At 41.4% G+C, this 144179-nt stretch overlaps 5 protein-coding genes and 2 long non-coding RNA genes across 101 annotated transcripts in view; 4 read left to right on the forward strand and 3 right to left on the reverse strand.

Moving 5' to 3' along the window:
* Positions 1-3939: 3939 nt before the first annotated feature.
* On the reverse strand, positions 3940-9896 carry LOC127535208 (uncharacterized). Its single transcript, XM_051952516.1, has 2 exons — positions 7349-9896; positions 3940-5536 (listed from the first exon to the last, which is right to left on the reverse strand). The coding sequence occupies exons 1-2, from the start codon at positions 8333-8335 to the stop codon at positions 4400-4402; spliced, it is 2124 nt and encodes a 707-aa protein (XP_051808476.1). The 5' UTR covers positions 8336-9896; the 3' UTR covers positions 3940-4399.
* A 123-nt stretch (positions 9897-10019) lies between these two features.
* LOC110964819 (NACHT, LRR and PYD domains-containing protein 12-like) lies at positions 10020-46526 on the reverse strand. Of its 27 annotated transcripts, XM_051952442.1 has the most exons (21): positions 44216-46526; positions 43540-43736; positions 41575-41712; positions 40640-40848; positions 38624-40520; positions 36579-36752; positions 35512-35688; positions 33851-34024; positions 33050-33223; positions 32266-32439; positions 29354-29527; positions 28577-28750; positions 26918-27091; positions 25261-25301; positions 23427-23506; positions 20718-20773; positions 17067-17281; positions 15614-15873; positions 15154-15270; positions 14893-15034; positions 10020-11146 (listed from the first exon to the last, which is right to left on the reverse strand). In XM_051952442.1, the coding sequence occupies exons 3-21, from the start codon at positions 41691-41693 to the stop codon at positions 10716-10718; spliced, it is 4962 nt and encodes a 1653-aa protein (XP_051808402.1). In that variant the 5' UTR covers positions 41694-41712; positions 43540-43736; positions 44216-46526; the 3' UTR covers positions 10020-10715. The 27 variants fall into 27 exon arrangements, with proteins under 27 accessions (XP_051808402.1, XP_051808401.1, XP_051808400.1 ...); XM_051952441.1 differs by lacking the exon at positions 43540-43736; XM_051952440.1 differs by having other exon boundaries at positions 43540-46526.
* A 3028-nt stretch (positions 46527-49554) lies between these two features.
* On the forward strand, positions 49555-91763 carry znrf1 (zinc and ring finger 1). The gene is made up of 5 exons (XM_051952517.1): positions 49555-50450; positions 73882-73977; positions 89587-89692; positions 89911-89995; positions 90754-91763. Exons 1-4 carry the CDS (start codon positions 50057-50059, stop codon positions 89966-89968), a joined length of 654 nt encoding a protein of 217 aa, XP_051808477.1. The 5' UTR covers positions 49555-50056; the 3' UTR covers positions 89969-89995; positions 90754-91763.
* On the forward strand, positions 86328-89580 carry LOC127535210 (uncharacterized). Its single transcript, XR_007943931.1, has 5 exons — positions 86328-86369; positions 87573-87704; positions 87947-88188; positions 88387-88452; positions 89333-89580. It is a non-coding gene; the product is annotated as an uncharacterized LOC127535210 (long non-coding RNA).
* A 3159-nt stretch (positions 91764-94922) lies between the features above and the next one.
* Positions 94923-106920, forward strand: gins3 (GINS complex subunit 3). Of its 2 annotated transcripts, XM_022219192.2 has the most exons (3): positions 94931-95239; positions 96265-96498; positions 103668-106920. In XM_022219192.2, the coding sequence occupies exons 1-3, from the start codon at positions 95069-95071 to the stop codon at positions 103896-103898; spliced, it is 636 nt and encodes a 211-aa protein (XP_022074884.1). In that variant the 5' UTR covers positions 94931-95068; the 3' UTR covers positions 103899-106920. The 2 variants fall into 2 exon arrangements, with proteins under 2 accessions (XP_051808478.1, XP_022074884.1); XM_051952518.1 differs by lacking the exon at positions 96265-96498 and having other exon boundaries at positions 94923-95239.
* A 7326-nt stretch (positions 106921-114246) lies between these two features.
* Positions 114247-144179, forward strand: part of ndrg4 (NDRG family member 4) — a 49346-nt gene continuing 19413 nt past the window's right edge. For 4 of the 19 annotated variants that reach the window (XM_051952501.1, XM_051952499.1, XM_051952504.1 and 1 more), the window contains exon 1: positions 143908-144179. This exon is cut by the window's right edge and continues 1765 nt beyond it. Coding sequence is in view for 3 of the 19 variants with exons in the window: in XM_051952515.1 (XP_051808475.1) it covers positions 129476-129553; positions 131150-131308; positions 135442-135480; positions 142248-142353 (382 nt within the window). In the remaining 16 variants the exon portion in view is untranslated. Of the gene's footprint in view, positions 114477-129462; positions 129554-131149; positions 131309-135441; positions 135481-141072; positions 141226-142247; positions 142354-143892 lie in introns of those variants that run through there. The other 15 variants (XM_051952497.1, XM_051952495.1, XM_051952498.1 and 12 more) reach the window with 10 other exon arrangements.
* LOC127535209 (uncharacterized) lies at positions 131251-132447 on the reverse strand. Of its 50 annotated transcripts, none has more exons than XR_007943920.1 (8): positions 132333-132447; positions 132249-132290; positions 132088-132164; positions 131920-132003; positions 131710-131835; positions 131535-131667; positions 131367-131492; positions 131251-131324 (listed from the first exon to the last, which is right to left on the reverse strand). It is a non-coding gene; the product is annotated as an uncharacterized LOC127535209 (long non-coding RNA). The 50 variants fall into 50 exon arrangements; XR_007943910.1 differs by having other exon boundaries at positions 132207-132290; XR_007943927.1 differs by having other exon boundaries at positions 132088-132129; positions 132172-132290.

A 144179-nucleotide genomic window follows, 5' to 3' on the forward strand; every position in this document is an offset into this window, starting at 1 on the left:
ACCACAAAGAGACACAACATGACCACAAAGAGACACAACATGACCACAAACAGACACAACATGACCACAAAGAGACACAAAATAACCACAGAGACACAACATGACCACAAAGAGACACAACATGACGACAGAGAGACACAACATGACCACAACGAGACACAACATGACCACAAAGAGACACAACATGACCACAAAGAGACACAACATGACCACAGAGAGACACAACATGACCACAAAGAGACACAAAATAACCACAGAGACACAACATGACCACAAAGAGACACAACATGACCACAAAGAGACACAACATGACCACAAAGAGACACAAAATAACCACAGAGACACAACATGACCACAAAGAGACACAACATGACCACAAAGAGACACAAAATAACCACAGAGACACAACATGACCACAAAGAGACACAACATGACCACAAAGAGACACAAAATAACCACAGAGACACAACATCACCACAAAGAGACACAACATGACCACAAAGAGACACAACATGACCACAAACAGACACAACATGACCACAAAGAGACACAACATGACCACAGAGAGACACAACATGACCACAAAGTGACACAACATGACCACAAAGAGACACAAAATAACCACAGAGACACAACATGACCACAAAGAGACACAACATGACCACAAAGAGACACAAAATAACCACAGAGACACAACATGACCACAAAGAGACACAACATGACCACAAAGAGACACAACATGACCACAAAGAGACACAACATGACCACAGAGAGACACAACATGACCACAGAGAGACACAACATGACCACAAAGAGACACAACATGACCACAACGAGACACAAAATGACCACAAAGAGACACAACATGACCACAAAGAGACACAAAATGACCACAAAGAGACACAACATGACCACAAAGAGACACAACATGACCACAGAGAGACACAACATGACCACAGAGAGACACAACATGTCCCCAGAGAGACACAACATGACCACAAAGAGACACAAAATAACCACAGAGACACAACATGACCACAAAGAGACACAACATGACTACAAAGAGACACAACATGACCACAGAGAGACACAACATGACCACAACGAGACACAACATGACCACAAAGAGACACAACATGACCACAAAGAGACACAACATGACCACAAAGAGACACAACATGACCACAAAGAGACACAAAATAACCACAGAGACACAACATGACCACAAAGAGACACAACATGACCACAAAGAGACACAAAATAACCACAGAGACACAACATGACCACAAAGAGACACAACATGACCACAAAGAGACACAACATGACCACAAAGAGACACAACATGACCACAAAGAGACAGAAAATAACCACAAAGAGACACAACATGACCACAAAGAGACAGAAAATAACCACAAAGTGACACAATATGACCACAAAGAGACACAAAATAACCACAGAGACACAACATGACCACAAAGAGACACAACATGACCACAAAGAGACACAAAATAACCACAGAGACACAACATGACCACAAAGTGACACAATATGACCACAAAGAGACACAACATGACCACAAAGAGACACAACATGACCACAAAGAGACACAACATGACCACAAAGAGACACAACATGACCACAAAGAGACAGAAAATAACCACAAAGAGACACAACATGACCACAAAGAGACACAACATGACCACAAAGAGACACAACATGACCACAAAGAGACACAACATGACCACAAACTGACACAACATGACCACAAAGAGACACAACATGACCACAAAGTGACACAACATGACCACAAAGAGACACAACATGACCACAAAGAGACACAACATGACCACAAAGTGACACAACATGACCACAAAGAGACACAACATGACCACAAAGAGACACAACATGACCACAAAGAGACAGAAAATAACCACAAAGAGACACAACATGACCACAAAGAGACACAACATGACCACAAAGTGACACAATATGACCACAAAGAGACACAACATGACCACAAAGAGACACAACATGACCACAAAGAGACAGAAAATAACCACAAAGAGACACAACATGACCACAAAGAGACACAACATGACCACAAAGAGACAGAAAATAACCACAAAGAGACAGAAAATAACCACAAAGAGACACAACATGACCACAAAGAGACACAACATGACCACAAAGAGACACAACATGACAACAAAGTGACACAACATGACCACAAAGAGACACAACATGACCACAAAGAGACACAAAACTAGTTTAAAAAAGTAACCACAAAAAGATGCAAACAATTAGACGGAGACAAAAAAAGGCTCCAAAGAAACACAAAACAACCCAAACTACTTGGTTCTGAAACATTTCTGTTTAAATCAGGCCTTAAAGTTTTAATTCTTAACATACACGGTAAAAGAGAAAAACACTGACCTGTTCAGAATATTTTCTAGAATCCACACTGATTCTTCTTGATCAGACCACCTGCTTTCTTCCTCTTTCATGATTCACAAACTTGTGGAAAATCTTTGAAACCAGTTCAATCTGCAGCAGAAACCAGTTTGTGGACCAAGTTCTTCTACATTCATCACGTCTGTTAGTCATGAAAAAAGTTTCCTTCCCTGAAAGAAAAGTTTGACCTGGAAGAATTCAGATATTGAAGTTAAAACCCACAACAGGACGTCTGTGTAGATTCTCAGTCAAACAGGTCATGGGAACCCAAAAAGCTTCAGTTTCTTCTTGGTTCTTGTCGATGTTTCACCTTCATCTCAGAGGACTCTTCAGTTCTCACATTACCTGGATTTGTTGGGACCAGCCGACCAATCAGAGCAGACTGGGCTTTCTAGGTGGGAGGGAACTAAAACAGAACGTTTCAGACATTTAATGTGTTTAAATATTACAGCATGTAAAGTTACTGTAGTAGAGACAAAAACAGCAGTGTGAAGCTGAACATGAGCAGAATATAGACTCTTTAGTCAGTCAGAAGAACAGAATGCAGTCTCTGTTACAAGGAACTACTGGGGAACATTTTATTAACATTTCATTTCCTAAAGACCATTCAAAGTAAAGATGAAGTGTGTTTTACCATCAGCTTTTTATCAGCAGTGTTTGCTAAAATGTCAGCTTTAAGGTCCTTACACACCGGGTGCGTTTTTTACGTGCGTTTTTTTCGGACGTCAATATTTTTTTTCGAACCTGTATCCTGTCAATACACGCGTTCACATCGGCAACGTTTTCTCGCTCAGCGATTTTGCTGCATTTATTTTTTCGGATCATGGTCGATTTTTCTAAAGTTTAGCATTCTTTGTGACCACTTCTGACCAATCAGATTGCGTGTTGTTGCGACGTCCCATTCACCGGCATACAACATACTTTTCACTGTCAATTGCGTTGATATCACGGTCATCAGTTAGGTCTCGGTTGTTACCTTACGTTTATGGATTATAGTTTAATGTTGTGCTTACCCGGTACTGGCCCCGACTCACATCACAGTACATGATATCAAGACAGAAAGACATCGCAACGCATCTAATCAGAACTGAAAATAATCCGTCCGGTGTTGTGTTTTCTGCTTTTAGTATCTGTGGCATATGGTAGATATTATTATTGTTCATACTTTATAGTTGAAGAAGTGAAGAAGATGTGGAGGAATTTGAGGGACACGTACGTGAGAAAGAAGAGAGAGGAGGGAGAAATGACGAGGAGCGGCCAGGCAGGTGGAAAACAGAAGAAGAGGTGGAAATACATTACGGCAACGTCTTCCTCCCCTTCGGAAAGTCGCAAAAACGCATCGTGCTTGATATGTATGGACAGGTGCGTCAAAACTCGCATCCGAATATTTCGCAATTTCGCATTGTTTATTCACATCGCTCCCGGTGTGTAATGTTTCAGCTTGTTCTGTCTCACATTGACTATACAAACTGGACGGTTGAGCATTACCCTTGCTCACAGGGAACTTTTATTTAACTGCAGCTACACAACTCAGCAGGCACATTTCTCATCAGGTGCGTCACTCAATTGCGTCCGGGTAGGAACAAACAATACATAAGCAATTCCTATTGCTACATCCCTTTTCTTTTCAAAAGAAAACATGCTCTGTAAATATCTTCCAAAAATTGTCAAATTTAAACTTACTTTCAAAACCTCAAAAATCTGATACTTACTTATTACTTACTTATTTAGCTCAACGTGCAAACCAAATATTTTACCATAAAGTTTCAGAGTGCATCAACGTTTTTTTTCTATTACTTCAGCTTTAAACAAAATATTGCATATTTTTCTCAACATTGTAAACACAATATAGCTTTAGCTTATTTGCCTGAACATTAACAGCATGAACATTCACTAATTTTATTCAAAAGTTTACTGCTTAAACTTCAGTCTCCTTCTCCCCTTTTTATCACTGAAGCGAAGTACACACATAGTCATTCAAATGTCTTGGACGCTGTATCACACGTCCCGACCTCGTAGTAGTTTGTGGGTTAGCAGTGTTTTGGGACACTGGGTCAAGCCTGGTCTTAGTTTGGGGTTGTTCTGACATTTCTGGTTGTATTGTCACAGCTTTCCTCAGATGGCGGCGATTCCGTCTGAGAACACCGCCTGTGTCCAGCTCGACTGCATAGGATCTGTTACCAAGCGAGGTGTTCACCGTAGCCTTTCTCCACAAGGTGTTCGGTTCAAAAGGCTGCACTCGCACAACATCACCTGGTTTTAATGAGTCCATGTCCTTGGCTGTTTGGTTGTAGTACTTTGATTGTCTCTGTTGATTCCTTCTGAGTGCTGAACTGTTGTTGATCACCTTCGGCTCCAGTAGGCTCTCTCTGATCGGCAGAAGTGTCCTTGTTCTCCTGCTCAAGAGTCTTTGTGCAGGGCTCGTGTCCAAACCTTGGGTAGGAGTGTTGCGATGATCCAAAATGGCGAGATACGGGTCCTGTCCAGCCATTTTTGCTTTCCTCATCAGCCGTTTGGCAGTTTTGACAGCGGATTCTGCCTTGCCATTACTTTGCGGATATCCAGGAGAGGAAGTTTTGTGTTTGAAGTCCCATCTGTGACTGAAATTTGAGAATTCTGCTGAACTGTACTGGGGTCCATTGTCTGAAAAGACAACATCTGGAATCCCTTGACGCGCAAAGTGAGCTTTCAGCTTTCGGATTACTGTGATTGACTTTGTATCTGGCAAGTAGTCCACCTCCCAGAAATTGGAGTAGTAGTCCACAGTCAGTAAGTAGTCTTTGTTGTCAAACGTGAACAAGTCCGTTCCGACTTTAGCCCATGGTCTGGTGATAATCTCATGTGGCTGTAGTGTCTCTTTTTGTTGTTTTATGTCCACAGATCGACACGTGTCACATTTAGCAACATGCTTTTTGATATGGTCATTCATACCATGCCAATAAACGCAGTCTCTTGCCCTCCTGAGGCATCCTTCTGTCCCCAGGTGAGATGAGTGAATCCGTTGAGTGATGTCCTTTTGGAGTGAGTCTGGGATCACAACTCTCTCGCCTCTGAAAACCAGTCCATTTTGGGTGCTCAGTTCATCCTGTAAAGAATAGAAGTTTGTTATTTCAACAGGTACATCTTTTTTATCCTTAGGCCACCCTTGTTGGATAGTTTTAATCAAAGTCTGTAGTTTGGGGTCTGACTCTGTCGCTGTGCAAATGTTGTCCATTCTTTCAGCTGAGATTGGCACATAATCAACCATGTTGACACATTCGGTCTCCAACTCAGTCTGACTTTTGTCGGCGTTTTGCAGATAAGCCCTACTTAAAGTATCTGCGAGTAGCATGTCACGTCCAGGAACATATGTGATGTTCAGATCATACTTTTGTAATCTCAGTAGCATGCGTTGCAATCTCTTAGGAGCATTTATCAGTGGTTTTTTGACAATGTTCTCTAGAGGCTTGTGGTCTGACTGGACTCTGACAAGTCGGCCATAGGTGTATTGGTGAAACTTTTCCATGCCGAAGACTATAGCCAGACATTCTTTTTCAATTTGTGCATAGCCTCTTTCTGTCATTGTCAGCGCACGACTTGCATATGCCACTGGTCTTCCTTCTTGTGTTAGAGCTGCTCCTAGCCCTGTTTCACTTGCATCGCATTGTAATGTCAACTCTTGTTCTGGGCAGTAGTATTTCAGCACTGGGACTTGTGTTATCTTGTCTTTGATTCTTCTGAACGCTTGTTCCTGCACATCTGTCCATTCCCACAGATTCTCTCTGTGTGTGAGCTGTCTCAGTAACTCACAATCATCTGACAGGTGCTCGTAAAACTTGGACAAATAGTTTACTAGTCCTACTAGTCTTTGGACCCCTTTCACATTTGTTGGTGCAGGCATTTCAGTAACTGCACGTACTTTTTCTGGGTCAATTTTGAGTCCCTCTGCTGTGAGCAAATGACCAATGTACGGGACTTCCTGTTTCCTAAGCCTGAGTTTGTAGGCATTCAGCTTTATGTTTCTCTCTCTGCACCGCTCTAGAAAAAGTCTTAGGTTTTTGTCATGATCTCTGATGGCATCCTGTTTTGTGTCACCCTCTCCTGTGATCAAAATGTCATCTGCAATGATGTAGGTGCCTGGCAGATTCTCTAGCGCCTGAGTTAGCTTACGCTGAAAAACCTCTGGGGCTGGACTGATGCCCATTGGCATTCTCAGCCACCGAAAACGACCAAACGGAGTTGCAAATGTTGTTAGATAGGTCGAATCTTCATCCAGCTTCACGTGCCAGAAGCCATGCTTCACATCACAAACTGTGAAAACTTTTGCTTTTGCCAGGTCTGGTAGGATGTCATCTATTGTTGGAAGTGGAAAGTGGCTTCTCTTTAAGGCTTTGTTAAGTGGTCTTGGGTCAATACAGATCCTCGGTCTGCCATTGGGCTTCTGTACTGATACCATACCACTGATCCATTCTGTGCTGCTTTCCACAGGTGCTATTATCCGTCTGTCCACAAGACTTGTGAGTTCTTCCTTGAGTGGTTTCATCATTGATACTGGAACTCTGCGCTTAGGTAGTTTGACAGGCTGCACAGTTGTGTCAATTTCCAGTTTATAAGCACCCTGTAGACAGCCGTCGCCTGTAAACACATCTTGGAACTCTGTCTTTATGTCTTCCACCTGCCAAGTGTCTGTATTCACTGGCTCCTTTGTCACAATACTGTCTACTGCATAAATGTTGTCGTATTGGACCTCAATGAGTTTCATTGCTTCACTAGCTCTGCGGCCTAGTAATGGTGTTTTACAGTCATCTCCAACAACTTGAAACTCAACTCTGTACTTTTTCTGATTTCTTGGGTTTGTCATTTTAACCTTGCACTTGCCTAGAGAACACAGCTTTGACTTATTGTACATCACAAGTACCTTGTCCGTGTGCTCCAACTTCACATCTGGATTCAGCAGGTTGATGGGAATGACGTTACAGGTTGCACCACAGTCAATCTGGAAGCTCACAAGGTTTCTGTTAATCATCATCCCAGCAAATAGTTGCTCAGTGTTGCTGTTTTGTTTCTCTTTGATTTGGTTCACTTCTGCTGCCGTTGATGTTACTGCTGTGACTGTCATTATGTCCTCACATGACTCTGAATCGGTCTCTGCTACTGTGTGAACTGTTTTCTTGTGCTCTTTCCCACCAGCTTTGCTTCTGCATGTCACTGCAAAATGATTGTCTTTGCCGCATTTCCTGCATTTTTTTCCAAAAGCTGGGCACTTTTGCTTGAGCCTTTCATGGGTTTTTCCACAGTACCTGCAAGATACTCCACTGATCTCAGCCTTCCTTGTTGAATGTTTAAAAGCATGTATGTCTTCTGCGCCATGTCCTTCTATTGTTCTGCTGTATTCACCTGAGATCTCCATCGATCTACAAATCTTTAGACATTTATCCAGATCCAGATTGTCCTCTCTGAGTAGTCTCTCTCTCCAACTCGAACTGTATGTTCCACAAACAATCCTGTCTCTTATCAGTGACTCTTTTAAATCTCCAAAATTGCAGCTGCTGGCAAGCGTTCTCAAGTCCATCACATATTTGTCAATAGCTTCTCCTGGAGCTTGGTTGTGTGCAAAAAATCTGTACCTTTCCACAGTTTCATTTACTTTGGGATTACAATGTTCATCCAGTTTAGCCATTAAACTGCTAACAGTCACTCTCGCATCGGAGCCTATTAACGTACCACAGAGCTCTCTGCCTCGTTCTCCGATGAGGTAGTAGAACAGTTTTACTCGCGCCTTTTCCTCTGCATCTGGCATTGCTAACTCGATATACAGCATAAATTCTTCCTTCCAAGACTTCCATGACTTCGCAAGATTAGCTGAGTCCATACACCACTGTTGAGGAGGTTTTAATCCATCCATTTTTGTACTTGTAGTGCTCGTATTTTCTCCAGTATTAGCTATGCCGGTGGCGCACAGCTATGCTAGCGTCCGTTAGCTTCTTTTAGCTTCATTCAAAACGGTACCTTACTGTCCATTTACAGCTCCAAACGCACCGCTGCCACCATGTTTCAGCTTTTTCTGTCTCACATTGACTATACAAACTGGACGGTTGAGCATTACCCTTGCTCACAGGGAACTTTTATTTAACTGCAGCTACACAACTCAGCAGGCACATTTCTCATCAGGTGCGTCACTCAATTGCGTCCGGGTAGGAACAAACAATACATAAGCAATTCCTATTGCTACATGTAAGGACCTTTAGAATTCTACAATCTACAACATATTCAGTGTGGAAACAGTAAACGGCTGTAAACTGTCTGCAGTGACTATACAGCTGCTGCTTCTGTTCTTTTGGAACAAGTAGCTGCAGATTTCTGGATATTTATTTCACCCTAAAGAGGTAAAACCATATAGAAGACAACAGTAGGATTAAAAGTCCTCCAGTCTGAAGAAGTCCTAACACAGCATATTTCTGTTCTAAAACAGTCACTGCACCACCAGTGTCCATGTAAAAACAGATTTTAGAGAAGAAAACAAAGATTTGAGCAGAATCTCTGTCAGGATGAGGTGTAGAATCTGCACTCATGTCTTTGTGTTGTTTCTCTGGCTTTCATTCCTGCCTCATGCACAGGGGTTAAAGTAAAAAAAAATCATTTGACTGAAAACTTTCAAAATATTTTTTTAAGTGAAACTTTGTGCGTTCTTCTCAATTTAAATTTGAACAATGTCCTTTATAACAAACAGCATTGATATTAAAATCGACATAAGTTGGTATAAAGCATCAAAAGCATAACAAAAATTACAAGTTTATTCAAAGCGCCGAGGTCCCAGGTAGGCATGAGGTGTGCTCAAGAGAAGGAACTGCAGCCTTGTGTGTGGGTTCTGACTGGTGGCGGGCCAGGACTTTTTTTACCATTACTTCCATACTGAATTTTTTTATGGCATATTACACACATGCACGCACCTGGCTGTTTAATTTTTTACACCACGATCAATAAAGCAAGCCATTTTCCCCTTTTTCGTTGAGCCATGCCCATCTCCATCTATTTTTAACTCCTGTGTCGATGTTTCCCAATGCTGTACCTTCCTCCACAAAAAGCACGTCCGTAATTGCTGAGTCGTTTAAGCTGAGCCGTTAGCTAAATTAGCTAAAAAAGAACGTGTTTTCTTGTCAAATCTCTCCTCCCATCTGCCAATCATGTGCTGAGGCCACAGTAACATTCTCCGACCTGAGCATCACCTAGGCAAGCCCTCTGAGTCCCTTGACATGATGTAACCTTTAGCTAGGAGTCCGAGTTTTAACTTGAGCGGGCCTGAAAACGGACGGCCTCCATGCATTGGGTCACAGACCCCGAGGAGACGCTCTGACTCCCGCGTTGTCCTCCCCCCGGCTGGAGCTAGCCTGAATAAGTAGCTCCTGCTGTCCCGTGTGCTTTTAACGCTGCATTGTTCTTATAGATTGTGTAAATCAGGTCATGTCTTCAAAACCGCAATGATAAATGTATTCCTTACAGCGGAGAAACTCTTCTTCTGCTGTAAATTCAAGCCTATGTGAATATGTACATGTACTTCCCACATCACCTACAAAATAAAAGTCTCTATGTACTCTTGCTATCAGGATAGATTTATTGTGACGAGGTGCAACAACAACAAAGCCTGTAACCTTGCGCATATGACATTTTAGACCAAATGAATGAAACAACTTCATTGACAAAGCACGCAAGCCAGAAAAAGAGGCACCCAGTCAATATGCGCTTATGATACGTATTTTTTTTCTTAATTTTTCCAACTGACGGAATTCCGTCGTGGCAACGGAACTCTTTAAGCCCTGCTCATGCAGCAGTGATCCGTCTCCATCTAGTGGCAGAAACAAAAACTCTGAGTCTCATCTTTGATTGAACCACCTCATCTTCATCTTTGCTGAATCCAGAGACCGACTTCCTGCAGACACACCTGCTCAGTGGAACCTGCTCAACATGTCAGAAGCCGTCCAGGTTTAGTTGGATTACAGAGACTAAATCAGTTTCAGAGTCAAAGTCTTTAAACAGCAGAGCCTGTCATTTAAAGGTGATGTGAGTGTCCACAGGCCAGTTCTGACAGGAGGTAACCATCTATTCAGTTCAATACAATTTTTTTTATGTAGCGCCAATTACAGGTCAAGTTGTCTCAAGACGCTTTACAGAACCCAAATGCCTGACCCCCAGAGCAGCCCTAAGGACACAGTGGCAAGAAAAACACCCTTTAACAGGAAGAAACCTTTAGCTGAACCCGGCTCTTTCATCTCAGTTCTTTTACTGTTTTACGTCAGGTTCAGGTTGTTAAAAAGGAATGGATCGACCTCACTAAGAGCAGTTCTCAGAAGTGAAACCGCATCAGGTCCCTTTCTATGAACCCGGTCGATGAGCTCCCGAGCTTTATCTGCTCCGATCTGTGCTCTGATGACATCCTTCTCTTCACTGCTGAGAACATTCTGGTCATAGAGTCTGTCCAGGAGTTGGTTGACAGGAACATCTGACAATCCCTGAATCAACCGTGTCCGAACTGATAACAGCCAGTCCTGTGGTTGGTCTCTCTGTGGTTGGACACTCTGTGGTTGGTCTCTCTGTGGTTGGTCTCTCTGTGGTTGGACACTCTGTGGCTGGACACTCTGTGGCTGGACACTCTGTGGTTGGTCTCTCTGTGGTTGGTCTCTCTGCGGTTGGACACTCTGCTCTGTGTCCCTTCTGTGATCTGGAAGAAAACGGGTAAAAACATGTTTAATGACAAACTAGCATTTCTAAATCATCATTGTTGTGCTTTGGTTTGCTGCAGCATCCAGATGTGTTCTGTCCTGTTCTCTGTTCTTCTTTTACCACAGAATCAAACACAAGTTATGTTCTTTGGCTTCATGATCTTAGTTCTACACTCGTTTGTGTCCTTCTACATACACTGCTCATCTAAAAAAAGTCACACTCTAATATTTCATTGGACCTTCAGCTTTCAGAATGACACTCATTCACTGTGGCATCGTTTCAATAAGCTTCTGCAACGTCCCAGAATTTATTTCTGTCCAGAGATGGATTCATTTTCTACCAAGATCTTCTATTGATTTGAGACTAAAGTCTTCTCCAGAACATCCCAAAGGTTCTCAGTGGGGTTGAGGTCTGGTCTCTGTGGAGGACAATCCCTCTCATGCTCCCTGATCCACTCATTCTCAGTGTGACCCCATGAATCCTGACATCATCATCTTGGAACATGAAGAAATCGTCCACTGACGTAAAGACCTGGTCATTCAGCATCTTCAGGTATCAGCTGACCTCATTCTTTGGGAACATAACATTGGTGAACCTGACCAACCCCAGATCATAACCTTAACCCCCACAGGCTGGTAGACACTAGCCATGATGAGGGCATCACTTCATCTGCCTCTCTTCTTACCCTGGTGCCCCCAATCCTCTAACCTTGCCAGCAAGTTGATTTCTCGCGATATTTGAGAGTTCACAAATCTCTCAAGAAACCATCTTGCTCCGCTCCCGCCTTCACTGTTCGTACAGCACCAAATTGGTTCGGGCCAATCACGCAGCAGTATTCGTGTGTGGGGCGGGATATCCGGGTGTGAAGACGACACCAAGCGCCAGTAGATCAAAACAAACACGGCAACGGAGGACAACGATCGTGTAGATGCTGCTATTAAGTCAGTTTTAGCTGAATCTCCTATCGCTTCTTTAAAGGAAGAACAACGAGAGGCGCTTTGCGCATTTCTGGATGGTAAAGATGTTTGTGCTTTTTTACCTACGGGTTTTGTTAAGAGTTTAATCTACCAATTGGCTCCGCTCGTTGTGAAGATCCCGCGATTGGCTAAAAACAAACCTGTCAGAGGCGGGACATACTGTTGCATTGTCCAATCCGTGCCTCTTTCCTCCAAACGGATTTACATGGAGCGGTCCCAAATTGATATTGTGGAGTACTATCAAGTACTACACAATTATTAATCTGGCTATTGCCAGGTTACCATTCCTCTGGAACAGGGTAAATCTGGACTCATCAGACCACATGACCTTCTTCCATTGATCTAGAGTCTAATCTTTATGCTCCACAGCAAACTGAAGCCTTTTTTTCTGATCATCCTCACTGATCAGTGGTTTTCTTAGCGCTACAGCTGTTTAGTCCCAATTCTTTGAGTTCCCTTCATGAGGAAATATTTTACTTTCACTATTAAACATAGCTGTGAGTTCTACTGATGATTTCACCAAATGTTTGAGTGATCTTTGATGACAATCATCCAAAAGTTTGTTCCATCCATCTATCCATTTTCCTCCGCTTATCCGGGGCCGGGTCGCGGGGGCAACAGGCGAAGCAGGTCGTTCCAGACGTCCCTCCCCCAGCGACGCTTTCCAGCTCTTCCTGGGGGATCCCGAGGCGTTCCCAGGCCAGACGAGATATATAATCTCTCCAGCGAGTTCTGGGTCTGCCCCGGGGTCTCCTCCCAGACGGACGTGCTCGGAAAACCTTCAGAGGAAGTCTCCCTGGAGGCATCCGAATCAGGTGTCCAAACCACCTCAACTGGCTCCTTTCGATGCGAAGGAGCAGCGGCTCTACTCCGAGCTCCCTCCGGATGTCTGAGCTCCTCACCCTATCTCTAAGGCTGAGTCCAGCCACCCTACGGAGGAAGCTCATTTCGGCCGCTTGTATCCGCGATCTTGTTCTTTCGGTCACTACCCAAACCTCATGACCATAGGTGAGGGTTGGAACGTAGATGGACTGGTAAATCGAGAGCTTCACTTTACGGCTCAGCTCCCTCTTCACCACGACGGTTCGGTACAACGCCCACATTACTGCTGACGCCACATCAATCCGCCTGTCCATCTCTCGCTCCATTTTCCCATCACTCGTGAACAAGATCCCGAGATACTTAAACTCCTTCGCTTGGGGAAGCAACTCCCCCCCAACCCGGAGGAAGCACTCCACCGGTTTCCGGCAGAGAACCATGGCCTCGGACTTGGAGGTGCTGATCCGCATCCCTGCCGCTTCACACTCGGCTGCAAACCGCTCCAGTGCGTGCCGGAGGTCACGGTCTGAGGACGCCAACAAAACCACATCATCCACAAAAAGCAGAGAAGCGATCCTGAGGCTCCCAAACCGAAAACCCTCCCCACCACGACTGCGCCTTGAAATCCTGTCCATGAAAACCACAAACAGGATTGGAGACAAGGGGCAGCCCTGGCGGAGTCCAACACCCACCGGAAACGTGTCTGACTTAATGCCGAGTATGCGGACACAGCTCTCACTTTGGTTGTACAGGGACCGAACGGCCCGTAACAACGAGCCTCGGACCCCATACCCCCGCAGTGCCCCCCACAAAGCCCCTCGGGGGACACGGTCGTAGGCCTTCTTCAGATCTACAAAACACATGTAGACTGGCAGGTCATACTCCCATGACCCCCTCAGCAGCTCCGCAAGGGTAAAGAACTGGTCCGCTGTTCCACGACCGGGACGGAATCCGCATTGCTCCAACCACATTTCCTCCTCTAAGCTAATGGTTCTCCACTATCCTTCAGATTTTAATGATGCATTGGACGGATCTTAACCTGATTTTAATAGTTTCAGAAATCTCCTGAGATGTTTTCTTTGCTAGATGCAGGCCAATAATTTGATCATTCTGAGACCGATTAACATCCTTTCCATGACCACAGGATATGTCTTCCAACATGGTTGTTTAAGAAATGAGAGGCTCCTCTTTCATCAGCTGAAATGTATTCATTACTGCAGTAATTATCCAATGGAAGGATCTGATCCATTTTCTCATTTAAATCCATATGGAGACTTTTTTTTGGACAGGCAGTGTAGCTGAGGACCACATTTGGATCCCACTGCTTTAAACAGTGAAGTCAATGTTGTAAAAGTAGAGTGGGCGGAGCCACAGACTGAACAACACATAAAGGTCAGTTTATGACAGGGACACGCCCCTCCTACTGCTGTCAATCAAACTAACAGGGACACGCCCCTCCTACTGCTGTCAATCATTTAACAGGGACACGCCCCTCCTACTGCTGTCAATCAAACTAACAGGAACACGCCCCTCCAGTCGACTGAGATAAAAAGTTTTGTCTGTTTTTCTGATGCTTCCACATGGACAGTTTTCTTCCTCATTACACCAGCATTAGACGTGTTTATGACTTTGAGTTTATGACGACGCTGCAATAGTGCACATGCTCAGAACAGGCAGATAACCAACTGTACACGTCTACAACAGAGTCCCACAATGACTCCATCAGACTATGAAGTAGTACAATAGCACCAACCACACATGTAATGTCTGCAGCTGACTGTGTACACATCTGCAAAAGAGTGCTGTCAAAGCTTTTAAACACCAAATTATTAACAACACACTGAAACACCCTGGCAGCAGTTTTGTACAAAAAGGAAGGGAATAAAGATCCCATATCTCTGTAGCAGAAGAAGTCATTTCTGCCGCTGAAGGAGGGTGAAGCCTTTACCTTTCAGATGAACATCACGTTTCCAGACTTCTGTCTCCTCTTGGTCTTGGACCATCAAAGTCACTAAATCTGGATTTGTCATCAAGAAAACCTCAAATGTTGGGTGGAAATCGGGTCCAAAATCTGAACAAAAGTGTGCACGCTGAAAACCAACACAAACACATCACTATGACAGCAGAAATAAACGTTTATCCACCCCTCCCTTTCTGTGAATTAGTTTCCAATATCATTTTCTTCATAACCATGTGAGATTTCACGTACCGTCGGCTGTATTTTCAAGCCCTCCTGTTCACAGTGGACACTGTAACTCCGACCAAAGCTGAGAAAACAGTCAGCTGAGATCTTGATGTTTTTTGCATCTCCTTGTTGGGCAGCAACCTTCAACAGAAGAACACATTTATCATAGTGTGAATGATCAAGTAGTCTGCTCTATTTATTTATAAATAGAGTATAGAGGTATTTAGAACCTTGGATGTTGTCCAAAGTTCTATAGATGGGAATTACAGAATATGTCTGATCAGCCCGGGATCCTACCAGGAAAGCAGGAAGAGAGTGGAAGTAGTAGTAGGTCATTGGTTACCAGTTAGAAGAGACCAGGACACCAGAACAGAGGCAAGATAGCAACTGGTAGCCAGTAAAGATAGAGAAGGTTGACGGGGTTGACAGTTCAATTGGGTTCTGATTACAACCACAGCATGAGACACACATCTGATCACTTTACCTCTTTTACAGGGACGTTCTTTTGCAGCAGAAACACATCAAGTGTCTGAGGACCTCTGATTGGAGGCCGGAGGAACAGCACTATTTGGCCCTTTACTGTGGGTGAGAGCCACCTTTTAACAGCATCACAGACGACACCAAAGAGAGAGAGGTGAGCGACCTTCACGACCACATGAGTGTCAGTGATCTGCAGCGGCTTCAAGATGCTCATTCCATCATCAGTGAAGTGGGCAACAGACAGCAGTCCATCGATATGCAGGGCTGTAGGAGCACAGAAATGTTCAACTTCAGACTGCTTTATCTCTGCCTGATTATTTTCACTACAGATTGTTACGATCCAACCGCTAGGGGTTGGCTGGATGCAACAAAAATATCAGGTGTTATTGGTTTAGGTAAGGGATTTATTGCTTAGTAGCAAAGGAACGTAAAAGTGACAATAAAACATAAGACTGGTGGGTGTTGCTAAAACAAAGAACGGAATAAAACATAACAAAGGCTAACAGAGTTTGTAACTAAGCTAAACACAAAGAAAACAACTAAACTCCCTAGCCAAACCGAACTACAGGAGCAACACCCACCACCAGCAACAAAAACTAACACAAAGGGTGTACAAACGAACCAAACAAAACTGGTGCCTCACACTCATTGATTTCACAGTTCACAAAGACTCTGAGGACAGAGCGGCTTCTTCACTAAGTGGCAGGCTCCTAGTGGGAGCCTCAGTCCCCACTCAACAGTAGGCTCCACACCAAGGTGACAGCCACCAACAGAAACCCAAAGTGTTGGCAGAACCCACCAGGAGTATCTACCGACCGAAGTGTCTGCGGTACCCACCAACCTACCACCGTACCTGCAGACCGAAACACAATGAAGTACAAACAAAGTTCACACACAGAGAGGCACCAGGGTGGACTGGTCAAAGTACCAGCCACCAAACTAATGGCATGGTGGCAGCTATATAGGTTGCAGGTGTGGTGCCTGGCTGCCTCTGATTGGTCCGAGGAGGAGGAGCTGGAGAGTAGCCCAATCCAGAAGGTCGAAGGGCGGGGAGAACCAGATTGCAGTGCAGGTCATCATCAGCTCTGTGTCATCAGCTGAAACGGCTGGCAGCTGGGGTTCCAAAGACTCTGCAATAACCACAGCTGAACCCACACTTAGTTTTCTCCCACACAAAGGCCCAACAGGACACCACCTCGGAACAAAACGGTACACCAGTACTGGTGGTCGTAACAAGATGAATCTGCTGATATTAATTTCAGAACATGCCAAGGATCTCTAGTCCACCCCATCCTATCATTCATCTGTCTGATGGGTGCATTTGGTACTATAGATAAACTCCATGACAGTCTTGTTTTGCTTTCTACTAAATACAACAAACTTAACAAAGTACCAGAAATAATACAGATGTTAAGTTAGTGATTCACTGCATAACAGCTAGAGAGCACACTGCTTACCATCCTTTGTTTCACAGTGTGGGAAGTGGAGCCGACGGACTGCATCCTCAGAACACTGGATGTTGAACAGCGGTCCTGCAGCTTCTCTGCCAGTCGGTTCGAGGCGACTCTCATCCCATTGAACGATCCCGTACATCAGCTCCGCCTCCTGAGTCATATCAAACACCACTCCAGTCTCAGCACACTGGAACACACCTGGACCAGTACACCTGAACCTGCAGGACAAAGAATTCTGAAAAACTGCAGCAAACCTGTGGAACCCTGAAATGAAAACACTTTATTACCACGGTTCTGGATCTTAATCAGACTCCATTTAATGTTGACAGATGAGAGAAAAAATGACAAAAACTTTAGGAAAACAACAGAACAGAAACCATTGGAGATAATGTAGCTTTGAAAGTAAGTTTGCTGCAAACTGCAGTACACAATGTGTCAGTGGATGCTACAGTTGTACTGTAGTTAAGATTATTTGTCCTGGATTTTGGTTAAGATGTGTCATTTTGTTGTGACAAGTGGTCCTGATTTGATACTGTGTGACACTTCTCCTCCCACCTTAACCTACATCAAAGAACTGTCTGACACAGAAGGGTCTTCTGCTGATTCATGTCACTGTGTGTTAAAGTCTATAAAAGCCAGTCCGTATGCTCATTCTCTCTCTTCCATCCACCCTGCAACATTTTTTTGTTTTCATCTTCAGCAACTTCACAGTTCACAATACACATCCATTCATCCATCTTCTTCCTCTTATCTGGGTCGGGTCGTGGAAGCAGCAGACAAAGCAGGTCATTCCAGATTTTCCTCCTTCTGGTGACGCTTTCCAGCTCTTCCTGGTGTTTCCAGGCCAAACGAGATATATAATCCCTCCAGGTAGTTCTGGGTCTACCCCGGGGTCTCCTCCCAGGTGGACATGCTCAGAAAACCTCCAAAGGAAGTCTCCCTGGAGGAACTGAATCAGATGTCCAACCCACCTCCACTGGTTCCTTCAGAGGTGAAGGATCAGCAGCTCTACTCTGAGCTCCCTCCAGATGTCTGATCTTCTTCTCCTATCTCTAAGGCTGAGCCCAGACACCCTACAGAGGAAGCTCATTTCAGCCGCTTGTATCCACGATCTCATTCTTTGGGTCACTAACCAGAGCTCATGACCATAGGTGAGGGTTGGAACGTAGATGGATGTAAACTGAGATCTTCTCCTTGAGGCTCAGCTCCCTCTTCACAACGACGGTTCGGTACAATGCCCACATTACTGCTGCGACCATACCGATCCGCCTTTCCAGCTTTTGCTCCATTGTCCCATCACTCGTGAGAAAGATCTCGAGACACTTGAACTCTTCTGTTTGGGGGAGAAAATCTGTCCCAACCCAGAGGGAGCAATTCACCAGTTTCCATCAGACAACCATGGCCTCAGACTTGGAGGTTCTGATCCACATCCCCACCGTTTCACACTCGGCTGTAAACCGCTCCAGTGCTGCTGAAGGTCTGAGGAATCAACAGAACCACATCATCTGCAACAAGCAGAGATCCCGAGGTCCTCAAAAGAGACACCCTCCTCAACCCGGCTGATCCTTGAGATCCATGAAGACCACAAACAGGATCAGAGACAAGGGACAGACCTGGAGGAGTCCAACACCCACTGGAAACCAGTCTGACTTTGTGCTATGAGGACACAGCTCTCACTTTGGTTGTTCAGGAACCGAATGTCTCGTATCAGAGAGCCCGGTACCCTATACTCCCTCAGAACCCCCACAGAGTCCCTAAGGGGACATGGTTGTAGACCTTCTCCAGATCCACAAAACACATGTAGACTGGCAGGTCTAACTCCCATGACCCCCTCAGCAGCTCCACAAGAGTAAAGATCTGACCACCGTTCCACGACCAGGATGGAATCCACATTGTTGCTCCTGAATCTGTGGTTCAACAATCAGTCAGAGCCTCCCTTACAGCACCCTAGAGTAAACATTCCTGGAGAGGCTGAGAAGTGTGATACCCCAGTAGTTGGAACTCACTCTCTGGTCGTCCTTTATGAAGATGGGAACCACCACCCCGGTCTTCCACTCCACAGGTACCGTACCCGATGTCCACATTGTAGAGACGTGTCAGCCACGATGGTCCAACAATGTCCAGAACCTTCAGCATCTCAGGACAAATCTTGTCCACACCTGGGGCCACTGAGGAGCTTCTTAACTACCTCAGCAACCTCTACCATGGATTTGGCTGAAGATTCCCCCGAGTCTTCAGGCTCTACCTCCTCCATAGAGGACATGTTTACTAGATTCAGGAGTTCCTCAAAGTCTTCTTTTCACTACCCGGCAATATCCCCAGTATGGGTCAACAGTTCTTCCCCCTAGACTGTCCACAGCCTGGTCAAAGCCGTATCTCCCCTTCCTGAGGTGTCAAATGGTTTGTCAGAACTGCCTTGAGCCTGACCAAAAGTCCTTCTTCACAGCCTCCCCAAAATCCTCCCACACCAGAGTTTTAGCTTCTACAGCTGCAGCCCTTTAGGCCGACCGATACCTGTCAGCTGCTTCAGGAGACCCCCGAGCCAGCCAGGCCCGAAAAGCCTCCTTCTTCAGGCTGATGGCTTCCCTCACCAAAAACCAGTGGGTTTTGAGTTTCCACCATGACAGACACCAGTGACCTTCTGACCACAGCTCCTAACAGCTGCTTCTACAATGGAGGCTTTGAACATGGACCACTCACACTCCATGTCCCCAACCTCCCCCGGGATGCAGGAGAAACTCTTCCAGAGGTGGGAGTCGAAAACCCCACAGACAGGGTCCTCCTCCAGATGTTCCCAGTTCACCCTCACTACATGTTTGGGTTTTTCCAGGTCTGTCCAGCAGTCTTCCATCAGATCCAACTCACCACCAGTTGTGATTTGTGATCAGTTGAACGCTCTGCTCCTCTCTTTACCCGAATATCCGAGACATACGGCTGCAGGTCTGATGATTCGACTACAAGATCCATCATGGACCTTTGGCCTAAGGTGCTCTGGTACCAAGTACACTTATGAGCAACCTTAAACTCCAACATGGTGTTTGTTGTGGCCAATCTATGGCTAGCACAGAAGTCCAATACTCAGGTTCAGATCAGGCCGTTCCTCCCAATCACCGCCTCCAGGTTTCTCCATCATTGCCCATGTGAGCATTGAAGTCTCCCAGGAGAATTATGGAGTCTCCAGGCGGTACCGCTTCCAGGAACCACTCAGAGACTCCAAGAAGGCCCAGTACTCTGAACTGCTGTTCGGTGCATAAGAACAGACAATAGTCAGAGTTTTCCCCTCTGCAATGAAGTCTGAGAAAGGCGACCCTCTCGTTCTCTGGGGAAAACTCCAACAAAGCGGGGCTTAGCTGGGGGTTCCTGAGTTTCCCCACACCCACTTGGTGCCTCTCAACCTGGGCAACTCCAGAAAAGAAGAGAGTCCAATCCCTCTCCAGGATTTTGGTTCCAGAACCCTTGCTGTGCGTGGAGGTGAGCCCAACTATATCAAGTTCATACCGCTCTACCTCCTGCACCAGTTCAGGTTCCTTCACCAGTGAGGTAACGTTCCACATCTTACTGAGGAACCAGTAATGTGGTTAAAAGAAAACTTTGCTAAGAGTGACAGACTGAAAGCAGCTCAAACAGTATAAAGTATTTCAATATGTTTATTACCTGTATGAGATTTGTTCAGACTCTGTTTGCATTTCAGGTGTGAAGACTGATGGAATCTGGAATTCAGAAACAAACATGAGGTGTTTTATGACAAATAACCAAGGTGTGTAAAGCCAACACATATTCTGTCTGTCCACACTTTACTGAGGTGATGAATTTAATATACAGTATATGACTACAAGAAAAAGACGTGAAACAATGTTCAAACATTTTGCAGTTTAAATGTAAGTTTAAAGAAAAAATATTGAACATTTATGCAAAGGAGCAATAACAATGATGTGATTGATCTGTAGATTGATTGTGGCCATCTGATGTTTGTCTTTTTGTTTTTCTGTTTGAGTTTGGAAAAAAGACTGGGGTAGGAGTTAAAAAGACTTATTCTTCATCCTACTCCTGTTCTTGTACATGGGATGTGTGTATTCTGTGCTTTATAAATTGTATCCATTCGTTGATTTTTCATGCATTACCATGGAAAAGAATAAATAAATGACTAAAAAAAAAGAAATGAAATGACTTGCAATAATGTCTTTCATTATTATTCTATTTTTTCTATTAAATAAATTGGTAAATATGTCTCATACGTTATTAATTATCACCATGAAGACAGCATGGAAACAAGCTGTGACTTTGAACATACAATACCAATATACAGACCCCTAAACACACCAGATCTGGTCGTCCTACAAATAACACTCATTAACCATTTTGGAATTTTGAAAAATCAAAAACCTTGTTCTGCCATACACACATCAGCTATCAATTCAACAGACCTCAACACTGATCTTGTTTGAAAATTCTTTTTTTTCCTTTTTCAAGTGCCGGTAATTAAAGATTTAGCCTCTGATGGAGCCAGGAGGTCAATCATTTGGAACTCCTGGAATTCATTTTATGTGTTTCTTAACCAAATTTCATGGCTGTGGGGATTATATTGCTGTATAAAGAGGGTCCTTGACTTACGCTGGAGTTCCGTTCTTATGGATCAACGGAAGTCAGTTTTCACCATAAGTTAGAACTCCAACGTGCATCAAAATATCCATCAGTTCTTCATAAAGTCATGAAAACCAATGACTTTTATGCATGTATGAGTCCTTCTACAAGACTGATTTTGTTGTTGATGTTGAGGTTTCAGTAGCCTGTGTTAAGGTTCAATAAACCAGCAGAGAACCAGATAAAGTCTCACTCATTCATCACAGAGGGTCACTACAGCATGTTGACCTGTTTTAACAACTTGACTGATGTTCGTTGGTGTTTCTGTTCCCAGCGTTTTATTCTGTCTAATTTCAGTTCCATGGAGGCGGCTGTCCTTGGCTTTGAAGCATCAGAAGAGTCTGAAAATCCAAGGTGGAGTACAACCGGTGAATGTAAAGTCATCTTACAGCGCCACATGACGACGTATTCATCCGCTCCACTCGTCAGTTAGTTCCATGTAACCAGTTCTGATGTAACGATAAAACGCTGCAGGTCGAGGACGTTATAAACTGAGGACCCCCTGTATACTGACTCTTTAAAATGAATTCACAGGGAAACATTAATTTTTTGGGGGGTAAAAATAGAAAAAAGTCCAGGTTTGAAAATATGCAAAATTCTAAAAATTCTCAAAAAAATATTTTTGTTCAGTTTTCCGTTCCAAATAGTAAATACATAAACACTAAAACCCCTAAAATCTGAGACAGCAGAGCAACATCACCTCTGAAATGACACGAAGTGAACCATCAAGATACAACAGATATTTCCATAGAAGTTTCCATAGAAATTTACAGTTTTGGTGCAGAAAATCAAGACATGATAAAAGAAGCTTTGAAAAAAATTAATTGATTTTTGCCACAATCTGGGAAACAACATCTTGTACAGCTTCTCATTGACTCTGGTCATTCAGATGTTCTTTGACAGATTATTTCCACAAACTGACAGAGCCTCCTGTGTGACTTATCATGCAGCTGCTTCTTAGACTGAGCTGAGCAGCACAAACTCAGTGAACTGTATAGTTTGGGAACAAAACAGAAGCACTGATCTGTACTATCAGCTTTTCTGAAGCAAACAGAAATGGTTAAGAAAGAAAAACTAATCAGATCAATGGAGAAGAGAACTTAAGACTTTCTCTCCTGTATTATTTATCCCACCCATCAACAGTTTTTGTTCTAACTGTTCCCTGCTGTGGAGAAAACTCTGTCTGATGTTGTTGAGGAGGCCTGAACACAACTTCATCATTTACTTAGCAGACCTACAGACAGCTGTCTGACAGACCTAAACTCTTTAGACTCCACTGTAGTGAAAGGGTTCTAAGTCTTCCACCATAAATTTCTCATCAGAACAACAATGCAGTGTCATTCCTCCTCACCTAATCCCGGTAGCTTCATCATTATTAGGGTACGGTTGGGGTCTACATTAGCATGAAGTAACGTTGGACAATACATGCCACAAAGACCAATAACTGCATCATTTGTCAAGGAGCCTAACGGTACTGAATTACTGACCCAATCCCATAGCGGTACCAATTAATATCAGAACTCAGAACCAGTCCGTAATGGACACACATTGGTGGACAGAGACCATCAATGTGTTTCTGTAATCTGGAAGCTCTCAAACTGGAAATGGCTGATCAGACCAGAGCCACTGCTACACGACTATCTGAGCTGTTTTCTGTTACCTGCTGTACGCTGAGCCCTGAAAACTGTCTGAAATATCAGTGTATAGTCATTTTTCTCTCACCTTCATCAGCTCTGGGTCGTCCTCAGAAAGGTCCGGCTCTGTGTCGGCTGTGTTTGGCTCCAGTTTAACGTCAGAGACACCTGATGGAAGAACACCAACAGCATCAGAAACCTGACTGGACACATGGAATTATCTGCTGAGGAGTTGTCTTAAACCATCATATTTACTGGTTGTGCATCAGGACGCATTAGGTTCAAAGGTAAACAGTGTGGTTGCAGGTCTCCCTCTGTTATTTCAGACCAAACTCTGTCCTTAGTGAAGCCACACAGTGTGTCTGTAGGCCTGCTACCTGATTGGATAGGTAGGGGTCTGTGGTAAGTTTGTGTCTGGGGTCCATGCTCATGATAATCCATGCTTCAGGTCTGTTCTTTTCCCATCATCCTCCACCTGTCCACCAGATGACCTCACACCCTCCCACCTGACCCCCACATCCATCCACTCTTCTTCACGTTCCCATTACATCTTCAGCTGCCGACACAATGAGCCGCTAATGATCTCATCAGAGCTACAGATGTTCATGCTCTTATTCCAGTCACTTATAGTTGGAAACAAAAGTTTTCAGACACTTGGAAAAACCTGTCAGTCTTCAGTTTCCAATTATTCCTATATTTTTTTTATGATGAATCATTGAATCATATGAATCTTTGTTACAAAAAACAACATATTTTTTGGTTCATTCATAGATTTATGAAAGTTTTTCTTCAAATATGACTAAATCTGCTGAATGAAAGATACACATACCGCATACTGAATTATCAGTGCTGAAGTAGAAAATTGTGTTAATCAAATTTTCATGCTAATTTCTCTGGAGTGACTACAGCTGATGTCCTCTGAGCAAATTTAAATATGGATAGGGAACATTAGATGCAGCCACAAACATCATAATGGTAGAGTCTGCTCTGTTCACGACTGAAAAAGTAAATCATTGATGTGAACAAGTCAGAAATTCACTTGGAGCCATTATGAAGCAGCTTCAGATCCAGAATCATCTGTTTGTCAGGATAAAGTTCATGGTCCAGTTGTGTTACTGCCACCATCAGGAAGAAAACACAAACTACCACCTGCTGCTGAGAGACCATTGGTCAGGATGGTCAAGAGTCAACCAAGAACCATCAGAAAGCAGGTCTGAATGGATGAGAAGCTGCTGGAACACAGCTGTCAGTGTCCACAGGGTTCTAGAGGATCCATGAAGAAGGAAGTTCTTCCTCTAGAAGCAGAACCTTAAAGCTCCACTCATCACATGGACAAAGAAAAGGTTCTGGAGGAAAGTTCTGAGGTCAGATGGAACAAAAACTGAAGGTGAGGCCTTTAACCCCAACAACACCAAACCTACCATCAACAATGGAGGTGGCAGTATCATGCTCTGTGGAACTGGAGCTTTCCACAAAGTAAATGGAATAATGAAGAAGGAGGATCACCTCCACGTTCTTCAGGAAAACCTAAAACCATCAGCAGAAGGTTGATCTTGGACACAGTTGGATGTTTCAACCAGACAATGAGTCCAAACACACATCAGACGTGGTAAAGAATTGGTTCCATCAGGCTGTTGTGATCATATTTGTATGAACTTTCCTTATCTTTGAACAGTAAAACTTCTAATAATCTCTTGCTGAAGTTGTTCAGTGTCATGTTAAATGATGTCTTGGTGTGAGCCTCTGCATCATTTATTAATTAATCAGGAATAATTCAATCCCCTTCAGAAAGTCCTTTAAGATGTTAAAACTTTTTCAGCACGTGCAGATTCCCCAGAAACAGTGTATCATTTATTGTATAAGTATTATTGTGATGAAATGAACACACGATCATTTAGTTTTATTGAGGACTTTGTACTCACAGGTTTTGTTTCTGGACGTTTTAAACACTCTGCCATTGATTCTGCAGCAAAAAGCACAAAAACAGGAAAGGAAAGTGAGAAATAGTCTGACTTTGCTTGAGTTATTGAACCGAACAGTGATGATGACCTAACCTTGCCAGCAAGTTGATTTCTCGCGATATTTGTGAGTTCACAAATCTCTCAAGAAACCATCTTGCTCCGCTCCCGCATTCACTGTTCATACAGAACCAAGTTGGTTCGGGCCAATCACGCAGCAGTATTCGTGTGTGGGGCGGGATATCCGGGTGTGAAGACGACACCAAGCGCCAGTAGATCAAAACAAACACGGCAACGGAGGACAACGATCGTGTAGATGCTGCTATTAAGTCAGTTTTAGCTGAATCTCCTATCGCTTCTTTGAAGGAAGAACAATGAGAGGCGCTTTGTGCATTTCTGGATGGTAAAGATGTTTGTGCTTTTTTACCTACGGGTTTTGGTAAGAGTTTAATCTACCAATTGGCTCCGCTCGTTGTGAAGATCCCGCGATTGGCTAAAAACAAACCTGTCAGAGGCGGGACATACTGTTGCATTGTCCAATCCGTGCCTCTTTCCTCCGAACGGATTTACATGGAGCGGTCCCAGATTGATATTGTGGCGTACTATCAAGTACTACACAATTATTAATCTGCCTATTGCCAGGTTAATGATGACCGACAGATAGATAGATAGACAGACGGACGGACGGAGGGACGGACAGAGGGATGGATAGATGGAGAGATGGATAGATGATAGGAATCTTTGCATGATATTTTCACTGAAGTCAGTCACTTCAGATATGATGTTTGTAAATACAGAAATTGAAAACATAGAATGTGTTTTCCTGGAGGTCGTCTATAATCATTCCTAAACTTTGTGCAAAAAATAAACTCCTTACTTGTGGAACATCCACTTATTGACAGAAGCTACAATTTTACAATTTTTCACGTCAGTCAGGAAGAGAGGGACTGAATCAGAGAAGGAGAACGTTCTACTTTCACAGCCACAATGACTACAGCAGAATCTGCCCTGCTGGCCGGAGGAGCATCAGTTCAGCCCAGTTATCATCAAGAACTCACATAAATGCCTCCACAGAACATTTCATTGGAACACTCTCAGGAAATGGTTCTCTGTGCATCTGGAGCTCTGCCATGTCTGTGCTGGTGTGGTGCTCCGTCTATCTGCTGCAGCTCATCTGCTCACCTCACACTCATCCAGCAGGGCAGATTCAGCAGTGGATCTACTCACAGCACTTCCCTACACTCATTTCACCAACAGGCTCCAGTCTGTCAGCCTCCACCAGCCTTATGCTACCAATAACCCACCTAGCTCCATCACCTGTGCCGTTTTAAGCCATCCTACGTCATCCACTAACGAACCGTCTGGATACACTCATCACTTCTACCCCATGTCCTGTCCTCTCTCACCACAATCTGACCCTCTCCAGCCAACCTTTGTCCTCTTTGAAATCTCTTCCAAGCAACCTTCCTGAACCTGCTGAACATCGATGAACTTTGACAAAAATGGTTAAAAAGATGCACCAACACACTTCATCTGAATGGAGGTGAGACTTTAACCATCAGTTTTATTACTTGCAGCTGAAATTAGGCTCATGTAGAAGAATTTAAACATGATGTCTGACCTCAGAGTCTTCAGGCTGCAATCTGGACTCTTCAGAAAACCACTCAGATGTTTCACTCCTGAATCCTTCAGGTTGTTCCTGCTCAGGTCCAGATGTTCCAGATGTGAGGGGTTGGACTTCAGAGCTGAGACCAGAGAATCACAGCTGATCTCTGTCAAACCGCAGCGCTCCAATCTGAATAAAGAATAACAGATGTGAGTTGAGGAGACAAAGTTCCTGCTTGAAATCATTCAGAGTTTCATCATGAGTTCAGAGCTGAAGAAGCTTCAGAAGGTCAAAGTTTAGAAAATGGAAACTCCAACAGCTGAAGCCAACAGGATGCAGCTTCAAACAGTCCAACAGAAGCAGTGAAGAAGAGCTCTGATTAATATTAATGACAACATGCTGCTGCTTCAATAAAGACGGAGTGACTTCAGCTCTGAAACTCTGCAGCTCCACCAGTGGCTCCATCCACACAAACTCATGCTGAGCAACAAACACAAGGAAAAACACTCGCACATTTATTTCACTTTCTGCTCACAGTCACACAAACACACAAGAAGGAAACGTGGACAAAATGAGGCTCCAGACTCTAAAAGATCTTCATGTTCTGGAACCATGGAGACCTTTCAATCAGGACTCTACATTCACATCATTTCATTCTTCATCCATCTGTCATTGATGGTGGAAAGTGTTCATCACAGTTTTCAGAGGACCAGGTGACGTCTTCAAACTCTTTTCTCAAACACAAACATCTTCACTTTCTAATGACTCCAACCAGAGAAAAGAAGAAAATCAGCAGAAACTCCAGCAGAAAATCTTTCCGTTGCTCCTGATAAATGACTTCAACTCTTCATCAACTCTCACAACTTCTGCTGCTGGATTTTCTGCTCATTCAACAACTGATGGATCAGCTTCACCTTTCATCAGCAGATAAATCAAACGGCTGCATCTTGGATTTCAACATTTCACTTTCTGAACATCACATGGCTTCATCCAAGTGTTGAACCAGCAGATGATGAATATTAGTTTCTGTCTCTCAGGATGAAAAACTGCTTCAATTACAGCTCAAACTATCAGTCCACTATTTGATGAGTCCATGGACAAAACATCAGAAACATTTCCATCATGGTTGGAGTCATTGATCCAGTAAAACACCAAACTGGTTCCAGTCTGTCCACTGTCAACACTTTCTGCTTTCTGTCACATTAAACTGAATATTTGTGCTTTTGGACTGTTGCTGGAACAAAACCAGACATTTGAAGACGTCACCTTCAACTCTGACAAAGTGGATCAACAGTTTTCACTCTTTTTACCTTTTAGACTTTATTTAATCACTGACAGGAAAATAAAGCAGAAAATAATCCTGAGTTGCTGCCTGGTTTCAGTCTGAAGTGTAGAAAAACATGAGGTCAGATCTGAGCTGAAGATCACGTGTGTCAGAGTTTCACAGTCAATTATTCACTGGAGGATTTTTCTGCTTTTATTCAGCTTTGAAATGTGCAGCTCAACATTTCTCTGCCACAGTCAAAGGACTACAGCAGAGAAGAAGAAAACAGACGTTCCCATGAAGATCCTCAGTGTGGATCAGTAGAACATCAGCCTGATGGCTGCAGTTTAGAGTCACCACAACTTTCCATCACATTCATCTCAGAGCACAAAGAAAACATGATGTCTGACCTCAGAGTCTTCAGGATGCAGTCTGGACTCTCCACAAAACCACTCAGATGTTTCACTCCTGAATCCTTCAGCTTGTTCCTGCTCAGGTCCAGATGTTCCAGATGTGAGGGGTTGGACTTCAGAGCTGAGACCAGAGAATCACAGCTGATCTCTGACAAACTGCAGTCCACCAATCTGAATAAAGAATCAAAGATGTGTATAAAATCATTGATGATCATCAGATGTGTTCAGGTTCTGAATGTGCAGATCAACATTACTTTGTCCTCATCAATCAGCTTTTCTCTAAAAGCAGCACAGTGACTTTGTCCTTCTCTTATTGTGGATCATCATCATGTCAGCCTTCTACACACATCATCCACATGTCAGCACAACATTCATCCACCTATTCATGTCCACACATCAGTAACATGCTGCATCATCAACAGGATCAGTCAAATAAAACTCAACACAAACCAAAGAAATATTTAGACTTCACTCACTAAACTTTGTCTCTTCAAACTGATCTGAGTTCAGAGGATCTTCTGGATCCAGATGTGACTCTTCAGCTCAAATTACAAACATTCATTTACTTTAACAACTAACACTCAACATTTCAGAAGCTTTCTGCTACAAACACTCCACTTTTGTCACAACAAACTGAATTTAGGGGAAAAAAAACAGAAAATGTGAACCAGAGCAGATTTACAGCTTCATGGATGGAAGTTCTGTTGAACAGAAATGAGCTTCAGTTGTCATTAAACACATCAGATCTACAACAGTAACAGACAGTGAACTGACCTCAGAGTCTTCAGGATGCAGTCCGGACTCTCCACAAAACCACTCAGATGTTTCACTCCTGAATCCTGCAGGTTGTTCCTGCTCAGGTCCAGATGTTCCAGATGTGAGGGGTTGGACTTCAGAGCTGAGCCCAGAGAATCACAGCTGATCTCTGACAACCTGCAGCCCCTCAATCTGAATAAAGAATAAAAGATGTGAGTTGAGGAGACAAAGTTCCTGCTTGAAATCATTCAGAGTTTCATCATGAGTTCAGAGCTGAAGAAGCTTCAGAAGGTCAAAGTTTAGAAAATGGAAACTCCAAGCAGCTGAAGCCAACAGGATGCAGCTTCAAACAGTCCAACAGAAGCAGTGAAGAAGAGCTCTCATTCATATTAATGACAACATGCTGCTGCTTCAATAAAGACGGAGTGACTTCAGCTCTGAAACTCTGCAGCTCCACCAGTGGCTCCATCCACACAAACTCATGCTGAGCAACAAACACAAGGAAAAACACTCACACATTTATTTCACTTTCTGCTCACAGTCACACAAACACACAAGAAGGAAACGTGGACAAAATGAGGCTCCAGACTCTAAAAGATCTTCATGTTCTGGAACCATGGAGACCTTTCAATCAGGACTCTACATTCACATCATTTCATTCTTCATCCATCTGTCATTGATGGTGGAAAGTGTCCATCACAGTTTTCAGAGGACCAGGTGACGTCTTCAAACTCTTTTCTCAAACACAAACATCTTCACTTTCTAATGACTCCAACCAGAGAAAAGAAGAAAATCAGCTGAAACTCCAGCAGAAAATCTTCCCGTTGCTCCTGATAAATGACTTCAACTCTTCATCAACTCTCACAACTTCTGCTGCTGGATTTTCTGCTCATTCAACAACTGATGGATCAGCTTCACCTTTCATCAGCAGGAAAATCAAACGGCTGCATCTTGGATTTCAACATTTCACTTTCTGAACATCACATGGCTTCATCCAAGTGTTGAACCAGCAGATGCTGAATATTAGTTTCTGTCTCTCAGGATGAAAAACTGCTTCAATTACAGCTCAAACTATCAGTCCACTATTTGATGAGTCCATGGACAAAACATCAGAAACATTTCCATCATGGTTGGAGTCATTGATCCAGTAAAACACCAAACTGGTTCCAGTCTGTCCACTGTCAACACTTTCTGCTTTCTGTCACATTAAACTGAATATTTGTGCTTTTGGACTGTTGCTGGAACAAAACCAGACATTTGAAGACGTCACCTTCAACTCTGACAAAGTGGATCAACAGTTTTCACTCTTTTTACCTTTTCGACTTTATGTTAAGATTCTGCCCCAGTTTCTGCCCTTTTGTCCTTTTTCCATTTTTCCTCCCTTGTTGTTTTGTTCCTCTGTCTCCCCCTGTCTGTCATCCTTTTCCTCCTCTCTCTCTCCTGGTCTCTCGCCCCCTGGCTCTGCCACCTGATTGCAGCATGAGCTTCAGCTGCCGTTAATCAGCCAACTCCACTCACCTGCTCCCCTCCTCTGATATTTAAGCTCTGCTCTTCCCCTCAGTCTGCTGGCTCATTGTGGACACATGCAGTTTCAGACTCTGCTTCCCCTTCTCTGGATTTATCTGTTTTTGGACTTCTTCGCTTCGCTTCCCTTGTGGATTTACTAGTGTTGGTGAAATCGAAGCTTCATGAAGCAATGAACCGCTTTGACACATCTGCTTCAGGAATGACACGTTGCTTCAAAGCATTTGACACAACCAGAAGAGTGACATCTGCTGGTCCTGTGTCAGAACTGCATCCAAGTGGAAACAAATGAAAAAGCCTCAGGACTGCTTGTCTCACACTGCTTTGTACTTGTAATAAATGTTTTAAAACGTTATATATGTATGTTTGTGTGCATATATGTGTAGTGTGTTTCTATGAATGAATGTGTGTTGTGTATGAGTGAATCTATGCGTATGTATCTGTGTGTTATTTAATGTATGAAATGCAACTAGATATATCTAAACCAAATTCTAACTAAATACTCTCCCTAACTTCTCTCAAAATGACAAATGGCAAATGCACTAGCGTGATCTCCTCCTCTCATAAACCCACAGTTTGAGGATTGAATCAGACCCCTTTGCCTTTTAAGACCTGGACAGATTGAAATGTCCAACCCCTTCAAAGTTCACGCAAAGCACCGCGACACGCGATGTGACGTAACGAGGCCTCGTTCTCGATAGTCACGTGATTGTGGGCGTGATGAAGCAGGGATCCAAACACCGTCTCAGAAAACTTTCGCTTCAAAAGCTCGGCACCGTGTCGAGCAAACTGGCTCGAGCGTAACATCACTAAGATTTACCCCCTTTTGAATTCAGTTGTTGGTATGGACTTCAGTTTGTTTTCAGTCTAGTTTCCCCTTGTTTGAGTATCTGTTTGTAGCCGTTTATCCCTGTTTAGTTTCTGTTTGCCACTTCAGTCTCGCTTTCAGTTTGTAGCTTTTTGATTAATAAACCTTTCATTTTTATCATTATAGCTGGCTGCCTGTCTGTTTGTGCCTGTGCTTGGGTTCTCCACCCCACATTTGTGACACTTTATTTAATCACTGACAGGAAAATAAAGCAGAAAATAATCCTGAGTTGCTGTCTGGTTTCAGTCTGAAGTGTAGAAAAACATGAGGTCAGATCTGAGCTGAAGATCACGTGTGTCAGAGTTTCACAGTCAATTATTCACTGGAGGATTTTTCTGCTTCTATTCAGCTTTGAAATGTGCAGCTCAACATTTCTCTGCCACAGTCAAAGGACTACAGCAGAGAAGAAGAAAACAGACGTTCCCATGAAGATCCTCAGTGTGGATCAGTAGAACATCAGCCTGATGGCTGCAGTTTAGAGTCACCACAACTTTACATCACATTCATCTCAGAACACAAAGAAAACATGATGTCTGACCTCAGAGTCTTCAGGATGCAGTCTGGACTCTCCACAAAACCACTCAGATGTTTCACTCCTGAATCCTTCAGGTCGTTCCTGCTCAGGTCCAGATGTTCCAGATGTGAGGGGTTGGACTTCAGAGCTGAGACCAGAGAATCACAGCTGATCTCTGACAACCTGCAGCTCTCCAATCTGAATAAAGAATCAAAGATGTGCATAAAATCATTGATGATCCATCAGATGTGTTCAGGTTCTGAATGTGCAGATCAACATTACTTTGTCCTCATCAATCAGCTTTTCTCTAAAAGCAGCACAGTGACTTTGTCCTTCTCTTATTGTGGATCATCATCATGTCAGCCTTCTACACACATCATCCACATGTCAGCACAACATTCATCCACCTATTCATGTCCACACATCAGTAACATGCTGCATCATCAACAGGATCAGTCAAATAAAACTCAACACAAACCAAAGAAATATTTAGACTTCAGTCACTAAACTTTGTCTCTTCAAACTGATCTGAGTTCAGAGGATCTTCTGGATCCAGATGTGACTCTTCAGCTCAAATTTCAAACATTCATTTACTTTAACAACTAACACTCAACATTTTAGACACTTTCTGCTACAAACACTCCACTTTTGTCACAACAAACTGAATTTAGGGGAAAAAAAACAGAAAATGTGAACCAGAGCAGATTTACAGCTTCATGGATGGAAGTTCTGTTGAACAGAAATGAGCTTCAGTTGTCAGTAAAAACACATCAGATCTACAGCAGTAACAGACAGTCAGTGAACTGACCTCAGAGTCTTCAGGATGCAGTCTGGACTCTCCACAAAACCACTCAGATGTTTCACTCCTGAATCCTTCAGGTCGTTGAAGCTCAGGTCCAGATGTTCCAGATGGGAGGGGTTGGACTTCAGAGCTGAGACCAGAGAATCACAGCTGATCTCTGACAAACTGCAGTCCACCAATCTGAATAAAGAATCAAAGATGTGAGTTGAAGAGACAAAGTTCCTGCTTCAAATCATTCAGAGTTTCATCATGAGTTCAGAGCTGAAGAAATCTGGATTTCTCTGCATCAAGTCAACCTTAAATCTCCTTCAAATCTTCTTTTCATACGTGCAGCTTCATCAATGAGATCTGTTCATTTATTCTACCAGAGGAGAAGCTGCTGGACCACAGAGGACAAATACATTTGCTTCCAGGACAGAAAGGTGAAAAGCATCTAAAGGTTGAGCAGCAGATAAAGCCACTGTCTTTACTTCAGTCATCTCACAGCTCCAAATGCTGGAAAGGATGAAGGAGAGAGTTTGTGCCACTGGTGAGCTTCCAGTTAAAGTGTTGCAGTGATGTGACACACAACAGGTGCTGACAGGTGAGGAGAGTTCTTCTACTCACTGACTTCTATCAGCTCAGCACAGAGAACTTTAAGGACACTTTAGCTTTGACTCTGGACTGAGTCTAGACTTTATGACTCCCTACTACATTTAAAAAGAAAAACTCTGTGGATGATTCACAGCAGTCATTAAAAGTGATGAGAAAAAAGAAACATTCAGCCAAAGATGAGAACTTTGAATCACTGAAAACATGATGTCTGACCTCAGAGTCTTCAGGATGCAGTCTGGACTCTCCAGAAAACCACTCAGATGTTTCACTCCTGAATCCTTCAGGTTGTTCCTGCTCAGGTCCAGATGTTCCAGATGTGAGGGGTTGGACTTCAGAGCTGAGACCAGAGAATCACAGCTGATCCCTGACAAACTGCAGCCCCTCAATCTGAATAAAGAATAAAAGATGTGAGTTGAGGAGACAAAGTTCCAGCTTGAAATCATTCAGAGTTTCATCATCAGTTCAGAGCTGAAGAAGCTTCAGAAGGTCAAAGTTTAGAAAATGGAAACTCCAAGCAGCTGAAGCCAACAGGATGCAGCTTCAAACAGTCCAACAGAAGCAGTGAAGAAGAGCTCTCATTAATATTAATGACAACATGCTGCTGCTTCAATAAAGACGGAGTGACTTCAGCTCTGAAACTCTGCAGCTCCACCAGTGGCTCCATCCACAAAAACTCATGCTGAGCAACAAACACAAGGAAAAAACACTCGCACATTTATTTCACTTTCTGCTCACAGTCACACAAACACACAAGAAGGAAACGTGGACAAAATGAGGCTCCAGACTCTAAAAGATCTTCATGTTCTGGAACCATGGAGACCTTTCAATCAGGACTCTACATTCACATCATTTCATTCTTCATCCATCTGTCATTGATGGTGGAAAGTGTTCATCACAGTTTTCAGAGGACCAGGTGACGTCTTCAAACTCTTTTCTCAAACACAAACATCTTCACTTTCTAATGACTCCAACCAGAGAAAAGAAGAAAATCAGCAGAAACTCCAGCAGAAAATCTTCCCGTTGCTCCTGATAAATGACTTCAACTCTTCATCAACTCTCACAACTTCTGCTGCTGGATTTTCTGCTCATTCAACAACTGATGGATCAGCTTCACCTTTCATCAGCAGATAAATCAAACGGCTGCATCTTGGATTTCAACATCTCACTTTCTGAACATCACATGGCTTCATCCAAGTGTTGAACCAGCAGATGATGAATATTAGTTTCTGTCTCTCAGGATGAAAAACTGCTTCAATTACAGCTCAGACAATCAGTCCACTATTTGATGAGTCCATGGACAAAACATCAGAAACATTTCCATCATGGTTGGAGTCACTGATCCAGTAAAACACCAAACTGGTTCCAGTCTGTCCACTGTCAACACTTTCTGCTTTCTGTCACATTAAACTCAATATTTGTGCTTTTGGACTGTTGCTGGAACAAAACCAGACATTTGAAGACGTCACCTTCAACTCTGACAAAGTGGATCAACAGTTTCCCTGTTTCTACCTTTTAGACTTTATTTACATCACTGACAGGAAAATAAAGCAGAAAATAATCCTGAGTTGCTGCCTGGTTTCAGTCTGAAGTGTAGAAAAACATGAGGTCAGATCTGAGCTGAAGATCACGTGTGTCAGAGTTTCACAGTCATTTATTCACTGGAGGATTTTTCTGCTTCTATTCAGCTTTGAAATGTGCAGCTCAACATTTCTCTGCCACAGTCAAAGGACTACAGCAGAGAAGAAGAAAACAGACATTCCCATGAAGATCCTCAGTGTGGATCAGTAGAACATCAGCCTGATGGCTGCAGTTCAGAGTCACCACAACTTCACATCACATTCATCTCAGAGCACAAAGAAAACATGAAGTCTGACCTCAGAGTCTTCAGGATGCAGTCTGGACTCTCCACAAAACCACTCAGATGTTTCACTCCTGAATCCTCCAGGGTCCAGTTGTAGCTCAGGTCCAGATTTTCCAGATGTGAGGGGTTGGACTTCAGAGCTGAGCCCAGAGAATCACAGCTGATCTCTGACAACCTGCAGTACTCCAATCTGAGTAAAGAATCAAAGATGTGTATAAAATCATTGATGATCCATCAGATGTGTTCAGGTTCTGAATGTGCAGATCAACATTACTTTGTCCTCATCAATCAGCTTTTCTCTAAAAGCAGCACAGTGACTTTGTCCTTCTCTTATTGTGGATCATCATCATGTCAGCCTTCTACACACATCATCCACATGTCAGCACAACATTCATCCACCTATTCATGTCCACACATCAGTAACATCTGCTGACCTCAGTCCACTCTCTCATCAAAGGATCAACATCAAATCTCTTCATTCTTTCATTTATTCCATCACTTTCTTCTTCTTCTTCTGTGGAAATCAGCTTGCTAGCTTTGTCTCCTTCACATCTTCCAGTGTGTCTTCAACAACAGTCACATGTCATCTGTACATTACAGAGGGATTCTGATTCCTGCTGTCCACACTGACTGTCCACTGCTCTCTTCCTAACACAACTCCACTGGAAGGAATCACTTCATCAGCTCAGCTCACACTAACATCAAGCTTCAGCTTCTGACTCACACTAATCAACTTCCACACTGTTGACAACTAAACTCCTCTTTGACTTCCTGAGGCTCCACTGCAGCTCAGCACAAACACTGTGGAAACACAAACATACTGACTGGATGTGTGGAAGTCACACTGCTGAAGCCTCACATCACTTTCACATCAGCTTTACATTCAGACACACAGCAGGACTGTGGATTCTGTCCTCCATCTGGAACTCTGCAGTCAGCTGATCAGGGCATTTATTCACACTTCAACAATCTCAAACATCTTCACACTGTTTTCAGGAAAATACTCTAAATTTAGCAACAAAAACTTCAAAAACAAGATTTAAACTGAATATACTGATAAACCATCAACAGTGAACTGACCTGAGAGTCTCCAGTTTACAGTTTGGACTCTGCAGTCCATCACAAAGATGCTTCACTTCAGAATCCTCCAGGTTGTTTCCACTCAGGTCCAGTTCTATCAGATGGGAGGGGTTGGACTTCAGAGCTGAGGCCACGACTTCACAGTGACTCTCTGAGAGTCCGCATTTAGAAAGTCTGTAATGAAACATAAATGATAAAACATGTTGTTATGAGAGAGGACACTTTATGTTTCCTTCATGCATTTGACAGCAGAACATCTGGACTGGTCCTGTCGGACATTTACTTCTTCACATCAGTGCTTCAGCTCATCTTCTCTGACTGTTTGACATCAAACTGAATTCTCATCAGCCTCTCTCACACCTGCACACTTTGAATCTTTCTTTGCTTTCATCTGCAGATGGAGGACAGAAGATGGACTTCCATTCAGGCTTCCATACTGTCCACAGTCTGTCAGTGGGATCTGATCCCACGTCTGACTCCACAAAGTTCTCAGGAGAACATCTGGATCAGGAGAACAGTTTCTGTCCTGTTTTTACTGGACTCAGGATATTGTGACTGAGTTGAGTTCAGTCAACAGTTCCAGTAGAAAGATGATGATGTCTCTGCTGTGGACCTGCTGCTGTCAGCTTCACCTCCATCACTCAACATTTACAGTCTGCTGTCAAACGCTACACAAACCAAACTGATCACACCTGAACACCATGAATATGAACATCAGGAAATATTCTCCTGTGATGACAGACCACTGAGTCAACTTTAGTCCTCAACGTTCTTTAGAGAGATTCTGAAAAACTTGTTGAGCACAAACACAAAGAACAAAGCAGTAAAGTTGAATTATTTCCACCATAATGTCTCACAAACATGTTATCAGGGTTTGTAGTGTTAAACACACAACTCTGAGCTTTGTGTCCATCACATCTCTGGAAACAGTCTGACTTCTAGCATTCTGCTCTGAAATATTCACACCTCTGAGCATTTCCTGATTCCACTCTTCTCTGCAGCAACAACACACAAAACACCAGAGTTTCTCTGTGAGGAACTGAACATCAGGAAAGATGTCACATCTGGACTCTGGAACCACTTCCTTCTTTAGAACCAACAGCTGAGTTCAGATCAATAAAATGCTCCATGACTCAGTCCAACACACTTTGCAGCGTCAGTCTTTGTCTGATCAGTAGTTTATGGAGCCTCATGTCCAAGTTAACAAGCTTTAGATACAAACTGTTGGACAAGAGACTCAATCATTGCACTGATCTCAGGATTATTCTCTACCTGAGAAACCAAATCACTGTTACAGCATCAATATCATCTCATCACTGTCACAGAAAGTTATGTTGGAATCTGTTCAATATTTAATCAATCCAGAACATTTCAAAAACTACTTCTGAGCCTTTTAAAGGGACAAAAACTGAATATTACACGTAACTGATGACAAAGAACAGTAGAGTTTAATGAAGGAAAACCTAAAACAATGTGAAATAAAAACTAAGAACTCAAACTAATTCAGATTCAGTTCACATCAGTGACAGCAAGAATTCCTTCAATCATTTCTGTCAGACTTCAGAAATGTTTGTTAATGACACAGATCTGATGTTAAACTCTGAAGAGGAGAGAAATAATCTGATTAAATCTGTTGATTAGAAAAGATTTCAGAACCTCCTCATGTGATAATAACTTTACTGCTTCACTGAAAACTGTAAAATGTTTCCACATAAAGAACCTCTACAGCTCTTCATGAGTTTCAGCAGATCTGCATGTTTCCAATGGAAGAACCTCAGAAGAACAAACTGTCTGATGGAACAATTATTAGAATGAAATAGAAAAACTGTCTTCATTCATTTATCAGCTTCTAACACAAGAACATGAAAAATCCACATTTTCACAGCATTTGAAGCAGCAGAAGAACATCTGAGACTAAACACAGCTGACATGATGTTTGAAATAAACAAGTGGAACATTAAGAATAAGATGTTCTAGTGAGAACATGTGAAGAACTGAACTACTGATCAACACTGACTGATCATGTTCATCACATCTGGACTCACCGAGCCTTTCTGCAGTTCCTCACAGCTGGAATCAGTCTCCGTTTTCCCTCATCTGATGTTCTGTACTTGTCCAGGTCCAACTCATCCAGAACCTCTTCTGACATCTGCAGCATGTAGGCCAGAGCTGAGCAGTGGATCTCAGAGAGTTTCTTCTCTGATCTGTTCTCTGACTGCAGGAACTCTTGGATCTCCTGATGTACTGAGAGATCCTTCATCTCCATCAGACAGTGGAAGATGTTGATGCTTCTGTCTGGAGATATTCCATAACTGTTCATCTTCTTCAGGTTGTTGATGACTCTCTGGATCATTTCTGGACGGTTCTCTGTCTGACCCAGCAGACCTCCTAAGAACCTCTGGTTGGACTCCAGACAGAGGCCATGAAGGAAGCGAACAAACAGGTCCAGGTGACCATTTCTACTTCTGAGGGATTTCTTCATGACTCTGTCCAGGAAAACATCCAGGGATGAGATGTCTGTGTTATCCTCCTCTTCCTCCTCCCACTCGTCCTCCTCCTCCTCCTCCTCCTCCTCCACTTCTTCCTCCTCCCACTCCTCTTCCTCCTCCTCATCACCATAAAGATCTTTCTGTTCTTCTCCCAGGAACTTCTCCAGAACCTCAGTCTTCCTGTTGGTGTAACAGTGGAACATGTAGACTGCAGCCAGAAACTCCTGAATGCTCAGATGAACAAAGCAGTAGACTGGTTTCTGGAACATCTCACACTCTCTCCTGAAGATCTGGGTACAAACTCCTGAGAACACAGAGGCCTCTGTCACATCCAGACCACACTGCTGCAGGTCTTCTTGGTAGAACATGATGTTTCCTTTCTCCAGATGTTCAAAGGCCAGCCTCCCCAGCTTCAGAAGAACTTCCCTGTCAGCCTCCGTCAGCTCCTGTGGACTCGTCTCAGGTCCCTCATGGTACTTCTTCTTCTTCCTCTGTGTCTGAACCAGCAGGAAGTGTGAGAACATCTCAGTCATGGTCTGGGGCAGCTGTCCTCTCTGCTCTGTGGTCAGCATGTGCTCCAGAACTGCAGCAGTGATCCAGCAGAACACTGGGAGTCGACACATGATGTGGAGGTTCCTGGATGTCTTCATGTGGGAGATGATTGTTCTGGAGCGCTCTTCATCACTGATCCTCCTCCTGAAGTACTCCTCCTTCTGGACGTCGGTGAAGCCTCGTACTTCTGTTAACCTGTCCACATGTTTAGGAGGGATCTGATTGGCTGCTGCAGGGCGGGAAGTGATCCAGACCAGAGCCGAGGGAAGCAGATTCCCCTCCATGAGGTTGACCAGCAGAACGTCCAGCGATGACTTCTGGCTGACGTCAGACACAACCTTCCTGTTGGTGAAATCCAGTGAAAGTCTGCTTTCATCCAGACCGTCAAAGATGAACAAAAGTTTACAGACAGCCAGCTGCTCTGCCGTCACCTTCTGTAATGTTGGATGGAAAACATGGAGCAGCGTGAGAAGACTGTGCTGCTCATCTCTGATCAAGTTCAGCTCCCTGAACGGAAGCACCACCACCACACTGACGTCTTGGTTTTCTCCGCCCTCTGCCCAGTCCAGAGTGAACTTCAGCACTGAGAAGGTTTTTCCCACGCCGGCCACGCCGTTGGTCAGGACCACTCTGATGGCTCTCTGCTGCTCAGGTAAGGCTTTAAAGATGTCCTGGCACCTGATGGGAGTGTCATGGAGGCTCTTCTTGGAAGCTGTCTCCAGCTGCTCCACCTCATGTTGGACATCAGCCTCTCCACTGTGTCCCTCTGTGATGTAGAGCTCAGTGTAGATCCTGTTGAGGAGGGTTCCACCTCCTGCTTCATCACTTCCTTCAGTCACATGTTCACATCTCCTCCTCAGACTCATCTTATGTTCCTGCAGAACCTCCTGCAGACCAACACCTGCTCACAGACCAGACAAACAATCAGACTCAGCAAACACAAACATCTTTCATGTCTGGACAACACAACAACAAGCTCAGTTTCCACACATCAGTCCACCAGCAGATGTTCAGTCTTACTTTGTCCACAGCTGCTGCTTCTGGCTCTTTCTCCACACTGGGGACAGGAGGAGTGTCCTGATGGAGCAGACTGGTCCCAGTATGAGCTGATGCACTGTCTGCAGAACCAGTGTCCACAGCTGCTAGAGACTGGATCCTTCAGGACGTCCTGACACCGAGCACAGCAGGACGGCTGCTCCTCCACACAAACTCCCCTCCTCTCCATCACTCTGTCAACACATTTATTCATCACATCATCTGGAGAAAAACATCCACATGTGACTCCACAGAGCAGAAGAGAACAGTAAAAGTGAGGCTACTGTTCTGTCTGAGTTCAGTCGCTAATAAAAAGCTGCTTCCTTTTGTTATGAACTCCACTCACTTCTTTTCCCATCAGCTGTCTGATTAAACTCTCACTCATCTGCCTGCAGTTTGCTGTTCATACAAACTCAACACTTTGTGCAGCAGCTTCACAGTAACAGCCTTCCATCACAGACAGCTGCTTCTGTTCTTCACTTCTTTACTCACTTTGGCAGCTCAGCTCGGCTCACTTCACTTTAACTCAGAGAACAAATCATGGAGAAACTGTGACAGAGCAGCAGCCTCAGACACACAGCGTTCAGCTTTCATTTAAACATCTGGATCATCTGGAGAAGGAACCAATGAAGACCAACCACAACATCAGCTACACATCTGGAGAACATTCTTTCACTCTCAGAGTCTTTACAGAGGCTTCAACATTGGGCTGAAGATGTTTGAATGTTGGCTGGAAATGGTCAAATCCAGGTTTTCAGCTGTTTTACCACAGAAACACCATCAGAAGTTCTGCTTCTAAAACCCAGACCAGGATCCATCTCAGTCTGGAAGAGTTCTGCATTCTGACCATTGTGAGTGTTTCAGCAGAGCATCTTCCTTCATCCTAAAACCTTCATCTTCCATCAGAAACACTTTCTTACTTTGTATCTGAGGGTTCAGGTTCTTCACTGAAGTCTGGAGGTTCTTCTTTGGACCGGTCACTCTTCATGGACAGATAGCTGGAGGATGGAAACTCCTCCTCCTCCTTAGAATCACTCATCTTGTGGACTTCAGTCAATCTGAGAGGAAAACCAGAAACACTGACTGAGAGCTCAGGAAATAATAAAAGTCAAAGTATGTATGCCTATGTATGTCATCAGGGCCAAAATCTGATCACACATGTAAAGTCTGAGACAGACTGGAGCATGTACAGACCAGTTAGACAGCACTTCCTGTTTCATGTTGAACTGTCAAAATTCCAGGAGCCTCCATTTCCACGTCCTCAGACTGTTGAGGAGCATTTTGATAACTTTTGATCAAAACACATTTCAGCTCTCTCTGGGTTAACCTGTTTGAGTTCATAGCTTTAAAAATGTCTCAAAATTGGTCCAGAATTGTACAAAATGTGACAGATAATTCAAAAAGGCTTCCTGTCGTGTTTTGGGCATGGTTGTCAGAGATGTTTTTGAACATCTTGATGAGTTACAGATGTGGACCAGATTTCACAGCTGTATGTGACATGTACTGGCCCGAGCTCCTGTTTGAAGTTTTCCAGGTGGTGCTATGGAGCCATTTTGACTCAAACTTATGCAGTTCCCCTAAAATATCAAACTGTTCACCGGTCCTGATGTGAGTTCAGAGTTTCACGTGTTTTAGACGTTCAAAAGTCCAAATGAAAACAGAAATAATTCCTTTCATTCCCAGAAGGTTCTGGCAGCGCTCTGTGCTGCTCAGACCATAAATAGTTTTCTGACAGCAGAAGAAGAATAACGTTAAACTAACTCACCTGGGCTGCACAGTGAGTAGTGGTTAGCACTGTCACCTTGCAGCAAGAAGATCCCCGGTTCAAATCCCGGCCTGGGTCTGGGATCTTTCTGCATGGAGTTTGCATGTTCTCCCTGTGCATGCGTGGGTTTTCTCCGGGTACTCCGGCTTCCTCCCACAGTCCAAAAACATGCTGAGGTTAATTGGTTACTCTAAATTGTCCGTAGGTGTGAATGTGAGTGTGATTGTGTGTCTGTATATGTAGCCCTGTGACAGACTGGTGACCTGTCCAGGGTGTCCCCTGCCTTCACCAGAGTCAGCTGGGATAGACTCCAGCACCCCCCATGACCCGAGTGAGGATGAAGCGGTGGATAGAGAATGGATGGATGGATGGATGAACCAGGATATCCTCCCTGTATTGACCAGATGCTCCACATGCTGCACCAACTATCACTGCCCATCAGTGACGTGCGGTGAGGTTCATGGCTGGTGAGGCACTGACTGCTCAAGAGTCAGATTTATGATTGTAAGAACTGAAAAAAGCATCTTATTTCACTATTCATCCAACAGCATGCAACTACTGATAATGCTTCATATCCCATCAGCATTCCTCTTTCAATTACACTCACAAACCAACACAAACATTTACACAGGAACATATTTGTCCTACAGAACTTTCTTTTATAGCTATTGATAGAGCACCCATCTTGTGTTTTAAGCAGTTCATCCATCCAGCCTCTGCACACCGCTTCATCCTCACTAGGGTCATGGGGGGTGCTGGAGTCTATCCCAGCTGACTCTGGTGAAGGCAGGGGACACCCTGGACAGGTCACCAGTCTGTCACAGGGCTACATATACAGACACACAATCACACTCACATTCACACCTACGGACAATTTAGAGTAACCAATTAACCTCAGCATGTTTTTGGACTGTGGGAGGAAGCCGGAGTACCCGGAGAAAACCCACGCATGCACAGGGAGAACATGCAAACTCCATGCAGAAAGATCCCAGGCCGGGATTTGAACCGGTGATCTTCTTGCTGCAAGGTGACAGGGCTAACCACTAGATCGCTGTGCAGCCCTTAAGCAATTCATATATACTGTAAACAAATTAAAGTACAGAGATGTGTGCAGACCTACTGGCTTTAGCTTGACGCCGACTTTGGATTTCCTCTGTTGAAGCCAGCACCGCAGCGAGAAAGCCCCTGCCAGTTTGCGTACGCCCCCTTGAGTTGAGGCAGAGTACTGCCTGCCTCACCTGCTGACTTTTCTCTGCACTTTATTGTGCGATCAGCAGGAATAGTTCTCTCACACATACATAAAAGACATTACACAGACTGCAGAAAGTCATGGTGTGTAACGAATATTTCTGTCAAGTTCATATTGGCGATATGCTGAGGAACAGAAACGGGCCCGCGTCATGCAGCCCACTTTGTACTGGATCATACAGTCAGACGTGAGCCACAGATCGGCCCTGCCTCACCCGGGGTTTCTGCCCTAGATTTGATCGGGAAAACTCAAATTCGGCAATTTTACTCAATAAAACGTCAGAAATGTGTAGTCATACTGCAAATGCATTTTTAACACAGAACAGTGGAAAATATTAATATTTATTTATGTACACTTTCTTTTTTCTTTTTTTTTGTCATGATGACAGGTGAGGCCGTGTCTCACCTGACCGCACGTCACTGCTGCCCATTCTGCTGCTCAGCTATGTTCTCTGCATTCCTAGAAGGTTCTGGCAGCGCTCTGTGCTGCTCAGACCATAAATAGTTTTCTGACAGCAGAAGAAGAATAACGTTAAACTAACACTCACCTTGTTGTCCTCCTCTGTTGGCTGTAAAATGGAGTCTGAACTGTTCATTTCCTCATTCTGTTCTGCTCCTTCTCTGTTTCCTTGAAGTCACATGACTACAGCTAACTCCAGCTGTCTGAGGGGTTTCCTGCAGCTGAACATGAAGGATGAAGCTTTACTCCTCACAGCCTCAGAGGTGCAATAAAATCTGATCAAAGAACTTTATTGCAGTTTGTAGACGGTTTATTTCCTTGTTATTGATTTATAAGAGCTTCTAGAAATAATGATCACAGAGACTGAATGATTGTAAAATGAGCAGAAAGTGATGAAAATGACCAAAAAAAGACAAAACAAACCACATTTCTGTCACCAGGATTCAGTCTTGTCATCATCATCCATTATCAGTGATTACAGATTGTTCACACATTTATTAAATGTCTGTTTTTCTTCTATTTTATATTGTCTGTCTTCATTCTGTCTGCAGTGTTAGAACTTTGTCATGTTCTTATTTATAGATCTGTGAGAACTGAGGCTCTGAAATCAATCATCTTCAACATTTGAGGCTTTAAAAGCCAACAATACATAAAATAAAAACATTTCCTGTCTATTTTTTTCATTTGGAGTTTAGTTTCTCACATATTTCCCTTATTAAAAGTCGTCTTTATCAGAGATTTACTGGCTGTAACTAGGACTGCTTTAATCCTGGTTTTATTCATGTTGATCATTTATTTATGGATGCTTTATTGACCAGTTAGAGGTTAAAAGCTTTGGGGTTTGTGGTATTTAAATAGTAAATAATGGATGGAAACCTGTAGTTTATTCATTAATAAACAGATTTGGTTTCAAACTGCTCCATAAAGTCTTGATCAGTGATCTGCAGTGAACTTTATGTGACTTATTGAAGCTGATATTTCTTAGCTGGGTTTAGTTTTTAAATGCTGCTGATGCTTACAGAGGATTTCTGACAGCTCAGGTCTGTTCTTCTACTGGAGGTGGAACGTTCACAGGAGACTGAGTTAAAGGAGGCAAGAAAACCTTTTAGTTTGATCCAAACACTAAGTTTTAGTCTTTGTGTGACTTTGATTCATTCTGGAAACTTTCTGTAAATCAAACCATCAGAAAGTGAACTTTTTAGCAGCTCATCCTGTATTTTCTAGTATTTCTTTGTTTAGATCAGGTTGAATTTCCATGATCTGCTCTTACAGCCAGAACTTGGAGCTTTCAGACGTGTTTTCTTCACATTTCCCTCCACAACCACTTCAACCGTTTATCCATCAGCTTTACAGATATTAACTATTTAAAACAGACCTATTTACAACAATTCATTGATATTTAATTATAAAGTAATCCATCATTTATTAAACTGCCTTCAACTGATCATTTACTGCAATATTTAAAGATTTATAACTGCTTATTCTGCTATTTTTTAGGTATTTACTTTTAGCTGACTTTATCTGTTTACATGTATTTTTAAAGTTACTTATTGCTAAACTATGATGTTGTCTTTCACTTCAGATATTTATGTCTTTAACTCACAACATCATGAAGATCAGATCCTTCCTGTCTCAACATGCAGCTCATCTCTGTTTCTCAGCGCCGAGTTTGCAAGTCTGAACTGATGACAGCTGTAGTTTGAACTGAACCGTCTCATTCTCAGTTCTATCAGTGGATCCAAAAAAACATTTAACAAACTGATCACTGAAAAGTATTAAACCTTCAGGAGGACACCTCATAATGCAGGACTGTTTCTAGGAGCATGTGTTTTATCTGAATATAGCTCCTAAACAGGATGGATGGTTTACAGTTTTATTATTAACATGACTAAAATACATGAGCCTACATTCTACATCTAGAGCTGCTGTTTGTCCCCCAACATCCACAGGTTTATAGTTTATCAGTTATTAATAAATATACTGACAGTCCATAGAAACTCTGAGGTAGAACTGTAGGCAGAATTCTACTTGTAGGGGGGTTGTAATGATTCATTGTGGATTTACTGATGATCGAGTGCCCTGGTAGTTGAGATAATGATGAGTTGTCATTTTGTCATGATTCATTGCACATGGGTTGGTCACTTTGCAAAAGTGAACCAAATACACACCAAGCAATACTCAGTGAGTATCTGCACAATGTGAGAATGGGTTTGAAGGCCTATATAAAGGCCCAAAAAAGGCCACCATTGTTAGTCCAGTGAACAGCATCATGCCGCGTCTATCACATGAACAACGTCTCCGGGCACTGGGTATGGTGGAGGCCGCTTTGAGCTACAGTGATGTATCCAGGCGTATGGGCTGTTCCCAACCCACAATCAGAAGCCTGGTCCAAAGCATGCGCCGACGGATTGCTGCCTGCATCCAAGCAAATGAGGCCATACTCGGTATTGACTGCTGTGACTTTGTGTTTGGCAGGTGCCGTTTTCTTTTGTGAAATTCTTTATTTTGAAATCATTCTTGAAACTTTAGATTTTTGTTTCTGTATGCCAATATGCTAAACAAATGATTCATATGAAGAAAATCCAGTTTGGGGCTTCAAAATAAAAATTATGTTGAAAAATATGGTCTCAAAGTTTTTAATGACTGTCAGTGTACATTAATCTACATTCTACATCCAGAGGTTTATAGTTTATTATCAGTTATTAATAAATACATTAATCTACATTCTACATCCAGAGGTTTATAGTCTGACAGATACACAAACATCACTACACTTTAATGTGATCACCAGGACTTCTGGATGCTGAACATCATCACTGATTAATGAGAGAATATTTCATGTCAACTGCTTTACTCTGAACCTGAACACAGGTGAGCTCCTACAGGTGAGCTCTACAGGTGAGCTCTACAGGTGAGCTCTTCTTCTACCTGTCAGGTAATAAAACAGAAATCTTTCCAAACATCAGCAGCATCTGATCAAACAGGTCTGATTAGAGAAACATTTATTTCAGTCTGTAAGGGAAGACTAAAAACCAGCTCTTCACTGAACACCTTTACACTTGACAAACTGCAAAAAAATAAAAAATTAACAAATAAAAAATAACAAATTCCTATTGCCTCCACACCCAATTCTAACTGTTAGCTACTTTCAACTCACTATTTATTACTTTAGCTAAGATGTTAACTCCTATCAATTATTTATACTGTTGTCATAGTTTCTCTGATGTTCGTGAAGTCCAGGCGGAGAAGAAACGTCTATTGACACTGAACTGCTTAATAATAAGTTTATTATAAGGAAGAACAGCATCAGTACAGACAGAGAGACTGTCTGGGAGAATCCGGCCAAATGAATATCTCCGAACAGCAATCTGAGATCATATTTATATGTTTTGGACAAGTATGAGGTCACAACATATGTTTCCTGATTAAAAGACATCTGGTCATGGAACAAGACCCTACAGAACAACCCCCTATCATTAAGACACCCAAAGAGCCATTAGGGCCCCAAAGAACTGCTACTTTTATACCTCTATGGATTGTTATATCTAAATGATGCTACTTGCAGCATACTATGGATTGTTTTAGCTAACTGTTAGCTATTTTAGCTCACTATGGGTTATATCTGCTACATGTTTCTTACTTTTAGCTTCCTACAGATAATTTTAGCTAACTGTTTGCTACTTTCAGCTCACTATGGTTTAATGCAGCTAAATGTTGGCTACTTTTAGCGTACTATGGCTTGTTTTAGCTAATCGTTAGCTACTTCAGCTCACTATCGGTGATATCTGCCAACTGTTTCCTACTTTTAGCATACTATGGATTGTTTTAGCTAACTGTTAGCTATTTTAGCCCACTATGGGTTATATCTGCTAACTGCCACGTTTAGCGTACTATGAATTCTTTTAGCTAACTGTTAGCTATTTCAGCTCACTATGGGTTATATCTGCTGTTTCCTACTTTTAGTTTACTATGAATTCTTTTAGCTAACTGTTAGCTATTTCAGCTCACTATGGGTTATATCTGCTGTTTCCTACTTTTAGTTTACTATGGATTGTTTTTAGGCATTTATCATGTTTAGCTCATCATGTGTTATTTATAGCTAATATTTTGCTACTCCTAGCTAACTATTTAGTCTATTTATTTGATCTGACACTGTATATTTGAAGCAGTGCAAATGATTGCGTGTCTGTGTTATGAGTTTGTAATGTGTCTGTTGTGGTGAACAGAGACCTTTATAGTTGTACTGTTACCATCAGACTGATCAATGCCTCCACTAACCATACATTAGTTTATCTTATCGGGCAGCAGTGTGTGTCTGTGTGTGTCTGTGTGTGTTACTGTGCAGATACAAAGAGCCAAACACAATAAAACCAACCTAATTACACAAACAGACACACACAGGATTAGAGCAGTAATCCACAGCTAACATGTGAGCCAGTAATCCCAATAATTTAGCATATGGTGCTAAAATCTGCTGGAATAACTGCAGAGGGGAATTGTGGGTCATCACAGGAGGATTGTGGGTAATGAGGGGAGCTTCCAGGTGTGTCTCAGCTTCTTAATTAACAGATTAAGATTGCCAAGGCGATCCCAACAGTTAACTAGTACACTGGATTGGTGTGTTTTCCAGGATTTACTGCATATTGAAGAGTTTTTATTGTTAGTCAAACACAATTTAGAATATTTCATGATCCACCGAAGTATTTATGATGAATATATTCACTTCAATATCATTTATAATTTTGTCAGTGCTGTAAAACCAGTAGATTAGAAGATAATCTGTACAAAATAATATCATTTAGTGTTGAACATTTGGGTTACTTCAGGCTAAAATTTTGCTTCATTTTATTATTTTTTGCAAACTTTATTCACAACTGTGAACTTACTATTTATTATATTAGCTAACTGTTTTACAACTTTTAGCTTACTGTTTATTACATTAGCTGTTTACTACTTTTAATTTACTATTTATTTTATCTGCTAACTGCTGTTTTTAGCTTACTATGGATTGTTTTAGCTAGCTAGCTAACTGTTAGCAATATTCAGATTAGATCATTGTTTTTAATAAATTATGGGTGTTTTAATCACCTGTGTTTACTATGTTCACCTGGTCCACCTGCATTACCTGTGTTTACCTGGTTTTACCTATGTTTACCGTGCTACCTATGTTTACCTGTATTACCTGTGTTTACCTGTATTACCTGTGTTTACTTGTATCACGTGTATTACCTGTGTTTACTTGTATCACCTGTATTACCTGTGTTTACCTGTATTACCTGTGTTTACCGTGCTACCTGGTTTCTCCCGGAGCTCCTGAGCTGCTGCAGAGGATTCAGGCCAATCCCATGTAGAGGAATTAAAGCTGTGTCTGCTCAGCTCCGAGTCTGCGCACTGAGCTCCTCCATTGTCTGGAGCAGCGGCGGCGGCAGCGGCGGAGCGGAGCGCCGAGCAGAGCGCAGCGCAGGGAGCGGCTTCACCCAGCGCGACCTCCGGGGAGAGCAGCAGCGGAGCAACGGAGCACCGGACAGCCGGAGCGGCAGGCGGCCGGACGTCGTAGTTTGCTTTGTCCGGAGCGGAGCGTCTGTTCGCGGACAGACAGCAACAGTTGTCACGATGTCTGCGATCAGATGAGGCGGAGCGGCGGAGGAGCACTGCGGCGCTGCTGAGTCCGGGCCGCCGGGATCAGACGGCCGGCTAACATCTGGTCCTCCAGCCGGGTCTGGGCTCGTTCGGCCGCTGCAGCCCGCGGCTCAGCTCATCGGACGGCGGGCTGCTCATGCTCCGCTCGGCGGGGAACCGGGCTGTTGCGTCTGCAGAGAGCTGACGAGCCTCCGACACACGGACAGACAGACAGACAGGCAGGGAGGGGGCGACAGCTGCTCCGAGCCGAACCACCGGATCACCAGAACCCCCACCGAACCCGCTTTGGATGGGGGGAAAGCAGAGCACGGCGGGGCGGCCCCGGGGAGCTTTTCCCGGCGTCTCTACGGATGACAGCGCGGTGCCTCCCTCGGCCCACTTCGGCCACTACCGGCCCAGCGGCACCATGGGCCTGCGGAGCCGCTCGGTGAGCTCCGTGGCCGGGATGGGCATCGAGCACAGCCCCGCCGTGCCCTTCGGCTTCTACACCCCCCGGGGGACGGACTCGGAGCGAGCCGGAGGGGGGTCCGGGGGCACCACGGCGGCCCCCCACGGTACCGGCTACCAGGACCCGGGGGGCGGAGGCCACCACACGGACGGGGTTCTGTACCTGGGGTCCCGGGGGTCGCTGGCTGACACTCTGCCCCTCCACATAGCACCCCGCTGGTTCAGCGCGCACAGCGGTGAGACACACGCACGCAAACACACACACATGGACACACACACGCACATATACATGCATACACACACACACCTTGTTTCCCTGCTGATTGGACCATCAGCTGCTGGAAGTCACTCAGTTTATTCTGTTTCTGATCAGGTATTGATCATTGATCTGGTATATATATTGATCATTGTTCAGGTATTGATCAGCTGTTCTCGGTGATGTTTTTTCTGTGATCTGAGCTCCTTAAACACGTCTCTTCACCCCATGTTGGTAAAATGCACACAAACAGCAGAAAAAAGCAGGAAGTGGACATCTCTCTGTTCATACTTTGTGTGATTGTGATCTGGTATTGATCAGTGATCTGGTATTGATCAGTGATCTGGTATTGATTAGTGATCAGGTAAATCGTCCTCAGACAGCTGTTGAAACAGCGCTGGTGTGTTTCTGGGCAGGAGCAGCTTTATCTGGACATAAGTAATCAGATCTATGTGTTTGTTTTCACTCTGTGCTGATAAACTGCACAGTAACAGTGGATGAAATCAGGTTAGCTGCTGGCGTGTCAGAGCGTGGCATTTCTGTGCAGGAAGCTGTCTGGAATCAGAGGTATTGAGCAGTGATTGATAGAAGGCGTTGGAGGTCAGTTTGTGGCTGCAGCATCTGCACAGCTCCGTCCTCGTCGTGTGAAATGACACCAATAAGCCCGATGCCAAATCTGGAACTGAGTCCGTTAGCTGAGCGATTAGAGCATCAGCTTACTGCTCACCTGAACACACCTGCACAGGTACATGGAGGCCACAGCCAGGTGGAGTCGTAAACAACAGTTCCATCCACCCTAAAGTCTGAGTTCATCATCAGTCTGGAGTTTCTGATCACTCCTAGAATCAGAATTTATGATGGAACCCTGAAACATGAATCCTCGTCACAAAGGCGATCATGATTTTGTTCTTTCATGGATTTATTAAAAGTTTTCTGGGTCAAAAATATACAAACAGCAGCTTTAATTATCAATTTTGGTGATTTATGAAGTTGTATTATTCAGTTTCATGACCTCTTAACTTCTCCTGAATGATTACAAGCGACTACAGCTGCTGACTCTTCTGAGCCAATGTAGCATAAATTGGTGCTAAAATGAACCAACTTAGATGTAGCGTTACCAAACAAGGCACAAAATGGCACAAAAATAAATAAGATAAGGCAAAACTGAGGCAATAAGAGCTGAAATAATGTAAATTGATCCTAAAATGCCGAAAATTAGTTGTAAAATTACCAAAATGAGACAGAAATAAATATGGCCTGACACAAAATTGAGGCAAAAAGAGCCTAGATGGTGAAATTAAAGAGTAAAATGTGACCGAGTTGTTCAGTCACTATTTGTTTTGGATTGAACTCAGAAACTTCCTGAGGTTCAGGACAAGATCATATTCTGACATGAGCAAAGAAACACATAAAATATGTGGAAAGCTATTAATCAAGTGAGTCAGTCATTATTAGTGATTCCAGTCGACTACAGCTGCTGACTCCTCTGATCAGTTTAAATAGAACCATTAGATCCACTCATTACACTCAAACTCTACACAGGGAACATCTGAGGAGCTCAGCAAAGATCTGAAGAAAAATCATTGACTAGAACCAGTCAGAAAGTCACTTGGAGACATTTGAAAGCAGCTTCAGATCCAGAATCATCTGTTTGTCAGAATAAAGATCATGGGCTGTGTCCGAAATCGCATACTAACGTACCACCTTCTCAATGAGTATATGCTGTATACTACATACTATAAGTATGATTAGAATGCCAACCGTTCACACTGTAGTATACTACTACGTTTCCCATAATGCATTTCAAACCTCCGACGACAAACTCCGGAAGTACGGCTATCAAATATCTCGGCTGAATGCCGGCTTCAGGTCGATTTTACGCTAACAAACAGTCGCATAATTAATGTGGTAATTTCAAGTCGGCACTCCTCATGCAGTTATTAGCCAGATTATGAGAATCGTTTCAGTTGTAGCTGCAGGCTACTGGAGGTAGCTGCTACTTGTTCTGTATGCAAAGCGAGCTGCTGCAACTAGCTGCTAGCATTCAGTAGCACGTTGTGAGGCGTCTGACAAATTTAAAACGTTGGTCAGAAAACGCCTATTTCTCAAATCTGTGGGGTGATTAGGATGACTACTTAACCACATAAAATAAAATAAAAATCGCCCCGGTCCGGCCACGTATCCCGCGGAGGCTTGCATTTCGGTGGGCAGCGCGCAAAGCATTATGGGGCGGTTGAGTATGACGAGTGTGGGCACCGCGCATACTTAAAATTTTTCCGGAAATAGTATACATCCGTACTCAATCTATTCATACTATCTAATGTGAACGCACTACATACTTATTTTGACGTCACATTTAGTATGAGTAGTACGTTAGTATGCCATTTCAGACACAGCCATGGTCCAGGTGTGTTACTGCCACCATCAGGAAGAAAATGCAAACTACCACCTGCTGCTGAGAGACCATTGGTCAGGATGGTCAAGAGTCAACCAGGAATCATCAGAAAGCAGGTCTGGATGGATGAGAAGCTGCTGGAACACAGCTGTCAGTGTCCACAGGGTTCTCGAGGATCCATGAAGAAGGAAGTTCTTCCTCTAGAAACAGAACCTTAAAGCTCCACTCATCACATGGAGAAAGAAAATGTTCTGGAGGAAAGTTCTGTGGTCAGATGGAACAAAAACTGAAGGTGAGGCCTTTAACCCCAAGAACACCAAACCTACCATCCAGCATGGAGGAGGCAGTATCATGCTCTGGGGCTTTCTAGAAGAGCTTCTGGAATGGTTCTAGACTGGATGTGGGACTGGTTCTGGACTTTCTTGGGACTGGTTTATGTTTGGTTCCAGTCTTGGTTCTCCTGGTTTTGGATGTGATTTAAAGTTGGTCTAGGATGTATATTACTCTGGATCTGGTCCTGGATGAGGACTAGTTTCAGATGGTCTGGGGCGGGTCTTGGACTTTTAAGTTCAGCTTTGGTCACGATAGTGTTCTGGTTTGAGAATTTTTAGGACTGGTTTCAGATGTCTGACTGGTTCTGAACATTTTTTGAACTGGTTTAGGTTTGATTATAGTCCTGGTTCCAGAATTTTTGAGGACTGGTTTCAGACTGTCTTGGTCTTTTTTTTAAGCCCAAGAACACCAAACCTACCATCAAACATGGAGGTGGCAGTATCATGCTCTGTGGAACTGGAGCTTTCCACAAAGTAAATGGAATAATGAAGAAGGAGGATCACCTCCACGTTCTTCAGGAGAACCTAAAACCATCAGCAGAAGGTTGATCCTGGACACAGTTGGATGTTTCAACCAGACAATGAGCCCAAACTCACATCAGACGTGGTAAAGAAATGGTTCCATCAGGCTGTTGTGAACATATTTGTATTAACACAGTTCTTGGATTTTATCTGTAACTCAACAGAACATTTGTGAGATGACAGTAAATAACTTTAAAAAACTACAGCTGGGAAATGTGGACATTATTTTGAAGTTCCCACAAATGTGCATTCAGTCGAACCGTTTCTCCCCACACACATCAAACGTCAGGTTTTTGTGGTTTGTTATCCAGCTAAAGTCGTTTCTCAGCGACTGTCCACAGCTGGATTCTGTTTGTTCTCGGCAGTAAAGTAATCGAGGAACATTAAAAACAAACGGCGGCGGCAGCGTCCGTCCCCGGAGTCTCATTACTGAAGCTCCGTGGAGAACCCAGTCCCATCAACTGTTTTTACCTCCACAGCTTCAAAACTCTGACGGGCTTTTAGGTCAGTGACACAAAACAGGAATCAGAGGAGGGGAAGGGAAAGGTGACTGAAGGCAGCAACGTTTTCACCACGAAATGACCTGGTTTGATCCACAGCAGGACTACAGCAACAGCAACAGAACTTCACCAAGTTCACACATTTTAAAACCTGAAACACCTGTTTCACCATCAACAGACCGGGGGCCTGAAAGATTACTGGGCCTGTAAAAACATTAGCACAGAACGATGCAAAACAGCTGCAAAACGACAAAAACGTGCAATGAAAAGACACAAAACAGCTGCGAAGACATGCAAAGCATCAACATAAAGATGCAGAATAGCCACAAACGCGCAAGGTTGTTATGAATAGATGCAAAACGTCAATGTAGAAATGAAAAATATCAACAAAAACATGTAAAATAGCTTAAAAATGATGCAAAATAGCTTCAAAGGGATACAAAATGGCAACGTAGAGATGCAAAACATGTGAAAAGACGTGAAATGGCTCCAAAGAAATGCAAAGTAGCTTCATAAAGATGCAAAAGAGACTGAAAATATCACCAAAAAGACGTAAAATAGTATCAGAGCTATGCACAATATGTAGGATGGGATGCAAAATAGCAATGAAGAGATACAGCATGGCAACACAAAGATGAAAAATAGCTTTGGGGAAAGTTAAAGTAGTGAAGATGCAAAATTACTCCAAAAAGACAGATGCCAAATATTAGTGAAGAGGCGCGAAACGGTTCAAAAGAGATGAAAATGGTTCCAAAAAGGTATAAGATAGTTGCAATGCTATGCAGAATACTTAGGATGAGATGCAAAATGGCTCAAGAGAGATGAAAAACAACTACACTGAAATGTAATAACCATAAATAGATGCAAAATAGTTAAGAAAAGATGCAAAATGACTATAAAGAGATACAAAATGTTGCCAAACATATGTAAAATAGTTACAAAACCATGCAGAATAGGTAGGAAAACATGCAAAATACACAGGGATGCAAAACGGAGACACAGAATAGCTCCAAAAAGATGTAAAGTAATTGCAAAGCTATGCAAATATGTAGGATTGGATGCAAAATAGCTACAAAGAGATGCAAAATAAAGATGCGAAACAGATCTGAGGAAATGCAAGGTAGCTTCATAAAGATGCAAAAGGGACACAAAATATGTTCAAAAAGATGGGAAATAGCTGCACAGAGATGCCAATTATCAGTGAAGAGATGGAAGGTGGTAACAGACTGCGGGCCAAAGGATCACGTTGGACCATCTTTATTAAGTAAGTATTTTAGATCAAGTTTCAAGTCTTTGAGTCATTTTAAACTGTATTTATCTGATTTGAGACAAATTTTTAGGTATTGTGGAAAAATTTCAAACAATTTCAGACCAGATTCCCATCATCCCCAGAGAAATGTGGACCAGAGACTCTATTTTAGTGGAACCATGGATCCATCCATAGGTAAACAGGAACTCTATGGAGACACCAGACCAGCATGGATTGGAGGTTTCAAAACTGTTTTTCATTTTCAAGGGCCAGTAAGTCATTATTTTGAACCATTTTAAGTAATTTTGAACCATCCTCCTCTTATTTTTGACAAATATCAAGTAATTTCAGACCTAAGTCGTCTTTGGAAAACCAAAGACCAAAGACTGAAGATTTTGCACTTTTTTCACATTTTCAAGGGGTAATAATTATTCATTGTGACATTTTTTTGTCATTTTTGACCTATGTTTATCTTATTTTGCACAAATTTCAAGTCTTTTAGACAAATTTTAAGTCATGTTGGACCATCCTTGTCACATTTTGTACAACTATTGAGTATTTTAGATCAACTTTCAAGTCTTTCTGGACACTTCTGAGTCATTTTAGACTGTCTTTATCTTATTTGGGACTATTTTTTAGTCATTTCGGACAAGTCTCAAACAGTTTTAGACAAGATGCCAGTCATCTTTGGTGAAATGTGGACCAAAGACTGAAGATTTTGCACGTTTCTGGGGTCAATAATTATTCATTTTGACCTCTTTTTTTGACATTGAAGACCAATATTTATCTTTATTTTGCACAGATTTTAAGTCTTTTGGGACAAGTTTGAAGTCATGTTGGAGCATCTTTATCATGCTTTGCTGTAGTCTGTGGACAGAGGCTGATCACAAATGTCACATCTCTGCTGCTGTAGGAACACACTGGTTGACCTTTCACTGCTGCAGCTCAAGGAGATTTTTCTGAAGGCTTTGGAGCAACAATGGAGTGGCGTCACCACATCCAGGCTCCTCGTTTATTTCAGGGCGACTGCTGAGACGAACAGCAGGACGTCACTGCAAAGGCCAGGAAAACGCCTGAAGTCTGTTGGAGCAGCTTCATCTGGTTTAACTGCAGCTCAGAGCTTCTGCTGGGTTCAACCAGACGTAGAACCCAGAGTTCATCTGCTGTCGGCACTGCTGCACAGTCTGTAAAACATCTGAGCTGAATTTGGAGAATTTTTCTGTTTTCTCTCACAAAGAAACCTGAGAAGCCATTTTGAAGGTTCAGTATCTCCATAAATAAAACCAACATCCATGAAAGGTGGTGAGAAAAGACATAATAGTTTCATCAGATCACGATGATTGGATGGATCCAGCAGAGAACAGCTTAATCAGTGGTCACTAAAAATGGAAAGAAGTGAATCTCCAATCAAGGCTGGTCCAGTGTCTCCATAAAGTTCCTGTAAGTGTTTATCTATGGATGGATCCATGTTTCTACTAAAATACAGTCTTTGGTCCACATTTCTCCAAAGAGGACAAGAATCTCGTCTGAAATTGTTTGAAATTTGTCCAAAATGTCTAAAATTTGTTCAAAACAAGATAAAGATGGTCTAAAATGACTCAAAGGTATCAAGAAAGACTTAAAACTTAATCTAAAATAATTAAAAATTGTGCAGAGTATGATTAAGATGCTCCAATATGACTTGAAACTTGTGCAAAATCAGAGAAATATTGGTTTAAAATGACAAAAAAATGTCCAAAAGACTAATTATTGGCCCCTGAAAATGGGGAAAAAAGTGCAAAATCTTTGTTCGGCATTTTCACCAAAGATGACTTAAATCTGAAATTACTTGAAGTTTGTCAAAAATAAGTTGAAGATGGCTCAAAATGACTTAAAATTGTCCAAAATTATGAACTACTGGTCCTTGAAGATGGAAAAAATGTGTCAACCTCCCAATCCAGGACGGTCTAGTGTCTCCATAAAATTCCTGTAAGTGTTTATCTATGGATGGATCCATATTTCTACTAAAATCCGGTCTTTGGTCCACATTTCTCCAGAGGTAGAGATGATTTTGTCCAGTATTACTTGAAACTTGTCCTAGACGACTCAAAAATTGCCCAGAATAAGACAGAGGTGGTCCTAAATAACTTAAAATTGGACCGAAATTAATTGCAAACTGTCTGGGATGACTCGTAATTTGTCCAGAAATCCTCAAATTTTGTTTAAAATGAAATAAAAACTGTCTAAAATGACTCAATAATGAATAACATAGTTTTTAAATGAGGATGGTGTAGTGGCTCCAGAAAGTAAAATTACCCATAAATATAAAATATTTCATAATTCTCCTAAATGACATCAGATGTGTGTAAAATGGCTCAAAATTCTCCCAAGTAAAAAATTAATCCAAAAATGTTCAAAAAGGTCCAAAATCACTGCAAGAGTTACTTTAAATTGTCCAGAACTCTTCAAAATGAGTCCACAGTTACTCAGAATTGACCAAATTAACAATAATGGATCGTTATTGGCCACAAAAAATGGAAAGACATTCAAAACCTCCAATCCAGACTGGTCTAGTGTCTCCATAAAATTCCTGTCAGTGTTTATCTATGGATGGATCCATGTTTCTACTAAAACACAGTCGTTGGTCCTCATTTCTCCAACTGTTGAGGCTCTAACATCTGTAGAATCTGATGAGTTAAAGTTTAACCAGACAAGGTTCCAGTTTTTAGATGTTTAGACTAAATGTTGATGTGGACTCATTAGTAGGAACCAGAACCTGGAGTTCATGGAGGTTTAGATGTTCACAGAGGTCTAGATGTTCACAGAGGTCTAGATGTTGGTGTTAATGGGGGTCTGGGTGTTCATAGAGGTCTAGGTGTTCATAGAGGTCTAGGTGTTCATAGAGGTCTAGATGTTCATAGAGGTCTAGATGTTCATAGAGGTCTAGGTGTTCATAGAGGTCTAGATGTTCATAGAGGTCTAGATGTTCATAGAGGTCTAGGTGTTCACAGAGGTCTAGATGTTCACAGAGGTCTAGATGTTGGTGTTAATGGGGGTCTGGGTGTTCATAGAGGTCTAGATGTTCATAGAGGTCTAGGTGTTCATAGAGGTCTAGATGTTCATAGAGGTCTAGATGTTGGTGTTAATGGGGGTCTGGATGTTGGAGATAGATGTTCTGTTACAAGATGGTTCATGTTGATTCATGTTTAATTTAACAACATCTGAGGCTGATTTCATCCATAAATAGACACTTACATGAACTTTACTGAGACACTAAACCAGCCTGGATTGGAGATTTTAGACTTTTCTTGTATCTTTAAGGTCCAGTAATTAAACTGTCCTCTGCTGAATTCATCCAATCACTGTTATCTGATGAAACTATTCTGTCTGATCTCACCATTTTTCATGGATGGTAGTTTTATTTCTGGAGATACTGAACCTTTAAAATGGCTTCTCAGCTTTCTCAGGGGAAAATAGAAAAATTCTCAGATCTGAAACATCTGAATTTTTCAAAATTCTGCCAACACATGCTGCAGCGTGCATACATAATATATGCACCATGCAGCGCCGATGTCGGTCCGTGTTCCACGCTCCGGTCGGACGCTGATTTCTGTTGCATTGCGTGCTCACTTCCGCTTTTGATGACGTATCGTGCTCAGACGATTCGTCGATGCATCGTTAGTTGCAGCCCTAGTGACGTCACACTACCAAACAGCTGGAGCATCAAAGTTGTTCTTTAAATACAAGAAACAAGAAAAAATGGGAAAATTAGCATCAGCTAAGAGTCTCTGGTTGTTCCACATTTTCTCTGTCCTCATTCTGTTTATATGGTAAATGTAGAAGGTCAAAAAGTCACATTGAGTTTTGATCTTAAAAATGACCCAGTAGAGTTGGCGTATGTTGGTGTTGTGGTCAGGTATAGATCCATAAGACTCCTCTGTTCAGGTATTGATCATATGAGGCTGACAGAAAGCAGCAGGATTATATGTTTAGTTCTTCTGATATGCGTCAGGTTCTGATCCGGTATTTATTCTTCAGGTCATTTAAACGCTGCAGAGCTTTAGTTACGTGTCCAGTTTTCACCCACTTTCCTGGGAGATTTCTCACTTTCACACTGAGTCATCTGGAACGGAAGCAGCTGAGATCCACCTTGCTCCAGTCAGAACACAAATATGTTCAGTTTGATCATCCAGAGAAGGAAAAGCCCCTCAGTCAGTCCTGGGATTTCTGATGTCCGGGTTCCTGCACCGCCTCAGATCCTGTTCAGAGTTCACGGATTTGGTGTTTGGAACCCAAAACTAAACTCTGTGGGCTGAATTTTGAGAAGATTAAAAATGGCATGAAAGACGCAAAGTGATAGAAAAACACAAAACCAAGAGACACACAAAGACTAGAAAAAGACACATGGAGCACAGAGAGACAGAAACAGATTCAGATTTAATGAAAATAAATAAATAAAATCACCACAACGACAACAAAAGGACTGTGAGATGCAAAACGGCTGCAAAGACACGAAGAAGAACCCATGAGCACTACTCGAGCAGTGAAGGAACACAGTCTGGCAGCAGAGAAACAATGCAGAATGAGCAGAAATTAGCTTCATTAGCCTAGCGACGCTAAACTCAGCCTGTGGACCCGTGCATTAACCTGTTAGCATGTCGGTGTTAACATTTAGCCCCCAAAATTCCATTTAACCTCTGAGCATGTGTTAGCATCTGGTTCCTTCTTTGTTGTTAATGACAATTGAAAGGTGGTTCGTCTGCTTCATATCATGATGCTGCCACCACCGTGCTTCACATCATGATGCTGCCTCCACCGTGCTTCACAGTGGGGATGGTGTGTTTGTGATGATGTTCAGTGTTTTGTCCATCAAACATACCATCTAGTCTGATGGTCATAAAGCTCCATCCTGGTCTCCTCAGACTAAAGAACCTTCTTCCACGTGTCTTCAAAGTCTCCGCATGTCTTCTGGTGAACTCAGGTCCAGATTTAGCTCCTTCAGGGCAGTCACATGTGTCTTGGTGGCCTCCCTCTCTAGTCTCTTAGGTCTTGAGGACGTCCTGCTCTAGTCACATTTATTCACGTTTCATCTTCATTCCATTTCTTAATGATGGATTTAACTAGACTCCTGGAGATCTTCAGGAACTTTGAAATGTTCTTGTATCGTCCTGACTGATGCTTTTCAACAACCTTTCCTCAGAGACTCTTAGTGTTCTTTAGTCTTCATAGTGGACCTTCCAGATACAGTCGTCTTCATGCTACATTCACTGTCCTCAGATAGTCCATTTCACTTTTCATACATGTGCAAACTTATTTTACATGTTATATATTATATATATGTATGCATAACTTTGTAGAAATCAGCTGCAGACCTGTTGCTCCACATGTTGTTATTGTCTTTTCCAAAAATAGGATTCCTCACCTTCTGGGTTCCTATGACGTTCCTCATTAGCTTTGGAGGCTCATAGAACCAGGTGTCCCTCAGAGAGAATCTGTTTGTCTGAACGCCAGCTTCATTCTGGGCTGTTTTCTCTGGAGACGCTGAGCTGAAATCAGTCCTCCTGTGTAAATGTGTGATGATCAGCAGGCCACAGGTGGTTCCTCTCTGTTAGCTCCTCTGTTAGCTCCTCTGCTACCTCCTCTGCTACCTCCTCTGCTACCTCCTCTGCTAGCTCCTGCGTTAGCTCCTCTGCTAGCTCCTCCGCTAGCTCCTGCGTTAACTCCGGCTAGTTTCTCTGTTCCTCTGTTAGCTCCTCTGTTTCTCGGTTAGCTCCTCTGTTTCTCGGTTAGCTCCTCTGTTAGCTCCTCTGTTTCTGAGTTAGCTCCTCTGTTTCTGAGTTAGCTCCTCTGTTTCTCTGTTAGCTCCTCTGTTTCTCGGTTAGCTCCTCTGTTTCTCTGTTAGCTCCTCTGTTAGCTCTTTTGTTAGCTAATGTGGTTCTCTGTTAGCTGGTCTGTTAGCTCCTCTGCTAGCTTCTCTGTTCCTCTGTTAGCGCCTTTGCTAGCTCCTTTGTTAGCTCCTCTGTTCCTCTGTTAGCTGTTCTGTTAGCTCCTCTGTTCCCCTGTTAGCTCCTTTGCTAACTCCTTTGCGAGCTCCTCTGTTTCTTGGTTAGCTCCTGTGCTAACTACTCTGTTTCTCTGTTAACTCTTCTGTTAGCTCCTCTGCTAGGTCCTTTGTTAGCTGCTCTGTTAGCTCTTCTGCTACCTCCTCTGTTTCTCTGTGAGCTCTCTGTTCTTCTGCTTGTAACTGTTAGCCCCTCTAGTATGTCATTTCGTACCGCCCGTGTTTCTCTGTTAGCACCTGCCTTAGCTCCTCCATTAGCTCCTCTGTTAGCTCCTCTATTAGCTCCTCTGTTAGCTCTTCCGTTTGCTCCTCTGTTAGCTCCTCTGTTAGCTCTTCCGTTAGCTCCTCCATTAGCTCCTCTGCTATTAAAATGCATTAAAATTTAACTTCCAGAGGTGATTTAACAGAAGCTGTGTTTCATAACATTTGCTTTTCTTTGCTCTCCTATGTAGGAGGCTCAGAGAGTCTTATTTTCTTTCATTAGTGCCAGTTTTCCACATCTGCCGTCAACGAGGAGCTGGACAGTCTGAAAAGGTTTAACTTGGAGATCTGCCACGGAGGCAGCAGTCTGTAATTAATACGTCAAAGCAGACAGATGTGGCAGAATGAGGAGGAATCATTAAAGGAATGGACAGAACTGTGACGTAACAGCGAATAAAGTGCAGAATAGAAGCAGCTAAACACCTCTGAACACTCAGGAGCTGAATTCATAAAAGTGAGCTAACTGTAACCTGGTGGGACGCTGATGTTACTGTGACTTATTATTTATTGTATAGTTAGCTAGATAGAGATATCAGCTAAACAGTGGACATTGTTAGAGTAAAAGTGATGAAAAATGGGTGAAAAAATGCATTATAATTAATGGATTAACCTTAAAATGACTGAGAAAAGTGGATTTTAGATCAACAGTTAAAATAATTCGCTAATGGTAACTGATGAAGTGTTTTAAAGCTAAAGGTTTGTGGTAATAGGTCAAAATAGATCAAATCGGCAGATAAACTACTGGAATATCCAAATGTTATTGTGAAAGGACTGAAATTACTAAAAGTAATTGACAGTTGAAATAGGCTACTTAGCTAAAGTCATTTGATAAACGATTAAATAAATTAGCCAAAAGTGAGAGTAGCTAGTTTTGGCAGGAGTAAGATTGTTTTTTGTTTTTAGCTAATAACTAAAAATAGCGGATAAACATTTGGTAATAATAGGTAGATGGTTGGAAGAGTTAGTTAATGGTAACTAATAAGGATATTCTATTAACAGTCAGCTAAAAGCTCAGGATACATGGAAATAGCTAAAAGTTAATGGCAAGTTTTTGAAATATGCTACTTAGCTAAAGACATTCAATATACACAATTAATTAGAAGTTTTGTCAGAAGTTGAAATTGCTTAAGATAATTATAAATAAATAGCTAAAAGTTAATGGTCAGTGATTATAATTCCAGCAACTAATTGAAATGCTGTTGGAAAAAGTTAGTTAGCAAAAGGCAGTTCATACGAGGTTGAAGTAGTTAGCTAGAGGCTAGTCAGAAGCTATTGAAAGGGTTAGCCAGAAGTAATTAGTAAAAAAGATTTAAAAAAATGGCTTAAAGTAGCCAATGTGAGCTAATGCTAATGGATAAACGATTAGTAAATGATAAAACAATTAGCAAAGGGTGACTGAAGCTAAAAGCTAATGATAAACGATTGAAATAGTAAACTGAAGGCATCAACTTGTTCTAACTGCATAAACAGTTTGATTTTCATATACAGTTGAAAGAGTTAGCCGAAGCTAATTTATAAAACGTGAAGACAGACAGACAGGTTATTGTGTGATCAGTGATTATTCCGTCCATCAGTCGTCCCCCCTCCTCTTTATCGATACCGTTTATCAATACCTCATTAATGCTTAATCAATACAGAAAAGTTGGAAAGACAGACAGACAGACTATAGATAGATAAGTAGGTAGATAGACTATAGACAGGTAGATGGATAGAACAACTACAAATAGACACAAAATGATGACAAAAAGACAGACAACAGGTCCATAAATCACAGAATAACCCAAACTGAAGCAGCTCGGTGCTCAGAGAAGCTTCTAGTCTCTGTCGGTTCCTGCAGCAGCTGTCAGGGATTCTCTACTAACATTTATAGACCACGTATAGTAACGATATGTCGTCTACGACAGAGCTCCATGTGAACCCGTTTCTCTGTGTTCCGGTCTGTGTTCATAAGGAGCTGTGATGCTGCGTTCACTGACAGTCAGACAGAACGGTTGTGTTGGATGATGCTGAATGCTTCTCTGCTGCTGTTTCAGCGTCAGGTTATTCTGATTTAATAATGCTCTGACACATTCAGCGTCTCCGTTCAGCCCAGAGATAACGGAGCTGAGAGCAGGACAACTGTCGGGACGCTCGGGGACGCTTCAGCCTCATGATTTCAGGAAGAGGAACATCTGTGCTGCTGCAGGATCAGAATGTAGGTCAGCCTCAATTTAGTTCTGTTTCCCTGGATCTGAGGAGGCGTCTGAGGACACACACACACACACACACACACACACACACACACACACACACACACACACACACACACACACACACACAGATACACACACACACGAAGATACACATAGCAGGGGTGTTTTGTGTTTCCTCTTTTATTGCGGTTTGGTTTCTGTTTATTGTTTGGCTCAAGTCAGAATGAGGTTTACTGAAAGACCAGGTCTGAAGAGGACCAGGTCTGAAATGGACCAGGTCTGAAATGGACCAGGTCTGAAATGGACCAGGTCTGGAGTGGACCAGGTGGAACAGCAAGATGTAAACAGAGCCAAAATAAACTCCAGTTTATTGTAATGACCTTAAACAGACATGAAATGATTACAAAGAGACACAAAATGACCACAAAGAGACACAAAATGACCACAAATGGGCACAAAACCACCACAAAGACACACAAAACAACCACAAAGAGACACAAAACAACCACAGAGACTGTTATTTATTTCAGTGTGCAGCAGATGTCCTGTGTCGGTTGTGTTGTGTTGTGTTCTGGTCGGGTCCCCCTGTCCTCTGGAGGTTCTGATGCAGCGTTCAGGGTCTCCTCCTGCTGAAGCTGCTATAATTAACTGTTCACCTCCTCAGACAAACACCGCCTCCTCCTCTGCTCTGTCCTGTTGCCATGGAAACTGCCGGCGGTTTCTGGGAAGGTGAGGAGAGTCTGTGATGTAATCGGGCCGACGGTTTTCAGTTCTGCCGTTTATGGCCGTGAAGGAACAAACGTCTAATCTGTTCACTGTCTGTCTGCTGCAGCGCCGCTTCGTCCACGCAGCCCTGAACGCATCTCCTGCTGCAGACAATGAAGTAAACATAGAGAAACGTTCCAGATACGTCTAAGAATTCTGAACAGAGATCCTCCAAGAACCTCCTCAGTACATCTGGTTCTTCATCTCCAGTAGTTTTATCAATGATCAAAGTTCTACCTTCATACTGGGAATATTTACAGGGTTCCATAGAATGAGTCCAGAATGACATGAAATTTGTCCTAAATGACTGAAAATGATCCCAAAGACACAAAAATGATCAAAATAATGAGAACAGATTCAAGCTGACATAAAATCTGTTGAAAATGACCAGAAAATTGTCCATAATGAGTGAGAATTCACCCAAAACGACTCAAAAATGATCCAAAATTACAGGAAATTTGTTGAAAATGAAATGAAAATTGACCTAAATTGTTTGAAAATTACCCAATTTCTGACTCAACAGTTGAATAGAATTGTAGAAAAAAAATGGTTCTGAACAGAAACCAGATTCAGTGTTTAGACTGAGACTCCTGGATGGATTTAAACTGATCTGGGTCAGTTTTTATCAGATCTCAGATGTTTCTTCGCTTAAATGTCATGGTTCTATCTGCTGGACTAATGAAGTTCTGAAAAAGTCCATTAAAAATGATAAATCTGGACCCACCTCTATGGACTTCAAGGACCTGGAATGTTCTAAGTGAGACTAAACTTAAAGACTGGAAGCAGGAAAGGAGAACGTCCCCTGGAGAAAGTTCTAGAGTAGACCTACTGACAACTGGAGAAAGTTCTAGAGTAGACCTACCGACAACTGCAGAAAGTTCTAGAGTAGACCTACCGACAACTGGAGAAAGTTCTAGAGTAGACCTACCGACAAGTGGAGAAAGTTCTAGAGTAGACCTACCGACAACTGGAGAAAGTTCTAGAGTAGACCTACCGACAAGTGGAGAAAGTTCTAGAGTAGACCTACCGACAGCTGCAGAAAGCTCTAGAGTAGACCTACCGACAAGTGGAGAAAGTTCTAGAGTAGACCTACCCTCAACTTTTAGAAAGTTCTAGAGTAGACCTACCGACAGGTGGAGAAAGTTTTAGAGTACACCTACCGACAAGTGGAGAAAGTTCTAGAGTAGACCTACCGACAAGTGGAGAAAGTTTTAGAGTAGACCTTCCGACAAGTGGAGAAAGTTGTAGAATAGACCTACCGACAAGTGGAGAAAGTTCTAGAGTAGACCTACCGACAACTGGAGAAAGTTCTAGACCAGATCTACCGACAAGTGGAGAAAGTTCTAGAGTAGACAGTTGTCAGTAGGTCTACTCTAGAAACTTTCTCCAGGTGACATTCTCCTCCATGGACTTCAAGGACCTGGAACCCTGTACCTGGTGTTGCAGGACAACACCAGGGTCAAGCAGAAACACAACAGGTGAAAAATAACCTCTGAATGACGACGCTAACGGCCTCAGCGTCCTTCATCCTCATCCAGCTTCTTCTCCTCTTCCTCTCCTTCCTCCTCCTCACTGCTGGATGATTCATTCCAGCCCCCAGACTGTTGAGATGCTCGTTTTCCTGCTCAGTTCAAATCCGTCTGTCCGTTTCTGCACATATTTACCTGGAGGACGGAGGACGGAGGTCTGCTGGCGTCTGTCAGGCACCAGTTTGGGTTAAAGTCGTCTGTTTCTGAACGTTATTCTCCGTTACGATGAGCTGATCAACGTTTTTAAGCCTGGCTGAAGTGTTTTCTAAACGCTAGACTCAGCTAAATGCTAGCTTCAGCCAAGCGCTAGCTTCAGCTAAACGCTAGCTTCAGCTAAACGCTAGCTTCAGCTAATGCTAGCCTCAGCTAACGCCAGTTCAGCTACTTTTTCCTGGTTTCTCATCCACAAATCACGTTTCTGTGTTTTACGTCAGCTCAGTGACAATGATCAGCCTTTAATAACCTTTAATTTAAGCGGCTGTTGGACTTCATTAGCATGTTAGCATGTGCAGCTAATCCAACTTCTAAAACATCTGTGGTGGATTAACAGTAAAAGTCGTTCTCAGTAGGTCCTGTTTTTGTCAACTTGTGTCTCATTTGTGTCGTTTTCTGTCTTATTTTGGTCGTTTTGTGACTCATTTGTGTCTCATTTTTGTCATTTTGCATCTTATTTTTGTCATTTTGTGTTTTTTGTCTTGCTTGCGTTGTCTATTTTTTTGTTGTTTTCACCGTGAAAAATAGATTTTTTTTTTCCGCATTTTGAACTTTAAAATGGGTTAATTTGACCTGCAGGACGACACCAAGGTTAACTTTGTGCAGCTGGAAATGAAGCTTCTGTAGGATCTGGATCTATAAATGAATGAATGAATTCTGAGGTGTTAATCTGTAGGATCTGGATCTATAAATGAATGAATCCTGAGGTGTTAATCTGTAGGATCTGGATCTATAAATGAATGAATCCTGAGGTGTTAATCTATAGGATCTGGATCTATAAATGAATGAATGAATCCTGAGGTGTTGATCTGCAGGATCTGGATCTATAAATGAATGAATGAATTCTAAGGTGTTAATCTATAGGATCTGGATCTATAAATGAATGAATCCTGAGGTGTTAATCTATATGATCTGGATCTATAAATGAATGAATGAATCCTGAGGTGTTGATCTGTAGGATCTGGATCTATAAATGAATGAATCCTGAGGTGTTAACATCAGGATGGCAGAATGACTCAGGGCTGAGAGATAAAAGCTTCAAAGTGGCGCTGGAGGCAGGAAGGAAGAAGCTAACGGGCGTTTCTCAGTCAGATCAAGTCAAACAGTCACTGGAAAAATAAAATAGAGACTTTTTATGGAACAAATGGTAGTTTTTAATGTTGTGAAAGCAGCATTCTTCTTTACATTTAAGATTCTTTTCCACAGAAAAACTGTGTTTTTGGTCAGAAACTGAGAATTCTTCAGAGATGTTAGTGATCAGTCGATTCATTTCTGTTAATAACTTAGTTCCAAGTGCATGAACTGATGAGGTAGAAGGAGGTCCTGATGTCAGTAGATGTAGATCAGCTGGAGTTCTTGGTTGGTCCACCAGGTGGAGCCTCTTCCTGTTTCATGAGGAGTTACAGGTGTGTTTGCTGGCTGCTAACTGCCAGCTAATAATTGCTAGCTGCTAACTGTTAACTGCTAGCTGCTAGCCCCTAGTGGCTAACTGCTAGCTGCTAACTGTTAACTGCTAGCTGCTAGCCCCTAGTGGCTAACTGCTAGCTGCTAAGTGCTTGCTGTTAGCTGCTAATAACTATCTACTGTCAGACTTCCGCGTTTTCATCACAATGAATCATGGGAAAGTTCATGTTTGAATCCAACAGGGATCATCAGTATTATGGGATGTATCCTCATGTGAACAGTTTACAGAAACAATCATTGGTTCCTGGATGTGTTTCTGGTTTCTTATAATCCACCAGATAAAACTTAAAAGGTGGTTCTGGGTGAACTTTAATGTTGGCAGGAGGCTGGTCAGAACTATTGGAGACGATCAAAGGACCATTTACACACATTTTGATTGTTCAGTTCAACAGAAACTTGTTCAAAAGTCGTCCTGAATGACAGAAAATGTGTCTGATGTGATAAAACTTGTCTGAAAGGAACCAACATTTGTCCAGAATGACACAGAAATAGTCTAGAATTACTCAGAAATGATCAAAAACAACTTGAAAAATGTCCAGAATTATTTTTAAGTTCTTTCAAAATTTGTTTAGAATAAACATTTTTCACAATTTTGGGTCATTTTGGCCAAAAATGAAGTAATTTAGGAGACGTTTCTGATCATTCTGGGGTTCTTTTGGTCGTCTTTTGACACATTTCACACAATTTTTGAGTCATTCTGGATAAGTTTCAGGGGAAAAGGTTGTTCTGGGTAAACTTAGAGCGGTAGGAGGTTGGTCAGAACAAGTTCAGGTAAAATAAAAACTAATTTTGGACGTATTTTCATCTGATTTTGAACAAATGTTGAGTCCACTTGGGCACAGTTTGACTAGTTTTGGACACATTTGGGTAACTTGGGGTAATTTTTTCAGTTATTAAACAGCGTTTGAACAACATTGCTTAATTTTAAACATATTTCAAGCCTTTTTTTAAATTTGAGGGAGTTTGCACAACTTTTATGCGCTTTGGAACAAGTTTTTAAATCTTTTTTTTAAATCTTTTTTTTAAATCTTTTTTTTTAAATCGATGAATGCTATCTAAAGCTGGAGAAAACTTTAAAAACTGCATTGTGGGTAAACTTTCAAGAAATGACCAGAAACCAGATTCAGTGTTCAGTCTGTGACGTCTGGACGGAAATAAAACTGATCTGGGGTCAGTTCTTCAATAACCACATTAGTCTTAGTTTGTTTTCACAGTTTTACAGAATGACATTAAGTTGTGATATTATCCAAGTTATTGATACTTTTGTGCATTAATATCCAGTTTATTGGTGTTTTTTATCTTAATGTCTGGGTTATTGATGCTTTTAAAAGCAAGTGAATTGATGGTTTTATTTGTTAATATCCAGTTTATTGAGGTTTTTCTTGACAGTTTTTATGTTATTGTCCTAGTTATTGATGGTTTTATTTGTTAATTTTCAGTTTATTGATGATTGTGTGCGTTATTGTCCAATCTATTGATACTTTTGTGCACTGACATCCAGTTTATTGCCACTTCATATCCATATCGTTCATATCCAGGCATTTTGCTGCAGTGATATCCGTCCTTTTTATGTGTTGTTCTGTACTTTGTGTCCGTCCCAGTCAGCTGCACATATTCATGTCAGGAAACAGACAGACGGTGAGGTGATGGAGTCAGAATATGCTGGATCCACTGACATTCAGAGCTGAATGAACAGGAGCAGCGTCTGGGTGGTCTTCCTGCTCGTAGCTTTTGTTCTCTTGGTCTGTAGTCCGCTGTGACCAATCAGAAGCAGGGAATCCAGCGGCTCATTCTGCTTTGATCCTACTGGATGTTAATTATCGTTTCACAGCTTCGGCCGCTCCTCTTTGATTCGCTGAAGGTTTTGATCAGCGAGCATCAGCGAGAGGAAAACATCCGGAGCAAGAAATGAAAGAAACGCAGCAGCTACAGCCAGATAGGGTTTGGATTTAAGGGAATGCCCTCCATTACAGAGGGCACTGGCCCCCCAGGAAGCCATAAGCTCCCTGAGGGGCTGTAGTGCACGGTCCATCCCCCCGAAGGGCACCCCACCCTGGCTCTACTTGCCCTCATCAGCTGCCCACTTCGGCTTTGTATTCATAATTTAATAATGTTAGGGTCAGGGTTAGGGTTAGTGTTAGTGTTAGGGTCTGGGGCTGAAGCCCTCAGAAATACAACATTAATAACACAAGAACCAACTATGGTCATAGCACAATTAATACAACGTTAATAACACAATACTACACACTAATACAACATTAATAACACAATAATACACACTAATACAACATTAATAACACAATACTACACACTAATACAACATTAATAACACAATACTACACATAATACAACATTAATAACACAATACTACACTAATACAACATTAATAACACAATACTACACTAATACAACATTAATAACACAATAATACACACTAATACAACATTAATAACACGATACTACACTAATACAACATTAATAACACAATACTACACTAATACAACATTAATAACACAATACTACACTAATACAACATTAATAACACAATACTACACACTAATACAACATTAATAACACAATACTACACTAATACAACATTAATAACACAATACTACACACTAATACAACATTAATAACACAATACTACACTAATACAACATTAATAACACAATACTACACTAATACAACATTAATAACACAATACTACACACTAATACAACATTAATAACACAATACTACACTAATACAACATTAATAACACAATACTACACACTAATACAACATTAATAACACAATACTACACTAATACAACATTAATAACACAATACTACACACTAATACAACATTAATAACACAATACTACACTAATACAACATTAATAACACAATACTACACACTAATACAACATTAATAACACAATACTACACTAATACAACATTAATAACACAATACTACACTAATACAACATTAATAACACAATACTACACTAATACAACATTAATAACACAATACTACACACTAATACAACATTAATAACACAATACTACACACTAATACAACATTAATAACACAATACTACACTAATACAACATTAATAACACAATACTACACTAATACAACATTAATAACACAATACTACACTAATACAACATTAATAACACAATAATACACACTAATACAACATTAATAACACGATACTACACTAATACAACATTAATAACACAATACTACACTAATACAACATTAATAACACAATACTACACACTAATACAACATTAATAACACAATACTACACTAATACAACATTAATAACACAATAATACACACTAATACAACATTAATAACACAATACTACACACTAATACAACATTAATAACACAATACTACACATAATACAACATTAATAACACAATACTACACTAATACAACATTAATAACACAATACTACACTAATACAACATTAATAACACAATAATACACACTAATACAACATTAATAACACGATACTACACTAATACAACATTAATAACACAATACTACACTAATACAACATTAATAACACAATACTACACTAATACAACATTAATAACACAATACTACACACTAATACAACATTAATAACACAATACTACACTAATACAACATTAATAACACAATACTACACACTAATACAACATTAATAACACAATACTACACTAATACAACATTAATAACACAATACTACACACTAATACAACATTAATAACACAATACTACACTAATACAACATTAATAACACAATACTACACTAATACAACATTAATAACACAATACTACACTAATACAACATTAATAACACAATACTACACACTAATACAACATTAATAACACAATACTACACACTAATACAACATTAATAACACAATACTACACTAATACAACATTAATAACACAATACTACACTAATACAACATTAATAACACAATAATACACACTAATACAACATTAATAACACGATACTACACTAATACAACATTAATAACACAATACTACACTAATACAACATTAATAACACAATACTACACTAATACAACATTAATAACACAATACTACACACTAATACAACATTAATAACACAATACTACACTAATACAACATTAATAACACAATAATACACACTAATACAACATTAATAACACAATAACCAACTATGGTCATAGCACAATTAATACAACATTAATAACACAATACTACACACAAATACAACGTTAATAACACAATAATACACACTAATACAACATTAATAAAACAATACTACACATAATACAACATTAATAACACAATACTACACACTAATACAACGTTAATAACACAATAATACACACTAATACAACATTAATAAAACAATACTACACATAATACAACATTAATAACACAATACTACACATAATACAACTACCCTTTATATTAACAGTATTCTAATCCTATGTATTCATATGTTCTGACATTTTCTAAATTCCTCCAGTTTTGTTCCAGTCTCTGACATCAGCTTCTGTTCTGTGAGGAAAATATTGAAGAAAATTTTGCTGATTTGACACAAACCAGCTGGACAGAGTGCATGAGCACGTGCACGCTCACACACACACACACACACCTGAACTTTCCTTTTCATTTCGTTTTTACTTGTTTTCTTTCTGTCTCAGTGGAGAACCTGAAAATAGCTGAAGGAGAACTGGGTCATCAGTGTGTGTGTGTGTGTGTGTGTGTGTGTGTGTGTGTGTGTGTGTGTGTGTGTGTGTGTGTGTATGTGTGTGTGTCTTTTTTTAACAATACAACCACCAGTTCTTAAATCAGAGCCTCAGAAGCAGCAGATGTAGTCCATCATCTATACACCAGTTAATCCTCATTAGGGGGCGGAGCCTATCACAGGCTCACCTGGACAGGTAGCAGTCTGTCACCGGGCTACACATAGACATTCACACTCACATTCTCACCTACAGACAGTTTAGGGTCCACGTAGAAAGATCCCAGAAGCAGGACAGGATGTGGACCTCGTAGCTGTGAGGCGGTGCTGGAACCACGTTTCTCTGTTTAAACACTGACTGATGAACTAATCAGCTTGTAAACATCAAAACATTTAAAGATCAGCTTCAGTTTGTTCGAACGTCTTTATGTGAAGCTCTTTGATGCTTTGGTGTCTTAATAGCCAGATATTTGATGCTTTAAAATACACATTATTTATACTTTGGTGCATTAAAATAAAGATTGTTGACATTTTTGAACATTATTAATGAGGTTTTTGTTATTTTGTGCATTATTATTAAGGTTTTTCTTCCTTTTGTGTGCTATTTTTAAGGTTTTTGATGCTTCGGTGCACTAATGTACACGTTATTTATGCTGAAATGTCTTCATATCCACATATTTGATAGTTTGGTTCATTAAAATCCAGGTTTTTATCATTTTAGTGTGGTAACATCGAGGTTTTGGACATCTTGGTGGGCTGATATCCCAGTTTTTGATGTTTTCATGTGTTATCCAGATTATTGACACTTTTGTTCGTTATTATCCAGGATAGTGACATTTTTGCACATTATTATCCAGGTTTTTGTTGCTTCTGTGCATCAGTATTAAGGTTTTCTTCCTTTGTTGTGCTATTATCCATGTTTTTGATGCTTTGGTGCACTAACATACACGTTATTTATACTTCATTGTGTCTCAATATCCCGATATTTGACGGTTTGCTTCATTAGGATCCAGGTTTTTATGATTTATTCATTGAATTATGAGCTGCTGCTGGCCTTTGTGGCTCTCAGAGTCAAACCTGGATCACAGACTTCATGGTGGACCAGGACCATCACCTTCACAGATGCATGTTTGTCTTTATTCACTCCTGATTTTACATCTGAACGATGAAGCGGCTGCAGTTTTCATCGACCTGGAGTGAACATGTTGGTCTGTTCTTCTCTGCAGGATTCAAGTGTCCTGTCTGCTCCAAGTCTGTGGCGTCCAATGAGATGGAGGTCCACTTCATCATGTGTCTCAGCAAACCCCGCCTCTCCTACAACGGTAAGGACTTCCTGCAGGACCAGCAGCCAGACCAGTTCTGGCTCTGGTCCCGTACAGACGCTTTCCCTGCTGCCTTATTCACTGGGTGAGGGGCGGAGCTACAGGTCAACCTCGTCCAATGAAATATGATGAATATTAATGAGGAGGAATAATTAAAAACAGCTGAAACATCTGCTGCAGATTCACAGTCTGGTGTCAAACAGAACAAAGTGCAGCAGCAGAGACTAGAATATTTAATGATCAGAGTTCTACCTTCATCCTATAATATCTCCAGAGTTCCAGGTCCTTGAAGTCCACAGAGGAGGGTCCAGATTTATCACTTTTTAATGGACTTTTTCAGAACTTCATCGGTACAGCAGATAGAACCATGACATTTAGGAGGAGAAACATCTGAGTTGTGGTAGAAACTGACCCAGATCAGGTTTACATCCATTCAGGTGTGTCAGTCTGAAGATAATCCAGATTTCACCGATTCTGACCAACACAGTTTCAGGTCCTTTTGTTTTTTTGCTTTTCTCCACAATTGTTGAGGTCAATCTGGACTTTGTGTTGAGGAGCTCTGAGTTTTTTTTTCATAGAATCCGGTTTGAGAAAACAGTTTTCTTTGCTGATCGTTGCCAAATGAGGCGTGATTCTAATGGAAGATATTCTGAAGTGATTTTATCTTCAGCAGTCAGAATGAATGTAGCTTTGATCAATGTCTCTTTGTGGTCGTTTTCTGTCTTTTTGTCATCATTTTTTGCCTTTCTTTGGTCGTTTTCTGTCTCTTTGTGGTCGTTTTGTGTCTCTTTGTGGCAGTTTTTTTGCCTTTTTTCATTATTTTGTGTCTCTTTGTGGTCGTTTTGTGTCTTTTTGTCGTCATTTTTTGCCTTTCTTTGGTCGTTTTGTGTCTTTTTGTCATCATTTTTTGCCTTTCTTTGGTCGTTTTGTGTCTCTTTGTGGTCGTTTTGTGTCTCTTTGTGGCAGTTTTTTGCCTTTTTTCATCATTTTGTGTCTCTTTGTGGTCGTTTTGTGTCTTTTTGTCGTCATTTTTTGCCTTTTTTGGTCGTTTTGTGTCTTTTTGTCGTCGTTTTGTGTCTCTGTGTGTTTCAGTGCGTCTCTGTGTTCAGTAATGTGGTTGTTTTATCACGCTGACACGTTGTCGGTCTGTTTGGACTCCCAGTAAATGTTTAGTTCAGTGACTGAGGTTGGACCGGACCAAACCTGTGGAGACGTGGGGGTGTCCTTTTAGAAACAATGGCATAATCCTGGACAGCTGCTGTCGTTTTATCTTTTCTCTCTTATTTCCATTCAGTAAATCTGCTGTGAATCAGACGTTGTCTCGGGTCTCTGGTGGTGTTTTAGTGTCTCAGACAGAGCTGGGCGATGTCAGGCTGCAGCTCAGGTCACTTCAGGACGTCGACGCCAGAGCTGTGATTCGGGGAAACTCAGACTTTATTGATGTGAAGCTGCTGGAAGCCAAACGTCTGCTGGCAACAAACAAACCGGGAGAGAAGGAGGAGGAGGAGGAGCTGAAAGTCAGGAGAAGGATGGAGGCTTCAGGGGTTCAACTGGAAGAATTCACCGTTGTTTTACAGATTTACCTGTTTTATTAATCAGATAATAGTTTAATAATCCCACATACGGAGCCAGTCTGCAGCAGAGAAGACGAAATGCAGGAACATCAGTAAAAATGATGGAAAACAAATAAACAAAATGTTCATCGACTGGACAGATTTAATATACAGGATATAATTACCTGAAAAATCTAATATTTTACATGCTGATGTAAAAAACACCAAAGACATATCATGATGCTGCCTCCACCATGCTTTATCATGATGCTGCCTCCACCGTGCTTTATCATGATGCTGCCACCACCGTGCTTTATCATGATGCTGCCTCCACCATGCTTCATCATGATGCTGCCTCCACCGTGCTTCACATCATGATGCTGCCTCCACCGTGCTTCACATCATGATGCTGCCTCCACCGTGCTTCATCATGATGCTGCCTCCACCGTGCTTCATCATGATGCTGCCTCCACCGTGCTTCATCATGATGCTGCCTCCACCATGCTTCATCATGATGCTGCCTCCACCATGCTTTATCATGATGCTGCCTCCACCGTGCTTCATCATGATGCTGCCTCCACCATGCTTCATCATGATGCTGCCTCCACCATGCTTTATCATGATGCTGCCTCCACCGTGCTTCATCATGATGCTGCCTCCACCATGCTTTATCATGATGCTGCCTCCACCGTGCTTCATCATGATGCTGCCTCCACCGTGCTTCACATAAAATATCTGTATTTTTAAACTCTGGTATTTTGCAACGTGGGACTGTGAAATCTTTTTATTTTTACTTTATCTCAGCACAGAATCATTATTTTGCAAATATTGTGAAGCAATATGATTAAAAAAGTGTAGTAAGGACCGAAAAGTGCTGAATTTCTTTAAAACTTTTGTTTTGCTGATTTTCAGCCAAATTTGCAGCATTCCAGCAGCAACGTAATTACTGTTGATACTGCAAAACTGAAATCACACAGAGAGGGAGGAGTTTACATGTATATAAACTTCTTCTTCTTCTTCTTTTAATTTCGGCTTTTCCCTTAAGGAGTCGCCACAGTGAATCAATTGCCTCCATCTAACCCTGTCTGCTGCATCCTCTTCTCTCACACCAACTACCTTCATGTCCTCTTTAACCACATCCATAAACCTCCTCTTTGGTCTTCCTCTAGGCCTCCTGCCTGGCAGTGGGGAACTCAGCATCCTTCTACCAATATATTCACTCTCTCTCCTCTGGACATGTCTGAACCATCTCAGTCTGGCCTCTCTGACTTTATCTCCAAAGCCTCTAACATGTGCTGTCCCTCTGATGTCCTCATTCCTGATCCTATCCATCCTGGTCACTCCCAAAGAGAACCTCAGCATCTTCAGTTCTGCTACCTCCAGCTCTGCCTCCTGTCTTTTCCTCAGGGACACTGTCTCCAGACCAAACAACATGGCTGGTCTCACCACAGTTTTGTAAACCTTTCCTTTCATTTTAGCTGAAACTCTTCTATCACACATCACACCTGACACTCTTCTCCGGTCGTTCCATCCTGCCTGTACACGCTTCTTCACCTCTTTTCCACACTCTCCATTGCTCTGGACTGTTGACCCTAAGTACTTAAAATCCTCCACCTTCTTGATCTCTTCTCCCTGTAACCTCACTCTTCCACTTGGGTCCCTCTCATTCACACACAGATACTCCGTCTTGCTGCGGCTAACCTTCATTCCTCTCCTTTCCAGGACAAACCTCCACGCCTCTAGCTTCTCCTCCACCTGTTCCTTGCTCTCACTACAGATCACAATGTCATCTGCAAACATCATAGTCCATGGAGACTCCTGTCTAACCTCGTCTGTCATCCTGTCCATCACCATAGCAAACAAGAAGGGGCTCAGAGCTGATCCCTGATGTACTCCCACCTCCACCTTGAACTCCTCTGTTACTCCGACAGCACACCTCACCACTGTCTTACAGTCCTCATACATGTCCTGCACCACTCTAACATACTTCTCTGCCACTCCAGACTTCCTCATACAAAACCACAGTTCCTCTCTGGGCACCCTGTCAGAAGCTTTCTCCAGATCTACAAAGACACAATGCAGCTCCTTCTGACCTTCTCTGTACTTCTCTATCAACATCCTCAAAGCAAATATTGCATCTGTTGTACTCTTTCTTGGCATGAAACCATACTGCTGCTCACAGATGTTCACCTCTGCCCTTAGCCTAGCTTCAACTACTCTTTCCCATAGCTTCATCGTGTGGCTCATCAGCTTTATTCCTCTGTAGTTGCCACAACTCTGCACATCTCCCTTGTTCTTAAAGATGGGCACCAGCACACTTCTCCTCCATTCCTCGGGCATCTTCTCACTATCTAAGATCCTGTTGAACAACCCAGTCAGAAACTCCACTGCTACCTCTCCGAGACACTTCCATACCTCCACAGGTATATCATCAGGACCAAGTGCCTTTCCACTCTTCATCCTCTTCAATGCCCTCTTCACTTCATCCTTACTAATCTTTGCTACTTCCTGGTCCACAACAGTCACCTCTTCTACTCTTCGTTCTCTCTCATTTTCCTCATTCATCAACTCTTCAAAGTACTCTTTCCATCTTCCCATCACACTATTGGCACCTGTCAACACACTTCCATCCTTATCCTTTATCACCCTAACCTGCTGCACGTCCTTCCCATCTCTGTCTCTCTGCCTTGCCAACCTGTACAGGTCAGTCTCTCCCTCCTTACTGTCCAACCTAGCATACAAGTCATCATAAGCCCCTTGTTTGGCCTTTGCCACCTCTACTTTCACCGTACGCTGCATCTCCCTGTACTCCTGTCTACTCTCTTCAGTCCTCTCAGTGTCCCACTTCTTCTTAGCTAACCTCTTTCTCTGGATCCACTCCTGCACCTCCTCATTCCACCACCAAGTCTCCTTATCTCCTTTCCTTCCAGATGACACACCAAGTACTCTCCGACCTGTCTCCCTGATCACATTTGCTGTAGTTGTCCAGTCATCTGGAAGCACCTCCTGACCATCCAAAGCCTGCCTCAACTCTTTCCTGAAAGTCATACAACACTCTTCCTTTTTCAGCTTCCACCATTTGGTCCTCTGCTCTGCCTTTGCCCTCTTCATCTTCTTCACCACCAGGGTCATCCTACACACCACCATCCTATGCTGTCTGGCTACACTCTCACCTACCACTACTTTGCAGTCACTGATCTCCTTCAGATTACACCGTCTACACAAGATGTAGTCTACCTGTGTGCTCCTACCTCCACTCTTATAGGTCACCCTATGTTCCTGCCTCTTCTGGAAGAAAGTATTCACTACAGCCATTTCCATCCTTTTTGCAAAGTCAACCACCATCTGTCCTTCTGCGTTCCTCTCCTGGATACCAAACCTGCCCATAACCTCCTCATCATCTCTGTTTCCTGCACCAACATGTCCATTGAAGTCTGCACCAATGACAACTCTCTCACTTCTAGGGATGCTCTGCATCACTTCATCAAGGTCCAACCAGAATTTCTCCTTCTCCTCCAGCTCACATCCTACCTGTGGAGCATACCCACTAACAACATTGAACATCACACCTTCGATTTCTAGCTTCAGGCTCATCACTCCATCTGACACTCTTTTTACCTCCAGGACATTCCTAACAAACTCCTCCTTCAAGATAACTCCTACTCCATTTCTCTTCCTATCTACACCATGATAGAACAACTTGAACCCTGCTCCTAAACTTCTAGCTTTACTACCTTTCCACCTGGTCTCCTGGACACTCAGTATGTCCACCTTCCTCCTCTGCATCATGTCAACCAGCTCTCTACCTTTTCCTGTCATAGTTCCAACATTCAAAGTCCCTACTCTCAGTCCTAGACTCTTGGAGTTCCTCTTCTCTCTCTTCCTACGAACACACCTTCCTCCCCTCCTTCTTCGACCAACAGTCTTCCATTTTCCACCGGCACCCTGGAGGTCGACAGCACCGATGGCGGTCGTTGTTAACCCGGGCCTCGACCGATCCGGTATGGAAGTCATAATTTGATTCGCATGTTTGATTTGACCAAAGTTTTACGTCGGATGCCCTTCCTGCCACAACCCTCTGTATTTATCCGGGCTTGGGACCGGCACAATAAGACACTGGCTTGTGTCCCCTTGCAGCTACATTTTACATGTATATAAACTATTAATTACTTTACAGATTTTCCCTGTTTTATTACATTCACATAATACCAGAATATAATATTTTATCTATAGCAACAAATGAAAATGTTAAAACTGTTGATTTTCTTTTTTTAATAAATGAGAGAAAGAACTATAAAAACAAACAAATGTCTGAAAATCTGTTTTTTATAAGCAGTAGTTAATACTTTTATCAGTGTAGAATAATGCTGTTTAACTGTATTTAAATCAGTTTAAAACAAGTACACTTATATTTCTGGACATGTTGAAGCCTTAAAAAGCTTCCAGGGTTTTTTAGGTGAAAACATAAAAAATCTGAAACTTACTTCTTAGAAAACAAAGTTTTAAATGAGTTATAAACGTGGAGGTGCATGCAGTGAGTGTTTTATTGTTGCTGGCATCGCTGACAGGTTTCCACAGTTCATGTTCTGATTGTTTTTTACTGAGGTGTCAGGTCATGCAGGGCTTTAGGAGTGGTTCTGGACGTTGTTAAAGGACTTGGTCTGCTGTTTGGTGTCGGATGTTGAAGCAGCTTTTTGCTGCAGCGACCTACTTTAGGCTGGAGGCTGTTTTAAGGCCACATGCTGGTGCTGGGAGGGTTAACAGCTGATCCTGACGTGGAATAACGAGCTGCTGCTGCTGCTGCTGGGTGTGAACAGGATCCAGGTTTAAGCCTCACAGCTGCAGCAGCATCGATCCATGATGAACGCATCCAGGTGACCTCATTTTTTAAAGCGTTTCTCTGGTGAAGTGACCGAACAACCCTCTTAACTTGATTATCAGAGCTTTAAATTTAATACACTCTGTTTGGAAAACAGGAAGGGACTCTACTCTGCAGCTGATCCATCTGAGGGGGTTTGATTCCTGGTAGTCGCTGTCAGACGGAGGTTCCTGCATTTTAATCCTGAGAAGACATTTTAATGGTTCCAGAAATAAAACTCCAACACTTTCAGACATCAGATCAGAATGATTGAATGGATTCAGCAGAGGACAAATCTTCAATTATTCATCCTTGAAACTGTAAAAAAAAATGGAGAATTTGTAAATCCAGGCTGGTCTAGTGTCTCCATAAAGTTCCTGTAAGTGAATATCTACGGATGGATCCATATTTCTACTAAATTACAGTCTTTTTACCAGCTGTTGAGGCTCTAACATCAGTAGAATCTGTCTCTGTAGGATTCAGTTAGAACCGTGAGAGCATTAGCTGAGAATCAAACCCAGACATCCCAGAATTCTGTGACTGAACCACCACTGCTGGATGAGCAGCACAAAAAAACATGTTTGGAAAAAAATATCAAATCAAAACAACAGAGGAGGAGTCAAGTTCCCAACTAAAATTGAACACAAAAGTCCATAAAATGAGATTGTCACAAATTTGCACAAAAATTCATAAAATTACCACAAAAACAAATAAAGTGATGACAGAATTCCAAAAAATTTCACATTTCACCAACATCTGAGGCTCTAGCATCAGTAGAATCTGATGTGTACCAACATGTGAGCTCATGTTGCTTGGACCTGAAAGCTCTGTATGAACCCACATCTGGCAGGAAGTGGTTGGCTTACGTAGTGTCTGTTCATGTTCATGTGTCAGCCTCAGGATCTTCACCTCAGTCTGTATTTATAGTCAGACACCAACAGAAACCATGGAGACGCTTGGTTTCACAGTGTTTGCTCTTTTTGTACTGTAGGATCATTTATTTAGTGCTGAATGGTAATAAAGCACAGTGGAGGCAGCATCATGATGTGAAGCATGGTGGAGGCAGCATCATGATATGAAGCAGGGTGGAGGCAGCATCATGATGTGAAGCATGGTGGAGGCAGCATCATGATGTGAAGCATGGTGGAGGCAGCATCATGATATGAAGCAGGGTGGAGGCAGCATTGTGATGAAGCACGGTGGAGGCAGCATCATGATGTGAAGCATGATGGAGGCAGCATCATGATATGAAGCACGGTGGAGGCAGCATTGTGATGAAGCACGGTGGAGGCAGCATCATGATGTGAAGCACGGTGGAGGCAGCATCATGATGTGAAGGACGGTGGAGGCAGCATCATGATATGAAGCACGGTGGAGGCAGCATTGTGATGAAGCACGGTGGAGGCAGCATCATGATGTGAAGGACGGTGGAGGCAGCATCAGGATGTGAAGCACGGTGGTGGCAGCATCATGATGTGAAGCACGGTGGTGGCAGCATCATGATGTGAAGGACGGTGGAGACAGCATCATGATATGAAGCACGGTGGAGGCAGCATCATGATGAAGCACGGTGGAGGCAGCATCATGATGTGAAGCACGGTGGAGGCAGCATCATGATGAAGCACGGTGGAGGCAGCATTGTGATGAAGCACGGTGGAGGCAGCATCATGATGTGAAGCACGGTGGAGGCAGCATCATGATGAAGCACGGTGGAGGCAGCATCATGATGAAGCACGGTGGAGGCAGCATCATGATGTGAAGCACGGTGGAGGCAGCATCACAATGAAGCACGGTGGAGGCAGCATCACGATGAAGCACGGTGGAGGCAGCATCATGATGTGAAGCACGGTGGAGGCAGCATCATGATGAAGCACGGTGGAGGCAGCATCACGATGAAGCACGGTGGAGGCAGCATCATGATGAAGCACGGTGGAGGCAGCATCATGATGTGAAGCACGGTGGAGGCAGCATCACAATGAAGCACGGTGGAGGCAGCATCACGATGAAGCACGGTGGAGGCAGCATCATGATGTGAAGCACGGTGGAGGCAGCATCATGATGAAGCACGGTGGAGGCAGCATCACGATGAAGCACGGTGGAGGCAGCATCATGATGTGAAGCACGGTGGAGGCAGCATCATGATGTGAAGCACGGTGGAGGCAGCATCACGATGAAGCACGGTGGAGGCAGTATCATCGTGCGAAACTATAGGATCTCTGGGTATTTTTTGATGAAGGTAGTGTCTACAGATACGGACCCGTACCCGTAGCCTGTGGCCTACGGATACGGCACTTTCCCTTACTATAAATATTAATGAGACGTACATGAATATTAATGAGCCGGCTGATGAACGTGCTTTGTGATTGGCTGGTAATCCGACGTACATAAATATTAATGAGCCGGTTTGGTAATCCGACTGATGAAGGCGCTTCCGTGATTCGAGGTGAATCTGCGTGCCGAGCCTGTCATGTCAGTCATCTGCTGTTCTCTTTTCTATCGTGCATAATGTCTTATAAATATCATTATCTGACTTTTTCACGGACAGCGATTTGGGGGTTGAAATCAGCACTACTATTAAAAATAGCAAAACTTTTTATTCACGTGACCCTGTTCTAATAAAGCACAAACAGCAAACAAAACAAATGGCAGAACTAACAGCCAGCAAACTACAAGTATTTTTTTACCTTCAAAAGTAGCGACTGACTATTACATAATAACAACCTAAACAAAACCTTGACGTATTTTCTACGTCTGTCAACACAGACACTGCACGTCAGTCACTTTAATGTTAGCGGACTCTGTTGAATGGCTAAGTTACATCACCACAAACAAATCTCACAATATCATAGTAAATCGAGTTTGTGGGTTTTTTTAATTCATGCCGAATTAAAGAGCTGCTCCTCACCATTCACGAGTTTTTGTTTCATATTCGACATCCTTAACTTTATCTTGTAAATTAGCGTCCGAAATTAAATGGGAACATTTGCAATGGAGTTCGTCAGCCGCTTCCACCACTGAACGCGGTAAACTAATTAATAGGAACTGGACTTCAAACAATTTAGACACGGCGTCTAAAAGCATAAAAACTGCAATGTCTAAAGTGTGAGAGGAGACGGTGTAGTTTTGGTTAAATTATACAATGTTCGCCGTCAAAGTCATTCATATAAACTGCCTGTAATGTGCAGCAAATAGTAGTTAACCGGCGCCAGCTCTTCAGTGACCTTAACGGTCCGTACCTCTAGCATCAACCTTTGATGAACTGGGATTCATGGATGTGTGCTGCTTCATGCTAGCCTAGCCATGCTACACCCAAGGCACAAGGGTCTAGGGAAGCTCGACAGGGAGGGAGGCGGGCTAAAAGGTTGTCTATCAAATCACTCTGCAGCAATTGGGTAGGTATACAACCAATCAACGCAACAAATGGCTGACGTAGTTCCTAGAGCGCTGGATTGTGGCTAAGTCCCATTAGCTTCCCAACCAGCGGAGCCAACTGGTATATTAAGGATTTGCCATATCCCGTCGGCATAAGTCCAAATACGTCTTTCTTCTCAATGAAACACTTCAGTGCCGTCCTTTGTTTATCTTTCAAGTTGAATTTTAGCTTCAAATCTTTAAGGGCTGTGGCCAAAGCCGAGTCGAAAGATAACTGTTTATTGTGCACCGGTTGTTTCTGTCAGAATCGTCACGCCTCTGTCGTCGCTTAGTTACGCCCGCCTTCTGACTCTACACTTCATGGTGATTGGTCCGGCCAGTTTTAGGAGAATCCAGCCTCGAGCCTTATGGAGGGTAACTAGACCCACCCTGGCAGAGAATTAAATTCGTTGCTGTGGGTTGTCTAGCGCGGCTAGGCTAGCTTCATGCTATTCTCACAGACGGAAATACTACAGGTTTTACTTTGTAGTTCTACAAGTTTTACTGTGTAGTACTACAGGTTTTACTGTGTAGTACTACAGGTTGTACTGTGTGGTTCTACTGGTTTTACTGTGTAGTACTACAGGTTTTACTGTGTAGTACTACAGGTTTTACTGTGTAGTACTACTGGTTTTACTGTGTAGTACTACAGGTTTTACTGTGTAGTACTACAGGTTTTACTGTGTAGTACTACTGGTTTTACTGTGTAGTACTACAGGTTTTACTGTGTAGTACTACAGGTTTTACTGTGTAGTACTACTGGTTTTACTGTGTAGTACTACAGGTTTTACTGTGTAGTACCACAGGTTTTACTGTGTAGTACTACTGGTTTTACTGTGTAGTACTACAGGTTTTACTGTGTAGTACTACAGGTTTTACTGTGTAGTACTACTGGTTTTACTGTGTAGTACTACTGGTTTTACTGTGTAGTACTACAGGTTTTACTGTGTAGTGGTTTTACTGTGTAGTACTACAGGTTTTACTGTGTAGTACCACAGGTTTTACTGTGTAGTACCACAGGTTTTACTGTGTAGTACTACAGGTTTTACTGTGTAGTACTACTGGTTTTACTGTGTAGTACTACTGGTTTTACTGTGTAGTACTACAGGTTTTACTGTGTAGTACTACAAGTTTTACTGTGTAGTACTACAGGTTTTACTGTGTAGTACTACAAGTTTTACTGTGTAGTACTACAGGTTTTACTGTGTAGTACTACTGGTTTTACTGTGTAGTACTACTGGTTTTACTGTGTAGTACTACAGGTTTTACTGTGTAGTGGTTTTACTGTGTAGTACTACAGGTTTTACTGTGTAGTACTACAGGTTTTACTGTGTAGTACCACAGGTTTTACTGTGTAGTACCACAGGTTTTACTGTGTAGTACTACTGGTTTTACTGTGTAGTACTACTGGTTTTACTGTGTAGTACTACAGGTTTTACTGTGTAGTACTACAAGTTTTACTGTGTAGTACTACAGGTTTTACTGTGTAGTACTACAGGTTTTACTGTGTAGTACCACAGGTTTTACTGTGTAGTACTACAAGTTTTACTGTGTAGTACTACTGGTTTTACTGTGTAGTACTACAAGTTTTACTGTGTAGTACTACTGGTTTTACTGTGTAGTACTACAGGTTTTACTGTGTAGTACTACAGGTTTTACTGTGTAGTACTACTGGTTTTACTGTGTAGTACTACAGGTTTTACTGTGTAGTACTACTGGTTTTACTGTGTAGTGGTTTTACTGTGTAGTACTACAGGTTTTACTGTGTAGTACTACAGGTTTTACTGTGTAGTACTACAAGTTTTACTGTGTAGTACTACTGGTTTTACTGTGTAGTACTACAAGTTTTACTGTGTAGTACTACAGGTTTTACTGTGTAGTACTACTGGTTTTACTGTGTAGTACTACTGGTTTTACTGTGTAGTACTACAGGTTTTACTGTGTAGTACTACAAGTTTTACTGTGTAGTACTACAGGTTTTACTGTGTAGTACTACTGGTTTTACTGTGTAGTACTACTGGTTTTACTGTGTAGTACTACAGGTTTTACTGTGTAGTACTACTGGTTTTACTGTGTAGTACTACAGGTTTTACTGTGTAGTACTACAAGTTTTACTGTGTAGTACTACAGGTTTTACTGTGTAGTACTATAGGTTTTACTGTGTAGTACTACAGGTTTTACTGTGTAGTACTACAGGTTTTACTGTGTAGTACTACAAGTTTTACTGTGTAGTACTACAGGTTTTACTGTGTAGTACTACTGGTTTTACTGTGTAGTACTACAAGTTTTACTGTGTAGTACTATAGGTTTTACTGTGTAGTACTACAAGTTTTACTGTGTAGTACTACAGGTTTTACTGTGTAGTACTATAGGTTTTACTGTGTAGTACTATAGGTTTTACTGTGTAGTACCACAGGTTTTACTGTGTAGTACTACAGGTTTTACTGTGTAGTACTACAGGTTTTACTGTGTAGTACTATAGGTTTTACTGTGTAGTACTACAGGTTTTACTGTGTAGTACTATAGGTTTTACTGTGTAGTACTACTGGTTTTACTGTGTAGTACTACAGGTTTTACTGTGTAGTACCACAGGTTTTACTGTGTAGTTCTACAGGTTTTACTGTGTAGTACTACTGGTTTTACTGTGTAGTACTACAGGTTTTACTGTGTAGTACTACAAGTTTTACTGTGTAGTACTACAGGTTTTACTGTGTAGTACTATAGGTTTTACTGTGTAGTACTACAGGTTTTACTGTGTAGTACTATAGGTTTTACTGTGTAGTACTATAGGTTTTACTGTGTAGTTCTACAAGTTTTACTGTGTAGTACTACAGGTTTTACTGTGTAGTACTACAGGTTTTACTGTGTAGTACTATAGGTTTTACTGTGTAGTTCTACAAGTTTTACTGTGTAGTACTACAGGTTTTACTGTGTAGTACCACAGGTTTACTGTGTAGTACTACAGGTTTTACTGTGTAGTACTATAGGTTTTACTGTGTAGTTCTACAAGTTTTACTGTGTAGTACTACAGGTTTTACTGTGTAGTACTACAAGTTTTACTGTGTAGTACTACAGGTTTTACTGTGTAGTACTACAAGTTTTACTGTGTAGTACTACAGGTTTTACTGTGTAGTACTACAGGTTTTACTGTGTAGTACTACTGGTTTTACTGTGTAGTACTACTGGTTTTACTGTGTAGTACTACAGGTTTTACTGTGTAGTGGTTTTACTGTGTAGTACTACAGGTTTTACTGTGTAGTACTACAGGTTTTACTGTGTAGTACCACAGGTTTTACTGTGTAGTACTACTGGTTTTACTGTGTAGTACTACTGGTTTTACTGTGTAGTACTACAGGTTTTACTGTGTAGTACTACAAGTTTTACTGTGTAGTACTACAGGTTTTACTGTGTAGTACTACAGGTTTTACTGTGTAGTACCACAGGTTTTACTGTGTAGTACTACAAGTTTTACTGTGTAGTACTACTGGTTTTACTGTGTAGTACTACAAGTTTTACTGTGTAGTACTACTGGTTTTACTGTGTAGTACTACTGGTTTTACTGTGTAGTACTACAGGTTTTACTGTGTAGTACTACAGGTTTTACTGTGTAGTACTATAGGTTTTACTGTGTAGTACTACAAGTTTTACTGTGTAGTACTACAGGTTTTACTGTGTAGTACTACTGGTTTTACTGTGTAGTACTACAAGTTTTACTGTGTAGTACTACTGGTTTTACTGTGTAGTACTACAAGTTTTACTGTGTAGTACTATAGGTTTTACTGTGTAGTACTACAAGTTTTACTGTGTAGTACTACAGGTTTTACTGTGTAGTACTATAGGTTTTACTGTGTAGTACTATAGGTTTTACTGTGTAGTACTACTGGTTTTACTGTGTAGTACTACAGGTTTTACTGTGTAGTACTATAGGTTTTACTGTGTAGTACTATAGGTTTTACTGTGTAGTACTACTGGTTTTACTGTGTAGTACCACAGGTTTTACTGTGTAGTTCTACAGGTTTTACTGTGTAGTACTACTGGTTTTACTGTGTAGTACTACAGGTTTTACTGTGTAGTACTACAGGTTTTACTGTGTAGTACTACAGGTTTTACTGTGTAGTACTACTGGTTTTACTGTGTAGTACTATAGGTTTTACTGTGTAGTTCTACAAGTTTTACTGTGTAGTACTACAGGTTTTACTGTGTAGTACTATAGGTTTTACTGTGTAGTACTACAGGTTTTACTGTGTAGTACTACAGGTTTTACTGTGTAGTACTATAGGTTTTACTGTGTAGTTCTACAAGTTTTACTGTGTAGTACTACAGGTTTTACTGTGTAGTACTACAGGTTTTACTGTGTAGTACTATAGGTTTTACTGTGTAGTTCTACAAGTTTTACTGTGTAGTACTACAGGTTTTACTGTGTAGTTCTACAAGTTTTACTGTGTAGTACTATAGGTTTTACTGTGTAGTTCTACAAGTTTTACTGTGTAGTACTACAGGTTTTACTGTGTAGTACTACAAGTTTTACTGTGTAGTACTACAGGTTTTACTGTGTAGTACTACAAGTTTTACTGTGTAGTACTACAGGTTTTACTGTGTAGTACCACAGGTTTTACTGTGTAGTACCACAGGTTTTACTGTGTAGTACTACAGGTTTTACTGTGTAGTACTACAGGTTTTACTGTGTAGTACTATAGGTTTTACTGTGTAGTTCTACAAGTTTTACTGTGTAGTACTATAGGTTTTACTGTGTAGTACTATAGGTTTTACTGTGTAGTACTATAGGTTTTACTGTGTAGTTCTACAAGTTTTACTGTGTAGTACTATAGGTTTTACTGTGTAGTACTACAGGTTTTACTGTGTAGTACTACAGGTTTTACTGTGTAGTACTATAGGTTTTACTGTGTAGTTCTACAAGTTTTACTGTGTAGTACTATAGGTTTTACTGTGTAGTACTACAGGTTTTACTGTGTAGTACTACAGGTTTTACTGTGTAGTACTACAGGTTTTACTGTGTAGTACTACAAGTTTTACTGTGTAGTACTACAGGTTTTACTGTGTAGTACTACAGGTTTTACTGTGTAGTACTATAGGTTTTACTGTGTAGTTCTACAAGTTTTACTGTGTAGTACTACAGGTTTTACTGTGTAGTACTACAGGTTTTACTGTGTAGTACTACAAGTTTTACTGTGTAGTACTACAGGTTTTACTGTGTAGTACCACAGGTTTTACTGTGTAGTACTATAGGTTTTACTGTGTAGTACTACAAGTTTTACTGTGTAGTACTACAGGTTTTACTGTGTAGTACTATAGGTTTTACTGTGTAGTACCACAGGTTTTACTGTGTAGTACTATAGGTTTTACTGTGTAGTACTACAAGTTTTACTGTGTAGTACTACAAGTTTTACTGTGTAGTACCACAGGTTTTACTGTGTAGTACTACAGGTTTTACTGTGTAGTACCACAGGTTTTACTGTGTAGTACTATAGGTTTTACTGTGTAGTTCTACAAGTTTTACTGTGTAGTACCACAGGTTTTACTGTGTAGTACCACAGGTTTTACTGTGTAGTACTACAGGTTTTACTGTGTAGTACTATAGGTTTTACTTCATGTTCTTTGTTCTCCAACATTCTCAATAATAACATCAGTCGATCATCACTGATGCTGTTGCTGGTTCAGCTGCAGACTGAAGCATGTCCTGTTATGTGCGTGTGTGTGTGTGTGTGTGTGTGTGTGTGTGTGTGTGTGTGTGTGTGTGTGTGTGTGTGTGTGTGTGTGTGTGTCTAGATGACGTGTTGGCGAGGGATGCCGGTGAGTGTGTGATCTGTCTGGAGGAGCTGCAGCAAGGAGACACCATCGCCAGACTGCCGTGCCTCTGCATCTACCACAAAAGGTGACGCACAACAACACACAATATAACACACTGTAGCACAATATAACACACTGAACTGCTGCTCAGAATAAATCATATTCTTCCCACACACTGAGCAACAGATAAATGTTCTATGTTCCTGTAGACTAAACATGTTCCGTGTTCCTGCAGCTGTATAGACTAAACATGTTCCGTGTTCCTGCAGCTGTATAGACTAAACATGTTCCGTGTTCCTGCAGCTGTATAGACTCGTGGTTTGAGATCAACCGGTCCTGTCCTGAACATCCCTCTGACTGACATCGGGCCAAACTGAAGCTGTTCAAGGTGACGACACTGAACATCATTGAACACGTTTGAAATCAGAATGTTTTTGATTAATTATTAGTAATTTAACATGTTTAGATCAGTTTAAGGTCAATAGATGATCGATGTTCTGATCAGAGATACTCAGCAGAGTAAATGGACCAAACATAAAAACATATTTATGATATCTGCATCAGCAGTTGAATACATGCCAGTTTCCATGGCAACGTGATGCATCCATTGTGTGATGCTGTAACAAATATATTTAGTGGTTAAAGGAACATACAGATCAGCAGGTTGGAGACGGAGCATCGGGTACCATGGAGATCTAGCTCCTCAGCATTAGTAACCATGGAGATCTAGCTCCTCAACATCAGTTACCATGGAGATCTAGCTCCTCATCATCAGTTACCATGGAGATCTAGCTCCTCAACATCAGTTACCATGGAGATCTAGCTCCTCATCATCAGTTACCATGGAGATCTAGCTCCTCATCATCAGTTACCATGGAGATCTAGCTCCTCAGCATCAGTTACCATGGAGATCTAGCTCCTCATCATCAGTTACCATGGAGATCTAGCTCCTCAGCATCAGTTACCATGGAGATCTAGCTCCACTGCTGTTTTATCTTGGTGTAACTATTCAGCTGATGAACTGATTTATTTTGCTCTTGTGTATGATTCTCTGAACATGTTTAAGTTCATCATGTCTCCCTGTCTGTCTGTCTCTCTCCCTGTCTCTCTTTCTGTCTCTCTCCCTGTCTGTCTGTCTGTCTGCAGGACGTCTCGGTCCTGCTCCTGGACTCTTCTGGACACCAAAATCCGACGGAAACAATCAGCTCGTATTATCCTGACAGCAGAATCATCGTCTAACAGATAAATATTCCTGAACCAAAAGAGTAAATCAACTGTCCGACCATCTACATTAAAGGACTGACGCTGCTCCCCCCTCCACCTCGACATGCTCAGGTCCTGCAGGCTTCCTTCAGATCCAGAACCAGAACCAGGACCAGAACCAAAACCTGGCCTGATCATCCATTGCCCCCCCCACGGCCTTAACTGAGCAGGGGGGAGGAGCTGCAGGAGCTGCTGTGACTCCTGAACCAGCCGAGACTCCCCCCATGTCAGAATGGTTCAGTCCAACAAGGACCAGAGGGGGGAGGGGGTGTACAGTCTGAGCATGCTCAGTCCGGACTGCTGGGGAGGAAGTGTAGTTTACTCCTGTGTAGCGTGTGTGTGTGTGTGTGTGTGCATACAGTGTGTGTGTGTACGGTGTGTGTGTGTGTGTGTGTGTGTGTATACAGTGTGTGTGTGTACGGTGTGTGTGTGTGTGTGTGTGTGTGTGTACGGTGTAGGTCCATGTCTCGTGTGCGTCTGTCGGTTGTTCCCTTTACTTTGCTGATGTTTACAGCTGCAGAAGCCACATATTGTAAATTTCTCACCCTGTTTTTTTGCGTTTCACCTGCTGCCAGGTTTTTCATGTGTGTGTGTGTGTGTGTGTGTCTGTGATGTCTGTGCATGTGCGGTGGGTCGGTGGTTCCCCCCCATGTTGTGTTTGACTCGGGCAGGTCTGCTGACTCCAGCGTGGAGCTGCTCCACGGGGCTTATTTATTCATTTGTTCATATTTAACACCATTTGTTTGATCTTGCGGTCATGTGAGCTGTTACTCACTCTGCAGAATGCCGAGAGCTGATGTGTGACGACTACTACCAATCAACATACCAACAACCTGCATTTACAAAAGCTACTGTAAACTAATGGTGGAATAAATTGTGCTAGATGAAGAAGATTAATGCTCTCCTCGTTCTTCTCCTGCTGCTGCAACAACTTCACAGCCGTCACTGAACCATTTCAGTTTGACAACAACAAACTCAGTCAGAAATGGAGACAAAAAGAGGCACAGCTACCACAGAGAGACACAAACAGACACAAAATGACCAAAAACTGACAGAAAACAATGAAAAAGAGACACAAAAAGACCACAAAGAGACACAAAATAATAAAGAGACAAAAAGAGACACAAAATAAAGAGACAAAAGAGACACAAAATGACAATCGAGACAAAAGAGACACAAAACAACAATAAAGAGATAACAAGAGACACAAAACAACAATAAAGAGACAAATTGACCACAAAGAGACAAAAAATAACAATAGAGATGAAAAAAAAGAAAAAGCGACATAAAATGACAGTAAAGAGGCTGCCAGGGAGGAAGGCCGTCTTCTGTGTCTGTCCTCTGGTTGCTCACATGTCTGATAACTCTGATGTTCAGTAACAACCAGGACGTTAATTATAACGTCAGAATCCTGCTGTGTGGACATCTGACAGAAGATAAAAGCTTCCAGACCAGAGCTGCTGTCGTTCCTCAGCTGATGGATGTGAGTAGGAGGCCACAGCAGCAGAACCAAGCTGGTCCGCTCTCTTCTTCATCAGCTTCATTTCATGGAGCTTCAAGGTTGACTTCTGTTCATATCTGCTTTCTCTGGTATTTTATTATTAATATTACAGCAGAGGATGCTTTAAACATTTACTGGTGATATTCTGACCTCTAATGGCTGAAATCGTAAATGCATGAGACTTTTCTGGGTGAAGTGGAGACACGGATGGAAGCTGCTTTAATGGAATAAAGGCTGAGTGCATTGTGTGTCCTTGATGCAACATTTTAGATTAGAAAATAAATAGATACAGAAAAACACAATAAATATGCATAGAATTTAAAAGACTTTCAGAAAAGTCGACAAAAGTAAAAACAAAACACAGGAGATAAAAATCATCCCCTGACTCACCTGGAGGACACCAGCAGCACTGTTAGGGTCATGTTCTTTGACTTCTCCAGTGCTTTCAACACAATCCAGCCTTCTCTGCTCAGGGTGAAGCTTGAGGGAGCAGGACTAGACTGTCACCTGGCTGCTTGGACCATCGACTACCTCACCAACAGACCACAGTACGTGAGGCTTTCTTTCTGATGTAGTGGTCAGCAGCATGGGGGCCCACAGGGGACAGTGCTCTCTCCCTTTCTCTTCATCCTGTACACATCAGACTTCCACTACAACTCTGAGAGCTGTCACCTCCAGAAATTCTCTGATGATACAGCCATTGTTGGGTGTGTGTCTGATGGGGACGAGCTGGAGTACAGGACAGTCATCTCTGACTTTGTCGACTGGTGTGAGAGAAACCATCTGCAGCTCAACGCCAGTAAGACGAAAGAGATGACCATCGACTACCGCAGGAGGAGGACACCTCAGCCTGCACCGGTGAACATCCAGGGTTTGGACATTGAGATAGTGGACTCATACAAATACCTGTGTGTTCACCTCAACAACAAACTGGACTGGTCACACAACACAGAGGTCCTGTACAAGAAGGGCCAAAGTCGTCTCCACCTGCTGAGGAGACTGAGGTCCTTTGGAGTGTGCAGGACTCTGCTCAGGACATTCTATGACTCTGTGGTAGCGTCTGCTGTTTTCTATGCAGTGGTCTGTTGGGGAGCAGGGAGCTCTGAAAGGGACAGAAAGAGACCGAACAGACTGGTGAGGAGGACCGGTTCTGTGCTGGACTGTTCCCTGGACTCCATAGAGGAGGTGGGTGAGAGGAGGATGTTGGCAAAGCTCACATCCATCAGGGACAATCCCTCTCACCAACTGCATGACACTGTGGAGTCTTTAAGTAGCTTTTTCAGCAGCAGACTGAGACACCCACCCTGAAGAAGGAGCTGGTCCTCCATCCAATCTGCTGTCAGTCTGAACAACATCAGTATCACTGGATGATGCTAACATAAACACATAAGCACAATTCCTTGCACTGCTGTCATTTTCTGCACTTTTACATTCTATTCCACAAGTCACTTTGTGGGCTGCACAGTGGAGTAGAGGTTAGTACTGTCGCCTTGCAGCAAGAAGATACCCGGTTCAAATCCCGGCCTGGAATCTTTCTGCATGGAGTTTGCATGTTCTCCCTGTGCATGTGTGGGTTTTCTCCGGGTACTCTGGCTTCCTCCCACAGTCCAAAAACATGCTGAGGTTAATTGGTTACTCTAAATTGTCCGTAGGTGTGAATGTGAGTGTGATTGTGTGTCTGTATATGTAGCCCTGTGACAGACTGGTGACCTGTCCAGGGTGTCCCCTGCCTTCACCAGAGTCAGCTGGGATAGACTCCAGCACCCCCCATGACCCTAGTGAGGATAAAGCGGTGAATAGAGGATGGATGGATGTCACTTTTGCTGATGTCATTTATTTATAGTGTAATATTCTATTTATTCATTTTCATCCTTCATTCTTGTATATATTTTGTTATTATAATTATTATATTTACTGTATATTGCTGCTGTAACACGGGAAGTTTCCGCTGACATGGGGAGTAACAAAGGATTATCTTACCTTGCCTTATCTTAATCAATAACTGAACAGCTTGATTGAGACCACATGGATTACTCTGGTCTGGATCTCCTCACAGATTGGCTTGACGATGAAGAAACACAAAATGATAACAGACAAAAAACACACACAAAATGATGACAGACACAAAATTACACAAAATTACAACAACATGACACAAAATGGCCTTAGAGAGACAAAAAGAGGCACAAAATGATGACAGACACACAAAATGATCATAAAGAGCCAAAATGAGACACAAAATGATGACCAAGAGACAAAAAAATGGACACAAAATGACAACAAAATGACCATAAAGAGACAAAAAGAGACTCTAAATCATGACAAGTGTAACAAAAACCAGTTCCGATAAAACAAAAAGACAATAAATTTGCCAAACAATTTATAGGACTTCGAGAAAAATCGCCAAAAGTAAAAACAAAACGGGGGGGGGGGGGGGGAATCGATGACTGAACAGTTTGCTTGAGACTGCATTGATTGCTTTGGTCTGGATCTCCTCCAAGCGCTCTGATTGGCCCACATTCCCAGTGCAGCGCTCTGATTGGCCCACATTCCCAGTGCAGCCCTCTGATTGGTCCACACGTTGTGGCGCCAAAGCAGTAAAACCAGGAAGCGCCGTTAGCAGCGGTGGAGGTATAATATCGGGACGTTGCTCTATTTTTATCTTTTATTTACTTTTTTTGTCGTGTTTGCGCACAAATGGACTCCCAGTCGTACCTTCCCGTCCAGCCCGGGGTGGGCATGGAGGAGAACTTCCTGTCTCTGGACGACATTTTGCTGTCTCATGAGCGGCTTCCAGTCCGGACCGAGTGCACCTTCCCCCGGCTCGGGTTCCTGGAGAAGTCGAGCGACTCGCCAGACATTCCGGAGGTCAGTTTAAAAAAAACACCCATGAAATGTTTTAAAGTCGGTGACAGTTTAATCATTGTGGATCTACTCGTCAGTAGATAACGGGAACCTCTACGACTTATCTCAAAAGCAGCCCAGATACGTGAATAACGTCACACCAAACTCCATTCGGTGTTTTGTATTTTTATTTTTTTTCCCTCCCTTTAATGAAAAGATATGTAGGTAGGGTAAATTATTAATACTTTTTAAGAATAAACATGACTCACTTGTAAATTCGGCATCAGTGAGAATAAACACGTCTCACTTGTAATTTAGACATTAGTATTAACTTTCTAAAAAATAATACAAGCAAAAATCAAATTTCATAAAGCTCCAGTTCATTATTACACAGTTAGAATGCAGTTACCTGTTAAAGGTGAATATTTAGCTCAATAATGCGGATTTGGTCGGTTATTGAAGGGCTACATTAAACACAAAGTAGAGTCAAACATATTACTAATTGTTCTAAACGTGCTTAAAGTTAATTAAATGCTCTTTAATAAATTACCTGATTATAAATTATTAAAATAACATCAAGGACCAAGTTAATTTATGCAGCATCCTCTCAGACATGTATTATTCAAAGTATAAAATAAAGTGAAATTAAATATATATCAGATTAAACACAAAATAGAGCAGAATAAAATGTAATTAAGGTAAATAAATCAACAACAGTACATACATGTGGAATAATATGCACACAGGTCTTATTAAATTATTAAAATGCATAAGAGACACAAAACAACCACGAAGAGACACAAAACCACCACAAAGACACACAAAACAACCAAAAAGAGACACAGAACAACGACAAACAGACACAATCGACCACAAAGAGACACCTCATAGTATTTCTATGTGACACATCTGAGAGACTAACTCAAATGAATAAATGAGGGATTGAATTTGACTACCTGTTGGTTGGACAACTGAGCCGGTTCCAGGTGAGCCGGTTCCAGGTGAGCCGGTTCCAGGTGAGCCGGTTGAAGCCTCTTTCTTCCCCTCAGGGCACTAAGATGGAGCTCCCCCTGTGGCTGTCCAAGGGTCTGTATGAGAGGAAGAGGAGGGTTCTGTCTGTGGAGCTTCCAAAGGTCTACAGAGAAGGCTGGAGGACGGTTTTCACCGCCGACCCCAACGTGGTGGACCTGCACAAGATGGGCCCCTACTATTATGGTCTGGGCTCCCAGATGCTGCACTTTGAGAGTCCAGAGAACCCGGACATCGCTCAGACCCTGCTGCAGGTCAGTTAGTCAACCCCACAGGAGAAGCTAGGAGATACTAACCTCACCACCACAGGAGAAGCTACAGTACCTGAGAGACAGAAATAGAATTATACATCATCAGAGATTTTCAGATTAAATCAAATCACAAAATAGAATAATAAAATACCACGTCCACGTAGAGGAAAGAACAATAAAAACAAAAGGTAAAACCATAGACACGAGGCTAAGGATTAATAATGGTCATTAAATACATAAAAGAGAATAAGATCAACAATAAAATAAAGTGTTAAAACATGAATTAGACAAAAAGTAGATGATAATAAAATATGTCCCTGTGTGCAGCAGACACCCAGTATGGATCAGATATTTACACCAGAGCATGGTTTGTTTCTCTGCAGATGAATGAGAACAGACTGTTTGGGATGTTAAAGCAGACCTGCAGCAGAAGAAAACAAATCACTGAAGTGGGTTTTTATGAACGGCTCAAGAACTTAAAATGGAAACTCGAGTGTCGTTCTAAAATTCCTGCCATTGACGGATAGAGATCTGTGCCATCTTTAACTCTGTTACAGTACATCATTTATGATAATTACCACAAAAAGACACAAAACAACCACAAAGACACTAAACAACCACAAAGAGACACAAAACAACCACAAAGACACTAAACAACCACAAAGAGACACAAAACGACCACAAAGAGACACAAAACAACCACAAAGACACTAAACAACCACAAAGAGACACAAAACAACCACAAAGACACTAAACAACCACAAAGAGACACAAAACGACCACAAAGAGACACAAAACAACCACAAAGACACAAAACAACCACAAAGACACTAAACTACCACAAAGACACTAAACAACCACAAAGACACAAAACAACCACAAAGAGACACTAAACAACCACAAAGACACTAAACAACCACAAAGAGACACTAAACAACCACAAAGACACTAAACAACCACAAAGACACTAAACAACCACAAAGACACTAAACTACCACAAAGACACTAAACTACCACAAAGACACTAAACAACCACAAAGACACTAAACAACCACAAAGACACTAAACAACCACAAAGACACTAAACTACCACAAAGACACTAAACAACCACAAAGACACAAAACAACCACAAAGAGACACTAAACAACCACAAAGAGACACTAAACAACCACAAAGAGACACTAAACAACCACAAAGACACTAAACTACCACAAAGAGACACAAAACAACCACAAAGACACTAAACAACCACAAAGACACAAAACAACCACAAAGAGACACTAAACAACCACAAAGACACTAAACTACCACAAAGAGACACAAAACAACCACAAAGACACTAAACAACCACAAAGACACTAAACAACCACAAAGAGACACAAAACGACCACAAAGAGACACAAAACAACCACAAAGAGACACTAAACAACCACAAAGACACAAAACAACCACAAAGAGACACAAAACAACCACAAAGACACTAAACAACCACAAAGAGACACAAAACAACCACAAAGAGACACAAAACAACCACAAAGACACTAAACAACCACAAAGAGACACTAAACAACCACAAAGACACTAAACAACCACAAAGAGACACTAAACAACCACAAAGAGACACAAAACAACCACAAAGAGACACTAAACAACCACAAAGACACTAAACAACCACAAAGACACAAAACAACCACAAAGAGACACTAAACAACCACAAAGACACTAAACTACCACAAAGAGACACAAAACAACCACAAAGACACTAAACAACCACAAAGACACTAAACAACCACAAAGACACTAAACAACCACAAAGAGACACAAAACAACCACAAAGAGACACTAAACAACCACAAAGACACAAAACAACCACAAAGAGACACAAAACAACCACAAAGACACTAAACAACCACAAAGAGACACAAAACAACCACAAAGACACTAAACAACCACAAAGAGACACTAAACAACCACAAAGAGACACTAAACAACCACAAAGACACTAAACAACCACAAAGAGACACTAAACAACCACAAAGAGACACAAAACAACCACAAAGACACAAAACTACCACAAAGAGACACAACCACAAAGACACTAAACAACCACAAAGAGACACAAAACAACCACAAAGACACTAAACAACCACAAAGAGACACTAAACAACCACAAAGAGACACAAAACAACCACAAAGAGACACTAAACAACCACAAAGACACTAAACTACCACAAAGAGACACAAAACAACCACAAAGACACTAAACAACCACAAAGAGACACAAAACAACCACAAAGAGACACAAAACAACCACAAAGAGACACTAAACAACCACAAAGAGACACAAAACGACCACAAAGAGACACAAAACAACCACAAAGAGACACAAAACAACCACAAAGACACAAAACAACCACAAAGAGACACAAAACAACCACAAAGACACTAAACAACCACAAAGAGACACAAAACAACCACAAAGACACTAAACAACCACAAAGAGACACTAAACAACCACAAAGAGACACAAAACAACCACAAAGAGACACAAAACAACCACAAAGAGACACAAAACAACCACAAAGAGACACAAAACAACCACAAAGAGACACAAAACAACCACAAAGACACTAAACTACCACAAAGAGACACAAAACAACCACAAAGACACTAAACAACCACAAAGAGACACTAAACAACCACAAAGACACAAAACAACCACAAAGAGACACTAAACAAGCAAAAAGAGACACTAAACAAGCAAAAAGAGACACAAAACAACCACAAAGAGACACAAAACAACCACAAAGACACTAAACAACCACAAAGAGACACTAAACAACCACAAAGACACTAAACAACCACAAAGAGACACTAAACAACCACAAAGAGACACAAAACAACCACAAAGAGACACTAAACAACCACAAAGACACTAAACAACCACAAAGACACAAAACAACCACAAAGACACTAAACAACCACAAAGACACTAAACTACCACAAAGAGACACAAAACAACCACAAAGACACTAAACAACCACAAAGACACTAAACAACCACAAAGAGACACAAAACGACCACAAAGAGACACAAAACGACCACAAAGAGACACAAAACAACCACAAAGAGACACAAAACAACCACAAAGACACAAAACAACCACAAAGAGACACAAAACAACCACAAAGACACTAAACAACCACAAAGAGACACAAAACAACCACAAAGACACTAAACAACCACAAAGAGACACTAAACAACCACAAAGAGACACAAAACAACCACAAAGAGACACTAAACAACCACAAAGAGACACAAAACAACCACAAAGAGACACTAAACAACCACAAAGACACTAAACAACCACAAAGAGACACAAAACAACCACAAAGACACTAAACAACCACAAAGAGACACTAAACAACCACAAAGAGACAAAACAACCACAAAGAGACACAAAACAACCACAAAGAGACACTAAACAAGCAAAAAGAGACACAAAACAAGCAAAAAGAGACACAAAACAAGCAAAAAGAGACACAAAACAAGCAAAAAGAGACACAAAACAAGCAAAAAGAGACACAAAACGACCACAAAGACACAAAACGACCACAAAGAGACACAAAACGACCACAAAGAGACACAAAACGACCACAAAGAGACACAAAACGACCACAAAGAGACACAAAACAACCACAAAGAGACACTAAACAACCACAGAGACACAAAACAACCACAAAGAGACACAAAACAACCACAAAGACACAAAACAACCACAAAGACACAAAACAACCACAAAGAGACACAAAACAACCACAAAGAGACACTAAACAAGCAAAAAGAGACACAAAACAACCACAAAGACACTAAACAACCACAAAGAGACACTAAACAACCACAAAGAGACACAAAACGACCACAAAGAGACACAAAACAACCACAAAGAGACACTAAACAACCACAAAGACACAAAACAACCACAAAGACACAAAACAACCACAAAGAGACACAAAACAACCACAAAGAGACTAAACAACCACAAAGAGACACAAAACAACCACAAAGAGACACAAAACAACCACAAAGAGACACAAAACAACCACAAAGACACAAAACAACCACAAAGAGACACAAAACAACCACAAAGAGACTAAACAACCACAAAGAGACACAAAACAACCACAAAGAGACACAAAACAACCACAAAGAGACACAAAACAACCACAAAGAGACACAAAACAACCACAAAGACACAAAACAACCACAAAGAGACACTAAACAACCACAAAGAGACAAAACAACCACAGAGACACAAAACAACCACAAAGACACAAAACAACCACAAAGAGACACAAAACAACCACAAAGAGACTAAACAACCACAAAGAGACACTAAACAACCACAAAGACACTAAACAACCACAAAGACACTAAACAACCACACAGAGACACAAAACAACCACAAAGACACTAAACAACCACAAAGACACAAAACAACCACAAAGACACTAAACAACCACAAAGACACTAAACAACCACAAAGAGACACTAAACAACCACAAAGACACTAAACAACCACAAAGAGACACTAAACAACCACAAAGACACTAAACAACCACAAAGAGACACTAAACAACCACAAAGACACTAAACAACCACAAAGAGACACTAAACAACCACAAAGACACTAAACAACCACAAAGACACTAAACAACCACAAAGAGACACAAAACAACCACAAAGACACTAAACAACCACACAGAGACACTAAACAACCACAAAGACACTAAACAACCACAAAGACACTAAACAACCACACAGAGACACTAAACAACCACACAGAGACACAAAACAACCACAAAGACACAAAACAACCACAAAGACACTAAACAACCACACAGAGACACTAAACAACCACACAGAGACACAAAACAACCACAAAGACACAAAACAACCACAAAGACACTAAACAACCACACAGAGACACAAAACAACCACAAAGACACAAAACAACCACAAAGACACTAAACAACCACAAAGAGACACTAAACAACCACAAAGACACTAAACAACCACAAAGAGACACTAAACAACCACAAAGACACTAAACAACCACAAAGACACTAAACAACCACAAAGAGACACAAAACAACCACAAAGACACTAAACAACCACAAAGACACTAAACAACCACACAGAGACACTAAACAACCACAAAGACACTAAACAACCACAAAGACACTAAACAACCACAAAGACACTAAACAACCACAAAGACACTAAACAACCACACAGAGACACTAAACAACCACACAGAGACACAAAACAACCACAAAGACACAAAACAACCACAAAGACACTAAACAACCACACAGAGACACTAAACAACCACAAAGAGACACTAAACAACCACAAAGACACTAAACAACCACAAAGACACTAAACAACCACAAAGACACTAAACAACCACAAAGACACTAAACAACCACAAAGAGACAAAACAACCACAAAGAGACACAAAACAACCACAAAGACACAAAACAACCACAAAGAGACAAAACAACCACAAAGAGACACAAAACAACCACAAAGACACAAAACAACCACAAAGAGACACTAAACGACCAAAAAATGAAACAAAACAACCACAAAGAGATAAGATAAGATAATCCTTTATTGATCCCCAGAGGGGACATTCAGGTATTGCAGCAGCACAGGGCAAGTACAAGGATAAAGGGTAGCAGCATGCATTGGGTTCAAGAATTACAGTTTTAGGACAAACCAAGGGTGACGTATAATAAACAAAACAAAAAGGGAAACAATAAACAGCAAACAGTATGAAGTATTCACCATGCTGTGCAGTGCAGTGAGGTAAAGTGACAGTGTGAGGGTAACAAGAGATAAATACAGTAATCAGCAGGAGTTATGTACAGTAATTACAGGGGGGGTCAGTGCAGTGATGTACTGTGGCCTCCACTGCTGTTTAAGAGTCTGATGGCGGTGGGCACAAAGGAGCCCCTGAAGCGCTCAGTTCTGGTTCTGGGTGGGATGATGGGCTGGCTGAATGAGCTGCCCATGTCCCACAGCTCCTCATGGAGAGGGTGAGAGAAGTTGTCCTGGATTGCCCTGATTTTGTCCATGATCCTCCTCTCTGCCACGGTCTCCAGGTTGTCCAATTGAAGGAACACAACAGAACGGGCCTTCTTCACCAGTTTGTTAAGTTAAATAACCACAAAGACACACAAAATTAACCCTAACCATTGTTTTGTGTCTCTCTGTGGTTGTTTTGTGTCTCAGTGTGCTTGTTTTGTGTTTCTTTGTGGTTGTTTAGTGTCTCTTTGTGGTTGTTGACTCTATTCAGGCTGAGGATCAAATCCAGCCAGTGTTGTGTATTAGTTCACCGCTAGGGGGCGCCATCAGGTCATAAAACCGTTGTGAAGCTGTTTCCAGGCAGACTGGCTTTAATGTCACTGACAGAAACACCCATCACCTCACAGAACACACAAACACACCTACAGGCATCACGGATACATCTAAAAGGTTCATTTATGACCAAAGAGGCAGAAATATAGCTGAAACCAGGAGGTTTACAGATTTATCTGTCAGAATCAGAATTTATTCACAGTTGGTCCTGTTCAAGTCTGAGACGTTTAAGCTGAAGAAAAAATAAAGAAATGTGAGCATTATAGAGATAAACAGAAATATCAGTAGAAAAATGTGTAATAAAAAGTAAACATAAGGAGAAAAGTGTAAGCATAACAACCACAGAGAGACACACAACAACAGAGAGACACACAACGACAGAGAGACACACAACCACAGAGAGACACACAACGACAGAGAGACACACAACGACAGAGAGACACAAAACAACAACAAATAGACACAAAACGACCACAAAGAGACACAAAACGACCACAAAGAGACACAAAACGACCACAAAGAGACAGGCTGCCGGGATGCTTTAATGTAGAATGCATCCAGTCCAACATTTTGTGTCCCTTTGTTGTCGTTTTGTGTCTCTGTCATCATTTTCTGTCTCTTTGTGGTCATTTGGTGTCTCTCTGTGGTGGTTTTGTGTCTCTTTGTGGTCATTTTGTCTTTATTTTGTGTCTCTGTGTGGCCGTCCACCATGTCCTGGTCTGACGTGTCCCCTCCTGTCCTCCAGACCTTCGTGGGTCGGTTCCGGCGGACCATGGACTCGTCCCAGAACGCCTACAACGAGGACACGTCTTCGCTGGTGGAGCGTCTGGACTTTCTGGAGAAGAGTCTGTTCAGGGCGGGTCAGAGCGGCCTGAACGGCTTCCAGAGCTGGGAGAAGGGTCTGGCCTCCACGCTCACCGCCTCCAGCCTGGTCCTCAACTACCGCAAGAGGAAGATCACCGACGTCCAGCCCTGAGCAGCCGCTGAGCACCAGAGCAGCCACCTTTGTCCTGACTGCTCTCAGACGTGTCCACCTTTATCCTGACTGCTCTCAGACATGTCCACCTTTATCCTGACTGCTCTCAGACGTGTCCACCTTTATCCTGACTGCTCTGAGACGTGTCCACCTTTATCCTGACTGCTCTGAGACGTGTCCACCTTTATCCTGACTGCTCTCAGACGTGTCCACCTTTATCCTGACTGCTCTGAGACGTGTCCACCTTTATCCTGACTGCTCTCAGACGTGTCCACCTTTATCCTGACTGCTCTCAGACATGTCCACCTTTATCCTGACTGCTCTGAGACGTGTCCACCTTTATCCTGACTGCTCTCAGACGTGTCCACCTTTATCCTGACTGCTCTCAGACGTGTCCACCTTTATCCTGACTGCTCTCAGACGTGTCCACCTTTATCCTGACTGCTCTCAGACGTGTCCACCTTTATCCTGACTGCTCTCAGACATGTCCACCTTTATCCTGACTGCTCTCAGACGTGTCCACCTTTATCCTGACTGCTCTGAGACGTGTCCACCTTTATCCTGACTGCTCTCAGACATGTCCACCTTTATCCTGACTGCTCTCAGACGTGTCCACCTTTATCCTGACTGCTCTGAGACGTGTCCACCTTTATCCTGACTGCTCTCAGACGTGTCCACCTTTATCCTGACTGCTCTCAGACGTGTCCACCTTTATCCTGACTGCTCTCAGACGGACGTTCAGTCCCCTGCTGACGCTCTGCTGCTGTAACTGGATGCTTCACCAGCAAACACACGGCTGCTTTACGGCGCTGCAGATGGAACTGTGGGGAAAGAAGTCAGACATAAATGTGTGAGAGTCGGTAACATCTACAAACTGCTGCTGGAACTGAAGGTTTGAACCAGAGAAACCACAGATCAGCTGGCTGTGACGTGGAGATGAACTGGATGCTGCTGAACACCAAACGTTTCTGTTTATCACCAGGAATAAACTCATTTCATGTTCAAATAGTCCCACCAGCTGTTTTCTGTTTGTCTCCAGCCTCCAAACATCTCCAGATGTTCATCAGGTTATTCTGAGACAGAAAGAGAAGCTGGAATGATCAGATCTGTGACGGTTCACTGGTTTAGTGAATAAAACCGGCCTTCCACTGTCTGAATGTGTTTAGAAACAGACTCCAGTCCGGATAAAACACCTGAACCACACAGCTCATCTCTTTATTTTAGTCACATTTAAATCCAACATAAAGAACATCTGCAGCTGCTCACATGTGAAGATTTACCAGTAAAATCTGAGCTTCTAGACAGCTGGTCACACGGAAAGAAAGGTGAAGAGAACGAAGCCGGAGGCTGCTTAAGACACAAAATATACAAAAAATAACACAACGAGGCACTTCTTCATTTGGGAAACCTGTTAAATCAGATGAAGAATCAGATGATCTGCAGGCTTCCTGGAGATCAGAGCTGTCTGACTGGTTCTAGTCCAGGTTCCATATTTATCCCAGTCTGATCTCCAGTAAAACCAGTAAAACCACAGCATGATAACCTCTAAATAAGCACAACGCCTAATGGCTCCTCATGTTCACATTTAAGGACTTCTCTTTTTACTCACCATCATCAACAACCTGAAATTTGTTTCATTTCCACATTACAGAGTGTTTACAAAGAAACACAACATGTAGTCACAGGAACAGAACCAGAGAGGGTTTACTGGAGGATCAGAACCACAAAAAAAGACACAAACTGACAAGAACAAGACAAAACATTACAAAACCGAGACACAAAGCGACACAAAACAGAAAAAAAAAGAAAAAAACAGTCACAAAGCTACCAAGACAAATGACAAAAATGTGACAAAAAATGACAAAAAACCCCAAAATGACAAAACAATAGTCACAAATCACAAGCAAGAGAAAAGGAAACAGGAAACGACAAAAACATGAGACAAACGACAAAAGATTACAAAAAATGAGAAGTTACACAAAATAAAACAAAAGACAAAAGATTTGATTAAAAAGTTACAAGAGATAAAAAAAATAGACAAAAGACAGAAAAACTACACAAACGAGACAAAAAATAAACGAAACAACAAAAACATGAGACAAACAACAAGTCAGTCAAAAAAAGGACCAAAAACAGCAGAAATTGGAAAAAGATATTTTAAAATGACACAGAACGACACGCTTTCATGTTGGGAACACTTCCAGATGTTGACGGGAACACTTCCAGATGTTGACGTGAACACTTCCAGATGTTGACGGGAACACTTCCAGATGTTGACGGGAACACTTCCAGATGTTGACGGGGACACTTCCAGATGTTGATGGAACACTTCAGATGTTGATGGAACACTTCAGATGTTGATGGAACACTTCAGATGTTGATGTTGATGGGGACACTTCCAGATGTTGATGGAACACTTCAGATGTTGATGGAACACTTCAGATGTTGACGGGGACACTTCCAGATGTTGACGGGAACACTTCCAGATGTTGACGTAAACACTTCCAGATGTTGACGGGAACACTTCCAGATGTTGACGGGAACACTTCCAGATGTTGATGGGACACTTCCAGATGTTGATGGAACACTTCAGATGTTGATGGAACACTTCAGATGTTGATGGAACACTTCCAGATGTTGATGTTGATGGGGACACTTCCAGATGTTGATGGAACACTTCCAGATGTTGACGGGAACACTTCAGATGTTGACGGGAACACTTCCAGATGTTGATGCTTAAACCAGTCATTGATCTTCAGACTGGAGGAATCTGCTGTTAGATTTATGGAACATAAAGAAATGTGAAGTTTCTCCACAAACTAAATGTGTTCACAAAGTTTAAGTCATTTTAATGCTTAATTCATGGATTTACCGATAAAATGTCATCAAGTTAACCAGAAAAATGCTGTGAAATGATGCGATGCTGGAAAACTGGATAAAAACAGCAAATCAAAACTGCATCTTTCTGATGTTTGTAACATGTAAACACGCTGTGTGTCAGAATAAATGTGATAAAAATGCAGATGTTTCATGCGGCTGTTATTCACCTGTTCTGTTTGTTTGTTTTTCTTACAGTAAACATCTAAATTAATTAATTTCTGTGAATTTAATGGATATTATCAGCAATTTATCCACACAGGGAAAAATTTTAAATTGAAGTAAAAAAAAAGTTCAGCATTTTTGAGTCTTTTTACATAATAATAATAATAATCTTTTTTTATTTTTGTTCCCAATAATTCATAATTTCTGTAAAATAAACACTTTAACCTCTGATTTTAATCCAGTAAACAGTATTTTACAGAAACTCTGTATAATTATAGTAAACAATAAAAAATATAAATAGTTAAACAGAATGAAGACTGTAGTCTGTAGCAGGGCTGTACAGTGCGAGCGTTTCACTCTCATATGCGCCTAAAAATAGATCGGTGCGAGTAGAAAAAATAAAAAGGGAGCACGCGTGTGAGTACAGATGTCAACCCTGTCATTCGCATTTGCTCCTAAAATAAATCCACACAAAGTGGATCAAAGTAAAAGTCACAGCCTACACCTTCTTCTTCAACAACTTTTTTTTTTTCACATCGGCGCTACAACACGACATGGTCAGAAAACCCGTGAGCTCCTCTGACTCTCAGGCCGTCTCCCCCATAGATCTATACAAACATGTATATATCTATGGTCTCCCCCCCACAGTACCGAGCATCACACAGACCGACGCACTTTCTTAAAGCGACAGGCTCCTATTTCTGTCTTTAGCTTTTATGAACACATTAACTTGAAATAACCAAATACTGTGTCTGTCTAAATTATAATAATGCAAATGACACTAAATTAAGCATGTAAAACAGTTTAAATACCATAAAGTAATAACTGAACTAAAACTGTCATCAGTTAACACAATCTATGCATTCTGCACCTATAATCAGACTCCCCTAAGAACGCAAGATATGGCCTCAAAATATGTCTGGTATTTATGTATAAAGTCTTTAATATAAATATAGTTCTTAAGTATAAAGTTATTTGTATTTGTTGTTATTTTTATTGGGCCAGTTAACAATATAATAGAATTTAAATTCTCTATCCCACACCTGGGAAATTATTTGCTACTACAGCTACAACACCAAATTACAAGTTTAAAAAAAATCCTAGTAAATTACAGTCTGTAAGAACAGAATAATAAAATAAGGGGCTAAATGATCACAGTATGGCAGATTAAGAACAGAGACTATTTCAAAACTAGGACTTTAACAGAAATATGCTGATTGAGTTAACTGTGCAGATTGTATGAGATGAAATAAAATCTGCAGTCAGAATTTGTTGGGTCACTTAACAAAATCTGACTCCCCTTATTGTTTTGGCAAAGAAGTGACAACCTCCAAACTTTCTCAGCTCCATCTGCTCCTCTGCTGCTGTTGTATAAGGTCTGGTGTACATGGTGGCTTCCACCAAGTTTTTTGCTTGGAAATTGGAAAAATGTAACATAATGCCATCTGAGTGATGATGGAAAATATGACAAAAGAAAGAAGTCAATAGACCAATCACACTCCAAATGAAAGGAAGCCATATTGGAGAAAGTTTTGTTTTCTTTGGTGAGAACAAACTCAATAATTCTTTACAAACTAATTACAAAATACACATACATATGTACACCTCCTTTTATGAGAACAAAATCAAACATAATTCTTTGCAAACTATTTACAAAACACACAGACACAAACACACACACACACACACACACGCACACACACACACACTCTAAACATGGGCTTTGGTGTTTCCTTGTGACGGATGTAGTATAGATGTCCATCTGTAAAAATACATTGGTTTATTAGTTCACAAAGTCCTGAGGACCAATGAAGCTGATGTATGTGACACTGGTGAGGGATGATGATGTATTTAGTGGGAGAAGCTTTGTTTGTGCAATGTCACTGTTAGAACTGCATCCATTTATTTGACCACTGAAGACCTCATGAGGATCAGCTTGGAGGGGCCATGTCTGGAGGACTTTGATCCAAGTCCTGCTGTGGAGCTGGATGAACTCAGCCAAGTGTGCCAGGATGACTTGAATACAAAAAGATGTGGGACAGGGATGTTCTCTGTGTTAAAGAACTGAGCCGACTGCTTGGCTTGTTGTGTGAATGTTAATAAAATTGTGCGATTCATAGTGAAAATTCATAGTGCTCCTAAATGTTTTTCTGTGCTCCTACATTTTTTCACTAGGAGCACCTGTGCTATAGTGAAAAAGCTCAGCGTACAGCCCTGGTCTGTAGTAAGATATAACAGTGATCGATATGTTCAGACTGTAGTTTAAGCTGCTGTAATGTTTATTTATTCCTTCATTTGTTTGGGACAGTGCACATTAAAATGTGTGTAAATGTGCCAGATTACAGCACCATGCTAAGAAAGAAAAGACATAACAGTGATCGATATGTTCAGACTGTAGTTTAAGCTGCTGTAATGTTTATTTATTCCTTCATTTGTTTGGGACAGTGCACATTAAAATGTGTGTAAATGTGCCAGATTACAGCACCATGCTAAGAAAGAAAAGACATAACAGTGATCGATATGTTCAGACTGTAGTTTAAGCTGCTGTAATGTTTATTTATTCCTTCATTTGTTTGGGACAGTGCACATTAAAATGTGTGTAAATGTGCCAGATTACAGCACCATGCTAAGAAAGAAAAGACATAACAGTGATCGATATGTTCAGACTGTAGTTTAAGCTGCTGTGATGCTCACACTTCATGGTTTCTGCAGCAGCCCTATGAGGGTGAGATGATGCAGAGAGGAGGAAGGTCAGCGCTGATGGAAGTATCGACGAGGCCTCTGGGCTCTAACTATCGACCTGGACACAAACATTCAACTCGTCTCTGCTGCGATGGTTGAAACAGAAACAGAGTCTGCTGGCTCTCATTATTCAGATGTTTAGATAGAAAACCTGTTTGTACGTCGGGTTTTAAGCTTCCTGCTCATAAATCTAAATCATGTTTCATACTTTATAGATGAGTGAGTCCCAAAGAACCACACAGAAGATTCATCCTTTGGACGCCAAGTTTTAATGACGACTTCCACTGCACAAAAACTTCTGGATCTACGGAGCTAGATCTCCACGGTAATCGTTGCTACACAGCTAGATCTCCACGGTAACCGATGCTACACAGCTAGATCTCCACGGTAACCGATGCTACACAGCTAGATCTCCATGGTAACCGATGCTACACAGCTAGATCTCCACGGTAACCGATGCTACACAGCTAGATCTCCACGGTAACCGATGCTACACAGCTAGATCTCCATGGTAACCATTGCTACACAGCTAGATCTCCATGGTAACTAGATTACCATTAAGGTATTCGATCTAAAATCAGTAACTTCATTAATTTTCATCCCCTTCATGTCAGTTTTTAGTAGATTCACATTTTGGCTGCAGGTACAAACTGAGTCATTTTTAATTAACTGACATTATAAAGTATATAAACACATTATTTAAAAAAAGACATTAAATAGAAAAGCAACATGGAATTTAAAATTTAACGTAAGAGATGACAAAATAAAACGGTGGCATTATTATATAAAAGTGACAAAGTGACATGAAATATGAGCTGATATGAGAAAACATCCATCATCTACACATCACTGAGTCCTCAGAAGGGTCATGGGGGTGGAGTCTATCCCACTGACTGAGGGTGAAGGTTCACCTGGACAGGTAAGAGTCTGTCACAGGGCCCCACAATGTCGCGAACACTCAAAGACTCTGAGGCATAGCGCCGCCTGATGCCTTGCAGACGGCGAGAACTGCTGAGGACAGGGCAGCAGGAAGGCAGCCAGTATGGACGAGCCTGTGAGCCTGAGGTCAGGGAGCTAAAACCCAGACATTTTTCAGAGACGAATCTCACTCACGGCAGAAGTGTAGCAAAAGTCACGTGACAATAAAACAGCCAATTATGAAACCGAACGACTCTTACCTGGAGAGTTGTCTGTATTTTCTGCTGATGTGTAGTGGGATACGTACATTTTTCAACTACGAATGCCTTTGTACGCATTGACAAGTCTTATTACATGTACAAATTATAATACAGATTAGCAGATTTTTTACACATTTGAAAACCTATTTACAGACAAATTTTCAGACGACTTTTGAAGATTCTGGTTCGCATTGACAAATCTCAGTTCACATAGACAAATTCTTTTACACATTGACAAATCTCACTTCAGATACATGGATTGAAATACAGACAGACAACTCTCGATTCGCATTGACAAATAGTTTTGCTACAATAATACCCCCAAAAATACGCTGAATATTGATTTAAAATGTCACAAACGATCCACAGTTAGAATCGATGAGACGTCTGAGCCTTAATGAGAGCAGATCGTCTTTAGAAGAGTTTAGATGTGGAAATAACGATGGATGGATGGATGGACGGACGGACGGACGGATAGATAGATGGATAGACTCACAACAAACACACAACAGACTGAGTTTTCAGTGGGAGTGAATGTGAGGGTGTACTAATTTATTTCTCACTATAAATTGTATTTTTTTAGAGTTTATTTTACAGAAACTTTTAAAAAAGTCTTTTTTGTCATGATCCCTGCTCCAGCTCCTGTTTCTCTCCTTCTTTCTTTCTGTTGTCCATCTCTTTTCATCTGTCTCTCTTCGTCTCCCTCCTGTCTCTCTCTGCTTCACCTGTCTACACTCAGCTCATTCCTGCAGGTGTTTCTCTTTGCAGTGATCAGCTCACCTGTCCACAGTATCTCCTGTTCACTAGTTAAACCTTGTTCATTCACATACTATCACATCCCTTCAGAGACTCCTCCTGGATTCTGTCCAGCCTGTTTTATTTTCCTGTCTCGTCTCCGTCTGCCCCTCTGTTGTCAGTTCCCCCATCTTGTGAGTACCCCTTAGTTTGGTTAATTCAGTTCAGTTTTGTAAACTTCTGCTTTTGTATTCATATAGTTAGCTTGTAGAGTTTTAGTACTTCTGTTTCGTTGTGTCCTCCCACTTCAGTTCTTCATGTATGTATTGGTTTAGATATTTGTTTAAATAAATCTTTCTGTTATTCACCTATCTGCAAGTTTCTGTGTCTGCACTTGGGTTCTCCTACTCCCCCTGGAACGTTTTTGTTGAGTTTTAATTATTTAGTTTCATGGCTTGGATCTCTCCGGTTTTTTAAAATCCATATTAAACATCCAGATCTCTTTAAACAGCCTTTCATAGGGTGTCCTCATGTCTTTAAATAATCCCAGCTGGACTGAGGGAGGTAATGTTCATCACAGTTTAATTCAGATCCCTGCAGTCAGACGCTGATCTGAGAGTTCCTGACACAAGTCCACGGATGTGAAGAGATTTGCTCTGACGGAAGAAAGCGCTGCTGCCGGCTAAACCTCGTCCTTCACACTTCCTGTTTGAGTTATAGCTGGTAGTCAGGCTTTTATTGTGAAATCTGTTTGTAGCTCCAGGCCGGTTTGCAGGATTCATGATGGATGCTCTGGTAGATCGTAGAGATGAAGAACTCTGAGCCTGAAGACATCCATGTTCAGAAACACTGAGAGCACAGCTACACTGTTGAGCCGCCATTGGCAGGGCAGCTCAAATGTAATTTCGTTGTATACTAAAGTGTGCAATGACAATAAATTTCTCTGACTCTGACTCTGACTCACTGATGATGAGGAATGACAAACGGACAAAAACACACACTGCACTAAAATACAACACTATGAACACCAAAAACCACCTGTTATCTAGAACACTCTGTCATTATGTGTCTCAGAGATCCATATTTCTACTAAAATCCAGTCTTTGGTCGACATTTCACTGTCTGAGGCTCTGACATCAGAGGTCTAGGTGTTCATAGAGGTCTAGGTGTTCATAGAGGTCTAGGTGTTCATAGAGGTCTGGATGTTCATAGAGGTCTAGGTGTTCATAGAGGTCTAGATGTTGCTGTTCATGGAGGTCTAGATGTTCATAGAGATCTAGATGTTCATAGAGATCTAGGTGTTCATAGAGGTCTAGGTGTTCATAGAGGTCTAGATGTTCATAGAGGTCTAGGTGTTCATGGAGGTCTAGGTGTTCATGGAGGTCTAGGTGTTCATGGATGTCTAGGTGTTCATAGAGGTCTAGGTGTTCATAGAGATCTAGATGTTCATAGAGATCTAGGTGTTCATAGAGGTCTAGGTGTTCATAGAGGTCTAGATGTTCATAGAGGTCTAGATGTTCATAGAGGTCTAGGTGTTCATAGAGGTCTAGGTGTTCATGGAGGTCTAGGTGTTCATAGAGGTCTAGGTGTTCATGGAGGTCTAGGTGTTCATGGAGGTCTAGGTGTTCATAGAGGTCTAGGTGTTCATGGAGGTCTAGGTGTTCATGGAGGTCTAGGTGTTCATAGAGATCTAGATGTTCATAGAGATCTAGGTGTTCATAGAGGTCTAGGTGTTCATAGAGGTCTAGATGTTCATAGAGGTCTAGATGTTCATAGAGGTCTAGGTGTTCATAGAGGTCTAGGTGTTCATGGAGGTCTAGGTGTTCATAGAGGTCTAGGTGTTCATAGAGATCTAGATGTTCATAGAGATCTAGGTGTTCATAGAGGTCTAGGTGTTCATAGAGGTCTAGATGTTCATAGAGGTCTAGATGTTCATAGAGGTCTAGGTGTTCATAGAGGTCTAGGTGTTCATAGAGGTCTAGGTGTTCATGGAGGTCTAGGTGTTCATGGAGGTCTAGATGTTCATGGAGGTCTAGATATCTGACTCCAGATCAGTTTTACATCCATCCTGGTGTCTCAATGTGAACACTAAATCTGGTAGCTGTTCCTTTAGGTTTAGTTATCTTATCTTTTGATTTATGTTCATGGTTCTATCTGTTCTATGTTCTACGTGTTTAATGTTCTGTTTGTTCTGTGTATTCATGTTCTCAGTTGTGTTCTGTGGTCTTTCTTCTATGTCTTCATTGTATGTCCTCTTTGTTCTACGTTCTGTGTGTTCTACATTCTGTGTGCTCTATGTCCTCTTTGTTCTAGGTTCTGTGTGTTCTGTGCTGCATCACTGCTGAAGACATATGTTCTGTGTGTTCATGTTCTACGTTCTGTATGGTTTATGTTCTGTGTGTTCATGTTCTATGTTCTGTATGGTCTATGTTCTGTGTGTTCTATGGTCTTCTTTATTCTGTCTTTGTTTTCTGTCTTCTTTGTTCCACGTTCTGTGTGTTCCACGTCTTCTGTGTTCTATGTTTGATATTCTGTGTGTTCTACGTTCTATGTTCTGTGCTGCATCACTGCTGAGGACACATGTTCTGTGTGTTCTATGTTGTGTGTTCTACGTTCTGTGCTGCATCACTGCTGAGGACACGTGTTCTGTGTTTATCATCAGGGAGGAGGAGCAGTGCAGCCATCTCTCATTTTGTGTCGCCGAGCTCAGACAGACTCCCACCCGCCCAGCCTGAGGACGCACAACAACTACACAACAGGAACAAAAGACAGACCCCCAACCGCCCAGCCTGAGGACGGAAACAGAAACAGCAGCACAATAGGAACACAATAAGACCAGCAGCAACAGGACATCAGCAGCAGACGGCCTCCAGCAGCTCAGGTAGGCAGCACACGTTGTTCTCCTCTACAGCTGATTGTGTTGAATTAGAACTGCTGGACTGAGAGCAAACATTTGTTCTGTTCAGATTTTAGCTCCCAGCAGCAGCTTCTGGATGTTTTACCCACAATAGTTTCATTTGTCATCTCTGTAGGTTCATTTGTCATCTCTGTAGGTTCATTTGTCATTCCTGTAGGTTCGTTTGTCATCACTGTAGGTTCATTTGTCATCACTGTAGGTTCATTTGTCATCACTGTAGGTTCATTTGTCATCACTGTAGGCTCATTTGTCATCTCTGTAGGTTCATTTGTCATCTCTGTAGGTTCATTTGTCATCTCTGTAGGCTCATTTGTCGTCTCTGTAGGTTCATTTGTCATCTCTGTAGGTTCATTTGTCATCTCTGTAGGCTCATTTGTCATCACTGTAGGCTCATTTGTCATCTCTGTAGGTTCATTTGTCATCTCTGTAGGCTCATTTGTCATCACTGTAGGTTCATTTGTCATCACTGTAGACTCATTTGTCATCACTGTAGGCTCATTTGTCGTCTCTGTAGGTTCATTTATCATCTCTGTAGGTTCATTTGTCATCTCTGTAGGTTCATTTGTCATCACTGTAGGCTCATTTGTCGTCTCTGTAGGTTCATTTGTCATCTCTGTAGATTCATTTATCGTCTCTGTAGGTTCATTTATCATCTCTGTAGGTTCATTTGTCATCTCTGTAGGTTCATTTGTCATCACTGTAGACTCATTTGTCATCACTGTAGGCTCATTTGTCATCTCTGTAGGCTCATTTGTCATCACTGTAGGTTCATTTGTCATCTCTGTAGGTTCATTTGTCATCTCTGTAGGCTCATTTGTCATCACTGTAGGTTCATTTGTCATCACTGTAGACTCATTTGTCATCACTGTAGGCTCATTTGTCGTCTCTGTAGGTTCATTTATCATCTCTGTAGGTTCATTTGTCATCTCTGTAGGTTCATTTGTCATCACTGTAGGCTCATTTGTCGTCTCTGTAGGTTCATTTGTCATCTCTGTAGATTCATTTATCGTCTCTGTAGGTTCATTTATCATCACTGTAGACTCATTTGTCATCACTGTAGGCTCATTTGTCGTCTCTGTAAGTTCATTTGTCATCTCTGTAGGCTCATTTGTCATCACTGTAGACTCATTTGTCATCACTGTAGGCTCATTTATCATCTCTGTAGGTTCATTTATCATCTCTGTAGGTTCATTTGTCATCTCTGTAGGTTCATTTGTCATCACTGTAGGCTCATTTGTCGTCTCTGTAGGTTCATTTGTCATCTCTGTAGATTCATTTATCGTCTCTGTAGGTTCATTTATCATCTCTGTAGGTTCATTTGTCATCACTGTAGGTTCATTTGTCATCACTGTAGGTTCATTTGTCATCTCTGTAGGTTCATTTGTCATCTCTGTAGATTCATTTATCGTCTCTGTAGGTTCATTTATCATCTCTGTAGGTTCATTTGTCATCACTGTAGGTTCATTTGTCATCACTGTAGGTTCATTTGTCATCTCTGTAGGTTCATTTATCATCTTTGTAGGCTCATTTGTCATCACTGTAGGTTCATTTGTCATCTCTGTAGGTTTATTATTACTGTAGGTTTATTTATTACTACTGTAGTTTAATTTTAACTCGTGGTTTTTTAAATCTAATGTCCTGCAGCTCTGAGGAGAACTCAAACATCCAGCACGTTTCCATCATGTGCTGAAGATACTTAACTTTTACTTACTCTGAAGATTGTTTGTCTCATTTCCTCATTTATTTTTCTCATTTTGTTTCATTTTTTTGTTCTGTTTACCTCATCTTGTGTTTTCATTTCCTAATTTTTCTCTTTTTCATACTGAGTGTCTGATTTTCCTCTTTTTTGTCTATTTTTAATTTTTTATTGGTTTTTCTCATTTTTTGTTGAGTGCGTTCTCATTTGGTGCTTCCTTTTTCTCATCTTCTATCTTGTTTTTATTGTTCTGTATCTCCTTTCTGTCTTTCTCATTTCTCTCATTTCTGCTTTTTTTTTTGGCAGTTTGTGTCATTTCATGTCTTATATGTTTATAAGATATTGAACTTCTATTGAAGATCTCCATGCTTCCTCTGTACTCTGCTCATCATCAGTAGATGTTTTACCATGCTGGATGGATCTCCACCAGCTTCCTCTTCTATTCTATTTCTGACCCATGCTGTATTTATTTATTCTCATATTTTTGCATTTTTTATCAATTTGTTTTCATTTTCTGCATCTTGTTTTTGTCCTTTTCTGTATTGTTTTGTGTCTTTTTGAAAATGAATTCCATGTTTACGGGTCTAAAAACTTATAATAATAATAATGGATTAGATTTATATAGGGTCATTCCGTGTGGTTTCCCCAGATGGTGGTTGTATGCATTGCAAATGGGTGTCAACATGTCATTACACTTTACACAAAATTTTTTGTACAGTGATAGAAGACAGATGGAACTGTCTTGTAGAAAAATGTGGGGTCTCTGGTACCTGTCCCACACTGAGATTTTTGACACCAAAAATAGCCAATTAAAAATCTTGTCCAAATTTGGGAGCTCATATTTTCCAAACTGAGGTACCTAGAAAGCTCCAGTTTGCTAAGTTATCACACAAGTTTGTGTAGAATGGAACCCAGGGGTGTTAGAACACTTCTGTGCAGTATTTCTAGTACTTTTAAGGTCCCAAACTCCACTCATGAGTAGGTATCTCTTAATTTTTAGCAAGCCCCCATGGCCTGCAGAGTGTAGGGAAACACCTGGGGATGTTTGTGGGGCACTAGCTACATGCAGAGGCCTTGTTTACCAACTCACAGCTCTCTGGTATGTCTAGAGGCTGAGAAATAACCACTGAAAGATGCAACAAACACTGGCAAGGCTTTTTATAGCCCAAATTCTGAAAATTTCAGACCCCCACAACTCAGAAACTATTTGAGCTACAGGCCTACAATTTTGCATAGAAAGTACTTTTGTGACTATCTAATGGCATACAAATTTAGGACTAATTTGAAAATGGTGCAGCAACAGCCCCAAGGAATATCTGGTCATTTCACCTGGAATGACCCTATAGGGCTTTTCTGGCCACTCAAAGCACTTCACAGTGGATCCATTATTCATTCGCTCACACATTCTCACTCTGGTGGTGGTAAGCCACATTTGTAGCTACAGCTGCCCCTCCGACAACCACCAACAAAACTTTCACTCTGTTCACCGTTTTTGAGCCATGCCACATTTATTTCTTCCTGGTATTTTTGCTTTCTCTTGGTGGTGGTTTACCTCCTCATCCTGTAGATGTTTTTCTATCTCCATGTTTCACCATGCTGGATGGATCTGCAACTACTAGATCCTCTGTTCTCTGTTTCTGAGCCATGGCGCGTTTATTTAACCCTTACAAGGCCATGTTTCTGGAGAAGTACATCTACTAAAACCACCTAATCCATAAAAATATCGATCAAGTCTTGCGAGGTCTCATTGTCGTAGACGTTTGCCATTTTGAATTTCGGCCGTGTTATTACGGTACACGGCCTGGATAAAAGCTTCGTAATTGCGGCTTCGTTATAACGGCTCATACGGCTTCATCGTTTGAAATAAGCAAATTTGGGGCCAATGTTTATATCTTACCAAACATACGGGTGTGTGCATATTTTATGTTAATTAGCAATCATAAACAAGTCACACGTGTTGAGCTGAGAATGTTGGGTTTCTGCTGTGTGTACGAGTAAGCGTGAATGAGTTTACTCAGTCCCGGCTTTTTAAGGGTTAATCATCCAGTATCTTTGGGTTTTCTTTTCTGTCCTCTTGCTGTTTTGTGTCATTTTGTCCCCCCCCATTTTGAGTCATTGTTTGGTTTTGTTGTCATTTTTTGGCTCATTTTGTGTCTAGTTTTGGTTGTTTTTTGTCTTGTGTCGTGTCTCGTTTGTCATTTTGTCTTTGTGTCTCATTTCAGTTTCTTGTTTTATGGCGTTCTGTCTCATTTTTGTCATTTTGAGTCTAATTTGTGGTGTTTTATGTCTTGCTTCTGTCATTTAGGTTTTATGCCATTTTGTGTCGTTTTCGTCATTTTGCGTGTTATTTGGGTCTTTTCGTGTCTCATTCTTTATGTTTTATGTCTTGTTTCTATCATTTCATGTCTCTTATTGATGTAGAAAGATGTCCCACCATCCTGCTCCTCTGTTCTGTTTCTTCTGCATTTATTTTATTGGTCTGAAACACTGCCTGCAGTTCAACCCAGAATTCTGAATTTTCACCACTTCTCTGCTGGTCTCAGCTGAGTCGGTGACGACTTCCTGGTTGCGTCGTCAAGCTTCTCAGAATTTTTTAATTTCGTTGCAGAATCTGGTGAGAAGAAAGTGTTTATTTCTGGTGAACTTCTAAAGGAGTTGTGTGGAATGAAGTTTTTCTGCAGACAGAACACGTGGATAGTTCAGTTTTTTTTAGTTTTTAGGTGCAGCTCTGAGGCCTCCAGAGGTTTGATAAATGACACATCTGGTTTGAAGTGGAGCTGAGGAAAAGCTTGACTCTCTGGAGGTGATAAAGGTTGATAGAATTTGGTGGAACCCAGGCATCAGGTTAGGGGTAGGTTCAGAACGTCTCAGGTTTTACCAGAAGATGAAGTAGATTTCTGGTTGCATCAGTCAGTCTCACAGAAGAATCTCTGTCCTGGTTTTATTCTCTGCTCTGTGACGCCTTTTATTTCATGTTGTTTCATTATTCTCATTGTGTCCCGTTTTTCAGATTTTTTTGGCTTTGTTTTTCCAGTGATGTCTGGTTTTCCTTCTGTCTCTCACTTTTCTCATATTTTGTGTCATGTTTTTCTTTTGTTTCATTTTTTCTCATTTTTCTTTCATTTCTCTCACTTTCTCATCTTTCTTACGATCTCATTTTTTACTCATTTTGTTCTAATTTTTTCTCACTTTGTGTTGTTTTTTTGTTCTGTGTCATCATGTTTTCCCTATTCTTTTGATTTTCTCATTCTAAGACACCTTTTATTTCACATTTATATTGTCCCATTTTTCAAAATTTTTGTCTTGTTTTTTCCAGTTGTATCTAGATTTACCGTGTCTCATTTTGTCATCTTTCTTGCTCTTTGTCATTTTTGATTCAATTTTTTTCCATTTTTCTCACTTTGTATCTTGTTTGTCTTTTGTCTCATTTTTTCTTTTCTCATCTCATTTTTTCTCATTTTATTTTGTATTTTTTTCATTCTGTGACACCTTTGTCACATTGCATTTCATTTTTCTCATTGTGTGTCCTGTTGTCTGAAATTTTGTCTTGTTTTTCCCAAGTTATGTCTGGTTTTACTTTTCTCATTTTTCTCTTATTTTTCAACCCACTTTTCTTTCATTTTTCCTCATTTCTCTCTCTTTGTCTCATCTTTCGTACTTTTTGTCTCTTTCATTTCTTTTTCTCATTTTGTGTCTTGTTTTTCCTGTTCTGTCATTTTTTTCTTGTCTCGCCATATTATTCTCATTATTCTAATTTTTCTCATATTTTGTCACATTTTCTTTGTCATTTTTTCTCCTCATATTTTTCTCATTTCTCATTTTTCTCACTTTGGGTCTCATTTATATTTTTCTCATTGTTTTATTCTCATTTTCTCACTGTATCTTTTGTCTCTTCTTTTCTCATATGATCCGAATTTTTGTCATTTTTTTCTAATTTTTCTCACTTTGTCTTGTTTTTCTTGATGTCTTTTTTCCGTCCCATTATTCTCTTTTTCTCTTTTCTCACTTTGTCTCATCTTTCTTGCTTTTTGTCTCATTTCTTTTTTCATTTTTCTTATTTTGTCTTTTTCTTTTGTTTCTCAGTTTTTTCTTTTCTCATGATAGTATTCTCATTTTTCTCATTTTGTCTTTTTCTTGTTTTGTATCCCTTTTTTTTGTCATATTCTCATTTTGTCACTTTTTTGTTTCATTTTTCTAATTTTTTCATTTCTTGTCATTTTTCTCATTTTGTTTCTATTCTCATTTTCTCTTTTCTCATCAAATCATTCTCATTATTTTCATATTGTCTCAGTTTCTCATTCACCTTTTATTTCACGTTTTATTTTTCTCGTGTTTTCAGGTTTTTTTGGTCTTGTTTTTCCAAATAAAATTGATTTCTGGTTGCATTATTCGGTGTCTCGCTGTAGAATCAGTGTCCTGGTTTTATTCTCTGCTCTCACCTGTTATTTTACCCGTCATAGTATCCGGAGCTTCTTATCATTACTTGGACACATGAAAGACACTCTGAAGCCGATCTGTCCTTCCTCTGGGAGTCTGTTTCTCACTCCGGTTTATAAATAGATCCACGACGAGCCAAACGCTGCTGCTTTTGTTCCAACTCCAGCCTCGGCGCTGCTCCACTTAGACCTTATTTGGAATCATTTCAGCTCCTGGATTCACCAGATCCGTCCTTTAGCAGCCTCAACAGAGCTGTTGTTGAGTTATTAGTGTTTGTTTTTAGAAAACTGTGTAATTTTCTGCAAAAAAAATGAGAGATGAGGAAAAAATAGAATGACAAGAAAATGAACGACAGCTCAAGATGAGAAAAATGAGAAATGAGACACAGTGAGAGAAGATGAAAAAAATGAGCATAGTATGGTGAGAAACAAAACAAGAAACAAAAATTAGGGGAAAAAATGAGATAAAGAATAAGAAAGATGGGACATTTTATCTTCAAAATTAGCCGCTATTCTGCACAATTCATAATGCATTACAAAAGGATATTTATTTTTTTTAATTTTGACTCGTTTTTCTCCTTGTTGTGTCTCATTTTTGACATTTTCTATCTGTACTTATTCATGCAGACAATTAGAAACCAGAATAATTTTAACTGCTAGAAATGGAATAAACTGTAGAGAAAAGCTTCAGTTTGACGTTAGCTTGATGCTAATGATGAATATTAAATGAACTTCAAATGAATCATATTGCTTATAAATATTAATTTAGAAACCTCTCTAAAACCTGCACTGATATGAAACTAACGGAACAGAATGACCTTTAATAACCTCCATGGCTAACCATTAGCTTATCGATGCTAGCTGCAGGCTAAATGTCATTTTATTCAGAAAGCAGCTGCAGTGATTCAGCTTTTTCAGGAGCAAAATTATCAATAAGTGTTGGTCAGATGCCAGCTGCATTAAAACGTTCAGGCAGAACAGATTTAAAACATCTTCCAGGAAACAACGTTCATTATTTAAAAACTGAAGCGCACCGATTTATTCAAACTCTTCAGGTTGGAACGTTATTTTAATTAACGTGGACTTCATAGTGTCTATAATTCCCTCTGATCTGCTGTTTTTGTGTTTTCATGGTTTAAATATGAACTCATTTTACTCACGGTGGTGTTTTTCTGGTTGTGTGTCTTGTTTTATCATTTCATTTCTTCTTTCTTGTTACACGATTCATTTCTTGTTTTTCTTATTTGATCTCAGTTTTCACGTTTTTTTGTCTTCCGTCTTTTCATTTCTGTCATATGGAGTCTTGTGTTTTTTCTGGTTCGTGTCGTTCTGGATACTTTTTGTTTCTGACAGACTTTGAGTTTCTCTGATTCTAAGCGTTTGCATTTTTACAGCCTCTACTAACTTTTTTATTTTTTATTGAGCCAGTCGGTTTTATTTTGCTCCATCATCATTTTGAACAGATTTTAGGTCATTTTGGACAAACTGAGTCATTCTGGATCCTTTTTAATGTCCAGAATGACTCCATTAGTTGTTTTTAGACCAGTTTTTGTAATTTTGGACAACTTTGAAATGACATTTTCATTATTCCAGCCTCTGGAAACACTCCTCTGCTCATCATGTCCAGATGTTTCTCCATGCTGAATGGATCTCCATCCTGCTCCTCTGTTCACTGTTTCTGAGCCATGCTGACTTTATTTCTTTCTGGTATTTTTGCATTTTTCCGTCTCTTTGTTTTCATTTTCCATCTCATCTTTGTCATTTTGACTCTCATTTTCATTATTTTCCGTCTCGTTTTTCTCCTTTTCTGTGTTTTGTGTCTCTTTGAAAATGAATTTCACGGCTCCTAAAAACTTTCACTCTGTTCTGTTTCTGAGCCATGCCACATGTATTTCATCGTGGTATTTTAGATTTTTTTTGTGTCTGAGTTGTTTTATCTCCTCATCCTGTAGATGTTTTTCTATTTCCATGTTTTCAGATGTTTCCTCTCTGCTCTGCTCATCATCTCTAGATGTTTCTCCATGCTGAATGGATATCCAATAACTTGCTGCTCTGTTCTGTTTCTGAGCCATGCTACACTTCACTCTTACTGTGATTGTCCAAAACATCTCAAACTGTCCAAAATGACTAAAAACCTGTCCACAGTAACATAAAACTGTCCAGTATTGGCTCATATTTTGTCCAAACCTACTTCAGAATCGTCCAAAGCAGCTTAAACTCTCCATAATTATATGAAACTAGTTCAAAATGACTAAAATTTAGTTTAAAATGACACTAGAACCATGTTCTTCTAAGCTGGATGGATCTCCATCCTGCTCCTCTGTTTCTCCTGCATTTATTCTATTGATCTGAAACACTGCCTGCAGTTCAACCTAAAACTCTGAGCCAGAGGAACCAGAACCCGGAGGAGGAAGGTTCTGGTTCTACAGAGTGTGGTTGGTACAGTCAGTCTATCGTGGTGAGAATGTAGAACGAGGTGGTTTCTGTGGAATATGACGTGAAGTTTTCCAGATGGAGGTCAGAGATGATTGAGTCTAGAACGTTGGGAGACGTTTCCAGCTGACGGTGTTCTGTAATTCAGGTGGTTTTGTGTCTCTTTGTGTGTCTGTTGCGATAAATTGTGTGTTCTCTGGGATGGATTGTGTCTCTGTTGTGCTAATTGTGTGTCCGTCCTCATCTCTCTGCTCCACTGAGCTTCGTTCTGACGTCTGGTCCTCGGTCGGTCAGGAAGAACTCGGTGAAGCCGGTCAGGTGGACGCTGCTGGACTCACACTGTCCTCCGTCTGCCCTGCTGGCATCAATGCTGCAATCCTGACGACACAACAGACACACAACCACCAGAAGGGATGCTTGGTTGCACCTTTCAGTGCTGATCCATTCAGCTACTATTAGCATGATGCTAGCTGAGGGGCTACAGGCTCACCTGTCAGCAGGAGGTCAGAGGTCAGGGACAGGTAGAGGGACACAACCACAAAGACACATGAAATAAGCATTGGCCATTTTTGTGTTGCATCTCTTTTTTCTTTATTAGTTTTATATCTTTTTCTGGTGGTTTTGTCTTTTTGTGATTTCTTTTGTGGATTTTTTGTTTTGACAGACAGGTGTGTTAAAGGTGTACAGGTGTGTTGTTTCCAGTGGAACAGGCAGCATCAGACCATCAGGTTGGATAAAGACAGAACATAAGTCAGGATTAACTCATCAGCTCTGCTCACCTGGATGAACCTCCAGGAATCACATCTTAACTGTTTAGTTTAGTTTATTAGTTTAGTTAACAGGGACAATGTACAAACACATTAATCTTAAAAAGAAAAGATGCTTTGCACCAGATTATAGCTGTTTGCTAATTTCCATCTGCAGTCCCTGGGCAGATACAACATATATAATGAATATAAAACAGTATATTAAAGAAATTCAAAAAATTAACCTCAGCTCATCAATAAAATACATCAGAATTACACATACATTTATATATAACTTATTCAAGATAAAATTATCAAAATGTATAAAACAAAAGTAGCAACAACAATAAAATCAAAACATTACGTTACTAAATAAAAGAGAAACACATTTACTATGGACTAGTGCTGACATGTCTGATTATTGAGAATATGTGTTTTTAAATTTTTGAGAAAGTGTGTAGATCTACAGATGTCTTCAAGCTAACTGGGAGGTTGTTCCAGTGTTTGATAATTTTATAAGAGAAGGCTGCTCGACCAAACGCAGATGATCTGTAAAGGCCAGCGCAGTTTCTTTGTGCAGTAGAACGCGTTGATCGGGTCGTCTGATCAGAATAAAGTCTAATGAAGTTTTTTAAGGAGGTGGAGCAATATTATTTACAATTTTGAAGACAGTTCTTAAATTTGTATATAAAATCAAATTGTCAAAGCTGAGCATTTTATATGTGCAAAGAATATTACAGTGATGATGGCACAGAGGTTTTCTGTCATGTATCTTCAATGCCTGATTATAGAGAGATCTGAGTGATTTGAGTGTGGTTTCATTGGCCTGAGACTAAACTAAACACCAACATCCCATCACTTTGTGTCGGTGTAGAACGGTCTGACTGTACCTCATTATTATATTATAGTTCTGTACTTAGAATGGTCTACTGGTCCAGTCTACTGGTTTTATTGGTTCTACTGGTTCTCTATAAACCAGTCTGTTGTGTCCCAGTTTCCAGGAATCAATCAATGATTGGACATCGGATGCTTCCCTCCACATGAATGAATCAATCCGACACCGCAGACACACAACCCTCTGTACGCTAGCCTGTTAGCATTAGCATTCAGCTTTAGGTTATTTTCTGGTTTAGTCCATCAGTTTTCTGGTTGATCAGTGGTTTGGTTTCTAAAATGTGGGTCAGAGGTGTCGTTTCGTCCACAGATCCTCAGTTTACTGTCAGAGAGGAAATAAACCAGAAAATATTCACATTTAGGAGCAGAAATCACACAATTAGACTGATTTATTTAAAATTACTTCAACTGATTAATGGACAATCATAATTTGGTTTCTCGTTGTTGTTTTGTCTCTGTGGGTTTTTTGTGGTCATTTTCTGTCTCTGCAGTTTAAAGTCTGGTTTTGGTTGTTGTATTGTCTGTAGCTAGTGTTGCATTTCTTAGGTTGTACTGTGGTTGTTTTGTCTCTCTGTGGTTGATTTTTCTCTCTTTTTTCAGTACTTTTTCATCTACTTGTGTTGATTTTGTGTCTAGTTTTTGGTATTTAGCGTCTCATCCGTCTCACCTACGTGCTGAGCTCTGAAAAATGTAAAACCTTCATATTTAAACTGTGATCACCGTGCAGCCTTTAATAAGTCTTTAATCAGGTTTTGTTCATGAGAACCCAGAGAATCCCAGCAGCCACCAGAGACAGCTGAATAGAGTTTTATTCTGTGTGAACCAGAGAACAGGTTACTATGGAGCTGCAGAAGAATGTGTGGTCTGGAGAGACGTGAACGGAGAACAGAAGAGGACATTATGTGTGATTTAAAGCAGCAATAAGGAGGTAAAATAGCAGTGAAGATGCGACTTGAAGAAGACCTGAACAGCACAGAAAACAGACACACAAACCCGTTAATGACCTGAGGCATGAAGTCCAAACCCAGCTAGGATTCAAGTTTTAATCAGTTTCCTTCACTAATCTTCAGCTTTAACAACCAATAACTGATGATCTGCTGATGTCTGTCTATACGCTGATGACACCGCTTTAACGCTAAGAGTTGAAGAGTAGATGTTACACCTGCTCATTCAGACAGACACTAAACCACCACCACAGACACACAAAACTACCAACAACACACAAACTGACCACATAGGGATGCAAAACTAGCTGCTAACACAAAATAACGACAGACACACAGAACTACGTATAAATGCAGAAGAAAAGACTTAAAACTGCAAAGAGACACAAAGCAGCCACAAAGAGACACAACAGGGAACTATTATGTTGTGAGGGAACCAGGATTAAATTCTGCCATCACATTTCTGATTTCTCTGAACCCAGATGTCGTGATGTCTGGATTTTTTTCCGTACGTAGATCTGAAGTGGAACCAAATCGCTGGGATTTTTAAAACCCCACGGATGAGAGCAGCGTGAGAACTCCTGAGCTGGTGGGAAAATAAATGTCTAACGTAAAAAAAACACAGAGAGAGAGAAGGTGAAGACAGAGCTGATGGGACCGAGCTGTTGCCATGGCAACGCTGTCTGGCAGAACTAGAGGCAGAAGAAGGAGGAAGAAGAGTAGGAGAAGGAGGAGGACGGGTCCGTCTGAGCCAGAACCAGAACAAGCTGCTTCAGTCCCTAAATAACTCGTCACCCACCGTTCATTAAGAGGATGAAGAGCTTTGAAGTGGACACAAACTGGGAGGCCTGGCTGGTTCCACTGGCAGCACACACACAACACACACACACAACACACACACACAACCAGACCACTAGCAGGAATGTGTTTGAACACAGATGGATCCATGTGTCCCTGAGTGTTGAAGAGGCTGCACAGACACAACTACCACAATTACACACTAAACCACCACATAGAAACACAAAACTACCAGAAATCCCTACAACGTGACCACATAGGGATGCAAAACTAGCTGCAAACACAAAATAATGACAAAGACACACATTTCATAAAAATGATGGAAAACTGCAAAGAGACACAAAACAACCACAAAGAGACACAAAACAACCACAACAGTAAAGTCCAGGGGGTTGAGGTTGGTTTAGCAGAAGTCTTACACTGTACTGTCAACGGTTCAGGTGCATTCTGGGTAATGTATGCTAACTGTTTGCCTGTGATATTTGTTTTGCCCTTTGTGGCCTGATGGGGGCAGCAGAGGAACATCCTCTGGGGATCCTGATCCAGCAGCCAGCACCAGTTTAAAGGTCCTGAAGGTTCCCTGAATGTTCCCTGATAAAGCAGCAGCAGCGTGTCGGTGTGTAGCTGCAGACAGTAGATCTGTCCTCCACTGGCGTCAGGAAGCCAAATATAGACGCCCTAATGTGATGATAATTGATTTCACCAGAAGCTCGGTTACATAATCAGAGATGGAGGGACGATGGAGGTGTGAAAGAACGACAAACAACGAGGGAGGGGTAGACAACTGTTATACAGCAGAGATGCATCATAAAACCAGAAACACAAGAACAGATTCAGCTGGAAGTAAAGTTTATAGTGTCTGGATTATCGTCAGTGATGTCTGAGAGTCTGTAGGTGGCGCTCTGTGGGGTTTTCGGTTTTATTATTGCCAGACTGGGATTTCCTCACAGCTGCTTCTGTTTAAATCTCTTTACCTCTGCAGCTTCACATCCACAGACGTATCTTTCAGTTTTCTATAGTTAATGAAGGATATTTACACAGAAAACCTGGAAACTCAAGAGCACTTCAAGAATAAAACATGTTTATCCACTTCCAGATTTGATTCTTATAGTTTACTGACTGAACTGGAGGTAATAAAGTATATTCAGTGATTATTACTATTCTTGTCAGAGATGAGGGTTAAAGCAGCAGCAGGTGATTGAATAATGTTTCCTAAAACAGACTGATGTGTTCACAGCTGGATTTAAGTTCTTATCAGGAGGGGAACGTTTCATAAAACCACATGGCATATGAATTTCACACACTGGAGCTTTATTCTGAAAATCCCTGCTGGTAGGAAGTGTGTGTTGTTTGTCAGTGACGCACACACACTTCATCCCTGAGTGTTGGTGGCGTCTGGACTTCATCAGTGTGTCAGATAAAATGTCCAGAATAACTGAAGGACTGTAGAGGACAGAACCAGAACCAGAACTAGAACTAGGACCAGAACTAGAACTAGGACCAGAACTAGAACTAGAACCAGAACCAGGACCAGGACCAGGACCAGGACCAGGACCAGAACCAGGACAAAGACAGAGACAGTTTTGTCTCTTTTGTCTCTTCTGTTTTGTGTCTCTTTGTGGTCGTTTTGTGTCTTTGTGGTTGTTTTGTGTCTCTTTGTGGTTGTTTTGTGTCTCTGTGGTTGTTTTGTGTCTCTTTGTGGTTGTTTTGTGTCTCTTTGTGGTTGACTTTTCTGTTTTCTGTCTCATTTTGTTCATATATTACGTTTGTGTAATTATTTCATTTTTAGTATTGTCTGTTAATGGTTTCACATCTCTTTTGTTGTGGCTTTGTGTGTCTTTATTAGTGGTTTTTTTACTCTTTGTTGTGTGTTTTTTTTCCGTTGTTCGTCTTTTCTAACTTTCCCATCGACCAAATTGTTTCACACATCAGTTTAAAATAATTTAAACATGTTGTTGTTAATTAACGGAGGATGAATCTGTAGAGTTTGTCTGTTTTTGTCGTCTTGTGTGTCTGACTTCAGATTAAAAGCGTTACATCCTGTTTTCCTGCAGCAGAATGAAGCAGCTCGGGGTTCTAGTGCTAGTTGTTCCAGTGTGTTGTTGGGCTGTCATGTTGTGTTACTGTACTCTACTCCAGCTAATCACAGCCTCGGTATCTCCTCGTCTTTCTGGTCACTGAGCTTCGCCATCGACTCAATGAGCCTCTGGAGGGTTCTAGTTACTGTACAGGAAGTTCAGGAACAAAACACCACAAACTTTATGGATTAAACTCGTTGTTCTCCGGAAATGTTGTTGCTGCAGACAGAACACTTGTTAAAGGAATTCAATCAGGACAGTCAGTCAGGACACTGCAGGAAGCAGGGATTCATGGGTGTTCTTGGTGCAGATTTTATTTTCCACAGGGCTTTAAAATGATCCATAGTGAGTTAAAATGTTCCTACAGTGAGTTAAAATGTTCCACAGTGAGTTAAAATGTTCCATAGTGAGTTAAAATGATCCTACAGTGAGTTAAAATGATCTGCAGTGAGTTAAAATGATCCTACAGTGAGTTAAAATGATCTGCAGTGAGTTAAAATGATTCACAGTGAGTTAAAATGATCCTACAGTGAGTTAAAATGATCTGCAGTGAGTTAAAATGATTCACAGTGAGTTAAAATGATCTGCAGTGAGTTAAAATGATCTGCAGTGAGTTAAAATGATCCTACAGTGAGTTAAAATGATTCACAGTGAGTTAAAATGATCTGCAGTGAGTTAAAATGATCTGCAGTGAGTTAAAATGATCCTACAGTGAGTTAAAATGATTCACAGTGAGTTAAAATGATCTGCAGTGAGTTAAAATGATCCTACAGTGGGTTAAAATGATCTGCAGTGAGTTAAAATGATTCACAGTGAGTTAAAATGATCTGCAGTGAGTTAAAATGTTCCACAGTTGGTTAATGCTGCTGAACAGGAAGCTGTCTCCTGGTGACCTCATGTCTCCTTGTTGCCACGGTAACTGCAGGTTGCTGTCCAGGATGGCGGCGATGAAGGAGCAGCAGTTCACGGAGGAGAAGCCTCTGCTGCCGGAGCAGAGAGGAGGAGAGTCGGACATGGTGAGTGATTCTGCTGCTCCTGGGTCAGTTAGGGTGAGATGGATGAAGATGATTCAGTTTAACAAACACTCAGAGATAGAAGCAAACATGGAGGACAGGAGATGAAGGTCAGCACTGCATCCTGTCCTGGAGAGAGAGGTTATTATTATTATTATTATTATTATTATCATCATTGTTATTATTATTATTATTATTATTATTATCGTTATTATTATTATTATTATTATTATTATCATTATTATTATTATTATCATTGTTATTATTATTATCATTATTATCATTATTATTATTGTTGTTGTTCATAATATCAATATTAATATCACTATTTTATTAATTTTTTATTGTAAATTTGACCACAAGTTTAATAGTTGTATTAATATTTACATAATAAATATTCTAATATAACATTTTTCTAAATTAGCACAATATTTATTTCATATGTTTTTTGTGTATTTCTCATCACATTTTGTTTCATAAAAATAATAAAACTAATGAAAACATGATTTATTTAACCCTCCTGTTGTCCTCATTTTCTGGCACCAAAATATTGTTTTCTTGTCTGAAAAAACTCCAAAAACTCAGCAAAAACAAAATTCCCCAAATTTCGGAAAAGTTGCAAAATCTTCAGGGAGAAAATTCCAATAATTTGTTTAATGTTTTATTTTTTAAAATACCCCAAATTTTGCATGAAAATTATTGTAAATATTTTCAAAAAATGAGTAAAAATCTTCCAAAAATCCTAAAAATATCTAAAATGATTCTATATATATCAGTAAAACTTCTGATATTGTCTTTGAGAGAATCAACCAAAATCCAGCATAGATTTTTTTGTGAATCTTCTTAAAAAAAACATTTTTAACATTTCCTTTTTTCCACCAAAAAATGTTCAGAAATTTCCCGAAATTGTTGACAGCAGAAGTTTCACTGTGAAAATATTTTTTATTCCACATTTTCAACCTTTAGAACGGCTCAGTTTGACCCACAGGACGACATCACCAGGGTTAATAATTCCCTTTTATGTTCAGAGGTTTTATAAAAGAATGTCACATTTACAGGATTAATTTGCTCCGTTAGATTTTCTTCAGTGTTTCTGTTGTTTGTTCATGAAGCAGCTGAATTTATAATTAGTCATTAAAATGTGTAATTGAAGATATTTACAGTGGGTACGGAAAGTATTCAGACCCCTTGAAATTTTTCACTCTCTCTGTCATTGCAGCCATTTGCCAAAATCAAAAAAGTTCATTTTATTTCTCATTAATGTACACTCAGCACCCCATCTTGACAGAAAAAAACAGAAATGTTTGCAAATGTATTAAAAAATAAAAACTGAAATATGACATGGTCAGAAGTATTCAGAGCCTGTGCTCAGACATTCATATTTAACTCACATGCTGTTCATTTCTTCTGATCCTCCTCCAGATGGTTCTGCTTCTTTATTGGAGTCCAGCTGTGAAATATTTCAAGGGGTCTGAATGCTTTCCGTACCCACTGTAGATCCGACAAACGTTCCTGTCAGCTGATCGGCTGCATGCAGCAGCGATGCAGGTTGTTGCTGCTGTTTGACCTGTTGTTGTTGTTGTTGTTGTTGTTGACCAGCAGGATAAAGCTGAGGAGGCCTCTGGGGGGCCTCAGGGCCCCGCTGGCCCCGCCTCCTCCAACCATGCCCCTCCCCCGAGCCGCCCCGCCCATCGCTGGCACGTCATGGCACGGCACTGGTTACGCCAAACCCGCCGTCGGACCACCGGGGTTCCTCAGGTAAGAACCAGAACACCTGGAACCTGCAGCTTCCTGTTACATCATCACATCTAACCACCTGGAACCTGCAGCTTCCTGTTACATCATCACATCTAACCATCTGGAACCTGCAGCTTCCTGTTACATCATCACATCTAACCACCTGGAACCTGCAGCTTCCTGTGACATCATCACATCTAACCATCTGGAACCTGCAGCTTCCTGTTACATCATCACATCTAACCACCTGGAACCTGCAGCTTCCTGTGACATCATCACATCTAACCATCTGGAACCTGCAGCTTCCTGTTACATCATCACATCTAACCATCTGGAACCTGCAGCTTCCTGTTACATCATCACATCTAAACACCTGGAACCTGCAGCTTCCTGTGACATCATCACATCTAACCATCTGGAACCTGCAGCTTCCTGTGACATCATCACATCTAACCACCTGGAACCTGCAGCTTCCTGTGACATCATCACATCTAACCACCTGGAACCTGCAGCTTCCTGTTACATCATCACATCTAACCATCTGGAACCTGCAGCTTCCTGTGACATCATCACATCTAACCATCTGGAACCTGCAGCTTCCTGTGACATCATCACATCTAACCATCTGGAACCTGCAGCTTCCTGTGACATCATCACATCTAACCACCTGGAACCTGCAGCTTCCTGTGACATCATCACATCTAACCACCTGGAACCTGCAGCTTCCTGTTACATCATCACATCTAAACACCTGGAACCTGCAGCTTCCTGTGACATCATCACATCTAACCATCTGGAACCTGCAGCTTCCTGTGACATCATCACATCTAACCACCTGGAACCTGCAGCTTCCTGTTACATCATCACATCTAACCATCTGGAACCTGCAGCTTCCTGTGACATCATCACATCTAACCACCTGGAACCTGCAGCTTCCTGTGACATCATCACATCTAACCACCTGGAACCTGCAGCTTCCTGTTACATCATCACATCTAACCATCTGGAACCTGCAGCTTCCTGTTACATCATCACATCTAACCACCTGGAACCTGCAGCTTCCTGTTACATCATCACATCTAACCATCTGGAACCTGCAGCTTCCTGTTAGGAAGCATCAGATGACAGGAAGTGTGCAGAGTAGCTGAGGATTATTAAGCTAATCCTCACTAACTGATGGCCTGAATGTTACTGAACGTTCACTAAAGTAAAAACTGAATGTGGTTCAGCTCCTGTGGAACCAGATGATCAGGTTCAGGATCTACAGGATGAAATACTGCAGAAAAATACAACAGTAGATGATAAATAAAACCTCATTAAAGTAATAACGTAGAACAACAGAGTAGACGATTATTAAAACCTCATTAAAGTGACTTTAGTTTAAATCACAGAAACAAAGAATTATTGAGAAATAGCCCAACTAGAAATCAGACATTTAATTTAAACCTCAGAGGTAAACGTTAAACCTTCAGTGATTCTGGATGAAAAAAAGGAACTAAACTAGCACATAACACATTTCAGTATTTATATTTCTAATTATATTAACATGTTATAATGTTTAGTTCTATTAATGTGTTTAATATGTGTAAATATGTTACTGGTATAAGTGGGCGGGGTGAACTGGTTTCTGTCTGGTTTCCTCAGCTGCAGATTAGTGGGAGCTGATAGAAGGGGCAGAGCGCCTCCTGCTGGTCAAACATCTCCACTAACGTCCATCTGCATCACACTGAAGCTGTTTAACCTGAAAACATTTAGATTCTATCATCTCCAAACTGATATTTATGAGATTTAATAAACCTCTGACATCCATCCTCTATACACCGCTTTATCCTCACTAGGGTCATGGGGGGGGCTGGAGTCTATCCCAGCTGACTCGGGTGAAGGCAGGGGACACCCTGGACAGGTCACCAGTCTGTCACAGGGCTACATATACAGACACACAATCACACTCACATTCACACCTACGAACAATTTAGAGTAACCAATTAACCTCAGCATGTTTTTGGACTGTGGGAGGAAGCCGGAGTACCCGGAGAAAACCCACGCATGCACAGGGAGAACATGCAAACTCCATGCAGAAAGATCCCAGGCCGGGATTTGAACCGCTGCAAAGCCAAAGTGTTAACCACTACGTTACTGTGCAGCCCTCCTCTGATAATGTTTAGTTTAAATCATCTTAGTATCAGTATTATTATAAAATATAACCTTAAATTTATTATTGTACTTTTTATTTATTAATGTCACTTTTACATAAATAAAAATAATCAGTTTTATTTCTTATAGTCACCTTTTTATTTTAATTCTTAATGTTGTGAGTTCAAACAGACTTTTAGCAGATTTTCATATAAATGATTTTATTCCAACAAATATTTCCACTGATTTAAAAATCTTTTTTTTAACTCATATATTTTATATTATATTGATACAGATAAATCCGTCCAGCAGGTCTGAACTGAAGGTGAATAAAAATAAAAGTTTAGTTTAACATCAACTGCTGCAGAAATTAAAACTATTAAACTGATGCATTTAAATCAGAAAAGTAAAATTCTGTTAATTCAGTGGATCAGAGTTCAGCAGCACATTTATTAATATCAATATAAAAACATTTATTAAAATATTTATTTAAAACATTTGTTCAAACATTAAAGGTGTAAAGCTGCAGCTTCAGTTTTTCTCTTTGTTTTCTCTTTGTTTTCTTGACGTTTTCTTGACGTTTCTCTGACTGTCCTTCCTGTTTCTGATTCCTGAAAACTTTCCTCCTTTAATCTCGTCTGTTTCCATCTTTAATCTCTCTTCTTCCAGGATCTCTGGATGTTTTTCTGACCTCATGTTTCCTTTATTTATTTTTTACTTTCTGGCCCAGATTTCCAGATGTTCCAGCTGTGAGCTCTGCCAAGCATCAGAGCAGAACAAACAAACCTCTGAATGTGGTTTTAGACGTCTTATTCTCTGACTCCTCGTTTATTAATCGACCTGTTTCTGTTTTTAACGTTTGGACTGAAACAGGAAGAAAAACTGAAACTTGAGAAGCTACAAATGTGAAATCAATAATCAATAATCACAAAAATGTTTTTACCCGTTAACATTTCATTCCAGCTGTTCTGAATTTTTATATTTATTGATGCCATTTTTTTTCACTTCAGAAAGTATTTTTATTTGATAATTTGTGTATCACCAGTTTTTAGTTCAATGACGTCACTTTATTTAAAGGGGAACTTCGGTTTTTTTCAACCTGGGGTCTGTTTTCATGTAATTTCATACATGTGAGTGATGGAGAAAAGAATTTTCGACGTAGCTCCAGTATTTAGCCAGACAGGCAGCTTAGCAGCTCAGCTAGCAAAAAGTATGGGGCAGCTGCCCCCCCCCCCCCACGTCAAAGTCCGCCCTAACGTGTTTTTTTCCCCACACTGACCGGCTCAGATAGTCTCAATGAGTGTCCCACTACATATTAGAGATGAGAAGTGAACGTAAACCTCCACATTACCTGGCGATCGCTCTTTGTTGTGTCTGTATCCAAATCTCAGGACGCTAGAACGCAAATCTGGTTCCGAAATCACATGATTTCGGAATTTTCGGAAAAAAAGCACGTTAGGGTGGACTTTGATGCGGGGGGGCCAGCTGCCCCATACTTTTCACTAGCTGAGCTGCTAGCTGAGCTGCTAGCTGAGCTGCTAAGCTGACTGCCTGGTTAAATACTGGAGCTATGTTGAAAATTAATTTCTCCATCACTCACATGTATGAAATTACATGAAAACAGACCCCAGGTTGAAAAAAACCGAAGTTCCCCTTTAAAAACACTTTTTAATAACACTTTATTAAATGTAAAGATATATTTAATAATTTCACTTTTCTATTTAAGTTATGTGAATATTATGAATTAAAGTCACATTTCTATATAAAAACAACATTTTATATTTCATAATAATAATTTATTTTTAATTCATTTATTTTATTATTCTGTGAATTTACAGTTTTGTAAAAGCTGCAGACTGAACCTCTGTGGTTCTACAGTTTATTCTGGCTTCGGTTTATTTCTTCTAGGAAACTGTTCTGTCTGAGGTTTGGACCTTCAGCAGTGAGCTCTTCTGGAGGACCCTTAATGTGACAGACTCACTGCTTCCTGTTTTAATCCCTCCTTCCTGTCTGTGTTCCAGGAAAGCTGTGAGCAGCTGATGCCGGTGGGAGACTGGAAGGTAAGAAGGATGTGATATTCTCTTTCCTCTAGTGCTGCTCTCCATGTTCCTCCATCATTCTCGCTCATCCAGAGCACTCAGTCTGGTACACGGTGAAGGCTTTCAGAGCTGAATGTTACAAAACACTGATAACACCTCCACCATGCACAGTCATTTCATTTAGAATGGAAAGAACACAAAGACCAGTGAGTCAACAGAACATTACAGTCAGTTTTGAGATCACATGACATGAACCACCTAGATCTCCATGGTAACTGATGTTGAGGGGCTAGATCTCCATGGTAACTGATTATGAGGAGCTAGATCTCCATGGTAACTGATGTTGAGGGGCTAGATCTCCATGGTAACATGCTGAGGAGCTAGATCTCCATGGTAACTGATGCTGAGGAGCTAGATCTCCATGGTAACTGATGTTGAGGAGCTAGATCTCCATGGTAACTGATGCTGAGGAGCTAGATCTCCATGGTAACTGATGCTGAGGAGCTAACCTGGTAGCAGCTTGTTATATTCCTCGTTGTTTTCCATTAAAACAGCCAGTAGACTGGAGGAGGGATGTGATTGGTCCATTTACTGCAGAGGAGTCACGTGGCATGTTAAGCGCCTCCTGATGTCTCTGACTGGGTTTTAGTTTTGTGAAAGAAAGTCTGGATCTGTCCGACCGGCTTCATCTAACAGAACTCTGAGGTCATGGAGTTAAAATTCAAGATAAGAATCATAAATAATAAACTCTGAAATCTGCAGCTCAGAAGTGTGTAAACCAGCTATTGAAGCTCCAAGCTTCTCCTCACTTTAACAGCTGGTTTGTTTTAGTCTGTGTTCAGACGATAAAACACCTTTAGTCACACTTTAACCGACAGCTTCAGAGAAAACGCTGCTTTTTAACACGTCTGACTTTCAGCTGAGATTCTCCTGAGGATCTTTAATTAGATGTCCAAACAGTGACGAACTCAGCAGCTGCTAGGAGAACAAAGGCAGCAAATAAAACCTTCTGGTTCTTCATCTCCAGTAACTTTATCAAAGATCAGAGTTCTACTTTCAGACTGGGAATATTTCCAGAGTTCCGGGTCCTTGAAGTCGGTTGGCAGGTAGGTCTACTCTAGAACTTTCTCCAGCTGTCGGTAGGTCTACTCTAGAACTTTCTCCATTTGTTGGTAGGTCTGCTCTAGAACTTTCTCCAGCTGTCGGTAGGTCTGCTCTAGAACTTTCTCCTGTTGTTGGTAGGTCTGCTCTAGAACTTTCTCCAGCTGTCGGTAGGTCTACTCTAGAACTTTCTCCAGCTGTCGGTAGGTCCGCCCTAGAACGTTCTCCATTTGTTGGTAGGTCTGCTCTAGAACTTTCTCCAGCTGTCGGTAGGTCTGCTCTAGAACTTTCTCCTGTTGTTGGTAGGTCTACTCTAGAACTTTCCCCATTTGTTGGTAGGTCTGCTCTAAAACTTTCTCCAGCTGTCGGTAGATCTGCTCTAGAACTTTCTCCAGCTGTCGGTAGGGCCGCCCTAGAACTTTCTCCATTTGTTGGTAGGTCTGCTCTACAACTTTCTCCAGCTGTTGGTAGGTCTGCTCTACAACTTTCTCCTGTTGTTGGTAGGTCTGCTCTAGAACTTTCTCCATTTGTTGGTAGGTCTGCTCTAGAACTTTCTCCAGCTGTCGGTAGGTCTGCTCTAGAACTTTCTCCTGTTGTTGGTAGGTCTGCTCTAGAACTTTCTCCAGCTGTCGGTAGGTCCGCCCTAGAACTTTCTCCATTTGTTGGTAGGTCTGCTCTAGAACTTTCTCCAGCTGTCGGTAGGGCCGCCCTAGAACTTTCTCCATTTGTTGGTAGGTCTGCTCTAGAACGTTCTCCAGCTGTCGGAAGGTCTGCTCTAGAACTTTCTCCTGTTGTTGGTAGGTCTACTCTAGAACTTTCTCCAGCTGTCGGTAGATCTGCTCTAGAACTTTCTCCAGCTGTCGGTAGGGCCGCCCTAGAACTTTCTCCATTTGTTGGTAGGTCTGCTCTAGAACTTTCTCCAGCTGTCGGTAGGTCTGCTCTAAAACTTTCTCCTGTTGTTGGAAGGTCTACTCTAGAACTTTCTCCTGTTGTTGGTAGGTCTACTCTAGAACGTTCTCCAGCTGTCGGTCGGTCCGCCCTAGAACTTTCTCCTGTTGTTGGTAGGTCTGCTCTGGAACTTTCTCCAGCTGTCGGTAGGTCTACTCTAGAACTTTCTCCATTTGTTGGTAGGTCTGCTCTGGAACTTTCTCCAGCTGTCGGTAGGTCTACTCTAGAACTTTCTCCTGTTGTTGGTAGGTCTACTCTAGAACTTTCTCCTGTTGTTCGTAGGTCTGCTCTAGAACTTTCTCCTGTTGTTGGTAGGTCTACTCTAGAACTTTCTCCAGCTGTCGGTCGGTCCGCCCTAGAACTTTCTCCTGTTGTTGGTAGGTCTGCTCTGGAACTTTCTCCAGCTGTCGGTAGGTCTACTCTAGAACTTTCTCCATTTGTTGGTAGGTCTGCTCTAGAACTTTCTCCAGCTGTCTGTAGGTCTACTCTAGAACTTTCTCCATTTGTTGGTAGGTCTGCTCTAGAACGTTCTCCAGCTGTCGGAAGGTCTGCTCTACAACTTTCTCCTGTTGTTGGTAGGTCTGCTCTAGAACTTTCTCCATTTGTTGGTAGGTCTGCTCTAGAACTTTCTCCTGTTGTTGGTAGGTCTGCTCTAGAACTTTCTCCAGCTGTCGGTAGGTCCGCCCTAGAACTTTCTCCATTTGTTGGTAGGTCTGCTCTAGAACTTTCTCCAGCTGTCGGTAGGGCCGCCCTAGAACTTTCTCCATTTGTTGGTAGGTCTGCTCTAGAACGTTCTCCAGCTGTCGGAAGGTCTGCTCTACAACTTTCTCCTGTTGTTGGTAGGTCTGCTCTAGAACTTTCTCCATTTGTTGGTAGGTCTGCTCTAGAACTTTCTCCTGTTGTTGGTAGGTCTGCTCTAGAACTTTCTCCAGCTGTCGGTAGGTCCGCCCTAGAACTTTCTCCATTTGTTGGTAGGTCTGCTCTAGAACTTTCTCCAGCTGTCGGTAGGGCCGCCCTAGAACTTTCTCCATTTGTTGGTAGGTCTGCTCTAGAACGTTCTCCAGCTGTCGGAAGGTCTGCTCTAGAACTTTCTCCTGTTGTTGGTAGGTCTACTCTAGAACTTTCTCCATTTGTTGGTAGGTCTACTCTAGAACTTTCTCCAGCTGTCGGTAGATCTGCTCTAGAACTTTCTCCAGCTGTCGGTAGGGCCGCCCTAGAACTTTCTCCATTTGTTGGTAGGTCTGCTCTAGAACTTTCTCCAGCTGTCGGTAGGTCTGCTCTAAAACTTTCTCCTGTTGTTGGAAGGTCTACTCTAGAACTTTCTCCTGTTGTTGGTAGGTCTGCTCTGGAACTTTCTCCAGCTGTCGGTAGGTCTACTCTAGAACTTTCTCCATTTGTTGGTAGGTCTGCTCTGGAACTTTCTCCAGCTGTCGGTAGGTCTACTCTAGAACTTTCTCCATTTGTTGGTAGGTCTGCTCTAGAACTTTCTCCAGCTGTCGGTAGGTCTACTCTAGAACTTTCTCCTGTTGTTGGTAGGTCTACTCTAGAACTTTCTCCTGTTGTTCGTAGGTCTGCTCTAGAACTTTCTCCTGTTGTTGGTAGGTCTACTCTAGAACTTTCTCCAGCTGTCGGTCGGTCCGCCCTAGAACTTTCTCCTGTTGTTGGTAGGTCTGCTCTGGAACTTTCTCCAGCTGTCGGTAGGTCTACTCTAGAACTTTCTCCATTTGTTGGTAGGTCTGCTCTAGAACTTTCTCCAGCTGTCTGTAGGTCTACTCTAGAACTTTCTCCATTTGTTGGTAGGTCTGCTCTGGAACTTTCTCCAGCTGTCGGTAGGTCTACTCTAGAACTTTCTCCATTTGTTGGTAGGTCTGCTCTGGAACTTTCTCCAGCTGTCGGTAGGTCTACTCTAGAACTTTCTCCATTTGTTGGTAGGTCTGCTCTGGAACTTTCTCCAGCTGTCGGTAGGTCTACTCTAGAACTTTCTCCATTTGTTGGTAGGTCTGCTCTAGAACTTTCTCCAGCTGTCGGTAGGTCTACTCTAGAACTTTCTCCATTTGTTGGTAGGTCTGCTCTAGAACTTTCTCCAGCTGTCGGTAGGTCTACTCTAGAACTTTCTCTTGTTGTTGGTAGGTCTGCTCTAGAACTTTCTCCAGCTGTCGGTAGGTCTGCCCAAGAACTTTCTCCATTTGTTGGTAGGTCTGCTCTAGAACTTTCTCCAGCTGTCGGTAGGACTACTCTAGAACTTTCGCCATTTGTTGGTAGGTCTACTCTGGAACTTTCTCCAGCTGTCGGTAGGTCTACTCTAGAACTTTCTCCAAGGAACATTCTCCTTTCCTGCTTCCAGTCTTTAAATTTAGTCTCACTTAGAACATTCCAGATCCTTGAAGTCCATAGAGGAGGATCCAGATTTATCACTTTTTAATGGACTTTTTTAGAACTTCATCAGTCCAGCAGATAGAACCATGACATTTAGGAGGAGAAACACATTCAAACTTTTTTGTGTGTCATTTTCTACAGCTTTCTCGTCATTTTGAACAATTTTTGAGTAAGTGTGAACAAATTTTGAGAAAGTCTGGACTTTTTCATGTAGTTTTGGACGACTTTTATGGATGAAAAACACATTTAAGCAAATTTGAAGTCGTTTGACCCAAAATTATTAAAATTTGTCCAAAAAATGACAAAAACGTTCCAAAATGACTCAGTATTTCCACAAATTATTCCAAAAATGTTCTTCATCACATGAAATTTTGTCCAGAATTGGTAAAATCTGGATTATCTTCAGACTGAGACACCTGGATGGATTTAAACTGATCTGGGGTCAGTTTTTACCAGAACTCGGATGTTTTTCTCCTCCTGAATGTTATGTAGGGTTAGGGTTCTATCTGCTGGACTGATGAGGTTCTGGTGATCCAGCAGTAAGGAGCTGCAGCACTGCATTTTTTCTGCAGTGATGGAAACGTTCTGAATCACACGTACATGTTCATGTCTGCGGCAGTCTGTGTGTTTAAAGCAGAGTCAGCAGACAGAAGGTCAATCTGCTGGGTGGAGGTTAAAGTCAGCATTCAGCAGAAACCGGAGGTAGATGGGGGAGGAAGGGGAGATGGAGGGGAGATAGGAGGGAGGACAAAAGGCTTCAGAGGCAGTCAGCAGGATCCACCTCCATCAGAAACATGAGCAGCAGCACGTAGGCTTCAGACTGCACCTTCACACCAAGATCTGCTGCATATAGAACCACAACCACAGATAGAACTGGAGATAGAACCACAACTATGGTTAGAATCATAACTAAACACTAGACCAGGAAAGCTAAAGTCTCCCTCAGGGATGCTAGTGTTGTGTTGTTGTATAGTTATGTTGTGTTTTCCTTGTGTTGTTGTGGCGTTGTATATTCCTGTTGTCATTGTGTAGTTGCGTGTTCCTGTTGTCGTCCGTTCGTTTGTCTGAATCAGAAACTAGAGCAGTGGTGCTGAGGAGAGATACTGTGATGGACAGGGCAGCCGGCCAATCAGAGGCTGGGGAGGCAGCGCTGTGAGCCAATGAGCTGCAGCCTGCCCCGCCCCCCTCACTGCAGCTTAAAGAGGAGCTGATGATGAGAACAGACAAAGACCTGCAGAGTCCAGATCTAGTCCTAGTCCTGGACCAGGAGAGGTCTGGCTGCTCTTTCTCCTGTTCTTCTGGTTCTGGTTCTGAGGAGTCATGCCTGAGTGTTGGGACGGGGTGAGTTCTGGAGAACCTGCTGGTTCTGCTGCTTTCGATGGGATTCAGCCGCTCGCTTTGTTTCTGCTTTCAGAACCAGAACCGGTGTGTTTCTGTGTCCTGGGGAGAACCAGAACCGGTGTGTTTCTGTGTCCTGGGGAGAACCAGAACCGGTGTGTTTGTGGTTCCAGGTTCTGCTGCATCTTTAACCCACTGACACAGATCTGATGCTGCAGCAACGATGCTGCAGAGGCTGGAACCAGAACCAGAACCAGGACCGCTACAAGCTGGTTCTGGTTCTGCTGTGTCTGGCTCTACTGGTTCTGATTCTACCAGTTCTGGTTCTATCCGTCCTGGTTCTGGTTCTGGTTCCAGCCTCTGCAGCATCGTTGCTGCAGCATCAGATCTGTGTCAGTGGGTTAAAGACGCAGCAGAACCTGAAACCACAAACACACCGGTTCTGGTTCTGGTTCTACTGATTCTAGTTCTGGTCCTGGTCCTGGTTCTGTCTGTTCTGGTTCTGGACCTCCAGACTGCTGGTGTGTAATTAGGTTTGTGGTTTCAGATGTTAACAATAATCTGCTGATTAAACACCAGAGGATCAGAGAGTGAACACCAGCAGGCTTAGAGAGAGAGAGAGTGTTAAAGTGTTATTGTGTTACTGTGTGTTATTGTGTTACTGTGTGTTATTGTGTTACTGTGTGTTATTGTGTCATTGTGTTACTGTGTGTTATTGTGTGTTATTGTGTCATTGTGTTACTGTGTGTTATTGTGTGTTATTGTGTGTTATTGTGTGTTATTGTGTGTTATTGTGTCACTGTGTGTTACTGTGTGTTATTGTGTGTTATTGTGTAGCTCCTCTCTCTGCTCCATTTTCTGTCTGTGACTGGATTCTATAAAATGTGGGTCAGAATCAGATTTTATTAAATAAAAGGTTCTGAATAAAGATTTTATTTATTTACTTGTTTGTTTGTTTATTCTGCTGCAGCGTTAGAAAACATCCATGTTCATTTTATTTGTTCTTTATGTTTGTGTGTCTGCAGGAGCACGATGTGGAGACGCCCTACGGGTCGCTGCACGTTGTGATCCGAGGAGCTCCTAAAGGGAACAAACCGGCCATCCTCACCTACCATGACGTGGGACTGAACCGTGAGTCCAGAGGGCAGGGTCTGGGTTCAGGTTCAGGTTCTAAGAGCTTCAGTTTGAATCCAGATGAACGAAGCAGGTTCTAAGAAAACGTTAAACTTTGGTTCTCTTGGAGGAAAATGATTTTAATAGTTTTATCTTCATTTTTAATCTTCTCACAGTTATAGACTCAAACTGAAGATTTATCCTGAAACCAGAAACTGAGTGAATGGATCCATTGAAATGTTCAATAAAAACATCATCAGATCCGACTTCACCACAAACAGACTCCAAGTTTTAGAAAAGTGACTTCAGTCTAAAAGTTCATCAGTGACATTCAGAATAAGAGTTCAGTCTCCACAGTGGACCAGGAACCTCCAGTAGAAGGTCCAGAGTTCCGTCTCCACCAAAGTGTCTCAGAGATTTGTTTCCACCATGAAGATGAGGAGATCATGAACCAGATGTCTGGAAACTCCACAAGGAGCTTTAATGTTTCTGCAGATTTCTTCACTGGTTTGGATGAAACCTTCCTGAACAGAACCGGGTCAGAGAGTCTCCTGAAGGTCCAACGTCTGGTCCTGAAGGTCCAGTGTTTGGTCCTGAAGGTCCAACGTCTGGTCCTGAAGGTCCAGCGTTTGGTCCTGAAGGTCCAACGTCTGGTCCTGAAGGTCCAGCGTTTGGTCCTGAAGGTCCAGCGTTTGGTCCTGAAGGTCCAACATCTGGTCCTGGTTTACAGTGTGGTGGAGAGCTTTTTTTCTCTCTTTTTAAATAAAGCCCATCAGCTGATCTCCTGTTGGAGTAAATGTGGTTCGGCTGATCGTGGAAACAAAGTCCCAGAATCTAAGACCTGACCGAGTCCAAAGGTCCACAAAGGTTCTTTAAAGAAAAAAAAATCCCATAAAACTAGAAAACCAGAGGACACACCAGAGGAACGAGATGAAATGAGAACCTGAAGGAACCCTGATGTTTTCAGGCTCTCATTTATATTTAAATTCTAGATTAATTTAAATATTTAAATGTATTTAATGAGACGTTCTAGATGTATTTTTAAGGTTCTAGATGTATTTTTAAGGTTCTAGATGTATTTTTAAGGTGAGCGGCTGTCTATCAGTTTGACACTGTTTGTCAGCTCACACCTTTAACAACCAACAGATTCCAGAAATAGCAGCAGGAGCAGACGGCCAATCAGAGGCCTCCATGAATGTAGGTCACAACAGCATCCTGCAGAGGCGGTGGGCGGAGCCTCTGGTCACTGCATCACTGCAGCATTCAGTCAGCTCACATCACTGCAGTTAAAAATAATCATTCAGCTTTTTTCAGCCTTTAATAAAACGATGTTTCTTTTATATCACAACAAATATCCATAAAATTACATATATTCATAATATTTATTCTAAAATTGTGTTTTTATTGTCTTTGTTTGGGTTTTTGTAGGTTTAAACGCAGTAAAAATAATTTTAAAAAGCAGATTTTTTTACATTTTACAGGCAGCAAAACACATTTAATAGTATAATATACAATAAAATATGGTTATTGACATCATATACAATATATTATTATTATATATCTAGATTTTATACAATAATAATTTTATGTATAATATAATATTTAATGAATTTAAAGCAAATTTACAAAAATGTAAATTTAAAAAAAACTCATTTTTCTTCCACATTACAAAAAATATCTGTGAAATAAGTGTTCTTGCTGATTTAAATGCAGTAAAACAACAGAACAAATGACTGTTTCTAATTAATGTGCATAATATTTACAGAACTATTTATATTATTATTTATATCATGTTTTTAATTCTGACATTTTACTGGATTTCATCTGTAATTTAACAAAACAGG

Source organism: Acanthochromis polyacanthus, chromosome 8 (assembly GCF_021347895.1).
Source record: "Acanthochromis polyacanthus isolate Apoly-LR-REF ecotype Palm Island chromosome 8, KAUST_Apoly_ChrSc, whole genome shotgun sequence".
NCBI lineage: Eukaryota > Metazoa > Chordata > Actinopteri > Pomacentridae > Acanthochromis > Acanthochromis polyacanthus.

Excerpts from the sequence above, each read along its gene's own strand:
- gins3 (XM_022219192.2), top strand. The coding sequence starts at position 95,069 with ATGGACTCCCAGTCGTACCTTCCCGTCCAGCCCGGGGTGGGCATGGAG. Across the intron at positions 95,240-96,264 it reads ACTCGCCAGACATTCCGGAG|GGCACTAAGATGGAGCTCCC; the intron begins GTCAGTTTAAAA and ends TCTTCCCCTCAG. Across the intron at positions 96,499-103,667 it reads TCGCTCAGACCCTGCTGCAG|ACCTTCGTGGGTCGGTTCCG; the intron begins GTCAGTTAGTCA and ends CCTGTCCTCCAG.
- LOC110964819 (XM_051952441.1), bottom strand. The coding sequence starts at position 41,693 with ATGAGTGATTCTAAGGAGGAGGAGGAGTTTCCATCCTCCAGCTATCTG. Across the intron at positions 25,302-26,917 it reads TGCAGCCTGAAGACTCTGAG|AATCAATGGCAGAGTGTTTA; the intron begins GTCAGACATCAT and ends TTTTTGCTGCAG. Across the intron at positions 20,774-23,426 it reads ACGACCCAGAGCTGATGAAG|ATTCCATCAGTCTTCACACC; the intron begins GTGAGAGAAAAA and ends TCTGAATTCCAG.
- znrf1 (XM_051952517.1), top strand. The coding sequence starts at position 50,057 with ATGGGGGGAAAGCAGAGCACGGCGGGGCGGCCCCGGGGAGCTTTTCCC. Across the intron at positions 50,451-73,881 it reads CTGGTTCAGCGCGCACAGCG|GATTCAAGTGTCCTGTCTGC; the intron begins GTGAGACACACG and ends TCTTCTCTGCAG. Across the intron at positions 73,978-89,586 it reads ACCCCGCCTCTCCTACAACG|ATGACGTGTTGGCGAGGGAT; the intron begins GTAAGGACTTCC and ends GTGTGTGTCTAG.
- LOC127535208 (XM_051952516.1), bottom strand. The coding sequence starts at position 8,335 with ATGGATGGATTAAAACCTCCTCAACAGTGGTGTATGGACTCAGCTAAT. Across the intron at positions 5,537-7,348 it reads AGTTGGAGCACACGGACAAG|GATGAACTGAGCACCCAAAA; the intron begins GTACTTGTGATG and ends TATTCTTTACAG.